The sequence below is a fragment of the Delphinus delphis genome, chromosome X (assembly GCF_949987515.2).
Source record: "Delphinus delphis chromosome X, mDelDel1.2, whole genome shotgun sequence".
Classification (NCBI taxonomy): Eukaryota; Metazoa; Chordata; class Mammalia; order Artiodactyla; family Delphinidae; genus Delphinus; species Delphinus delphis.
Window position 1 is genome coordinate 16,198,175 of NC_082704.1, and position 144,179 is coordinate 16,342,353.

Consider the following 144,179-nt stretch of genomic DNA (forward strand, 5'->3'; position numbering starts at 1 on the left):
TGGGACTTTCTGTGCTTCTTGGTCTTGGACACCTGTTTCCTTTCCAAGTTAGGGAAGTTTTCAGTTAATATTTCTTCAAATATGTTCTCTGCCTCTTTCTCTCTCTCTCTTATCCTTCTGGGATCCCTATAATGCAAATGTTAGTACACTTGATGTTATTCTAGAGGTCTCTTAAACTGTCCTCATTTCTCTTCATTCTTTTTTCTTTTCAGCTTCAGTGACTTCCACTACTCTGTCTTCCAGCTCACTGATCCATTCCTCTGTATCATCTAGTCTACTATTGATTCCTTCCAGTGTATTTTTTCTTTCAGTTATCATATTATTCATCTCTATTTGGTTGTTCTTAACATTTTCTAACTCTTTATTAAAAACTCCTCACTTCTTGATGTTCATCCATTTTTCTCCTGAGTTCTTTGATCATCTTTACAATCATTACCTTGAACTCTTTCTTGGGTAGATTTCCTATCGCCACTTCACTTAGTTCTTCTTCTGGGGTTTTATCTTGTTCCTTCATTTGGGATATGTTCCTCTGTTGCCTCATTTTGCCTAATTTGTTCTTTATTTCTATGTATCTGATAGGTTGGTTATGTTTCCTGATCTTGGAGAAGTGACCTTTTGTAGGAGATGTCCTATGCATCCGAGCAGTGCACTCCCCTCTAGTCACCAGCTATATGCTCTAGGGGTGCCCCCATGTGGCTGCGTGGGTCCTTCTGTTGTAGCAGGTTGACTACAATGTGTGGTTTCGTAGGTGTGGCTGGCCCTAAGTCTGGTTGGTTGCCAGGTTTTGCCTTGTGTAGAGGCTACTGGCTGCTGGTTGGTGGGGATGGGTCACAAGGTGGCTGTCTGTGGAACACCTGGGGCACCAAAGCTAGTGCTGGCTCACTGGAGTCAGGGTCCAGGAGATCCCAGGGCTGGTGCTTGACAACCACAGGGTGAAGCCAAGTCCTGGGGCTAGTGCTGGCCCATTGGTAGGCAGAGCTGAGTCCAGGGGTCTGGCTGCAGGACCCAGGGGTCTCAGAGCTGGTGTTGGCCTGCTGGTAGGTGGGGTCTGGGCTCATCTGGTCCTTGGGCTAGTGCTGGTCTGTTGGTAGGTGGGCTGTGTTGGCAGTCTGTGGTTGTCCTGGGGCTGGAGTCTGCCTGCTGCTGGTGGGTGAGGCTGGTCCCAAGGCTAGAACAGGCTTGCTGTTGGGCAGAGCCAAAGATCCTGGGGCTGGTGCCTGCTCAGTGGTGGGTAGATCTGGGTCCTGGGGTCTCTGGCTGCAGGGCCCAGAGGGTCCCAGGTCTAGTGCCTGTGCAATGGTGTGTGAGGCTGAGTCCTGGGCCCTCTGGTGGATAGGGCCATGTCCAGGGGTGGCTGTGGTCTCAGCTTGCTTGCTGGTAGGTGGAGTTGTGTCTCCCTGCAGTTAGATGTTTGGCCTGAGGCATCCCAGTAGTACTGGCGTTTACAGGTTGGTGGGGGTGGGCAGGGCTGGGTCCTGAGGCTAAGGAGCCAGAGGGAGGATTCCAAAATGGCATTTGCCTGCACCAGTCTCCACGTGGTAGAAGGACCTCCCAGAAATGGGTGCCGCCAGTGTCTATGTCCCCAGGGTGAACTCCAGTTGCCTCCTTCCTCTCTGGGCAGCTCTCCAAGATCAGCAGGTGGGTCTGACCCAGGCTCCTTTCACATTACTGCTTCTGCACTGGGTCCCAGAGCATGTGAGATTTTGTCTGTGCCCTTTAAGAGTGGAGTCGCTATTTCCCACAGCCCCTGGGTCCCCTGAAAGTAAGCCCTGCTGGCCTTCAAAGCCAAATGTTCTGGGGGCTTGTATTCCTGGCACAGGAACCCCAGGCTGGGCAGACCAATGTGGGGCTTAGACCCTTGGATCCTTGGGGAGAACCTCTGCAATTGTAATTATTCTCTTGTTTGTGGGTCACCCACCTAGGGGTATTTGTCTTGACTATGCTGTGACTCCACCCCTCCTACCTGTTTCATCATGGTTCCTTCTTTATATCTTTAGTTATAGAAGATCTTTTCTGGTAGGTTCCAGTCTTTTTCATCGATAGTTAATCTATAAATAGTTGTAATTTTGGTGTGCCCATGAGAGGAGGTGAGATCAGGGTCTTTCTACTCGGCCATCTTGGCCTCTAAGCCAGTGTGTTTAACTACATTTTAAATTACTCTGTGGTAGCTACTCATAGTAACACTAACACAGTTAATAATAATGATAACAACAATACTACTGACTACTAATCATGGATAGTATTTGTCAATAGCCTATGTTCTAGGTGAATTTTGCATGCACTACTTCATGTTATGTTCACACAAATCAAATGAGTGTCCTATCTAGGGTAGTTCCATTACCTGTCTGTGCCTTGGGCTTTCTCATCTATAAGATGGAAATAGTATTAATACCCATTCTATAAGATTGTGACAAAGGTTAAATGAATTAATATATGTAAAACACTTAGAACAGTGCTAGCAAGTGCTATAAAGGTATTTGCTACATTGATGTCTTGTGGAATTTGGCTCCAAATTTAGGTGGTGGATACACATCCTGATACTTATATCCAAGCAGCAATATTCCAAGCTGATGAGGCCTAGAACATTATTTTTATCTTTATTTTACTGGCATGTAAACCAAGGTGCAGAAAGGTTGACTTACCCAAGGTCACATTGCTATTTAAGTTAATGAGTGAGCTGGGGTTCAAGCCCCAGTCTGTCTAGTTTCAAAACCCTGGCTGAACAGAAACAAACTCACAGACATAGAAAACAAACTTATGGTTACCAAAGGAGAAAGGAGGGGGGAGGGATAAATTAGGAGTTTGGGATTAACATATACACACTACTGTATATAAAATAGATAAACAATGAGGACCTACTGTAAAGCACAGGGAACTATATTCAATACCTTGTAATAACCTATAATGGAAAAGAATCTGAAAAAGAATATACATATATAGGTATATGTATAACTGAATCACTTTGCTGTACACCTGAAACTAACACAATATTGTAAATCAACTATACTTCAATTTTTAACAATTTTTTTAAAAAAATTGTTTGAAACTATGCATTTAAAAGCATTATGTTTGTATTGTGAAATATAACTTAAATATAAAGCATACATTTATGGAATAAGTTCACACTTCAGAAAAAAATAAAAAACCCTGGCTGGTCATTGGTTTGGTGGTGGGCTTGTGACTCGAGTGGGATTGCTATAATGTGTTGTAAAGCTTCCTGGTTTTCCAGGACATGATAACGTATCCTCTAGTTCCAAGCAGCCTGCCCCACACTAGTTGCACAATCACTGTTTGATGACAGACTGACCAACAGGCTGACCGTATCAGCTCATCCCCACCCCTCTGCCTGTACAAAGTACAATACTCCAAGCAAAGGAGCTTCTAAACCACATCAGAGAAAATCATCCTGGAGTCATAATGTCCCAGGCTAGCCAATGTTGACCATTTCTTTGCCAGGGATTTATTTTTCATTGCAGGGGGCCCCAGCTGCCTGATGAATGCCTTTGTTTAAACTCCTGAATTTGCTTTGCCCCTCATAGCCTAAGGTTTGTTGATTCAGAGAATAAATTGAACTGAAAAAGAAAGAAAGTGCTTGTGCTTTGTCTGGCCAGGGGCCAGGTGGAACTGTGGGCCAAATGTGGTTTAGGTGCTGCCTGTCATACCCCTCTAGGGCTCCCATATCGTATCTGCGGTCACCTGGCTGTCAGGCTGTTCTCCTGATGCTTGAGCTCAGAGGAGAGGCCTGGACTCAAGCCTTCCCACTCCACCCCTCTCCTGCCCCTTCTCTTCCCAAGCCCACAGCTGACAGGAAGAGGGAGCCTGAAGCCAAGAACATTCGAGGTGCTGGAGGTGGGGATTGGGGAACTCTCTTTGGAGCTGGGTGGGTGGCGGTTGGACGTTTGTTCAAGTCTGCACTCGTGGGAATCTCTGTGAAGGGTTTCAGTTAGTTGGGGCCTTGCCACCCCTTCACCTTTCAGAACAGTGCAGGGCCCCACCTGCTGCCTGGGTGCTGGGGAGGACCAGCTGAGGCTCCCTACCCTGTAGCAAGAGCTCTCTGCAGAACTTCTCTCAGAGTGAAACTTGCTCGAGGGCAAGATTCCTCTGGATTCTACAGGAGTTTCTCTCTTTCTATTAAATGTCATTTACTTTGTGTTTGCATCCTTATTTGACCAGTCACAAATACAAATATATTACACTAATAAGAGCTTAGCCTTAGCTTGTGGTTTAAGACAGTGCAGTTGTCACTTGCAACTTAGCGACAGAAATTCTTCAAACTGGCTGAGCTGAGTCCAATATCTTGGGGTCAAAAGGGCTTGGCTTGAGGGGCAGAACCACCCAGGAGGTGGCAGGACTGACCCAGCAATTTCCTAAAAGGACCTGGAGCATGTTATCCCAGCAGCAGAGAGCGATGCTGGCCTTTGTGATACTGGGTGCCACTAAGCAGTTGTGTGCCAGACTGTCAGAACTGGAAAAACATTTGGTTAGACCAGTTCTACTGCTGAGAGATCCACCCTGAACAGATCATTGACACCACAGGAGGTAGGAAGGAATTGGCCAATGAAATGCCAGGGCAAGGCACCACAGGGAAGATCTGCTGAAGGCCGCAGAGCTCAGGAAGCATGCAAAGTGACAGGCGTTCAGGGGGGCACTTCTCTTCTCTGGGGGCTGAGGAACTCTCTGATGTATAGCTTGCCTGTTCTAAACACAGCTGCTATGCAAAAGTTACAATTATTACCCCCACAGAATCTTACTCCAGCCTCCTTTCCTTTATTCCCTGTCTTTCTCCTTACCCACTTCCTCCTTCTCTTCTGGGTCCAAGGTGTGGAGCTAGGGTGGAAGGGGGGGTCTGTCTGGGCTAGCTGACCCCAGGCCCTGAAAGCACTTAGGCATGGCGCCTCACCACTAATCGCTGGGCTTAGCTGTCTTAAACAAGAGGTCTTTTGTCCTCTGAGATTCCTTCTATGATGACGAAATTCACCTTTCAACAGACTTAAACAAAGACAAAGGTTCTCCAGAATTTCATACTCAGAATATTTCAAATGATTTCACGAGATCTGTCATAAAGTTACTGTCAATTGCCTTCAATGCTATGAGATACAATTTCCTGGCCTATGTTCCAGAAATTTCCACTTACATTATTTCATACAATCATTAGTTAATAAGTGTGTTAAATAGGTATTACTATCCTGCTTCATTCATTCATCACTCACTTAACAACTTCTTATGAGCCCTCATTGCTTCCATACACTGGGTTGGCTAATGAGGATGCAGAGAAAAATAAGAAATAGTACCTGACCTCAAAGACAGCATAGTTTAGTGGAAGAATCAGAATGTAAAAAACCAGGTACGCTACAGTATGATCTATACAAACGCAGTGGCAAAGAGTTTTTTAATGGCACAACAGGAGAGGGGCCCCTAACACAGATTGAAGTGTGTTTGTTGCAGGGATGGTCAGACAGGTTTCCTTGGTGGCACAGTGGTTAAGAACCTGCCTGCCAATGCAGGGGACACATGTTCCAGCCCTGGCCTGGGAAGATCCCACAGGCCGCGGAGCAACTAAGCCCATGCACCGCAACTACTGAGCCTGCACTCTAGAGCCCGTGAGCCACAACTACTGAGTCCACACGCCACAACTACTGAAGCTCATGCTCCTAGAGCCTGTGCTCCTGCATAGAGGGAGAAGATATCTAACCTGAGCCCGAATGACCAGTACTAATTATATAAGCTGAGAAGTGCAGAGAGTCCCATATAGGATAAATCCAAGGAGAAACATACCAAGACACATATTAATCAAACTATCAAAAACTAAACACAAAGAAAAAAAATGCAGCAAGGGAAAAACAACAAATAACATATAAGGGAATCCTCATAAGATTAACAGCAGATGTTTCAGCAGAAACTCTGTGAGCAAGAAGGAAGTGGCAAGACATACTTAAAGTGATGAAAGGGAAAAACCTACAATGAAGATTACTCTACCCAGCAAGGATCTCATTCAGATTCAACAGAGAAATAAAAAGCTTTACAGACAAGCACAGGCTAAGAGAATTCAGCACCACCAAACCAGCTTCACAACAAATGCTAAAGGAACTTCTCTAGGCAGGAAACACAAGAGAAGAAAAAGACCTACAATAACAAACCCAAAACAATTAACAAAATGGTAATAGGAACATACATATTGATAATTACCTTAAACGTAAAGGGATTAAATGCTCCCACCAAAAGACATAGACTGGCTGAATGGATACAAAAACAAGACCCATATATATGCTGTTTACAAGAGACCCACTTCAGACCTAGGGACACATACCCACTGAAACTGAGGGGATGGAAAAAGATATTCCATGCAAATGGAAATCAAAAGAAAGCTGGAGTAGCAATTCTTGTATCAGACAAAATAGACTCTAAAATAAAGACTATTACAAGAGACAAAGAAGGACACTACATAATGATCAAGGGATCAATCCAAGAAGAAGATATAACAATTGTAAATATTTATGCACCCAACATAGGAGCACCTCAATACATAAGGCAAATGCTAACAGCCATAAAAGGGGAAGTCGACAGTAACACACTCATAGTAGGGGACTTTAACACCCTACCTTCACCAATGGACTGATCATACAAAATGAAAATAAATAATGAAAGACAAGCTTTAAATGATACACTAAACAAGATGGACTTAATTGATATTTATAGGACATTCCACCCAAAAACAACAGAATACACTTTCTTCTCAAGTGCTCATGGAACATTCTCCAGGATAGATCATATATTGGGTCACAAATCAAGCCTTGGTAAATTTAAGAAAATTGAAACCATATCAAGTATCTTTTCTGACCACAATGCTATGAGACTAAATATCAATTACAGGAAAAAAATTTGTAAAAAATACAAACGCATAGAGACTAAACAATACACTACTTAATAACCAAGAGATCCATGAAGAAATGAAAGAAGAAATCAAAAACTACCTAGAAACAAATGACAATGAAAATACGATGACCAAAATCCTATGGGATGCAGCAAAAGCAGTTCTAAGAAGGAAGTTTACAGCAATACCATCCTGCCTCAAGAAACAAGAAACATCTCAAATAAACAACTTAACTTTATACCTAACGCAATTAGAGAAAGAAGAAAAAAAACTCTCCAAAGTTAGCAGAAGGAAAGAAATTATAAATATCAGATCAGAAATAGATGAAAAAGAAACGAAGGAAATGATAGCAAAGATCAGTAGAACTAAAAGCTGGTTCTTTGAGAAGATAAACAAAATTGATAAACCACTAGCCAGACTCACCAAAAGAAAAGGGAGAAGACTCAAATCAATAGAATGAGAAATGAAAAAGAAGTAACAACTAACACTGCAGAAATACAAAGGATAATGAGAGATTACAAGTAACTATATGCCAATAAAATGGACAACTTGGAAGAAATGGACAAATTCTTAGAAAGGCACAACCTTCTGAGACTGAACCAGGAAAAATAGAATATATGAACAGACCAATCACAAGCACTGAAATTGAAACTGTGTTTAAAAATCTTCCAACAAACAAAAGCCCAGGATCAGATGGCTTCACAGGCGAATTCTATCAAACATTTAGAGAAGAGCTAACACCTATCCTTCTCAAAACCTTCCAAAATATAGCACAGGGAGGAACACTCCCAAACTCAGTCTATGAGGCCACCATCAACCTGATACCAAAACCAGACAAAGATGTCACAAAGAAAGAAAACTACAGGCCAATATCACTGATGAACATAGATGCAAAACTCCTCAACAAAATACTAGCAAACAGAATCCAACAGCACATTAAAAGGATCATACACCATGATCAATTGAGGCTTATCCCAGGAATGCAAGGGTTCTTCAAAATAAGCAAATCTATCAATGTGATACACCATATTAACAAACGGAAAGATAAAAACCATATGATCATCTCAATAGATGCAGAAAAAGCTTTTGACAAAATTCAACACCCATTTACGGTAAAAACCCTCCAGAAAGTAGGCATACAGGGAACTTACCTAAACATAATAAAGGCCATATATGTCAAACCCACAGCCAACATCATTCTCAATGGTGAAAAATTGAGACCATTTTCACTAAGATCAGGAAGAAGACAAGTCTGTCAACTCTCAGCACTATTATTCAACATAGTTTTGGAACTTTTAGCCACAGCAATCACAGAAGAAAAAGAAATAAAAGGAATACAAATTGGAGAAAAAGAAGTAGAGCTGTCACTGTTTGCAGATGACATGACACTATACATAGAGAATCCTAAAGACTGTACCAGAAAAATACTAGAACTAATCAATGAATTTGGTAAAGTAGCAGGATACAAAATTAATGCACAGAAATCTCTTGCATTCCTATACACTAATGCAGAAAAATCTGAAAGAGAAATTAAGGAAACACTGCCATTTACCATTGCAAAAAAAAGAATAAAATACCTAGGAATAAACCTACCTAAGGAGACGAACAACCTGTATGCAGAAAACTATAAGACACTGATGAAAGAAATTAAAAGTGATACAAACAGACGGAGAGGTATACCATGTACTTGGATTGGAAGAACCAACATTGTGAAGATGACGATACTACCCAAAGCAATCTACAGATTCAATGCAATCCATATCAAACTATCAATGGCATTTTTCACAGAAATAGAACAAAAAAATTCACAATTTGTATGGAAACACAAAAGATCCCAAATAGCAAAGGCAATCTTGAGAAAGAAAAACGGAGCTAGAGCAATCAAGTACCCTGACTTCAGACTATATTACAAAGCTACAGTAATCAAGACAGTATGGTACTGGTACAAAAACAGGCATATAGATCAATGCAGCAGGATAGAAAGCCCAGAGATAAACCCATGCACTTATGGTCACCTTATTTTTGATAAAGGAGGCAAGAATATACAATGGAGAAAAGACAGCCTGTTCAATAAGTGGTGCTGCGAAAACTGGACAGCTACATATAAAAGAATGAATTTAGAACACTCTCTAACATCATATATAAAAATAAACTTGAAATGGATTAAAGACCTAAATGTAAGGCCAGACACTCTAAAACTCTTAGAGGAAAAACTAGGCAGAACACTCTATGACATAAATGACAGCAAGATCCTTTTTGACCCACCTCCTAGAGAACTGGAAATAAGAACAAAAATAAACAAATGTTACCTAATGAAACTTAAAAGCTTTTGCACAGCAATGGAAACCATAAACAAGACTAAAAGACAGCCCTCAGAATGGGAGAAAATATTTGCAAATGAAGGAACTGACAAAGGATTAATCTCCAAAATTTACAAGCCGCTAATGCAGCTCAATACCAAAAAAAACAAACAAACAATCCAATCCAAAACTGGGCAGAAGACCTAAATAGACATTTCTCCAAAGAAGATATACAGATTGCTAACAAACACATGAATGAATGCTCAACATCACTAATCATTAGAGAAATACAAATCAAAAGTACAACGAGGCATCACCTCACACCAGCCAGAATGGCCATAATGAAAAAAATCTACAAACAGTAAATGCTGGAGAAGGTGTGGAGAAAAGGGAGTCCTCTTGCACTGTTGGTGGGAGTGTAAATTGATACAGCCACTATGGAGAACAGTATGGAGGTTCCTTAAAAAGCTACAAATAGAACTACCATATGCCCAGCAATCCCACTACTAGACATATACCCTGAGAAAACCATAATTCAAATAGAGCCATGTACCACATGTTCATTGCAGCACTATTTACAATAGCCAGGACATGGAAGCAACCTAAGTGTCCATCGACAGATGAATGGATAAAGAAGATGTGGCACATACATACAATGGAATATTACTCCGCCATAAAAATAAACAAAATTGAGTTATGTGCAGTGAAGTGGATGGACCTAGCGTCTGTCATACAGATTGAAGTAAGTCAGGAAGAGAAAAACAAATGCTGTATGCTAACACATAGACACGGAATCTAAAAAAAAAAAAAAAAGAGTTCTGAAGAACCTAGGGTCAGAACAGGAATAAAGACGCAGATGTAGAGAATGGACTTGAGGACACGGGGAGGGGGAAGGGTAGGCTGGGACGGAATGAGAGAGTGTCATGGATTTATCTATACTACCATATGTAAAATGGATAGCTAGTGGGAAGCAGCTGCATAGCACAGGGAGATCAGCTCAGTGCTTTGTGACTACCTAGAGGGGTGGGATAGGGAGGGTGGGAGGGAGGGAGACCCAAGAGGGAGGAGATATGGGGATATATGTATATGTAAAGCTGATTCACTTTGTTACAAAGCAGAAACTAACACTCTATTGTAAAGCAATTATACTCCAATAAAGTTGTTAAAAATACAAAAGAAACAAAAAAAATGGCTGCTGCATAAGCAGTCAAAATAGAGGCTCCACTCAAAGTGGCACCTGCCCCGCAAATATCAACCCCATTGCCCACTAGCCCACAATTACTACTCACTTCCTTTCCAGCCTAAATAGTAATGATACTAGCTAATATATATCAAAAGAATGTTTATCATTTACTAGGTACTAATGTAAATTTTACATATATTAACTCACTGAAACCCTCAATGGAGTATCCCTGTTTGACAGATGAGCAAACTGGGCAGAGAGGTGAAGTAGGTTGCCCAAAGTCACGGAGTAGTAAGTGGTAGAAACAGGATTTGAATGGGGCACTCTGGGTTAAGAGCCCATGCACTCGACCACTATAATCTCTTTAATGTTTGTTTTTCAAGAGCCACTGTGTTGGAGTTATCTCGGCATTTCACATCTTAAGCAGTTAGCTCTTGTGTGTGTTGGGAGCGGTGATGCAGACACAACAAGGTTGGCTGTTTCAGGGAAAAACTGACCCGATGTAAGGAGGACCTGCAAGAGCTGTTGGGGAGCTTTCAGGGGACAGCTGAACAATGGAAACGGTTCAGAGACATGGACAGGGTTAGAACGATAAGGTATAGGGCATCTGAGAATTGCATGAAGCCAAAAAAGCTAGGTCCTTCTTTGGGGCTCAACGTGGAGGGGGGTTATGCACCCAAAAGGACACAGTAGGTTCTCTTAATTCAGTGACATCAGTGACAGTCTGTCGTATGGTCTGTAGTATAGTTAACCAGAAACATAGTAGATGCTCAATAACTATCTGCTGAAGGAATGAAAGATTGAATTCTCTCATTTCGATGAAAGAATACCATGCCTTTCTTTCTTGTACATTAGAATTTTAGATGTGCAGTATTTAATAAAATATATGAATTAACATTTTTCTGGGCTTGGTTGTGCTTGTCCCTGAGTACAGCTAGAGAATCCCAGACAACTGTTTTGAGTTACACACCCTAACCATAGATCCACCGTATTGAAGTAGCCTTGTGGAGGGAGGACGGCAGTGTTCTGCAAACCTGGTATCAGCCCAGACTAAGCCAGACTGAGAGGAGTATGCTACTCTTAGGCTTTGGGTTGTAGAGCCTAAGTCGCCCCAAGGCCCACAGGAGGGAGTTAGCACTCAGGACTTCCATGACTGTATGCCAGGGTAGCTGGGAGGAAAGGGATAAAAGGCTGCAAGCAGGCCCAGGAGTTAAGTTATATTGCTAAACCACAATCTTCATGAAATACCTATGGTGTGCACAACAGAGGTGGAGACTACTCAAGGGGAGAGCAGAGCTGAGTGGAGCCTAGCCCATGGGCATTGTAGGTCCAATCCAGAACCAAACAGCAGGAACCCAAGTAAACAGACTAAGTGAACAAGGGTCAAGAACTCAGGCAGATGTCTGCATAGGGAAAGAGGAATGAAATCACAGGTCCTGAGTGACTTCTGCAAGAGTGGAGCTTGGCAAGAAGCCAAGTTGAGACTCAGGCAGGAAGCCCTTATAGGCTTCTTGCTGGGGGGCAGAGCTGGTCCCTTAACCTAGTCCACAGGTGTTGACAAGCATGCACACCTGGCTAACGTAGGGGTGTTGAAAGGGTGGGGGAATGAGACACTTCATGACAGACAGATTAGCCTGAGTGATGGCTCAGATGACCACTCATTTTGCTACTCAGAAGTCCTTTAGAGGTTCATTTATTTTTCAATTTTCTTTTTTTTTCAAAATTTGATGCTAAGATTCTTTTGTTTTAAACTGAAGTGTAGTTGATTTACAATGTTGTGTTAATTACTGCTGTACAGCAAAGTGATTCTGTAATATATTCTTTTCCATTATGGTTTATCATAGGATATTGAATACTTCTCCGTGCTATACAGTAGGACCTTGTTGTTTATCCATTCTATATATAATAGTTTGCGTCTACTAACCCCAAACTCCCACTCCATCCCTCCCCCAACCCCCTCCTCCTTGGCAACCACCATTCTGTTCTCTATGTCCTTGATTCAGTTTCTGTTTCATAGATAGGTTCATTTGTGTCATATTTTAGATTCCACATATAAGTGATATCACATGGTATTTGTCTTTCTCTTTCTGATTTTTTTTTCAACTTTCAAATCCAGTTTCTATATATGACAGAACATAAATTCATTAGAATATTCTGGTAAGCACAAAGAAGAAAATAAAATGCAAGTATAATCCCATCATCCAGAATTTAACATTCTCGTGTATATTTTATACATTGAAATACTACTTTCTTATGGAACCCTAAACTCCACATGTGTCTCTTGATTCCATTTAACTTGGAATAGTTTCTGAAATATTTTTTTAAAAGATTTTCTGTTCAGCCAGCACAGATTCTCCATAGTAACCCTGATACATTGGGTTTCATGGCCTCTTATTAAGTAGACATTTTAAAAGGAATTATTGTTTAATGGCTTCTTTATAGAGTTTCTGTGAAATTCACAACCTGTCAGAACAGAGTGGCCTCCAACCTGCTCACAGCCTTGCTGGGCAACATAGTGAACACTTTATAAACGGAGTAAAACTGATTCTAGAAAGAAGAGTCAGGAATGTAGAACAATCAAGGAAAGGGAGGCTAAAGAAGGAGAAACATTGGAATAATAAGCAGAAGAAGAGAAAGGTGAGTTAACAGTACAGTCGAAAGTTGAGAAAAGATGGTAAAGAAATAAAACAGTGAACATGAAAGGAAAGAGTGAATCAAAGAAACAAGTTTAGGTGTTTGTCTCTTTTTGTTGTCCTTCATACACCTAGATATTAGTTTTCCCTTTATATTTAAGGACAGTCCGGTGTAATAAAATGAGCCCATTACTGGAGGCCAGAAGACCTGGGTTCCAATCCCAGATCTGCTATTAACCTGCTGGAAGATCTTGGGCAAGTCTCTTCCCTTGTCTGGATCTAAATCTCCCCACTTATAAAATGAAGGGCCCGGATTATATGACATTGAATGATCTCTGTTGTGTCCTGAATGTCTCAGATTGATAGATATGCACAGAATGTTTTATCAACCTGAAGTTTAAAAGAAAAGGCCGACTACCATTTGGAAGCTGGTTGTGCATCACACACAGCACGTGGATTTAGTGCTAAAGCATTAAGTGGAAACAAACAATTATAATTGTTTTAATTACCCGAGTAGCTAGTAATTTCGACAGGACTTGGGAGCACTGGCTTGAGAATGCCATTATTACACTGTCACTTTTGAACAGCTTTTCCAATGTAGGCATGGTAATTTCAATGTCCCAGGAGTGGGGGCAAGATTGCTATTAGGGTGGTAATCGTGTTTTGTTCTGTTTTTTTCTTTTTTCTTTCCTTAGTATGAAGAGCAATTCTGAGCAAGGAGAGTCTCTTAGACACATTCCAGCAAAGCGTATGAATCAGATGGAACATGTCCAGATCATTGCCAAACCAACCTAAGGCCTCAGGCAGTAATACATCATTCCCTTAGAGCTTGAAAAGGGTGTCTGCTAGGAAGTATCATCTATCAGGGCCTAGACGAGCTCTCTGACTCCCGAGTTCCCTTCTGAACTTAGTTTAATCAGTATCAACATGGCTGCAGGTAAAGAGGGTGGTATATAGGTATAACTGAATCACTTTGCGGTACAGCAGAAATTAACACAACATTGTAAATCACCTCTACTTCAATAGAAAAAAAAGGGGCGGGTGGTCAGTCAGCTGCTCAGGTTGATCCTTCAGGACTCCCCTAGAACAGCCACGTGGGCCGGAAATCTTTCTGAGCTGTTAATCTTAAGCAACTTTAAGCCTTCCATCAATCACACAGGCAGTACTTTGAACTGCTTTATGTTTTCAGAAATAAAATAAAAACCAGTTGTAATTTGGTGTGAATTTCACACGTGCACAAGCAACTACAAGGCTTGTTCTCTCTGCTTACCACCACCAGGAAGTCTTAAGTACCCATTTAAACTGTTCTTCCCTCCGGGGTTTATTGCTGAGTCCTCTGGGCTCTGGGGAAAGGGCCTCCCTCGACATCCTACTTATTCTTTGTTCTTTGATGTGTCTAACTGCACCTTGCTCTCTACCAGATGCTGAAAGACTAGACTGCCTGCAGAGAGGGCTCCATTTTAGAATGAACTGCAGCTACCTGGTAATTAGCCTCTCACCACTCTCAGCAGTTCTCTTTTTACCAGGAGTTGAACCCCCAGGAGGGTTATAGCTTGGCCAGTAATTTCTTCTGCCCTGCCCCAAAGGAGCTCTGTTTCCTAGTTCCCCGGGTCGTTTACACAGTGTAAATTTTGAAAGTATGTCCAACTTCGTTTTTAGAAAACTGGTTGCATCTGACTATATTGGTAGATGAATAAGATATGTGTCGGATTTTTGCTGTTGTTTGTTGCAACGTCAGGATATTTGCATTAAAATATTTTTTTAATTTATTTATTTTTGGCTGCATTGGGTCTTCGTTGCTGCGTGGGCTTTCTCTAGTTGCAGTGAGCAGGGGCTGCTCTTCGTTGCGGTGCGCGGGCTCTAGGCACACAGGATTCAGCAGTTCTGGCACGCAGGTTCGGTAGTTGTGGCACATGGGCTTAGTTGCTCCACAGCATGTGGGATCTTCCCGGACTAGGGATGGAACCCTTGTCCCCTGCATTGGCAGGCGGAGTCTTAACCACTCTGCTACCAGGGAAGCCCCAGGATATTTGCACTTTTAATGAAAAATGAAACAGCCCTTTAAAAGGAGCAGTCCCAGGGTTTAACACTTAAAGGGTTCTGAGGTTTCTGGATGTAGCCTGCAGACAACAGGAATGGAGGAAGACCTACCTTCCTTCAGAAAGGTCCAAACTCTGTAAATGAAGTGTGTGCCTATTGCTGCTTACAAACAGAGAGCTGGATGGAGGTGAGGGAGTGTAGACCAAGATGCAGAACAAGATTTCTGCATCTTGGTCTACACTTTCTACAAGATTTCTGCCCATCTTGGTGAGGCTCCTGCTCAGTGTCCCTGTATCTCCCTCGATCCTTTAGGAACACCACACTGCTTACAATCGAGTTGTTCACACCCTGTTTTCTAATCTCTGCCTCTGACACCCTTCTCTTTTCCTCCTCTTCACCTGGCTAATTCCAACTCTTGCATCCTATCTTGGATTAGGTGTCCCCACTGTTAAGAATCCATTATGCAGGGACTTCCCTGGTGTTTCAGTGGTTAAGAATTCGCCTACCAATGCAGGAGACACGGGTTCGAGCCCTGGTCCGGGAAGATCCCACATGCCGCGGAGCAACTAATCCCGTGCACCACAACTACTGAGCCTGCGCTCTAGAGCCCGCGAGCCACAAGTACTGAAGCCCACACACCTGGAGCCTGTGCTCTGCAACAAGGGAAACCACAGCAATGAGAAGCCCGTGCACCGCATCAAAGAGTAACCCCTGAGTGGCAATGAAGACCAAATGTAGCCCTCCAAAAAATTATTTAATTAATTAATTTTTAAAAAAAGAATCCATGTACTATACCCTCACCCACATTTCTGGGTTAGGTGCCCTTTGGGTGTGATATCACATTAACCCCTGCATACAAGCTTAAAAGCACACTTAGTCCCAACCACTGCGATCACCTGTTGACGTGCCTGCCTTTCCTGCCAGCCTATGTATTCCTTGGTGGTAATGCCTGGGTCTTGTTCACCTCGGTATCCCTGCAGTTCAGGAAAGAACCTGGCACAGAACAGGCACTCAGTATTGTGTGTTGAATTGAAGGGGTTGTAGAAAGTGTCACAAAAGAGTAAAGGCATATACAGGAGGAAAAGGGCAAACGCATCAAAAGTAAGCCTGGAGTTTGCACAGGGGGAAATTACAACAGGAAAACAAAGAGAACTGAAAAAAGAGAATAAAGAATGGAGAAAAAACATGTTAAAGGAGAGGGATTGACTTTTAAAATGTTTATTAGGGAGAAGGTTAAGACTGGTGAAGCAGTTCTCTGTCCCTGTTTTTTTGTGTGGTTGTTACGGTTGAGCCTGACCTATAAAAATACGGAACCAGGGTTAACATGACTGAAGGGTACCTCATTCACTTGCTACTGGAGGAATGATCATCAGACACCGGTTTCTATGAGGGGAAACTAATAGTCATGTCTCTGATTCTTAATATTCCAGATTTTGAATATTCAAATAAATGCTGCCGTTGTCAAAACAGACCCCCTGGAGTGGTCCAAATACAAATAACTAGGTGACCATACATCAGAGTTTGTCCAGGACAGTCCTGGTTTACACCTATTGTGACAATATAACAATTACTAGTGCCCTGTCAACTCTCAAAACCGTCCCAATTTGGATGATAAATTATATAGTCGCCCTATAAACAGTCAACATTTCTTGAGCTCTTCCTTTGGACCAGATACTGTGTAAAGTACTTGACAAGAATAGTCTCATTAGATGCTCGCTATGACCCTTCTTTAAAATGGAGATGCCATTCACATGCCAGAAGATTCATCCTTTTAAAGTGTACAATTCAGTGGTTTTTAGTATATTCATTGTTGTACAACCATCACAACTATCTAATTCCAGAATATATGCATCCTCCCCAAAAGAAGCCCCATACTAGTTAATAGTCACCCCCTATTCCCCTCTCCCCCCAGTCTCTGACCACCACCAATCTGTTTTCTGTCTCTATAGATTTGCCTGTTCTGGACATTTCATATAAATAGAATCATATAATATGTGACCCTTCTGTGTTTGACAGTCTTATTTTGCAACTGAAGAAGCAAAGGTTCAGAGAGATTAAATAGTCTGCCCAAGATTACCCCTCTAGCAGGTAGACAGGTCAGAACTAGAGCCAGCTGTGTCTGGCTTCAGAGCCCACATTCTTAGCCACCGTGATGTGCTGCCTTCTCCTGTGTATTGCAGGTACTCAGCACATTTTGGAACTCCTTTTTGGCCTTCTGTAACTGGGCACATTGCTTCCAAAATGACTCACAAATCTTCATTATTTGAGAGTGGATTTCGTGTTTGGAAAGAGTCAAAAGTCATAAAGAGCAAGTATGATAACTAAAGTGGGCTATCAAGTTGGATCATTGCTATGGACTGAATTGTATCCCCCCAACCCAGATTCATATGTTGAACCTCTAACCCCACTCCCCATGTGATTAATCTGACTGTATTTGGAGATAGGACTTTTAGGAAGTAATTAAGGTTGAATGAGGTCATAAGGGTGGGGCCCTAACCTGATAGGACAGATGGCTTTATAAAACAGGAAGAGACAGGTCTCTCTCTCTCTCTCTCTCTCTCTCTCTCTCTGCTATTTTGTTGTCGTCACCGGAGTTTATATAGTCATATTTTGGGATTCAAAAATGAGGCATAACCATAAAATCAGAAGAATGGGTGATTATTATCTGTGACTTCAAAAACAGTTTCCTGAGGGGAGCATGAGAAATATTTTGAATGTGGGAATCAGCACTGGAAACAGGAGAAGCATCTATAAGACTCTTTAATTTTCCTTATATTTGTTATATTTTCCAGAGAAACACAATACACATTATAAAATTAAAATGGCCTATCACGCTACTGTTAATAATATGCTGTTGTTCCAGCTTATCCTTTTCTGAAACCTTAATTCTGTAGCCTACATTCTTTTGAAGTACACAGTCATTATGTGGATGCATTAGAATCTCTGTTATCTAATGTGATCAAAGGTGATTGTTGATCAGTTAATTGATAAAATTTGCCAAAGCAGAAAATCATAATAAATACGTACATTTACACACAAACACCTTAAACTTCTTACTTCAACATAAAACGTATACATTTATATTCATATGCCAAGCTTTTGATGCAAGGTCAAGGGCATTTTGAGTAAGGACTTCTGATCGGTGTTTCCATTTTTCTTCTCTGACTTATACGCATAAGGCATCATCTATGATTTCCAGTATTTGTTCATTTAATGTGGAAAAATTTGAGTACAGAATCCTTCCAGATTTTATCCCCCAATATTTTACTGCTGTCCTACTCAAAACTAATTTGACAGCACATTTGGGGGGATTCCCCCCTTATTGATTTTTTTTCAATTTAGTTTTCATAGAAACTACTCTTGCTATCAGTGATCATGATTCTTGTGATATACATACAATATAATTAAATTGTATAATTACAATAATAAGTAGAATTGTCAAAATATGTTCAAGAAAATAATTATTATCAAGCCTGAGACTCAATCGATGGATGTAGAAGTGCAAAGTCATATTAGCTTACTAGCCATGAGCTTTCATCATGACTTAGGCATCTGTCAATGTTTTAAAGGGGGAATGGAAAGCATTCTCTGTGCGTTGTTGAATTAAAGTTTATTAAGAGAGTTTCTACTGTCCCTGTTCATTTAAAAAAAGAATCCAGATATGTACAAACTAAAAAGGTAAGGTTCCCTTTAATCTAAACCCCTCTCCAGGAATAATGTTGTTAACAGGTTGGTATGTATTCTTCCAGACTCTTCTCTCTCTATATCTATAAATATATGTGTGTATTACTTATGTCTTGTGATGTGCCAGGCATAGTACTAAGGCCTTGATGTGAATTATCTTGATTAATCCACACAACGACTCTGTAACATAATACTATTATTATCTCCATTTTACAGATGAGTAAACCAAGGCTCAGAACGGTTCAGTAATTTGCCCTAGGTCACATAGTAACTAATTTGTTCTTCCTCTTGAGAGGACTGTCCTGCTAATGCACATGAATCAAGTTAAATGTTCGGATCCATTCATCTATTTATTCAGTAAACATTTATGTAATGTTCACTCTTTTCCAATCACTGTATATAATGCCAGGTACTCAGACACATGGTTTCTGTCTTCAGGTACCTGGAAAAGGGAGATCAATCTGTGAGCTAAAACATTTGCCCCAATTCATCCAGTTAGTAAGTGGGTAGAGCAGGATTACAATACAGGCTTGTTTTAATAAACTGTTATATGACAGCCCTATGTGCATAGAAGATTTGGTGGGCTGTTTTTTGGAAACGGTCACCTTGAATATTTATTGTTTCCGTGAGAAGATGAGTTTGGAGCCCCAAGAAATCAGTGTCCAATGGTTAAGACCGAGCTTGTAAGCTGAAGATTATAAATACAAGTTCTGAAAAGTTTTAAATTATATGTGTGTGTGTGATTTTTTTAAAGGCAAACACTGCTCTACTGTAATCCAAGGGAGATGAATATAAGACAGGGTTCAGGATTGGAGTTCCAATTCCTTGAGTGGGAGGCCCGGTGATAAATAATTTAGATCCACTAAGGAGCTTGATTAGAATGTTGAAAAGTGTCAGCTTAAACAAGAACAAGCAATGGAAAAGAGAATCAGAAGTCCAGAAAAGAGAAAATAGGAAAGTTGTGTATAGAGATATTATGAGAAAAATAATCATAACATACAAGTTGAAGAATTGGTTGAAAAAAATTAAAGGCTGCATGTTAAGACAGAACCAAGACCTTACCTATTGTGCAATACATTCCACTAGGCTGGCCAATTTCAACGTACACTACGGAGGGTTGAAGGGAAATGCCTCTCCCGGAGATGTGGGTAGAGAGCTTGAGCCACATGAGCTCCTGACCTCCTAATGCACAAATGCCAAAGGCTTTTAGAGCCAGTTGGCAAGATGTACAGGGGTGGACGAATCAGGGGATTATTCTTATAAACATGGTATGGGATCTTACAGAAGGGAGCAAAAAGGCAGCCTGGATTGGAAACCTTACAGGGATGGCTATATATTCTTTGTGACTGCAGAAACATTTAAATATACAAACACATGGAATGTGGCAGCATTGATGGCGATGATTAAGCACCCCAATGGTAAAAAAAAAAAAAAAAAGAAAGAAAAAATGAGGAGGAGAAAGGAAAATCTTGAGTTTCTTAAATTGTTTGCAAAGAAACTGGAGTCTATGACGGAATTTGGTCCTCATGACTGAAACGTTTCTTTGGTGTTGGAAAAAGTATTGCTGTCATCTCTCTCTCTCTTTAGAAAATTTTTTAATTCATAATAAAAATCCCATAACAGCTCCTTGTCTGGAGGACTTTGAAAATAGGAGCGATTTCATCTGTCTGGAATGGTCTGTGTCAGGACTTGCCCTAGGCAAGGTTGCCACATAGGCAGAAGCGCCCCCTCCCTCCTCCCTCCCAGACACCCCCTCCCCCACTGCCCCCTAATGCCCTTCAAGCCCCCGAACCCCACCATGCGCTGACCCCTTTTTCCTGGATCACAGCTCCAATGTGACCTCCCACATAAAATCAAACCCCCTTTCCCTCAGCCCTCTCTCCAGGCGCTAAGGATGCAGTAGCTTTCACCCTCTGCATCCTATTTGCATTTAAAAATAGGACCCTGGTTAACCCTCTTGAATCTCAGTTGGTGGAGCTTTGGACTACGAAACCAAGTGGAGAGAAGTCCAAGGGAGAGGGGAGCATTTGGGGTCGTTGGGGGAAGGGGATGGGGGAGGTCGCCTTCCTGGAAGCTATTAAATACCAGATGTGGGTTCTGTTCCGTGTGGGACTGCCTTGAGGGAGAGGGTGGGGTGTGGGAGGAGGGTGGCTGGACTCTCTGACCTCTCAAGGTTGGCATTAATTCTATGCGTCGGTGATTTCCAACTACATTTCCCTGCACTCAGCTTCCTTTGCAGCACCAGAGGCACCGTGTGACTTGGCTTTAACTAGGGGTTTTCAGCAGCGTGTCTTTGTGCCTATCAGCTAGGGCCCAATTTTCCCATCACCGTCCTCCCTGCAACTGCAACCCTCGGCCTCAGCAATGCTGGCTGAAGATCAGCTCCAGCCCCACTCAGCTCATAGAGATTTTCACAGAGAGCTCTTCACAGCTCCTATTCTCAGAGAAGCCTGAAAAAGGGACTGTTTTGTGCTCCCAGTGTATGCGGGCTTTATGAAGAAAAAAAATATGTGTGGCCTTATGTGAAGGGAGTATGCTAGATGCAGTTATGATGGGAAAAGCTGTAGAATGAAATCTCGTGGAGCTCGGAGGAGGAAGTTGGTCAATTTCATGTTGGATCAACCAACATTCAAGACCCCTAGTATGTGGCAGGCTCTGAGTTAGACCTGGTGAGTAACAAGACAATTAAAGCAAGGCCCCTGCTATGAAGGAATTCAGTCTAACGGGGAACATAGACATCCCGTGTGAGAAGTGCCATGTTTGAGGTAAGCAAGAGTGTTTGGGAGCACGGAGGTTGCCCTTGGCTCCAAAGGTCTCCCGGGGAGTGGCATCTGAGCTGAGTAGGAGGAAGCCAAAGCAAAGAAAGGTGGGAAGGGCGTTCTGTGTAGAAGGAATGACATGAGCAGAGGCATGGAGACATGAATTTACTTGACGTGTGGGGAAACATGAGCAGGCTGCGATTATTAGAAAGGAAGGGGGAAGGGAAAGTGATGAGGCTGGAGGGGCAGGCAGGGCCACATGAGGGAAAGGGCCCAGCCTTCCTGCTAAGGAGTAGAGACTTTATCCTGAAGGGAGCCACTGAAGGATTTTAAGCAGGTCAGATTTGCATCTTGATTAAACTATCTGTCAATTTGGGGGAAATCTTTCAAATTGCCTGTGGGATGAATTGATGAAAGAATTCCACTGAAAGGGTAGATTTGCAGATCTAGCCATACGTAGTTAAGTGCAAGGCTGTCTTTTTCCAAGAGGGTTTGTCATTAATCTGAGGCTTTTTAAGAGGTACCGCTAAAACAATCTACAGATAGATGCATGTATTTGTGTGGAAAACTCAACAACATTTGGGAGGATACAGGGCCTGAAAACAGTGCTTAAAGGAAACTGAAGAGAGTCTAGTTGCTTCTACCCTTTACTCCACACTACAGCAACAATATCAGCTTAGGATCGCAAACTGTGCTATGGTCTCTTTGTTTTGTTTAGCAAAAGTCATCCGGGAAGGCGCTGTTTAACCTGAGTTGCAGCCATCTAAATCTTGCTGAAAAGGAATATTTTGGATTAGAATTCTGTAGCCATTCTGGAAACAATGTAAGTTGGTTTCATTATAGGTTCTTTGTGTCTAGAATTGCTTCTAAATGCAGCTTGCAGCTAGATATGCAGGGCTCAAACCCCCAACTGCAAAAGGAAAAACCATTTAAACCCTTGCAAAATGAGTGGATTTAACAACTATTTCCCCTCCTTGTCTATTAAAAGTCACCTCAGTTTGCCAAGCACAAACTCTTCCACCCTCTGCTCCTCTTTTGCCACTGTGTGAAGAGGTCTCTGTGCTTTATTCTGACTTTCCAGAGGCTGGACCTCAACCTCCAAACTGAAGACTCCTAACCTCACCAGTAGTATTCGGGAATGCTCCTTGCCCCTCTCTCACATCCTGACATTCCCGATGTTCTGCCCGCTGTGTTCTGCCTTGGTGGATCTGTTATCTGGCTCCTTCCCAGAAAGGCTCATTATGACTATTAAGCTGGCATTTGGGGGCTGTAGGATTCAAATGTGGAGCCATGTGCCTTCATTAGTCTTTGTGGCAACTAATGAGCCTTGTATATGACACCTCTGTCATTCTCCTGAGGCAGGGAGCAGTGACTCAAATGTCAACAGCAAGAGTTTATAGATCATCAATGTGCACTGTCATTGGGAAAATAGAAGGGGACAGATTGAGTGTGGTGGAAGCACAGCATTTCTTTGACGTTGCTGTTTCTTACTATCTTTAGAAGTCTAAAGAGTCTTGACATTTGTTTGTTTCATGTTGACTTTAATCTGCTATCAAAAAAAACCCAAAAAACAAAAAGCTATACTCAGTGCCATGTTCTACCAATTCTTTCATTAATGTTATTACAGGTCTGGTTGGAACTTCTGAAGTCCATTACAAAGCAAGTAAAAAGTAAGTATGGAAAATCACTTAAGGAATAGAATTCCCAGTTACAACTTGAAAATATTTCAACAATACCACACTGTTCCTCGCCTTAATATAAGCGGAGAAAAGGGCTTTGATGTATTGTTTTAATCCTTCATCCATCCAGTAAATTTAGCAATTTAAAAAAATCATTTTAACTTTGCCTGAGATGAGGAAAATCAGGCTGCTGGATCTTTGAGTAAATTTCGAGAACCCTGGTAATGACAGCGCTCTGTGGATTGGCTCTAGGAATACATCTCTGAGTCTAGACCTGTAAATCTTCGAGCATCCTTGATGTCAAGCAGCAATGCCATTCACCTTCTTCCAGGAGGTGTTTCAGTTTTATCCCATCACAGACATTGTCCATCCATTTCAGGTCATATTTGAGTGCCTACTATGCATGAAATATTCCCCCGAACCCTATATGTCACAATCTAGTGTGGTGGTTCTTAACTTTCAGTGTGTACTAGGATCACGGGCCGGGAGGAGGGGGCAGTTCTTGTTAAAATGCATATTGCTGGGCCTTATCCCCGAGTTTGGGGCCAGCAACCTGCATTTTTAACAAATTCCATAGCTGCTTCCGCTGCAGGTGGATTTCAGTCCACACTTTGGGAAAGGCTGTTTCGTGTCACTTCCCCCTCCTGCTCTCTACGTGTTGGTGTCTCCCACAGTTCTGTCTTTTCCCACTACGTATTGATAATCTGTCACATCATCCCAACAGCTTCCCAACTGACTCCCCCCAATCCATCATGTACACTACTCCCAAAGGGAACTATTGCAAATACAAACCTGACCACATCAGTCTCCTGCTTAAAAATGCTTCCATGACTCCCTATTGTCCTTAGAATAAAGTCCAAACTCTTTAACATGATCCTCAAAGCACCGGACTCTGCCTGCCTTTTCAGCCTTTACCTCTGCCTCTGACCACTTCACACTCCTACCTCTCCTAATTTGAACAAAACTAACTTCAGGTGTAGGCTTCTCAGATAAAATAGAAGTTGCCCAACTATATTAGAATTTCAGATCAACAAAGACTAATTTCTTTGTATAAGTATGTCCCAAGCAATCATTGTATATCTGAAATTCAAATTTAACTGGGAGTCCTATATTTTTATCTGCTAAATCTGGCAGCCCTACTCAGATGTCAGCTCTTCCAGGAAGCCTTCCTTGACCTCCTCCAAACTCTTTTCTCCCTCTTGTGCTTACCCAGTACTCGGGGCTTATAACACTTTGTGATTCTGTGATTGTCTGTCTAGGTGTCTGCCTCTTCTACCAACCTTTGAGTGCTTAACTGTATTTTTATTTCCAGGAGCCTCTAGTACAATGTTTAGCCTACAATAGGCACTCAACATATATTTACTGAATCAATGGTGTTAGTGCTGCATGTGTGTATTTGCTTTTGATACAGAAAGCTTCTTATTTTCAAATGCAAGTAGGAGTGAAGGCAAGTAGATATGTTTTCTTCATGTAGATTTTAAGATACACAGAGGCCTCAGTCCCTACTACTTCTAGTTCCCTTTATGAATCCTTGAGCCAACTGATATTCACCTGCCTCTATAGCTGGGCCCTTCTCTCATCCAGGAATGCAGAATCCCAAGTAGCAAGTGGTATATTTTTCTAAATGGAACACTTCTTAAGAGAGGCACAGTAGGCCCCAAACGAGGCACATCTTTACAAAAAGAAACTCAAAGAAAGAGAAGGGAGGAAGAGGGGCAGGAGAACTTTCCCAACTGTTATCCACATAGAGGCACAATTCAAAAATAGCAACAGCTCACAAATGTGAAAAATTGAAATTTAAATGAAAAGTCTGTGAGAGGGAGTGCTGGGGAGAGGAGGGAAGAGGAGAGGGGAGTGTGTGTGTGTGTGTGTGTGTGTGTGAGAGAGAGAGAGAGAGAGAGAGAGAGAGAGAGAGAGAGAGAAGCCCTGTAACTGTTGTGATGGACATTTAAATAAAACTTATGGAGATATTGTGTTTTAAGATCCTAAGGAAGTTGTTTTCAAATTTATGGTGAAATTTTTCCCAGTGGACCCTGGACATCTGCGAGAAGAGCTTACAAGGTATAGTACTTGCATGATGTTACTTAATCATTATTCTCCATTTATCAGGGCATGGGCTTCTAGCCTTCTTTGGAAGGCTTGGGTCTCAGTCACTCTGGGAGATCGTAAGAAGATGGTGAGAAGGACGACCTGGCTGGTCCCCAGGGTTAATCTTCCAAAGGATAGGGACTTCAGGGAGAAGGAAGGGTGGTGTTCTTAAAGTGGTAACCAGCCTGGGTGCCCACTTGGGGGTTAAGCCATTAACTACTACAACAGTTAGAGTGTTTGCCTTCATTGCATCTGTGTTCTACTCGGAGGGCAGCTTGACAGCTAAGTTCCCTGCATACTGAAAATGGTTGTGTGCACATGTGTGTGTGCACGTTTGTGTGTGTGTATATCCCATAGGTAGAAAGTGATGATGACATACACTTATAAAACCTTTTTGAAAGTAGAAAAGTAAAAAATAATTTAATAAATTATTTTGCATACATTATTGATATTTTATTATAATTATTAATAATTACAATAATTATTAATAATTTATATAAGTAAAATATTTGTATACTTATAAAAAAGTAAAAAGTATAAAACATTTTAAAGTATTTTTATATTGATAAAAATGCCCTTTAAAATGACCATGTAAACCTACTTCTTCAAAAATACTTTGTCAACATAACACTCCCCAAACCTTACTCTGTTTTCTAGACTTTAGACTCCAGACTTCTACACATAGAAGGGATGTAAGAGATAATCTAGTCCAGACCTTTTGGTTTACAGATGCAGAAACTGGTCCTGGGAACTAGAGTGACTTGATCAAGGTCACAGCGTGTTGGCAATTATTCTACCTGAAATATTCCCCATCATGGTTCATGGCCAATTTTTCTTCACCCTTTTTGTAAAGTGGGGGGGTTCTTTTCTGAGGGGTCTTTGTAGAAGTCACTTTAAAGAAGTCAGTCTCGGGCTTCCCTGGTGGCGCAGTGGTTGAGAGTCCGCCTGCCGATGCAGGGGACGTGGGTTTGTGCCCCGGTCCGGGAAGATCCCACATGCCAGGGAGCGGCTGGGCCCATGAGCCATGGCCGCTGAGCCTGCGCGTCCGGAGCCTGTTCTCCGCAATGGGAGAGGCCACAACAGTGAGAGGCCCACATACCGCAAAAAAAAAAAAAAAAAAAAAAAGTCAGTCTCTCTCTCTCTCCCAATCCTCTCCAAATTTGTGAGTTGTAGGCCCTTTTCCCAGATAACTTGATGTCTTGGTATCTCTATCAGTTTGCCTTTGCTAACTCATTTCAGTCGAGTCTCAAATTGTAACCAATTTTGATGGAGATAAACTTTCTCTGGGAAAAAAAAAAAGAATGAGAAAATCAATGTGATGATAAATGATTCATCAGCTGTTCAGAGGAAGGATTTGGTATTTGCAGCAGGCAGCTGCCTTCTTAACAGCAAGGAATGTGTCAAATGACAAGAAGGTTACTTTCTTTCTTGCTAGGAGTAAAATGAAATTCACGTCCCCTTTAGCAATTGAGGCTGATTATTCCCATTTACATCTATATTTGAAAGCAGGTAATGGCAACGGTTAGACTTCCTTTATTTTTTCCCCATTGGTCCATTTGAGAATACTTAACTGTAGTTGACTTTACAAGGATGCCTTGATTGGGGCCACTACGTGAGTTTCTCAGAGTGGTGTGCAAATATAACTTTTCTAATGAATCATTTCTAATCCATTAAGAGAGATCACAATTTGAAGGATTATAATGAATGGCTTTGTAAATTAAATAATCACCTACTAATTTACCTGTTTTTTCCCAGTCTGCATTTTCATCTATCACGTGCAATTAATTCTGGTTCACCACATTGCTGTCAAGCCTTAATTGGTTTAAAAAAAATCTAGACAGAACTTTATTCAGAAAATTACATCTTATTTAGGGAAATGCCCACAGTAGATAGTAAATGTTTTAATATATAAAATAAAACTTTGGAACCAATTTTGAACCAAGAAGGAACATAGTCGGCAGTAGAATCTTAATTATACACATCTTTTCAAAAGTTGATTGCCTTTGATAAGGGCTTAAAAGTGTGGGACAAATGCCATCTGTTTTGCAAAGTTCTGGATACCAATGTGTACTTTATGGGTCCCTGATTATCGGTAGGAAAAAGGGTAGTCTGGCTTCATTCCATTCAATACACAGTAATCCCATACCTGCTCTGTGCAAAGGGCTAGGCTGGGCTCTGGTGATACGGAGACGGTGGTCCAGGTGAAGGGGCAGAATCACGGCCTCAAGTTCTTGATTTCTGAAATACAGTCTTTTGGATAGGAGGCAGCCTGGAATTGAGAGGCAGACCTGAGGTCTTGCCACAGTTTCACTGTCTTGGGGTGATATGACTCTGCCCAAATCGCCTAACCTCTGTCTTTCCGTAATTGGAACATGTGGTGATGATGCCAGCCTTCTAAGTTGTTACGATAGTGAGTATTTGATAGCATTTTGTAAACAGAGCAGTACTGGCCTCCTGAGTAGGCTTATTCTTGCTGAATCTCCCTTTCTCTCTGGCTGGGTATGTGGCTTTGCTACGTGGCAGAAATCACCAGAGGATTGTTGGCCAACTCCCTCAAGTTGGCGGGAGGATTTGGCCGGGGCAATTCCTAATGGCTGTGAGGCCTGCTGAAATGCTGGATCAGCTGAGTTGTGGTCTAGTGCTGGTTAGGGGCCGAAGCAAAGCCTATGCATTACTCACCACCCCCAAAAGGCATCTCCCTGACTGGGGGCACCGTGTCTTTCTTGAAACATCTTGATCTGGGAGAAGGGAAATGCTTCTTTCTTGTTCCTGTTTCTTCCTCAAGAGATTTCCCCCCACTTCTTTGCAGGTATCTTTTTACTCTTCAAATAAAGAAGGATTTGGCTCTGGGAAGGCTTCCATGCAGTGACAACTGTACAGCGTTGATGATATCTCACATCTTACAATGTAAGTAGCAAATGTCGACTTTGGGGCCTATCAGCCAGCTAGAGAACCAGGCAAAGAGGTTGAGCACCCTCAACATCCCTATCATCATGTTAGCGCTTCTCTGTAGAGGAGAGAAAGCCTGGATGAGATATATAGAAATGGCAGGGTCCAGTAGAAAGAGGCTGGTTACTGTAGTCATTGAGATTTGGATTCAAATCCTGTTTGCACGTTCTAACTGTTGTAGCCTTGGGTGAAGTCCCCTCATCTGTCTTTGCCTGAGTTCCCTAGTCTTTAAAAGAGTGACAAGAATGCCTTCTCACAGAGCAGTTATGTAGATTAAAAGTAAATGCTGATTTTCTTCTATCTCGGTCTAACCTTGGCCTCCCACTGCCCCAGGCTTGCTCTCCAGGAGCTGGTCTGGACTAATCTGGGCATGGACTTTGCTAGGCAGGCCCCCACTCCCTCTGCTTGCCCCAGGATCCATTTCTGGTACGTGCTTTCTGCAGCACATTGTCACGTTTAATGTGATTCCCATGTTGCTCTTTATCACGATTCCAGAGAACAAAGCACAGAGTACAGCAGGTGGAGAGAAACTAAAAGGGAAAAAGGCCCCAGGCGTCTATTAGAGTTCCCCATATCCTAGCAGCCAAGTCCTTGGACTAGGCTGAGTAATGTAGGCAGGGAAAAGAGGCCCGGGGAGCAGTGGGGCCTTTCCTGGGAGGGGGTGAAGCTGGGCACGTCAGGCTGCTCCTGTATCCCCGAGGGCAGGATTAAGGCAGCTGGAAATATTATCTCTTCTTCTAGGGCTGGCTGGACTTTCTCTCTCTTCTAGAGAGGCCGTCCAAGAATAGGCTGTTCCTTACTGTTCCTGAAGGATCATAACTTCATTTTTTTGTTTCAAAAGTTCATTTTTGAACTCTATCCATTGCCTTCCTGACAGTCCAGAAATGGTAGATTTCTGATTTCACTGGGAACTCCAGAATGAAGGGCTTGGATAGAGACAGTATATGAATCAGTGTTTACCAAGTGACTCATAAGCGAGACAGGATGAGAGCCCAGGGTCTCAGGAAGGCAGTGAGACCAGTAGTTATCAGGGAAGGCTTATGGATGAGATGGCTTTTGCGCTGGGCCTTAAAGTGATGCATAGGAATTGGATATGTAATGATAAGCAGAGAAAACAGAAAAGAAAAAAAGGTGATGGTACAAGAAAAAGTATATACAGAGGATGCAGCTCAAGTACAACTCGAGCATAGGGTCTGTTTAGGAGAGGTGGCAAAAAACTAAGCATCATTTTGAAGGGCCTTGAATGCCAAGGACACTAACTATATGTCCAGTATTGTTCTTGGGGTGGGGTCGGGAGATGGGGTAAGGCAGGTGGAGAAAACAATATTGGAAGACTTATCCTTCTCCGTTAGCTGCCTGTTTAAGGCAGCAGTCAGAGGATTGGGGCTCCCCAGACAGCCTCTGATGGGGGAGCCCAATTTCATTCTTAATAGTTCAACAGTATGGATTTGAGCATTCCCTAGTGGCCATTTCAGGCATAGCACAGAACACTTCAGCTTTTCTAGAGGATATTTTGTTTGTCAATAGAAGCTCTTTCCACAGAAAAAAAGCGAAAGTTTCAAGGAGTCAGCTCTTCACAATCCATCCAGGTCAGATTATTTCACTGGTTGCTAAGACAGTGTGCAGAACACAGCCAGGATGCTCATTCGTTTGCTCATTTATTTATTCATCTAATATGTATGTTCTAGGCATTCAAGAACCTCCACATTCTGACCTCATCTGCTTAAATCTCTCTTACACACCCCTCTGGCTCTAGCCAGACTCTTCCTCCCAAATACAGTTTGTACATTCCAAATGAAGCCTCCCTTTTATGAATGCCCTTAGTACAGTAACTCTTCTTTGTCATTCACTCAGCAAATTTTATTAAGTACCTACTACATGCCAGGTACTGGGAACATAGCAGTGAAATAAAAAGATCTTTGCTCTCGTGGAGCTCACATTTTGGCAGTGGAGGACAATCAGACCAAAATAAGGAAATATATAATGTAAGTTTGAAGGTGATAAGTGCACTGGAGAAAATAAAGTATGGAAGGGAGAGAGGGAAATTCGGGGGCTGGGTACTGAATTTTTAAATAAGGTGGTCAGGGTAGGCTTCACTGTGAAGGTGATAGTTAAACAAAACTTGAAGGAGGTAAAAGACCAAGCTATGCAGAAATCTGGTGGAAGGGAGCTCCAGGCAGAGAACATCCAGTGCAAAGGGCCTGAGGTAGGAGCATGCTGGGAGTATTCAAGAAACATTAAGCAGGCTTTGTGGATGGCTGGAACTGAGGGAGAGAGGGAGACAGTAATCATGGAGGGCCTTAAAAGCATATTAAAGACCTAGGACATTACTCTAAATGTGATGGGAAGCCAATGTAGCATTTGAAACAGAGGAGTGAAATGATCTGAACTAGGTTTTAACTACATCATGTTGGCTGCTGTGGTGAAAACAGAAATTTGTAGCGAGTAGTAAATAAGCCATAGTGATCTAATGTACAGTATAATAAATATAGACAATAATATTGTACTATAATTATGTAATGTGATAAATATTGCTACAATGGCAACCATATTGCAATCTATAAATGTATCAAAGTAACATACTGTACACCTTAAATTGCTGCAATGTTATATGTCAAATTTATTCAATTTTTAAAAATGAGAGAAAATAGACTTTATGAGGGATGGTGGAAGTGGGGAGACAAGATAACAGACGACAGCAGGAGAGAGAGAGATGATGGTAATTTGGACCAGCGTGGTAACAGTGAAGGTGCTCACACCACATGCTACCTTCTATCACTAATGATATTTACTCATTTGTATGTCATAGGTCTCTTCCTAGATTGTTATAGTCCTGCATGGAGAGAATGTTCCTATGTTCCTATGTTCCTATGTTTTCCTTAGGGTCAACGTAAGGTCTTGTGCTTAATACTTGTGCTTAATAAAGAGAAAGATTGGGGTGTGTGTGTGTGTGTGTGTGTGTGTGTGTGTGTGTGTGTTTAATTTATTTTTTAAAACAGCTCTATTGTGGTATAATGTGCATACCATAAAATTCACTCATTTTAAGTCTGTAACTCAATGGTTTTTAGTAAATTTACAGAGTTGTGCAACCATTACCACAACCCAGTTTTCAAACATTTCCATCGTGCCAAAAGAGCTCTCTCATGCCCATTGGCAGTCACTCAACCACTAATTTAATTTCTGTTTCTATAGATTTGCCTTTTCTGGACATTTCATGTAATAGGAATGATAAAATATGTGGTCTTTTGTATCTGGCTTTTTTCATTCAACACAATGTTTTTGAAATTCATGCAAGTTGTAACATGAATCACAGCAGTTTGTTCCTTTCTATTGCTGAGTAATATTCCATTTTATGGGTATACCACATTTTATTTATCTATTTACTTGGCCAGGGACATTTGGATTGTTTCCAGTTTAGCTATTATGAATAATGTTATGAATATTCATGTACAAGTCTTTGTGTGGACACATGTTTTCATCGCTCTTTTGTAGATTTCCAGGAATGTAATTGTTTTGTCTTAAGGTAAATTTGTGTTTAACATTTTAAGAAACTGACAAACTGTTCACCAAATTGTTACAATAAAACCAGAAATGTATGAGGTTTCCAATTTCTCCACATCTTCACTAAAATTTGGTATTGTCTATCTTTGTGATTATGGTCATTCTAGTGCAATGAATCTCATTGCAATTATAATTAGCATTTTCCTAATGACTAATGATGTTGAGCACCTTCTCATCTGTTTATTAACCATTCCTATGTTTTCTTTGGTAAAATGCGTATTCAAATTTTTGCCAATTTTAAAATGGGTTGTCTTATCGAATTTTAAGAGAGTTTTATATATTCTTATTAAAAATCCTTTATGAGATCTATAATTTGTGAAATTTTCTTCCAATCTGTGGCTTGACTTTTCATTTTCTTTGTGTGTGTGTGTGTGCTCTTTTTTTAAAATTGAAGTATTGTTGATTTACAATGTTGTGTTAGTTTCAGGTGTACAGCAAGTGATTTATATATATATATATATATATATATATATATATATATATATATATAGACTGACTGACTAGAATCACCAGTAGAATGTTGGATAGAAGTGGCAAGAGCAGACATCCCTGTCTTGTCCCTGGTCTTAGGGGAAAGCACTCAGTTTCTCACCATTTAGTATTATTATGATGTTAGCTGTAGGTTTTCCAACTTTATCAGGTTGAAGAAGTTCCCTTCAATTTTTTTGTTTGTTGAATGTTTTTACCATGAATTGGTGTTGGATTTTGCCCAATGTTTTTTCTGCATCTATTGATATGATAATGTATTTTTTGTCCTTTATTCTATTAACATAGCATATTACATTAATTAACTTTCACGTGTTGAACTGATCTTGCACTCCTGGGATAAATCCCACTTGGTCATGATGTATAATTCTTTTTTATATGTTGCTGGATTCAGTTTACTAGTATTTTGTTGAGGATTTTTGCCTCTGTATTCATGAGAGATATTAATCTGTAGTTTTCTTGTGATGTCTGTGTCTGATTTTGGTATCAGAGTAATACTGGCCTCATGAACGAGTTGGTAAGTGTTCCTTACTCTCTTTTCTGGAAGAGTTTGTGAAAAATTGGTATTTGTATCTTATCTGAATATTTGATAGCATTAACTAGTGAAACCATATGGGTGGGCCTGATTACGTTTTTTTGGTTTTTTTGGTTTTTTTTTTTTTTTTTTTTGCGTTACGCGGGCCTCTCACTGCTGTGGCCTCTCCCGCTGCGGAGCACAGGCTCCGGACGCACAGGCTCAGCGGCCATGGCCCACGGGCCCAGCCGCCCCGCGGCACGTGGGATCTTCCCGGACCGGGGCACGAACCCGCCTCCCCTGCGTCGGCAGGCGGACTCTCAACCACTGCGCCACCAGGGAAGCCACTGATTAAGTTTTAATGAGATTTGTACATTTATCAATTTGGGAAAAAAATAAATAGATAAAAGAGCCATTGATTTGGTCTTTTTAAAAAAGTTTGTTATATAAAGATTTTCATTCTAATGTGGTTTTGAAATATATAAACACACTTCACCTATCTAAAAATGAGCATGCCATCTGTCTAAAACACAATAGAAAACCAAGCCAAAAGAGAAAATAACTTTCTAGTACTCAAAACTGATGCCCCCATGTCCATGAATTTTACTCAATAGGAGAGCACCACATGATTCCATGGAGTCTATTTACTCTTATAATTCATAAAATGCGAACAGGTTTGGATATCTGCATTCCCCTTTTTTCATGTTAAAATGTGAATTTTAATTGTAAAAATTGTTTTGGGTGCCCATTTTATGGTAGATTAGAAGTCACAATTTGGAACCAAGTAGAGACTTCTTCAGGGGAAGTCAATGACCAGGAAGTAATTCCTATTAATCTGACAGAGAGGGAAAAGGCATAATAATGATAAAGCACACACAAGAATTCAAAAATCAAAACAGTTTCAAGCCATTTACTGTAGGGGCAGATAATCCTATATACCTCAATTGCCTTTGTAGGCACAGTGCTATTATAACAATAAATTGGATATATCTAGAATAGATTATGAGCAGGGATAAACTTCCAGTGATTTGGAAAAGTGAGAATAATTTCCAGAATTATTCACCGACTGGGGATTCCATATAGCAGGGTTTTACTAGGTTCCCAATGTACAGAGTGATGAATGGCTGTGACTGGCTTGCATTGGAGTTGGCATTTGTATTCTCCTTTCTTAATAATGCCTGATCAAGGCAGAGGGAGGTTAGGGGGCTGAATTAGTTTGCTAGGGCTACCATAACACAATACAACAGACTAGGTGACTTAAAGGACAGAAATTTATTTTCTCACACTTCTGGAGGCTAGACATCCAAGATTGAAGTGTCAGCAGGTTTGGTTTCTTCTGAGGTCTCTCTCATTGGCTTGCAGATAGCTGCCTTCCTGATGAGTCCTCACCCAGTCTTTCCTCTGTGTACCTGCATTCCTGGTGCCTGGTGTCCAAATTTCCTCTTCTTATAAGGATACCAATCAGATTGGATTAGGGCCCACTCTACTGCCTCATTTTTAAAATAATCACTCCTTTATAGGCCTTGTCTCTAAACACAGTCACATTCTGAGGTACTGAGGGTTAGGACTTCAATATATGAATTTGAGAGGGAGGTCACAGTTCAACTCGTAACAGGGACTGATCAGAAGCAGAAGAGATCATCAACAGAATGTGGGAGAAGAAAATAAGAAAATATTCATCTATGATCCTGGAGCCTTTAAGACCTACACTGTGTCTGTGACTTCATAACAACCCACTGCTTCTTATTTGAAGAAGAACCAGTTAGGTCCTCCCCCACCACCCATATCCTGAAACAAATATACATATATTCAGGAGGTCTAGGGCTGCACTGGCTGCAAAGAAAGGGCTGTTTGGGGGAGGTCAGAGGGTCTGCTGGGTGCTCCACTGCTTAACTCATCAATGGTAATGTAAAAAATGTCACTTTACTGTCATGCAGCAGAACTGGGAGACTTTCATGAAGAAACAGATAGGAAATATTTGGCACAAACCCGGTACTTACCGAACCAAGACGATTTAGAGAGCAAGATCGTGCACTTCCATCAGAAGCACATGTAAGTACTTTCCCTGGCATCTGCTTCCGCCTGTTCTGCTGGCAGGGAAGACTGAAGCTGAGGACAGACTCTTAAAAGCAAGCCTTTAAGTCAGAGAAACTTCAGGCTCAAGAAAACACTGAGTTCCTCTTCGAGCTCTCGGGGTAGAGGTGTCATTCTTTTCTTTTAGGCGTCATTCTTGCTGCATTTATTAGGCTCATAAATTCTTTCCCTTTGCAGTGGCAGGAGCCCAGCTGAAGCTGACATTCTGCTACTGGACATAGCGAGGAAGCTGGATATGTACGGCATCAGGCCGCACCCTGCCAGTGATGGTGAAGGGATGCAGATCCAACTGGCTGTTGCTCACATGGGCGTACTGGTGTTACGGGTAACAGCTCTTTTCCTTTAAAGTCTTCAGTTTTGGGTGTTATCTTGGCTCAAACTTGAATGTCCATTCTCAAGGTGACCCCACCCCTCAGTCTTACCACCAGCAAGGAAAGGAGGCAGTGCTTGGAAGAGTTTAGGGTAAGCCTCCTTCCCTTGATGTCCTTTGCTTCCATTTGCAGTCTGGAGCTGACTGTTTTGATTCTCAGGAGCTCACACATTAGATCAGGCCAGCATGGTGAAGAGATGAAGTCAAGAGGCTCTTTGGAACTTTTAGACCCTAAATAAGAATACAGGTTTTTGGCATCCTAAAAGCTTAGGCTGTGAAATAAAGTGCATTCAGCCTGTCCAAATCCACCAGAAACAACCTGAAGGGTTGTTCTCATTCAGTTAGCAGTTTTGTTGGAGGTGCCCAGTGCCAGCTAGTAGGGAATTAGTGCCCAACCCTGAAAGCAATGGTTGATGTTTACTGACTCATCCTTTTCCCAGGACTCTGTTTTCCAGAGCGGGCTCTCTCCATCACCATTAATCCTCACTCCTTGGAATGTGGCCAGAACATATTTTTCAACAGTTTTTCAGTCTTTTTGGACTTCTTATATCTGTGAGCATTCAATGAATTCAGATCCAAGTTAAGGTTTAAGAAGCTTCAGAATGATAGGCAGATACCTAGACAGGCTTTGGAATGAATCACCTGTGACAAAGAAAGGGGTGGCTTCAGACCCACTGACCCCCAGGACCGAATTAGAGCACTGAGATAAGTCACAAAGCAGATCAGGTACAGACTTGGCAACAAGAATCTTAACCTTCTAATTTATGTGGTTATAAACTTTACAGCATGAGAGCCACACTGATGGACAAAAGACCCAATGGATCACAGGCACACCTGTTCACCCAGGAGGGAATTTTTACCCAGTCCACTCAAACCCTGATTCTTTTTTATTTTTATTTTTTTTTAGATAAGCAACAAAGATATATTATACAGCTCAGGGAAATATATCCATTATCTTGTAATAACTTTTTAAAATTTTATATTGGAGTATAGTTCATCAACAATGTGTTAGTTTCAGGTATACAGCAAAGTGATTCAGTTATACATATACATGTATCTATTCTTTTTTTATTAATCTTTTAAAACATCTTTACTGGAGTATAATTGTTTTATGATGGTGTGTTAGTTTCTGTTTTATAACAAAGTGAATCAGCTTTACATATACATATATCTCCATATCTCCTCCCTCTTGAGTCTCCCTCCCACCCTCCCTATCCCACCCCTCTAGGTGGTCACAAAGCACCGAGGTGATCTCCCTGTGCTATGTGGCTGCTTCCCACCAGTTATCTATTTTACATTTGGTAGTATATATAAGTCCATGTCACTCTCTCACTTCACCCCACCTTCCCCTTCCCCTTCCCCGTGTCCTCAAGTCGATTCTCTATGTCTGCGTCTTTATTCCTGTCCTGCCCCTAGGTTCTTCAGAACATTTTTCTTCTTTTTTTAGATTCCATATATATGTGTTAGCATACAGTATTTGTTTTTCTCTTTCTGACTTACTTCACTCTGTAGGACAGACTCTAGATCCATCCGTTTCACTACAAATAACTCAATTTTGTTTCTTTTAATGGCTGAGTAATATTCCATTGTATATATGTGCCACATGTTCTTTATCCATTCATCTATCGATGGACACTTAGGTTGCTTCCATGTCCTGGCTATTGTAAATAGTGCTGCAATGAACATTTTGGTATATGGTTCTATTTGAATTATGGTTTTCTCAGGGTATATGCCCAGGAGTGGGATTGCTGGGTCATATGGTAGTTCTATTTTTAGTTTTTTAAGGAATTTCCATACTGTTCTCCATAGTGGCTGTATCAGTTTACACTCCCACCAACAGTGTAAGAGGGTTCCCTTTTCTCCACACCCTCTCCAGCATTTATTGTTTGTAGATGTTTTGATGATGGCCATTCTGACTGGTGTGAGATGATATCTCATTGTAGTTTTGATTTGCATTTCTCTAATGATTAGTGATATTGATCATCCTTTCATGTGTTTGTTGGCACTCTGTATATCTTCTTTGGAGAAATGTCTATTTATGTCTTCTGCCCATTTTTGGATTGGGTTGTTTGTTCTCTTGATATTGAGCTGCATGAGCTGCTTGTAAATTTTGGAGATTAATCCTTTGTCAGTTGCTTCGTTTGCAAATATTTTCTCCCATTCTGAGGGTTGTCTTTTCATCTTGTTTATGTTTCCCTTTGCTGTGCAAAAGCTTTGAAGTTTTATTAGGTCCCGTTTGTTTGTTTTTATTTCCATTTCTCTAGGAGGTGGGTCAAAAAGGATCTTGCTGTGATTTATGTCATAGAGTGTTCTGCCTATGTTTTCCTCTAAGAGTTTGATAGTGTCTGGCCTTACATTTAGGTCTTTAATCCATTTTGAGTTTATTTTTGTGTATGGTGTTAGAGAGTGTTCTAATTTCATTCTTTTACATGTAGCTGTCCAGTTTTCTGAGCACCACTTATTGAAGAGGCTGTCTTTTCTCCATTGTATATTCTTGCCTCCTTTATCAAAAATAAGGTGACCATAAGTGTGTGGGTTTATCTCTAGGCTTTCTATCCTGTTCCATTGATCTATATTTCTGTTTTTGTGCCAGTACCATACTGTCTTGATTACTGTACCTTTGTAGTATAGTCTGAAGTCCAGGAGCCTGCTTCCTCCAGCTCCATTTTTCTTTCTCAAGATTGCTTTCATGTATCTATTCTTGCTAACCCTGATTCTTGCTATTTCCTATTGCATGAGAGAAAATGGGAAGGGTATGAGAGCAAGACTGTCATGTTAGTTGTGATCTCTTTCATTGTGAATACTTCTGTGGACAGTTGGGAACAATATATATGGTCTATTTTGTCCTACCTGAAATCCAGTCAAAGAGTATTTATGTATTGAGTACCCTCTATCTGTTCTTCATTGTACTATTCTTTCTTTAACAAAAAACAGCTTTATTGAGCTATAATTTGCATAACATAAAAGTCATCTGTTTTAATGGTACAATTCAATGAGTTTGAGTATATTTATAGTTGGGCAGCAATCCATTCATCCTTCTATCAGTATACTTATTGTACATCCACTCTGTGCCAGGTACTAGAGCTGCAGAGGTAAACAGGCATGACCCTGACTTAAATTCTAATAGGAACTTAAATTCCAGTAGGAGGAAGACAGACAATTAAACAAGTAATTATAAACAAATGTGATGTGCTTTGTGCTAGAGGAAGCACAGGATGCTAAGGTAACACATGTGAAAGGGACTTAACATTTAAGTAAGACCTGAGGAAATTAACCAGACCAATGGGATATGATTGCCTGATGAAGGAGGGTGTTCCAGGGAAAGGGCACACAGGCAAAGGCCCTGAGAAGGATAAAGGATGACATAATCAAGAAACTAACATTAAGCATGACATATGGCTCCTGTCATTACGATAGTCACAATTTATTTTGAAAGACCAGAGAAATAACGATCAATATCAGACAATGAGTAATCAAAAGCTAATCTATCACATTTACTTTAGTTGCAGAAGTAGTATACCCAACAAAATAATGTGGTTACCTGTAGACAGTGGTTAGATGGGGACAGAGGTAGAAGTGACAGTGGTGGGCGTGAGACTTCTCAATATATTTATTTTTGTGCCCCCTTTGATTTTTGGACTATGTGAGCAAACAAACAAACAAGAGAGTTAAACTGTTTGAATAGTCCAGGAGAGCTAAAGGAGTTCAGAGGAGTTAGAAATGGGTGTAGGCTATGGCAATGATATGGAATATCCTAGAGGAGGTGCTAGTCATTCTGGGTAAGGAGAATGAGGAGACCTATGGGAGGGAAGGTACAGAGTAGGATGGAAAGGTGTTTTCTGGGAGCAGTGAGATCAAAGTTATAGTCAATATAGTTGGGGCAAAAAAATCAAGCCAAAAGAGTTTAGAGTTGATGTAGGTGGTGCAGAGCTATTGAAGGGGTTTGAGTAAATGAGTGGCAGAATAAATGGGATTTTTTTTAAAAGCAGTTGAATTTGGAAACATGGGAAGGGGGTGAGATTAGAGGAGCTATTGCAGTTCAGGTTTCCCCTGCTATTTGAAAGTAGAGCAGTCCTATGAAACCTTTCCTAGCTGAAAGAGTGTAAAGTGAAGAAGCATTACCTGAGGACACATTTTGCTAATGGGTGCACAAAATAAATCGAGATAAAGTACCGATGTACAGTTCAAAGCTATGGTGGCTTGATGCTGAGCTGCCGAGCAGAGTGTAGTTCCTGGGGAAGGAGCTTAAGAGGTGCTGCTCTCACTGCTCAGGGTGTGTGCTGGCTCTATAACAGCTCACTGCAAAACAAATGCTGATTTTTATTTTCTCCTTTTTTGGAGTAAAATCAAAAATCCTCTTTGGATTTCTTTCAGTTAGCAAAAACTTGTAATAATGTGGGTCTTTCGTCAAAGCGAAGTAAAAGCGAAGTGGCATAAAGTGAACTTTCAAAAAGTGGGGTATACCCGGATACCTGCAATCTTTTTCTACTGTGATCCCCTATCCTGGTTAGAAACTTTTCCCAGGCATGCCCCTTCTTACTTGCATTTCAGAGCAGGCTTGTGTCCCACCTGGAATGCCTTCTTTGGCCATAGCTTCTATCTAGTACAACTGGATCAGTCTGTGCAAGAGATAGATCAAGGATAGTCCTGTTCATGAAGTGCATTTTCCAACAGGTTTGCATTGTCTTACAAACCAGCTTGTGCTGAAATTCATCCTGAAATTTGCATGTGTTTCATCATAGGGAAATACAAAGATAAATACTTTCAACTGGGCTAAAATCCGCAAGTTGAGTTTTAAGAGAAAACATTTTCTCATCAAACTTCATGCCAACATCTTGGTAAGTAGCTTTTGAATAACTTCTTTTACTTTCTACTCACTTGAGATTTCTTGGTTGTTTCTGCAAATGGTTTGATTGTGAGTGATGAAATCTGCCTGGCCCTGACCAATAATATTCTCTCTCTTTTGCCTCTACATAAATAAACCAGAGCTTTAGTCATATTTTTACTAAAGGCAAAACACTAAGAAATCCTATTGGCAGTTCAAAATGAATAAAGTAATAGGAAAATGGGGTGGCTGGGATGAAAGACAAGTCTCCTTAGAAACCATTTTTCAGGGATTTGGTAAGTCAAATGAAAGAGCCCAGATCTAAGACTGTGGACATATTAATTCAACGTTATTTGCTTCCTTTTATAAAGCATTTTCATCTTCTTTCCTTAAGCAAAAATAATTGAACACCTACTACATGCCAAATAATTGAATACCTACTCTTTCCCAAAGCAGGATGTGGGGAGTGGGTATATATTAAGCAAAAGAAGCAACTATTGGGCAAGGCTGCATTGTACAGGGTGGGACAAAGGGGCTAGAAAGAATTTTTTATGACTATAAAGGAAATTAAAAATATGTATCAACTACATTTTTGACCTACAGATAATTCAGTAGTTTGGGCTTCATTCTCTGAACCTTAGCCTTAGATAAAAGTGTTCATTTGAGCAGTTCAGAAGATTGAATCCAGTGCGAAGCTTGTGACGAATCCCAGGGCTGCATACAGGGACCTGGAGAGGAATGAGAGAAGGGGAGCAGCAAAGTGGACTGCACACGTGCATGGGCAAATGGGGGTATATAGTGAGTCAGGAGATGGGGCAACCTTGCACTTTAGGTCTGGAAGACTAAGCTCCCCTACAGCCGATTAGAATACGCTAAATGAGCAACACAGAGCATCATAGAACAAGGCAGCATAAAGAGGGAGAATGTTTCTAGCTGGTGTGTTAAAAAGACTCATGTATATACAATCATCCTATAAAGCCTACCATTTGTAGGAAAGATCTCCTCCTCCCTCCCCTTTTCCTGTTGGTCATTTATAACTTCTTGCCACTTTGAAAGGATGTCCTTTGATGTTCATTTTAACCTAATTTACAACTTCATAAATATGTTCCTGGCAGAGAAGAGGGGGTAAAAAAGCGTGTGAGGTGAGGAGGGTGTGCAGAGCAAGATTTGCTTCTTAGAGAAGGTTCTGTTTTTGAGCAGTGGCCCTGTCTGTTCCTTGGAAGTTTGCCAATCATTTGGTTTCAGTAGGTGTGAAGCCAAAGGGAGCCAAGTGGAAAATCAGAAGCTGGATGGGCCCCTGGACCAATAGTTTAGAAGGCGTTGGGATTTGAAGGTCTTTGATATTCTTGAAGGATGTTTTGCTTGATGGAAATTGGTTTATACAGGTGTTGTGCAAGGATACCTTGGAGTTCACCATGGCCAGCCGAGATGCCTGCAAGGCTTTCTGGAAGACTTGTGTGGAGTACCATGCTTTCTTCAGACTTTCTGAAGAGCCCAAATCAAAGCCTAAAACGCTACTCTGCAGCAAGGGTTCCAGTTTCCGCTACAGGTAATTAAATATTGCACACAGGCAAACTAAACACACAACTTCTTTTCAATAGCATGGAAGGCAGTAGGAGGAGCTTGAATTCTAGAAGCAATAAAGAATCCATTTCAATCACATAAAGGATGATACCCTTTACTGCTCATTCTCTGTGTGACTCATTAAGTCAATATTTCCTAACAGGGAGGTAGGGGCAGGTGTACACCCCACTTAAGAGGTTAGATCAGAATTTCTGCAAGGATAAGGGGGCATATGCCGTTTGAGAAAACGTAGTCAATGAACCTACTGTTTTCCTCACGTGCAACTTACATGCTAGCCATAGGAAGGACAGCTCAACAACATCCTTTTGGTGGTGGTTAGGGAAAAGATAGGGTGAGAAAGCACTGCAGGGGCTAAGGGATTTGAGAGGTTGAACAATATTGTAGTGGAGGCTCCTTACTACACGTTAACACCTTGGAGGAAAGGAAGCGAGGTCAAAATAAGAACTTGTTTTTACTTGATCCCACCAGCCTAGGAGTTCTTTGGAAGATGCTTTCAAACTCTTAGCTAAGATAAAAAATTCGAATCCAGTGCTTCCTGTGAAGGATTTTTTCAAGTAGTAGAAGCCTGCCCCAGTAAAAAGTGAGATTTTTACAACGTACATATTTTTATGGACTCTTTCCAAAATGTATTCTACAAATCCCTGCCTTTTTAAACAGATGATACTGAGGATATTTGTCCCTTTTCTTAATGACCTATTATAAACATCACTTATTTATCCTCTGCTGGCAGCTGTAGTGCAGTGGCAGCCTCAGGGCGGGGGAGGCATGTCAGACCCTGCACCACAGTGATAAATGGCCCAGACTTTTTGGATTTTATTATGTTAGTGATTTCTTTTTTGGCTCTTGTGTTTCTCCCAGCAATCAGCTGGCTTTCTTTGCTAGTGTATGTCTGACTGGAGCAACCTTCTTCTACTGTTTAGTTAGCTGTTTTTCTCCTGTCATGGATTGCGAGACCAGACAAATAGCCTCATTAGAAACCCTGTGTAAATTTGGAGGAAGGGGAAAGGCCTTTAAAGGAAAGTATATTAGTTTTCAAGGCCAGAATTTGTAACTGCTATATAGCGCTGTTCAGAAGCATTTAAAACTTTCTGGGTTCTGAATAGTTGAGGTTGCTCTGCCAGATCCTCGGGTAAATGGGTGTATTATTAATGGGATGGTCAGAGATTCACGACATATGTCATTCATCCAGAATCTTTCGATTTCAACAATAAATGACACTTTTGAGTTTTAGTTAGCCTACTGGGTTACAAAGAGCATTCATAAAATTGTTTATCTTGATTTTATAATAGCGGAAGAACCCAAAGGCAACTTTTGGAATATGGGAAAAAGGGGAGGTTGAAGAGCTTGCCATTTGAAAGGTACATGGTTTTGTTTCTCTTTGTCACGTTGATTTTTTCTTTTTTAACATCTTTATTGGAGTATAATTGCTTTACAATGGTGTGTTAGTTTCTGCTTAATAACAAAGTGAATCAGTTATACATATACATATGTTCCCATATCACTTCCCTCCTTCGTCTCCCTCCCTCTCACCCTCCCTATCCCACCCCTCTAGGTGGTCACAAAGCACCGAGCTGCTCTCCCTGTGTTATGTGGCTGCTTCCCACTTGTCACATTGATTTTTAAGTTGAATTTAGAGATTTATAGGGATCCTGTACTCACATGAAGACTATTTCAATTCCTTCTCTGTTTGGGGATTTCAGGAAACATTACCCATCTCAGTACCATGAACGACAGTGCAGGTCCTCACCAGACCTCCTCTATGATGTGTCAAAACAAGTAAGGTTTTTGAAAATTCCTTCTTCTTTATATAAATGTAATACATGCACATTTCAAATGCTTCCAGGAATTAATTCTGCCAGAATCTCCCAGTATGTAAAAAGGTCACTCTGGTCAAGTTGCATTAGCCTCCTGGGGAGGTCTGTCAACTCAGTCTCCAGCCAATAGAAGAACATTGGGTAAACTGGTGTGTGTGCCTTATAGACTGGAAAGATCTGGCACGTCTTTAAATTGCAACCTGTATTTCTAACATCTTGCAAAATGCAGATCCAAACGAATTTCTATGGCTTTGTATTTTTAAAACTAAAAGCTACTTTTTTACCTATGAAAATCTTAAGGCTTAGAAGAAGCTATAAGGTCTTGGGTTAAGTTTTTTTTTTAAGTTTTTTTTTTTAAATAAATAAATTTAGGGCTTCCCTGGTAGCGCAGTAGTTGAGAGTCCGCCTGCCGATGCAGGGGACATGGGTTCATGCCCCGGGCCGGGAAGATCCCACATGCCGCAGAGCAGCTGGGCCCGTGAGCCATGGCCGCTGAGCCTGCGCGTCCGGAGCCTATGCTCCGCAACGGGAGAGGCCACAACAGTGAGAGGCCCGTGTACCACAAAAATAAAATTTAAAAAAGTAACTGTAAAAATAAATCAATAAATTTATTTATGGCTGCGTTGGGTCTTCGTTGCTGCACGTGGGCTTTCTCTAGTTGTGGCGAGCGGGGGCTACTCTTCGTTGTGGTGCGTGGGCTTCTCATTGCGGTGGCTCCTCTTGTTGCAGAGCACAGGCTCTAGGAGTGCAGGCTTCAGTAGTTGTGTCACGCAGGCTCAGTAGTTGTGGCACACCGGCTTAGCTGCTCCGCAGCATGTGGGATCTCCCCGGACCAGGGCTTGAACCCGTGTCTCCTGCATTGGCAGGAGGATTTTTAACCCCTGCACCACCAGGGAAGTCCCTTGGGTCAAGGTTTTAAAGTACTTTTGCTATGTAATTTTGTTAAGAACAAAGTACTATTCTCCTGGAACTGTGAGATGATGGCTTCATTTGAGTTTTATAGTATGAACCATTGCTCTCTCTTGAAAAAAATTAATCAGAGGTCTCATAAACTCTGTCTTCATTCAAGTCAGAGGCAATTTTTATCTGAAAGGCATCACAGAGGTATAATGCTGGAAGGTACCATCTATTGATTGACCATCTCATGCCATTTACAGCCCTCCTCCCCACCATTTTACAGAAAATAGGGAGGAGGCTGGAACAGGGAGGTTAGGAGACTTGCCTAAGGTCACACAGCAAATAAAGGCAGAGCCAGGACCAAAAGGCAGAACTCCTAGCTCATGAATACAGCTACTTAACCATACTGCTTGAAGTACGATGCTGGCTCAAGTAGATAGAGAATGCGGAGGCTGGGAGTGTGATGGTGTTGAGAAAGGAAAGTGTCGTGTATTTTTCAGCACATAAATTGGGATGTGGTACAAGTTATTACCTTTTATGTATCTATTTATCAACCCTGGCATAGAACATGGGTTGAAAGGCCTTTGTGAAAAACTACCTTTGAAAATTCAAGGCTGATTTAGATCCCTGCCCCCACCCCAACCAAATGGTTTTTTCCTTCTTTCACCAACATGTTCTTTCTCTCAAGGTGGAAGATTTGAGACTAGCCTATGGCAGTGGGTACTACCGAAATGTGAATGGAGTGCACGCCTCTGAGCCTGTGCTGGACAGCAGGAGGAGAAACTCTGCAGTGGAGGTGACCTTTGCAGCCGAGCTGGAGCATTCCAAACCAGAGGCAGAGCCCACATCATTACATCAGTCCCAGAGCAGTTCCTCGTTCCCTTTTATTTATACAGACCCTGTCTTTACCACCGACCCCGATCCTGACTACTTTGAGGAAAGGAGTCCTCTAAGCTCCTTCCAAACAAGCTGTAAGTTTGCTGACAATCACACGAGCACATCTTCTGCCCTTATAAGCAAAGTGAGTCCAGCAAGGCAGCTAACTTACACAGATGTGCCCTATATTCCTTGTACTGGTCAGCAGGTTATTATGCTTCCCCAAGTCTTCTTTTATGTGGACAGACCACCCCAGGTGCCCAGACAGTCTCCAATCATGGCAGAGGAAAGGGAAAGGCCAGACAGCTGTCTACAGCCTACCGCAATGAAGCCAGCCAAAAGAAGCCCAAGGAACCTCAGAATGAAGAGCTTTCAGCAAGACTTTCAAGAACTCCATGAAGCTATGGCCCAAACTACTGGCAGGGGCAACCTCAATGTAGATCTAGAAGAGGAAGATCCAAATTTAGAAGATGCATTTGCATATAACATTCAAGAGCCAACCCCTAAACGGTCCCAGAGCCAATCAGACATGAAAACTATCCGTTTTCCTTTTGGATCAGAATTTAGACCTTTAGGGCCTTGTCCTGCTCTGAGTCGTAAAGCTGACCTGTTTACATATGTGTTTGCAGAGCAGGAGTTTCCAACAGTTTTAGTGGATCAGGGAGCAACAGAAGGGTATGTAGCTAGTGAATCCAGTGATTCTGAATCAGAGATTCTTAAACCAGACTACTACTCTTTGTATGACAAAGGAATAAGTTCACCCACGGCCAGAATCCGCTTGTCTTCTGGTAGCCTACAGCTAGATGAAGAAGATGAAGATGTCTCTTTCAATACATCAAGTGCTGAAGATACGACTTTGTGAAAACCACGTAATTACTTTTTAGCTTAAAACGTGAACCCTATGAACATTTCCAGGCCAATTCCATGTTACTAACTTAGGTGAAACATAAGGAACCTTCTGCAAAAACCACTTTCTTTGTTACTATGCATTGGTATTAAGGGACTCTTCTAAGATTAGGCACTTAGCTTATGAAAGATCCAGCTCTGCCCCATTCCTCAAGCCTCACTCTTCTATTCCCTCTGAATCATTCTGGAACATGCCCTTTCCTCACCAGCCCCATAGCAGAGTGAGGTGGGTATTTGTCATCTCCATTATACATTTCCCCAAAGAGACATTATAAACGAAGGTCAGGCTCTTCAACACTGAAGAACAGTGACAGTATGGATTGACCTATAGAATTGGGTTCTGATATCATTTAGCGGTTTAGTAGACTGTGAGTGTGTTGGTCATGTTGTTCTTAAACAATACTACAACTAAAGGTTTCAGTCCTCATTATTCATGTGGGACCCAGTAAAAATGGCCCTGTTTTATGTTAAAGACTTCAATTTTTTTTTTTTTTTTTTTTTTTTTGCGGTACGTGGGCCTCTCACTATTGTGGCCTCTCCCATTGCAGAGCACAGGCTCAGCGGCCACGGCTCACGGGCCCAGCTGCTCCACGGCATATGGGATCTTCCCGGACCGGGGCACGAACCCGCATCCCCTGCAATGGCAGGCGGACTCTCAACCATTGCACCACCAGGGAAGCCCCAAAGACTTCAATTTTTATAACATATGTTAGGGGGAGCATGGCTCTCCTATATTTCAGGAACAAGAAGGAACATAGATCCTCTCAACAGAACACAAGTTTATAATTAATCTAGGACTTGGCAGAATTCTAAACCTCAGGAATTCAGGAGTTGATCAATTTCTAAAGCCAGACATCTGCCTGATGGGGATAATATGATGTTTGACTTACTCTCTATTCTTAACTAGCTATAATATGTAGTGAAAGATAAAAGTTAACATGTTGGTCTGTTTATGTAATCTCTCCTGTAAGCATTTTTTTTGCCATATCTTGTTGTGTGCATGTAGGCAAGGAAATGAGATGAATAGCATTTTAATAAAGAGTGATGGAAACCCATTTATTTGAAAATTAAGTTGTAAGTATGAACTTCATTTTGTTTCAGTCAGTTTCAGAAGTAATTGGCTCTAGCCTATAATTAAGGGAAGGGACATTTAGAGAACAAGGAAAAGGAGGGAAGCAGGTAAAAATGTATAGTCAGGGATGGAGAAGTGGTAGAATTGGGGTAGCTGAAAAAAAAAGGATAGTACTCCAGGCTGAGTTAATGAACTAAAATTCTATTTTTTTTTTTTCCAAAATTCTACTCTTGGCTGATTCAAAATTTTTCTATTATTTCCCTTGGAAGGTATAGCATTCTATTTGAGAACTTTATTTTCTTTATTGATTTTAATGGTAAGTAAAACATATTTACAAGATAATGTTAGGTAGTGACTTCAAAGAAATGATGCAATTATGTAAGCAAGCTATTTTTATATATGACTGAATGGAGAAAAGATGGATGGAATAGTTTTCTTACTCTCCTAGTCCTTACACCACAAAAATCCCTTTGAATATACCTCACTCTACCTCTTTCCAACATGCTAGCACTTTCCTTCCTGCTCCTGGAATCGAATCCGGTAACTCACAAGTCTAGAATAGCTATTTAATAATAAGAATATATTGAAACCCAATCACCTATATATTAATCCTATAGATACTCAAAGCTATATTAAGTTCATCTTTGACCTTTTCCCTAGGAAAAACTCAAATTCTTTTAGGATTATATGCTATTTCTCATCTCAGTTTCTAGAAATCTTTGTGAAATTTGTTTCCCCCAGAGAAATACAGCGTTCAAATCTGTATAAAATTTCCTAATAAAACTATAACTAGGGTGACCATAAAGTTTATTGTGTAACCTAGGAAGGACATTTTTGAGTGAAAGAGGACTCTATTAATAATTTTGTCAGGACAGGAGGCAGAAATCAGGACATATTCACTGGAGCTATAATCAATGTTTAATAATATGTGAAGAATACCTTCTAGTTTCCAATGGAAACACTGGTGTAAAAGTTCCAACAATAAATGAAAGGGGACAGGAGAAATGATTTGAAACAATTAAAATACCACACCATACCCCCACCTCAAGAAAACTAACACTGGGGACCAGGAAATTTAAATATTTATTTTTAACCCCCCCGCAAAACACTGAAGTTTGCTTACCCAGAAACAGTTTACAGGACTAATAACTATAATGAATAAGCAATACAATTTTCTATCTATGGTGCAGCTGTGCTGTACAGTTTCAAATAATCAATTTAAAAATTTGTTGCTTTTATTTTTACAAAAATATTCATTTGATACACGATATGAGCTGCAAAATTACCACCAGACCTCTACAAATTATAAACTGTAATTGAGTTTCAGTTACATAGCAGGTGAAAAATTTAACTGAACTATTACTTCAAAATACAATGTGTTAAAAGTAATTATTACAGTATAGGCACCAATGAAAAAATTTTCTTGGCATGTGACATAAAAACAACTTATTCAAGTGTCTGTATTATTACAAAAAAGGAAGAGGTAATGGCCACTTTGACTAAAAACTGTATTCTTCACTTGAAGAAAATCTTTCTTCTAATATTTGGCAATTATTCAGGTTTATTAAAATGACTTTTGTGCAAAAACCAAACTGTTCAGACCCAAACAATAAAACATTAACTATCAAAACTAATTAATATCAATGATTCTACAACTACTGAAATATAGCCCCACTTCAGAACTTAGGCAGGCATAATATATATACTGGGCTTAAAAGAAAAAGGTATTACCCATGTAACAGTACCATAAATATAACTGAAAATTAACTGTACAGTCTAACTTACCTTTGTACAGACAGAAATCATCCTGTACTATGGTTATTTTCATATGAACTAGAAAATGCTTATTTAAATACCCTTTCAAAAATGAACAAATGATGTTTATGTATTGGATAGTTATGAGGAAAAAAATGTATAAATAGTTTATAGGACATTTTATGACCATGACAAAAATATGCTGGTGTAAATTATATTCATACCTGTTGATCAGGTATTTATAATCACATGATAATCAGCTTCTTTTAAGCTCCCCAAATCCAAGCATATAATATGCGATTTGAGTTGATTTTAAAAATGAATTAAAAACTAATTCTTCCGGTATTACCAAAAATCCATCCTTGGCTAATTAGTACTGCTTTAACTTTCCAACCATGTTAAATAAGGGTCAATTGTGTCTTCTATAAGAGAAAGTAAATACTGCACACCAAGAGGTACTCTGTTGCTACATGTTGCCTCTAAATGTTTCAAACGCAGGGCTCTCAGATGTAATCATCATTGAGCTGCCTGGAATATCATACCCACTTGGGAGAAGAGTCAATAGTTTTCCAGGTTTCATTTCTAAGAGCTTATTAAAAACTTCTGCTTTGGGCTTCCCTGGTGGCGCAGTGGTTGAGAATCTGCCTGCTAATGCAGGGGGCACGGGTTCGAGCCCTGGTCTGGGAAGATCCCACATGCCTTGGAGCAACTAGGCCTGTGAGCCACAACTACTGAGCCTGCGCGTCTGGAGCCTGTGCTCCGCAACAAGAGAGGCCGCGATGGTGAGAGGCCCGCGCACTGCGATGAAGAGTGCCCCCGCTTGCCACAACTAGAGAAAGCCCTCACACAGAAACGAAGATCCGACACAGCCAAAAATAAATTTAAAAAAAACCTTCTGCTTTAAGAACGTGTGACTTGTTTCCGCCTCCCCACCAGTAGTCATTTTTAGAATATGCTTGTGTTTAAAAAAAAAGCTTTTTGAGGCTTGATGATTACAAAAGTTGAATATTTAGGATGACTTTGAAAGACCTGTATGTTTCATAACTGTACAGTTAACTAAAGATCAAAACATGAAAGGTATTCATCCTAGTAACTTAAGTAATAATGATACCTAAAAGCAAAACTGCATCTCAACATTTACTAGAATACAGGTGAAACTATAGTATTAAAAGTTATTCCTTACAAAATAATCTCTTTAAAATATAAAATGATAAACACCATCACAAAATAGTTGAATAGCTTCTTCCAAATCTTCAATGTCGCAAAGATCCAAAAGGCACGTGGAGCTCATGAGTTAAGCACTGTTAAGCTTGAAGTAGCTTTGGTGGGTTTCTCTGGGTCCATATGAAATAGAAGCCACTAACAAGGAGTTTCTTAGGGGGATTCATCTGCTGAACACCTATAAAATTAAGAAAAACTTAAATTGATATATAACTATGCATGTGTCTATTTTACATCTGTATGAACTCTGCAATGAAAGAATTGATTCAGCAAACAAAAATTGTATTGCGTCTCATCATGTAAACGTTAAAATGTAAAGCAGTTCAAAAATCCCTTCTGGGTCTGATTTTACAACTTCCAATGATTTGTTTGCAAATTGGAAAAGAGGGGAGGTTTCCACTAAAAACTAAGGGATTTTAAGAGGGGCTTTAGCTGATGAGTATAAATAGGCTTTATCAGCCAGAAAGATCTAGGAGATTATGTGTTTTACAGGCTGTATGGTTTGTTCCAACTTGATCCCAGCGGCATCACAAATACAAAGGAATATAAAGATGCACTGAGAAGCAATATAATGGGATTAAGGCTAAGATTAGTAGTGCTTTTTATAACTTGCTTGAGCTAAGGAGTTGTGTTTGTATATGCATACAAAAGTCTTGTTTTTAAAGGGAATTTAAAAATTAAATGTAAGAACTTTATTGAATGTGAACAAAGTTAAAGCAACAGTTCAAGAGGCAGTATAGAAACTGAAATCAAACATAAGAACATTTTAGAGTCTTCATTTGAGTTTCTCTACCTAAAATCCTTAACTTTTCTTATGGGGGTTAAACTTAATGAACTTTAGCACTGAAACAATGTGAACAGCAGTGTAATAAGAGTAGTGGCAAGAATGAAAGCATTCCTCAGTGGTATTTACAAGGGTCCAAATAAGAATATGTCCCCTGACCTTTTGTCTGTACTCCTACTAACAGGGAGAGGAAAAAAAAAAAAAAAAGCCAGGCCATTTCGTTCAGTGGAAAACTACCTTGTAATGCCCGAAGATAATAATTCCAAAAGCTAATGTTTAAGATGGGCAACAAACAAACAGTTTTCAAGCATATGACTATTAAGAATTGACTTTGTTAGGAATAAACAGAATGACTCAATCAAGTAGGTAATTATATTACTGCATCATAAATGAACATGCAACAGAAAATGTCAAAATAGTTTTTTTAAAATGACATTTCAAGCTTACTTTTGAAATTTTTCAATTAATTTCTTCACCATTTTGTCTGTGATGCCAGGGCAGGCAGCTTCAGCCACAGCAATACTTTTCTCCAGTTCTTCGATTGCCTGATTCCTGCTAGCATTATTCTCATCCTGCTGTTTAAGCTGAGAAAGATCAATAGCTATAACATTTAAAATTATTATACTTCTTAAAATAGATATCCAAAGCTAATGAATCTGTACTTACTTCAGCAAATGCAGGTGTGATTATCATAGACAAACAGCTCAGGGTTTGTACAAGATCTTGCTCCTTTGAACAAATATTATAGATTATACACATGACATTAAAATAATCATTCATGTGCATTCATTGGAATCCTCCTCCCAAAAGACCCAATACAGGGCAAGTTTCCATGCTTTCTTCCCATCACTAATTCCCATCCGTCATCCAGAAGTTCTCTAACTTAGAGGATTACAACTGATATACATGATTCCACTGGGTTTAGATATCTCTAGGTAAAATGCATTTTAAAACATACCAATGGCCACTTAAATGACTTCTATGACCTTTTCTTAATTAGCTCAAAACGAATGGCAAATGAAACCTACTATGGACACAGTGAGGTAGATGAGCGTTTAGGGGTATTAAATTCTAACAATCTTTGGCCATCATACTCTCACTATATAGTTCGAAAAAGTCTACCAAGAGGAAGTGATCATCTCCATATACATACTGCCCCATTCTGTAGTTTCTTTGGATCAGGCTTCTTTCGCACGGTGGTAAAGCTCCATTCAGGATGAGTATTATCTTCCCTGCTGGTGGATTCCCTAAAGAGATTGCCAAAGATACTTCTATAAGCTCCTAAATGCTACAGCTTGGTGAAAATACCTAATCAATGCAGCCAGACTCCGAACGGAGAATTGTCCCGATGTATAAAAAATCATTTGATCTCAGTTTCAAATCGACGCTGCTTTTTTTTTGTTGTTGTTGTACGCGGGCCTCTCACTGCTGTGGCCTCTCCCATTGTGGAGCACAGGCTCGGGACGCGCAGGCTCAGAGGCCATGGCCCACGGGCCCAGTCGCTCCGCGGCATGCGGGATCCTCCCAGACCGGGGCACGAACCCGTGTCCCCTGCATCGGCAGGCGGACTCTCAACCACTGCGCCACCAGGGAAGCCCTCGACGCTGCTTTTTACTGAAGAGTAGCAATGGTTCTCAACTCTAAGTGTGTACCAGCATCACACGTGAAGGTCTCTTACTATATATAAAGCCCTGCCCCAACCCCTTCCCACTGACTAGATCAGGATCTCCTGTAGTGTGGCTTGTGATCTTTTTTTAATTTTTATTTTATATTGGAGTATAGTCGATTTACATTTTTGAAAGGCTCCATGGGTGACTCTCATTGGGCAGCTAAGGCCAACAACCATTAGAACAGAGTAAAAACAACTATCCTGGTATTTTTCAGACCTTTTAAAAGTTGGGCAATTTCTCATAAATGCAAGTAGTATATCTAAAGAAATTTGGTGTTGCCTTTGTGTCAATTCAGCTAGCGAAGGAGTAAATTAAATTACGGACTTAGAGGTTAAAATGTTAGTATAAATGCTGCAGTTAAAAAACAATGCAACTTTTTAGGGTGTACAAATGAGATATAAATGAATATTTCAATGTCCCGGTCTGATCACGGTTTGGTACATGGCCAAGAGCTGGGAAACGTTAGTTCTCCAGAGGGATTTTGCAGGTTGCCATCAAAGTAAGAGAAGACATTGCTCCTCATCACTTTGGGCAAACTAGTAAAACACCTTAAATCGAATTTTGTTCCAAAATTTTGTAATATACTCAAGTATCCACTAGGGGTTAGACCGAGACCATTTAAAACTAAAGCAATTCACTTCTAAGAAAAAAAACGTGTTTCCAAATTCATTGTACTTCACAGACGGTGATTTTAAAAGATTTTCACAGTTTCTAAAGTCAGACTTTAGAATAAGGTTTATATTTTATGCTAGAGAAAGCATATTGGATCACCGTTAAAATATATGCAATATTAAAATGGGCTATCTACATAAAAATTAAATTGGTACATACGAATCAGAGCCCTCAGAATCAGATTCGTCATCACTGTGTCCTTCCGCCTTCCATCTCTTAAATCGATCTATCAGTTCAGTCAGATAAGAAGTCTTCTTTGAATTTTTTACAATGAATTTATGTTTCAGAAGTTCTTTAGCTGTAGGACGCTAAGGAACAAAAAAGAAAGGATGCATGAATATTTCTAGGCTCTTTTGATTGCAAGGAGTGATAAGAAATCACTTCAGCTATTAAGCGGAAAGGTGTAAAAGTATGTCTGCAGATATGAGGATAACTAAAATGCCACAGGACAATAGCTAATTCTACTTTTGAAGTGGCTCAAGGCAACCAAATTAAATTCACTACTTTGGTACCAATTTGCTAAAGCCCAATGGGCAAAAAGTGGCCTACCTACTAGCAACAGGCAGCAGGGCTTTCTTAAAAGCAGAGAAACACATGGCAGGACTTTGATAATTAAGTAAAAATTTTAAAATGTTTCAAAATAGTGCTTTAAAATACTTTTATTATATTTACTGTAAATTGGAAAAAAGAGTGAAAACTAGCAAGGCTGTAACTTTAATTATCTGCACATATCATATGACCCCCTTCTTCATCACACATTAATTCATATCGCATCTAAATACAAACACCAGGTGCTGTGGGGGATACTTTTCCCCCTAGTATTTTATTACTATGAGAATAGCCATTAGCAACTTAAAAATCGTCACATCAAATTCAGTTCTTGTATATTTCTAGTTTCTCGAAGTCATCGGGCAGCTTTATTTTAAAAACAGTAGAACAACTGTAATCAACTTTGCCAAGTAAATGAATGGAGCTCATTAGACTTCAGGAAACGTATACAACTTCATGTTGGAATTTCTGAACATTTAAATTAAAAATAGTGAAACGCAAACAACTTTTCATGAAAAATGAAAACACAGTTGAATAAAAATCATTGTGAATAGTTATACATATACTTTCATAATGACACCCTAGAAAATGAACTTTATTTCCCACTGAAATAGGAAATGATCAACAGAATAAAGAAGAAGCTAGGGACCATAGAAAAAAGAGAAAAAGATGCAGGGGAAGGAGAGAAGGAACTGCGGATCTTGTCAACAACTAAACAAAATTAGCAACATAGAGGGAACATAGAGGGAAGAATCTTAGACAGTTTTCACAGGCACTGTATTCCTCACTGTTGAACAAACCACACTGGCTCTATGTAGATCTGATCATAGAAAATAGTAGTCATAGCATATATACTCACAAATGATGGATCTTTGTTCAGGCAAGCATCAATAAACTCCTTAAAGGATTTAGTAAAGTCTCCGACAAGAGTTGGAGGATTGTTTTTTGGAATAAGAAACAGAACTCTCATAGGATGCATATCGGAGTTAGGTGGCTCTCCCTTGGCTAGTTCAATAGCAGTAATTCCCAGTGACCAAATGTCAGCCTAAGGTAAGGAGGAAAGAACAATTACCTTGAAATTCCATTCCAACATAATGCCACAAAATAACCTGTGGAGTCTAACGGTCATACAATATGAAAGTGTCTCAAGAAATGTGATGTTAATAAATTTTTATTAATATAATTCATTTATTTAAAAAAATGATCGAATATTCTACTTTGTGCCAGGTACTGTATTCTAGGCACTGAGGACTCAGGTGGTGACCAAACCAGACAAAATCCCTGCTCTCAAGGGGCTTATGTTCTAGTAGAAGAGACAGATAAATAAATAAATAATAGGATGTCAGATGGTGCTAAGTTCTGTGAAGAAAATAGTAAATCAGGATAAGGGAATAATGAATAAGGTAAAAGGGCTGCAAATTTACACAGGATGGCCAGGGAAGACCATTCTGTGTAGGTAATGTTTAAGCAGAAACCTAATTGGGAGAAAGGCTATTCCAGATAGAGGGAGAGGCAAGTGCAAAGGTCCTGAGGCTAGAGGGGACTTGCTGTGTTTATGGACCAGCAATGAGGCCACTGTGGCTGAAGCAGATAGAAAATAGAGGGCCAATACAAATTAATTTAAAAAAAAGTGGAAGTGAAGAGAGATCAAAAAAAAAAAGAAAATAGAGGAGAGTGATAAGAGATGAGCCAGAGGTAGACAAGGGCCAGACTGTAGAGAGACACATATGTGATAGTAAGAACTTTGGATTGTATTCCAAGTAGGATGAAAGGCCACTGAAGGGAAGAAGGTCCAAATATTACCAGCAACAAGGGAACGTATGATTTACCAGCAACAACTGACGTGACTCTAGCTTTAGGAATACTTTAAAAGGAAGGCGTATTAAGGCAGTTTATTAAATAGGATAGTACGCTATATAAAACTTAATATTAAAAACAAAATAGTTTGTACAGGTAACACTTTACTTTTGAGTCATAAGCTGACTGCTGGATAACTTCAGGAGCCATCCAAAATGGTGTTCCCACAAAGGTATTTCTTTTAATTTGTGTATCTGTCAGTTGGCCAGCAACTCCAAAGTCAGCAAGTTTCACATCTCCTTGTTCTGAGAGCAAGACATTGGCAGCTAGGAGGGAAAAAGAGATGAAAAAACCCTCAGCTTCCTCAGAATGCATCTGTTTTTCTCAGGTTCACATTAGACTTCTGTATACCTTTTATGTCTCGGTGAATTTTCTTTTCTGAATGCAGGTAGTCCAGACCTTTCAAAATTTCCTTTAGCATGGTAGCGATCTGGAACTCATCAAATGGACCAGCTCTCAGCTTAGGGGGAAAAACACATACATACATATACATGTAAAAGTTTGGAACAATGAAGTTCGAACTTGACATTCTCTTTGAAATAAGAGAATCGCTTAGATATATGAAGCAGTTCTGTTTATTAAACCAATATTTAAACAAATGAGAAAATTTTAAAAGGTGAGGAAAGTTAAGTCAAAGGGCAGAAAGGGTTTTTTAATGATTAAGTTTAATCTTGAAAGATAGTACAACCTATATACTAGCTCCAAATCCTAAGGTTCTTAAATATTTACATCAAAGATCTAAGAAACACGCTTAAATAATGACAGAACTAGTTTTCTTTTTCTCAGATAGGAAAAAAGAAATCAGCTACTTAAATTTTGGCATTTGCTGTTTAAAACTTATTAAATATTTACACCGAACTGATTTTTAGATCAGACGGTCCATAAGATTTTTGCAGCAACCAAATTTGATCATATAGGTCAGCTGTAGCACAGTTCTTAGCATTTGTGTATTTCAAAAACATTGTAAAGCATAGAGCCTTTTTTGAGACTCAGATTTAAATTTTAGCTAGGAATATAATAATTAAACTATTCAGACTTTCATTGTAAAAAAATATCAAATCATGGAGGGATACGTTTTTTCAAATAAATGTAACACATTTCCCTGTACTAAAGCCAGTAGTTTTAACTGCAATACAAGGAAAGCAATGATTAGGTTTCAGGAGAATTTGTAATGGAATATCTGAAAATCTCTCCTTAAAATAAATGGTTATTTTAAAATTCTGGTACCTCATAAAGCACAAACAGTGGACTGTACAATATTATTACAGGAAAGGGTGGGAATCTAGAGTCAGAGCTGAGGTAGAGTTCTGTTTGCTGGAAGGAGGGAAGAGGTGGTGAAAATCAAATATTGCCCACTATGCCTCACACTGGGAGGGATTCACAGCTCTTTGGCACCTTCTGTATTTCATCTTTCATGAATGCCATATTTATTCTGAATAAAGGGCACTTTCATGTTGAAATTTAACAGCTTAAAATAGAAACCACACTTCAGTCTCACCATTTAATATTAACTATGCTCTGGATATATAGTATACTCCAGGGATGTTCATAGTTCAATAGGTGCCTTTCCTAGGTAACATTATCTGTTTACTTTCAAATATATCAACTTCCACCCCAAAAGTTTCTTTTTAAACAGCAGTGATTAAAGTCATCTAAAAGGTGAAAATGGCATATTATTTTATTGATTGCTGGCAATGAAATTCTGAGGTACTACCAAATAAGTTAAAGATAAATGTCATACTACTTAAGATTAGTACTTAGTATCACTGATTATAAAATGTTGACAGGGCCAGAGGAGGTATACCCTCAGTCACTTAGGAAATTGGGCAAGGTCCATATAAAAGATACTAGCTATCATTCTGAAGGATTTCTAAAAGTGCCCTGGATAATACAGAATTTTAAAAATATATTTAAGTAAAAACAAACAGAAAAGTGGTCCGTCGCTTATCTGGTATACTTAGGTCCAGTTTAAAATTCAGTAAAAGTAAAATCTCACTTAACTGGGTACCGGAGGGGGATGGTAGGGGCGCCTGGGTGGCAGGGAAATGGGAATGGGGTGGTGGTCGAGCTGCGTTTTTCTTGTTCACTATCAGACAGAAAACTGTCCCAAACCTTGTGGTTAAAATGTTTCCTTAGCCATGATGATAATGATCAGAAAAGGAGAAATAAGGGAGTTGGAAAGAGAAGGAAGGTAAAGTAGATGGAACACAGATTGCTTTTTTAAAAATTTCCAATGCAACCTTGGGAGAGATGACGCAAGATCTTGGTCGACTGTCCCTGGAGCGCACAACTGAGCTTCTCTCCAAAGACTGAAGACCATATCACGTCTCTAATAGCTAACACTTCTGCCCCCAGGGCAGTGTACTGGCCTTGTGTGATTTGCCTCTGTTGTCAACTGAGGATATTCAAGAGAGGGACATTTTCCCTTTCAGAGACTATCTACTTGTGGGCTTGGGGGTGTTCCCCATACTCTTTTGACTTCCAGCCAGTCCCTAATGCACCATGTTTTGTTATGCTTTCTCTTACAGTTAGCATATTGTTTCCAACTTTTTCCCTTGGTGCTCATGTTTTATTCTCTTAACCTTATTATATGTGTTTTTGTTGTAAGTCACTGCAATTCTATTTGGAAAGAAGTAAGGTATAATCAATTCAATAAAATAATGTACAGTATGCTCAAAGTCTGTTCACATACAACTAATTATTTTTGTTAGAATGGGAGGGAATCTTGAGGTATACACTATATAATGTTGACATCAATACTGGTCATAATCATGTTCCATTAGTCAGGCACCAGTTTAAGGGATGAACACTCTACCCAGCAACCCTCCTGATTTCTCTTGTCCCCGGTAGCAGTGCCCTCCTCTAAGCCTGATCCTTTCTTAGATTCCCCCAAATGATAGCATTCATTCGTACAGGACTATATATGAAGAAGAAGTAGCACATTTTCTCATCACTTGCTCTGCCTACAAAGTCCAGTCAAATGAGGTTTATAATTAAATCACAATATCATTAAGCGTTAGGGCTAGAAAAACAGAGTTAGAGAGATTACTCATCTAATTTCTTCATTGAACATTTGAGGCACAGGTTAAATGGCTTGCCCAGTATTAGCCAGCTAGTCAGTTGGCAGAACCAGGACTAGGATCTAGGTCTCTTGATTTTAAGAACATTTTAAGTTCATTGAATTTATGCTAATAGGTATTTGTTGTATTTAGGTGGAGATCAGAATGGCAGAATGAGATTATGATCTCACAATCATTTCATTCAGAGATTTCATAAAACTGACCAAACTACTACTGGGGATACAGATTGTATTAGTTAGGGCTGGGCCAGTGTCCAGTGCTTCACATTGCTATCAGAAATCCGATGAAAGCAGTGCACTAGCTTTGCCAATGCCTACAAAACAGGGAAGTGACATGGTAAGCACTTTTGGGGGCAGTTAACTGTGATAAATTTGGAAAGGGTTCTTAATATTTAAGAAGTGGAAGGAGGCTCGTGGAGCAATTGTGAGGCTTCTTGTGGAGCTAATGAAAAAATTATTGTGTAATCAAACCACGTGACAAGAGAAATAGAGCTGAGATCATTTAACGGCAAGAGGAGAATGAGACCTGACTCCATAGGCATGAAGGATTATTATCCAAAGAAACACCAGTTATGTTCTCTCACTAGAGAGGAGAGAGAAAGAAAAAAATGAACTCTAGCTTTAGGATATAAGAATTACATTAGACACAAGGAAGGATGACCTAACTCAGCAACTGATTAAACTGCGATGAATTCCTAGAAGATGAGGCTCTCCATCAAGTTTAATTACCATTTCTTTAGAATGGTTTAAGTATGGTTCTGTTTAAAGGGAAGAAAATCGCTTATGGTCATTTCTGTTCACAGGATTATCTGAAACTTTGGAGTCATTGGCAGTCAGGATGAAAGCCTTTAAAAAATATTTGATTACTTTCAGTCAGAAAAACTCATCTCCACTTTAAAATATAAGAATTAAAATTACTTTTAGAAACAGCAGACTCTATAATTTCAAAGGCAGAAGCATATTATATAAAAGTCATATTATATTAAACATGGAAGAGGAGCTTAGTGCAAATTCTTTGTTTTATAGGACATCCAAGTCCAAGGAATTTATGTGTCTGGTTCACAGTCACAGATTTAGTTATAAATAGAGCCAGCGCTAGAACCTCAAACTCCCACAGGCCAGCCCAGTGGTTATTCCACTACACAAACTTGTCTCTAGTCATTCATATTGCATTTTAAATACAATGTCACATTAATAAAGATTTAAAAGGCGGGGAACAACACTGACAGAATCACACCACTTGGGGAAAACAACCAGTGTTTCTCAAAAACATTTCATGCACGAACATATCTTCATTGGTTAGAACTTCTCCCACATACTGCAGGATTGTAGCAGCCTGGTCCCTGCCCACTAAAATGGCTGTGGCACTTCCGAGTCATTGTGACAAAGATGCCATCACATTTCCAAATGACCTATAGAGGGGCAGAGACAACTCTGCAGAGAGCTGGGTCTGTAGGCCTTCTTGGTCAAAACCCAAGAGCCAATTTTAGAGACAGTTATCTGAATGATATCTTTTTTAAAAATCTAAGAACACTGAGTCTTCTCGGGGATAAGCACGTAAAGTAAAACTCTAAACTGACGGCAACCGTCACACGCTCATTCCTAATTTGGGGGGAATTTTATTTTATTAAGCTGTTTGCATTTCTTATATACTTTAAGAATGCCAGCAACGTGCAGAAGCCTGCAATATAGCTGAATCTATATAAGAGTAGTAGTCCTGAAGACAGAGTGAACGTATTAACTAAACAACTGCTTAGCTTGTCCAAAAACCATTGCTTACTCCAATTAAAAGAAAAAAGTACAAGTACGGATATATGTGTGTAATTATTTAAAAATACTTACAAGATCCAGTGCTGAACCGCCACCCAGGTATTCCATTATTATCCATAATTTTGAACCCTGTAAAAGCCATGAAATAGTTTAATAATTATAAACCTGAGCCAAGTAACATACTAGCATAAATGTTAAATCTGACATACTAATGTACTGGTTCTAAAATACAGGTTTAAAATTAGTTGTTTGGAACTCAGAATATATTTTTCCATAGACTATTACAAATGAAAGTCAAGTTCTGAGTCTTGGCCCTCCCTGAAACCGATTTACCATATGATATAGCTAAATAAATAACACATTATTGTTCCTTATTGTTTAACTGTTAGCAACTTTTATAAAACCCAGAAAAAACCATCGCTTTAAATTATTTTGAATAATGATACTGAAAGGAAAAGATAGTTACACTAAAGAATGAGGAGAAAAAAAAAAGAATGAGGAGGTAAATAGAGACTTGTAGAAATTTTGAATGGGGCTTCTGGGTACTTCCCATGTGATTTTAGAGTTTGAGGACACTGGGTATTGTGCCTTATTTTAGTTTTTGGCTTTTGTTTTAATGTACTTTACAACTTTTACCAACCAGGACTAACGGGGATTTTTCGTACACATATGGAACCTAGAAAGAACATTGACCCCCCTCTCCCCAGAGGTAAAAGGATAAGAGAAAGGGAGTGTGTAGCTTAAAAAGCATTATGATTAATTCATGTAGAATTAACTTCACTGTAAGTTGTACAAGAGGAAATGGAGCTCATAGGGGTAACATGTGTGTTTGAATTACAAAACAGGTGTACACACACACACACACACACACACACACACACACCATTCAGCTACATCAGATAAAATTTGGAATAAATCATTAAATCATTTTTCTTTCAGCTATACTTTGAAATACGGAAGACATCTCTCTCTCCATACCATTTCATGAGTGGTATTCTCTGAATTACTGTAGGACCACAGAATTGACTGAAAGCGGAATGGTTGGTTTTGCTAAACTGGCCAATAGCCAAGTTGTGAATGGATTGTGTTCCAAAAGTCCATTTTTAAGTAAGATGTTTGGAATTTGGAAAGCAAGCATTTTCCCATAAAAATAATGCCTAGGTTCCTGGAGCAGTGTCCTCCAAAAAGACAATTTAACACAAAGGTATCCATAGTATAGCAGAAAGGATACCAGAGACACTACCATTTATACCATAACAATGTTTCTAGGGGAAAATATATTCAGTGTCGTGCTTCGATTTGGGATGCCAGGAACACATCTCTCACCTTTACAGTCCCAGCTGTGGAATGAAGATTCTCAAGCTGTTGCCAGTAGTCCTCAAACTCCAAAATCCCTGGGAAGTACTCAGGAGTTCCATTCAAAATTTCCAAGTGTCTCCATGAGACTGGGGCTTTATTATGGCAGAGAATGGACTCCAATAACATGATGATGAGTGTTTAGGGGACACTGTAGTGGGGGGGAATGGGTTGTGGTGTAGGGTAAGGGTCCGGGGAGGGAAGGCTCAGTTAAATTAAGATGCCGACATTATGTAGAATGTATAAAAGAAAGGAACAATGTCCCCCGCCCATCTTGACATCAACTCTCTCCTGTCACAGCAGGCCAGCTTGAACTGAGAAGAGAGAGTGGTGTATACAGTAGGCAGGAGAGGAAATAAATCCCCATAACAGTGGGAGAGGAGAAGAGTTCCAGGAGTGGTTCATGTAACTTGTTTCCATGTATAGAAATTAGGACTCAGAACATGAGAACTGTGAACCTGATGAGTCTTCCTATTTTTTTCTACAGAAGAAAAAAGTGTTTCTCACAATGCCGTACAGCCTGAGAAGTTTATCTTTTGCCACGTTTTTTTTTCCTAAGTACTACATTCTACCTCATGAATTCAGAATGCTTCCCATTCACCTGACATTCAAAGAAAAATAAAAAGATCTTATAAAACATGTTTATCTGTTTTGCAGTTCTGCATGAATGAAAGCGCCTGTTTTCCAAGTTAAAAACATGTGTGTCTTTTTTTTGGTACCGATTCAAAACAGAAACCTACCAAAATGTATTCATAGAAAGCTTAAAAAGTCAGTAAACTTATGACTAAGCAAATTCCCGATCTGAAAAGAAGGCTTCCTCTTTGCAAGCAAGCTATTCAGTGGAACTAGGACTCTTCTGAAACAGGCAGGGAACCAGAGCTGCCTCATAGCTTTTCTGGCTGTTTCCTTCTGATTGTCACTTCTGCAGACAAACCTCGCTGGAGGATGGTCAGAGGTCCAAACATTCAGAAGACTGTGAGGCAGGCAGGGGAATTGAAGCGAGGCCCGAGTGGGCACAGGCAGGAATGGCGAGCCAGTGGGGCTCCTCCCTACTCAAGGAAGCTTAACCCACACAGGCTCTTACTTGTTCCTTGTCCACAGCAGGTCTTAATGAAAACACCAATCACAAACCAAACCCAACCAAAAAACCTAGACCCTGTGTTTGTATTCTTTTGGGGGACTATAATTTCTATCTTTGATTTCTGGTAAAAGATGTCTGTGTTGGAGAATGCAAATATGTATGTTTGGTTTGTTCTTAAATAATTTAAAAGACTAAGTTGATATCTACATACTGGTTTACAAATCCAAAAGAGCCAAATGACTCTAAACCTCTAAACCATAACCATATATCTGGCACATTTCTCCAATTATAAAATGATCCAAATGTTTTAACAATGGGTTGGAGGAGTTAAGTTTAAAGTTTAAAGTCCTGCAGCAGGGACTTCCCTGGTGGTGCAGGGGTTAATAATCCGCCTGCCAATGCAGGGGACACGGGTTTGAGCCCTGGTCTGGGAAGATCCCACATGCCTAAGGGCAACTAAGCCCACGCGCCACAACTACTGAAGCCTATGCGCCTAGAGCCCGTGCTCCGTAACAAGAGAAGCCACCACAATGAGAAGCCCACGCACCGCAACGAAGAGTAGCCCCCGCTCGCCGCAACTAGAGAAAGCCCACACGCAGTAACAAAGACCCAACACAGCCAAAAATAAATAAATAAATAAAATAAAGCCCTGCATCAACATGGGTGGGCAGTAAGGGGTTAAGAAATGGCTCTCTGTTCCAAAATTCAGAACGCCTAAAGAGTAAGTACTTCAAGAAATAGTTACAGATGTAGAAAACAAAGTTATGGTTACCAGGGGGTAAGGGGGGAGGAGGGATAAACTGGGAGATTGGGATTGACACACACACACTACTATATATAAAATAGATTACTAATAAGGACCTACTGTATAGCACAGGGAACTCTACTCAATACTCTGTAATGGCCTATATGGGAAAAGAATCTTAAGAAGAGTGGATATATGTATATGTATAACTGATTCATTTTGCTGTACACCTGAAACTAACATAACATTATAAATCAACTATACTCCAATAAAAATTTTAAAAAAGAGTTAAGTACTTCAGAGTTATACTGTTTACTGGGGAGAAGTTGGAGCCTAGTTTTAACAAATCACTGGTGTCTGGAGTATCAACTCCATCACCCCATGGGGCCTTTGAATTTGCCACTAAAGCAGACACTTGGTTATAGGGGGGAGAAATGCTACTGTGGAACTTGGAATTCATTTTCTCATAGAAAAAACGTTTAAAAAAACATTTAAAATACCCATTATATATATTTATGAGATAATTATTGAACATAGATCAAGTACATGTTGAATTAAGTAGGTTGGTCTATGAAGCAGATAGCCAATCATAACACTGACCACATAAACCAGCATGTGTAAGTAAAATAAGCCAGTCACCAAAGGGCAAATGTTGTATGATTCCACTTATATGAAGAGTCTACGGTAGGGAAACTCATAGAGACAGAAAGTAGAATGGTGGTTACCAAGGACTACGGTGAGGAGAGAATGGGGAGTTATATAGTTTAACGGGTACAGGGTTTCAGTTGAGGAAGATGAAAAAGTTCTGGAGATGAATGCTAGTGATGGTTGCAAAATCACATGAGTGCATGAAATGCCACAGAACTGTACATTTAAAATGGTTAAAATGGTAACTTTCGTGATATATATTATACCACGATAAGAAAAGAAACAGAATGTGAAATCTTATATAACTGCAAGGAATAGTAGAGATCATCTTGCCAGATACTTTACCACCTTGGAATCGTTTTCTTCCAGTCTAGAATGCCTTGTCTATACCCCACCCTCACATCCCAAACCCTATCAAAATCATACTCAAGACCCACTTTAAATGCTATTCCCCACGTTTTGGGTTATTGCACTTGAGGTACCTACCCACAGATAAGTGGGAGATATGAGACAAGTTAGATATACCTATCTGGGGCTAAGGAGAGAGGCTGAAACCAGAGACATGAATTTAGAAATTGTCAGAATAAAGTAGATGAGACCGACCGGGCAAATATGCAGAATGAGAGGAGTGCACAGAGTAGGTGACGGAAAAATAAATATCTGCTGAATTGAATCTAATATGGGGCTTCTTAGAGGTGTATTATAGGAAGTTTAAAGCTGTTCTTATTTTGAGAGAAAAAAACTCTGTACAAGGAGGAAATACTTCCCTCTCCAATTTCCTTCAAGTTTTATAAGAAAACTATGATTTTTAAAAATTAAAGAATATTCCAGAAATATTCCAGAAACATTCGCCATACTTCGGAAATAAGCACACACAAAAGTCTCAGGAAAAATAATGAGAAGGAAACAAAACTGTACAGACTCTATTCTGGAATATTTTACTTCAATCATTCAATTCTTTTTTTAAAATAAATATCAGTCGTTGTGGTATGTGGAGGGGGGCATATTTCCTTAACATAAACAGAAATCTAAAAGCAATTTTCAGCAGCAAATAAAGGCATGATTCAAGTTCTATTCAATGCCTGAGTGAGCTTCATTTTAAGATTTACATCGAACTAGAAAAATATTTAAAGATTATAAAAGATTCTTCCAATGTTATGAGATCAGAAGGGAAGGGTTTGCTTATTTTAGCACTCGTCATAAAGACTAACTTTGTCTGTCGAGAAAATCTGCAGTGAAGTAAAATTAAAGGAAAATATTGTGGTCATACTGATGTGTCTGTCTGGTTTTTACTCTTGTTTTTAAAAACGAAGTTATACAGTGAGCTCAGTCAAAATGAATACCTAGTACATTTCTGCATGTCTCAAGGAAAGTGCTACAACTACATACAGTTGCAGAGAGCATATAATTTTCTCTCAAGTGCAATAAATTTTCCTCCAGCTAACAGTGAGGGTCTTGGTTATTATGTCCTGTGTTAGGACAACCTGAGAAGAACCTGTATCCTACTTTACTCAATTAACTTGACTCACAAAATCTCCATGTCATCTGAAACGGAAGGATGGGCCACAACAAGAACATAAGTCGATTGATGATGCAGTTCTCCGATGGTACTTAGAGGATGTAGCCTTGATTTCACTGACTGAACTAAACAGAACCCTGTTATATTTGATGTGACTTTAGTTTAAAAAAATTTAAGCCTGTGAAGTCACACTATGGTTTAATATAAATGGAAAATAAACAAGTGGTCAATTTAAGAAAGTAATTTAAATAAATGGTATTAAAGAGTTATAAAATCATATAATACAAATGTAATCAACAGCAGCCATCTGTGAATTTCTACAATTTTATCATGAAGTAACATGTTCTTCAAGGTAGGCTTTCTCATCATGTATTTTAATTAATGACGGGTAAACGAGATAAAAATAATGCAGTTTAATTCTGTAAGAAGACATCTTGGATAACAGTTTTGTATCACTAACTGGCCTGAGAACATTCAACAATCAAGATTTGGAGAAAACAAACTATCAGTTGGATTTATTAAAAGATTAAGTATTTTTTGGGTGACCAGTACATGTACACTATGAGGAAAATTTTTTTAAATGTGAAATCTTAGGAATAAATAATAAAAACAGAGTTATAATTCATTTTCCATGTGAGTACTGAATATGAATAAAGAAAGATTGTAAGCAAACAATAAAACTCAATACCATGTCAGTACCCATTTTCAATATAATATACAATAGCGCATTTTAAATAGGGCTTCTTTAATATAAGTCAGTCACCAAAACTAGCTTATCTGATACAGGTGCCTAAAAATAGCAAGTGTTCAGATTTGCTCTAGAGTGGGTCTGGAATTACAAGGATTCAATCCAGAAAGAGTAAACCAGAATAAGCAAAACACACACACACATTACCACCAACAACAGCAAATTCCCTGGGCTGCCTACAACCCCGCCTGCTATGGAAATTAGAAGGGAGACTTAAAACCACTGAGATTGAATGACCACCCCCATAGGATTCCTAAAAAGGAATCTGACCCACTAAATAAGCTTTTTAGGAAAGAATATAAAAGCAAAGTGAACCACAAAGAATCAAGTAATTAGGTATACAGTAAAATAGAGTAATGGCTAACACTTAAAAGTATATTGTATAGGAGCTACCAGCAGTATCACCTCCTCTTGGAAGCCTTTCCTTCATACCATCATGGAAAAAAAGGGTAGAGGTGACCATTTTCTTATTTATGCCTCATCTGTACCTTGTACACATTCAATCACAAAATCTACACTATTTTAGTGCAATATGAGACTGTGAGCTCTTTAATGGCAGGAGTTGTTCACTTTTACATCTCCATAACCTAGTACAGTGTGTGACACATAGTGACTGTTTGGCTATTTAATGATTCATTCTACTATGCATTAATGCCACAGTCACCTAATTCACGTACTATTAGAATAAACTAGGCTCTGTGGGGAACTCCCTGGCAGTTCAGTGGTTAGGACTCTGCGCTTCTCCTGCAGGAGGCCTGGGTTCAATCCCGCAAGTCGTGCAGCGCAGCCAAAAAAAAAAAAAAAAGGTTAGGCTCTGTAAAAAGCCAGGGAAATCGATGAATTTCTATATCAGTATTAACTAATATAGATAGTTTATCCTAGGGTATATTTGATCAGCAGAACATAAAAAGACAGCATCAATTTTTGTGCAGGCCAACAGCCTGATGGGTTATAAACACACCCTTTTGGCCTAGAGATAGATGGACAAACAAACAAACAAACAAACAAAACCTTCCCCCTTGTAAGCTCTGAAAATCAAAGATCTAACTAATACTGCCCTCCTTTAAAAAATATCAGTATGGGGATACATTTTTTAAATTTTAAGATAATTTAAACTCTAAGCTAGATTTTTCTAATTATGTATTGTTTTATATTTCAATAGACACAAATCCTGACTATAAATATGGAACCCAAGAACTCGGGTTTTAGTCACCAAAGAGTTTTCTGTGATGCAGTAATAACTCCATCTGCTGGAACTTCAGGTGTCTGCTAATTCCATAATCCTAGAAACTAAAAATCCAACTTTTTTTTTGGTGGGGGGGAACAGATATTAATCTATTTAATTCCATTTCAACAAATATTTATCATGTACTTAAGATGTGCCATGCTCTGTGCTAAGGGATGTGAAAACCAAGACGGGCTGAACTAAACTCCCTGCTGTCAAGAAGCTTACAACCTAGAGGGAGAGAGAGATGTGTAAATAACCACCATAACTCAATGGAATAGTGACATGCTTACATATGCCATCCATTCTGAGGTTGAGACAGACTGGACCATTGAGAATAATGTGTTAAAAGCCCAGGGAGAAAGCTCTTTCCAGGCAAAGGATACGTCTCAAGGCTCAGCTGCCTTTCTGTTCCTCTATCAACCCAAAAGTTCAGGTGTGGAAAAATGTTGCAGCTGAGTACTGGGATGCATTCAGGATACAGCTGCTAAATCTAGAACCAGCCTATTTTGGCACTACAAATGGAGCTGAGTTCTGTCTGGAGGCCAAAGGCTGTCAAATCCTAATTTAAGACATTGCCTTTCGAAAAACAGAGTTAAAAAAAAAGAAATACTTATAATGAAAATACCTTATGACTTAAATAATCCAGCGTACACATTACCTTTAAATATGATCCATAGTATTTTGTTACATAGGAGCTGTCACACTGACTCAAAACAGTTATTTCTTGCTGAATGTCTTCAATTTCATCTTCGGCTTCCTCAAGGTCTATGATTTTAATAGCAACCACTTGCTGGGTACGGTTATCAATACCTTTGAACACTTCTCCAAAGGAGCCTTTTCCAATGCGTTCTAATTTTGTGAACAGTTCTTCTGGATCGGCTATATTATTCTAAGGGGGGGCGGGGAGAGAAAGAAAGGAAAGAGCACAAACATTTTGCATCAAGTTTTTAAATGAAGGAAAATAAATCACACAAGACAATACCACATTAAAAAAAAAAAAAAGCATACAAACTCCCTTGACTCTCCGCACGTGCTTTGTTAGAACAACTGTATCCCAAATGGCCAACTAGTCCATATTCTATTGGATCACCCACACTAAGTGGGCTTAGCTGATCCTGCTAAGGATCACAGTCTCCTATAGCAAATGTCTCTGGTGCACACCAAAGGGCCAGACTCTTTTTAGAATAAAGCAGCTGAATATACACAATTTGCACATTAATGCAATGGTAGTGATAATGAGAGAATACCTAATCTAAGCTCTAGGTAGGTGAGTTGTTAAAATTCTTACATTCCACCAGCAAAATGTTACCTTTTAAATCTCTCTCTCCAACTTGGACATCCTAATCACTGCACCTATACTTCTAAACCACCATATAAACAACACAGAGCACAAAAGAAGCAAGAATCTACGAGTCCTTTTTTTCTTCTTTACTTGGGATCCTATCTGTATGTAATGGTCTCATCAATGGCTGAAATAAGATTCTATGCTTTTATCATGATTGCAAGTACTCATAAGGAAATGGTAATATGTTGAACTTTCACAACACATCTCACAGTAGGAATCCAGAATACATCAATATTTTGCTACAACAAAATCTGAATCAAGCATAAGGTTTTAGGTTAACAGATGTATAGGCATGACTTAGATTTATAAATTCACTGCCCTTTCCTGATTCAGAAATATCCTTTATCTAACAGTGTACAATTCTGAATTCAAATTTTACTCCCACAAGATAACCTTTGACCTTACTTAAACTCATATTGCTGAATATATACTACTGATCAACTAGAAAAAAAGATTTCCAAACCTCACAGAAATGGCAAGTTATTAATTTACTATTTTTTATTTATTTTTTCATGGGAAGGTGTTTTATTTTAAATATAGCAGTGTATACATGTCAATCTAACTTATACTTAAGTGCTATATTAGTCCAGAGCTAAAACCTTACTTTGAGTTCCTTCAAAATATAGAAGGATGCTATATAGTTCTGATGAACTGTCTATATTTAATTTGTTAATTGGACCTAGATTATCTGTTCATTTATTACAGTTGAACCTGGTCATCAATTTCAGGGGACAAATTATTGAGATAGCATGTTCCCTTATATCTTCTTTTATTAGACAAATAGATCATTAAAGTTTATTATTTTTCTGTCAAGTTTGTTGCACCATCATCACCAAATAGACCCAGTAAACTGCCTGCTTTTGAGTAACTTAAAAACTTATGACTGATTTTAAAGAATTTCGCCAATTTTTCTTTTTTCAACCAACCTAAATGACAGTTCGCACATGACCTGCTAAATGTATAAGCTTCCCCATTCTCCTTGATTGGATTTTTTCCTATTTCTAAAAGACACCTTCCATGTATGCCATAGTCTCTTTGATATGGCAAGCTACTTGTTTTATCCCCACCCACCTCTAGTATTCACATGGGACAAATACATCTTCAGCTGCCCATATGAGCTTTTAAAAATAGTTTAGGCTTCGTAGGTTGCAAATGTTTCTTTAATGCTAACATTTTGTTATAATACCTTCTCCAAAACTTGCGTACCATCGTTATTGATTTACTTGGTGCTTAATTTCTTACCAAGACATTGTATAATAGCTAACCCACAAGTTACCTCTTCCTACTTTTGGTGATGGTTCTTGTCTTTCTAGTACCTTGCGGCAAAAATACTCACCAAATAGCTCAGTGATAGGTTCACCACCCTGTAACTTCCTAAATTCAATGAATTTGGAAAAATAAAAAGAGCAAATCTTTCAGTTTTTCTGACGTAACTACAAAATAATCTAAAAGTTATAAATATACCATTGATTAAAAAGTAGACAGTACTGAATATGTACTTTCCGATAACACATTCTGGACTAGGAGGTATATTAACTCTATGATGAGATTTTTTGTTGTTGTTGGAAGAAACAAAGATTAAATCCTAATCTTCTTAATTCGCGTTTTAAAAGGATTTGACTGAAACAATCAACCTTAGGGAGAACACAGCTGTTCTTGATTTCTATAATAAATGGGTTCCTGAAAGTATGTAAATCAAAGATTTAAAAATCAAGTCACATTTTGAATTTTAAACATGCTCTGAAGTGAATCCTAACTCATCAATAAATATAATTTAAGATTTTCAATCAAGGAATACCAAGTTGGAAAAAGAGAAAGATCTCTCATTTACACAACATTTGCACTTCCCAATCTTTTATTTTGGGACTAAAACTTCTCATGCAAAACCCCAATTTTCAGAGTGGAGGGAACCTTGAAAACAAGTTTTCATTCGTATAACCTCATCTCCCTGACTTCCTGAATCTGGGGTAGATAATACCTAAGTTCTAACTCCCCATTCACCACGTCGCCAGCTTCTTAAACCAAAGTAAGACATATTTCCTTTTGGTTTTTCACGCAAGGGCAAAAGTCAAGTAAATAAATGGTAAACACTCCAAGCAATGCAATTTAAAAATCACCTTTATAAAGATGCTGGCTTGCCCAATCATTCATATTCACTCTTCTTTAGAGCCTCTAAGAAAATCAAGTCAGCTCCCTCTCAACACAAATCAAATAGTCTCTTAAGAATATTAAAATTTCTAAATCTTTCTATCTCTATTGCAAAATTAGTTTACTTCTATATCTGTGTTTGCATTGCCTTCTTAAAGCCATAGCCCAGGAAGGAGCTCTAAGTTCTGCAGCAGCAAAAAGGATGAATGGCTAAATTAATGTCACATTGATTTACAACTAATGGTAGATGACTTATACATGTTGCACAAAAATGCATCTGTGAAAATGAAAACCTCAGAGATCCATCTCAGGACATTCTCATTACTCCTTGACCTTCATCACCTGTCCTTCCTTAGCTTGGATTTGGACTCTTCAGCTATAGGTAGATTGTTACAAATTTAAGTCTTAGACAGTACCATCGCCACTAAAACAGCAAAGATAACAACAACATTTTAGTATGGAAATACTCTGAGGAAGTCCAAAGGGGAAAAATGTAGGATGATCATCTTACTTGTCTCCTGTGGAAAGTCAGGGGCAGATGGGAGGGAGATCAAGATGGCAGAGTAGGAGGATGCTGAGCTCACCTCCTTCCACAAACACATCAAAATATATCTTACATATGAAGCAACTCCTGCTGAAAACAACCTGGAGCCTGACATAAAGGCTCTTCTACAACCAAGGCTATAAAGAAAGAGTTGCACAGAGTTGGGCAGGAAGGGAGGAAAAGCGATCTGGTTGGGACAAGTGCCCAAGGAGGGGACACACAAGAGGCAGGGGATATCACAGCCTCAAGGATCCTCTGTGGGTAGTGATGGGTTCAAGCCACATGTTGGGCCTGACTCTGGGAAGACGAGTCCCCTTAGCTGGTTTGAAAACCAGTGGGACTTACCAGAGGGCTGTAAGAAACTGACACTCCACTCATGAAGAGCATGCACACACTTGCTTACTCCCAGGGAACAAGGCGGAGGAAACAGACTGAAAACTACCTGGAGCTCTGGCTGGTTTCCCGCAACTGCTACAGCCTGCTCCCCAGCCTGCACCGGGTGCCCACTACAGCCTCTCTTGCTCTGGTGCAGCTCTCCACTGCCACAAAGGCTGCTGCTGCCAAGGAGAGTGTTCACACTTAGAGAGAACGGAGCTGCCTCGGACCCAACCCTGCCTCTGAACAAGGGGAAGGCAGCCATTACCAGCATGCACACGAGGAAGCAGCAGATTGAAAATTGCCTGGGGCTCGGACTAACTTGCTGGGACTGTCCCAGCACTTACCCTGGCCTGTCCCACAGGCCCCCTCTAGTACCTGTTGCTCCAGTGCTGCTCTCCACTGTGGCAGAGGTGCCATTGCCAGGGGGGTGGTGCACACACTTAGAGGGAAAGGAACCAGCTCGGACCTGACCTTCAGGGCTTCTGCTCCAGTACCTTGGGCACCAACTCTGCCCCCAGTGAGGCAGTGATGGCCGCTGAGCATAGAAGAAGCCCTGGCTCTGGCTCTAGCCCTTCCATCTCCAGCACCACCTTCTACCAAGCTGATAGCTGCCAGCACACCCTGGGGGAAGATGTGACTCTTGCTCACGTCAGATCTGGCTCTCCTACCATAGCCACTGGGCACATGTAGACTGTATAGGGATGCTCCCACAGAAGCATCAGATAGGTAACTCTATCACCTAACTTCATAGAGACAGAGAAAGTTAAACAAAATGAGAAGACAGAAGAATATGTTTCAAATGAAAGAACAAGAAAAAAAAACCTGAAAAAAATCCTAATGAAAGAGAGATAACTAATTTACCAGATAAAGAGTTCAAAGCTTTAGTAATAAGAATACTAGCTGAACTTGGGGAAAGAATAGATGAGCACAGTGAGAATTTTAGCAAGTAACTAGAAAGTATAAAAACAAACCAGTCAGAACTGAAGAATACAATAACTGAAATGAAAAATACACTAGAGGGAAGTAATAGAAGATTAGGTGATACAGAAGAATGCCTAAGTGATCTGGAAGATAAAAGAATGTAAATCATGCAATCAGAAGAGCAAAAATAAAAATGCATTTTTGAAAATGAGGATAGTTTAAGGGGCTTATGAGACAACATCAAACATACTAACATTTGCACTGTAGGGGTCCCAGAAGGAGAAGAGAGAGAGAGAAAGGGGTAGAAATGTACTTGATGAAATTATGGATGAAAAATTCCCGAAGCTGAAGAAGGAAATAGATTTCCAGGTACAGGAAACACAGAGAGTCCTAAACAAGATGAACCCCAGGAGAACCAGACCAAGAAATATCAGACTTAAAATGGTTAAAGTTAAAGATAAAGAGAGAATTCTAAAGTCAGCAAGAGAAAAATAAAGAGTCACATACAACGGAACCCCCAAAAGGCTATCAGCTGATTTTTCTGCAGAAATTTTGCAGGCCATAAGGGAGTAGCATGATATATTTAAAGTGCTGAAAGGGAAAAACCTACAACCTAGGATACACTACCAAGCAAGGCTATCATTCAGAATTGAAGGAGAGATAAAGAACTACTCAGACAACCAAAAACTAAAAGAGTTCATCAATAGTAAACTGACCTTAGATGAAGTGTTAAAGGGTTTTCTTTAAATGGAAAAGAAAAGGCTACAAGAAGTAAGAGTTTATAGGAAAGGAAAAATCCCACTAGTAAAGGAAAACATATAGTAAAGGATGTAGACCAATCACTTAAGTAAACTAGTATGGTTTGTGAACACCTAGAGGGGTGGGATGGGGAGGGTGGGAGGGAGGGAGATGCAAGAGGGAAGAGATATGGGAACATATGTATATGTATAACTGATTCACTTTGTTATAAAGCAGAAACTAACAACAACAAAAAAGAAATGAACTATCCTGTCATGAAAAGACATAGAGGAACCTTAAATGCACATTACTAAGTGAAAGAAGCCAATCTGAAAAAGCTACATACTATATAATTCCAACTATATGACATTCTGCAAAAAGACAAGCTGTGAAGACAGAAACATGATCAGTGTTTGCCAGAAGTTAGGTGGGAGGGAGGGATGAATAGCTGGAGCACAGAGGACTTTTAGGGCAGCTGAACTATTCCACATGATACTACAATGGTAGATACAAGTCATACATTTGTCAAAACCCACAGAATGTACAATACCAAAGGTGAACCCTGATGGAAACTGTGGACTTTAGGTACTAATGATATATCACTGTAGATTCATCAATTAACAAATGTACCCCTTTGGGGCAGGATGTTGATAACGGGGGGAGATACTGTGCACATGTGGGCATGGGGGTATAGAAGAACGCTCTGTACTTTCTGTTCAATTTTGCTGTGAACCTACAATTGCTCTAAAAAGAAGTTTATTAATTTAAAAAAAAGACAAAAATTGTAAAATCAAGTACAATGATACAAAGGTAAGAGACAAACACAAAGATGTAACATATGTCATCAAAAACACACAATGTGGGGGAGAGGAGTAAAAATGTAGATCTTTAAAATGTGGTTGAACTTAAATGACTACCAGTTTATAACAAGTAGATATAGTTATAGGCCAACATATAGGAAACTGATGGTAAGCACAAATCAAAAGCCAACCATAGATTTAAAAAAAACAAAAAAGAAAGGAACACACACATACCTGTTGTAGATTTAAGAAAAACTACAAACCACAAGGGAAGAAAGGAACACACACAAGGGAAGAAAGGGAAGGAAGGAACACACACATACCTGTTGTAGATTTAAGAAAATCTACAAACCACAAGGGAAGAAAAAGAAGAAGAAATGAACAAAGAAGTACAAAAACAACCAGAAAACAAGTAATAAAATGGCAATAAATAGATACCTATCAATACTTACCTTAAATGTCAATGGACTAAATGCTCCAATCAAGAGACATAGGGTACCTACTGTATAGCACAGGGAACTCTTCTCAATACTCTCTAAAGACCTATATGGGGAAAGAATCTAAAAAAGAGTGGATCTATGTTTATGTATAACTGATCCACTTTGCTGTACAGCAGAAACTAACACAACACTGTAAATCAACTATACTCCAATAAAAGTAAAACAAAACAAAACAAAAGACATAGGGTGGTTGATTGGATAAAATAACAAGACCCATATATATGCTGTACAAGACACTCACTTCAGAGCTAAAGACACATAGACTGAAAGTGAGAGGATAGACAAAGATATTTCATCCAAATGGAAATGACAAGAAAGTAGGGGTAGCAATACTCATATCAGACAAAAAGACTTTAAAACAAAGGCTACAACAAAAGACACAAAAAGGCATTATATAATGATAAATGGATCAATACAAGAGGAGGATATTAAATTCATTAACATGTATGTACCCAATACAGGAGAACGTAAATATGTAAGGCAAATATTAACAGACTTAAAGGGAGAAATTGACAATAATACAATGATAGTAGGGAACTTTTAATACCCATCTTACATCAATGGACAGACAACCAAGACAAAAAATCAACAAGGTAACAATGGTCTTAAATGACACAATAGACAAGTTGGACTTAATAGATATCGACTTACATGACATTCCATCCCAAAAGAGCAAAATACACATCCTTTTCAAGTGCACATGAAACGTTCTCCAGGATAGATCGCATGCTAGGCCACAAAACAAGTTTCTCAACAAATTTAAGAGACTAGAAATTAGATTAAGCATTTTTTCCAACCACAATGGTATGAAACTAGGAATCAATTACAAAAGAAAAATGGGGAAAACACAAACAAGTGGAGACTAAACAATATGCTACTAAAAGACCAATGGGTCAAAGAAGAAATCAAAGTGGAAATCATAAAATACCTCAAGACAAATGAAAGTGGAAACACAACTTTCAAAAATCTATGGGAAGCAGGGGAGACATTCAAGATGGCAGAAGAGTAAGACGTGGAGATCACTTTCCTCCCCACAAATACAACAGAAATACAACTAGGTGTGGAACAACTCCTACAAAACACCTACTGAACGCTGGCAGAAGACCTCAGACTTCCCAAAAGGCAAGAAACTCCCCACGTACCTGGGTAGGGCAAAAGAAAAAAGAAAAAACAGAGACAAAAGAATAGAGACAGGACCTGCACCTCTGGGAGGCAGCTGTGAAGGAGGAAAAGTTTCCACACACCAGGAAGCCCCTTACTGGCGGAGATGGGGGGTGGTGGGGTGGAAGTCTCAAAGACAAGGAGGAGAATGCAGGACAGGGGTGCAAAGGGCAAAGTGGAGAGATTCCTGCACAGAGTATCAGTGCCAACCAGCACTCACCAGCCTGAGAGGCTTGTCTGCTCAACCACCAAGATGGGTGGGGGTTGGGACCTGAGGCTCCAGCTTCTTCAGAGGTCAGATCCCAGGGAGAGGACTGGGGTTGGCTGCATGAACACAGCCTGAAGGGGGCCAGTGCACCACATCTAGCTGGGAGGGAGCTGGGGAAAAAGTCTGGACCTGCCTAAGAGGCAACAACCATTGTTTTGGGGTGTGTGAGGAGAGGGGATTGAGAGCACCGTCTCAACAGGCTCCAGAGAGGGGCACAAGCTGCAGTTATCAGCGCAGACCCCAGAGATGGGCATGAAATGCTAAGGCTGCTGCTGCAGCCACCAAAAAGCCTGTGTGCAAGCATAGGTCACTATCCACTCCTCCCCTCCTGGGAGCCTGTGCAGCCTGCCACTGTCAGGGTCCTGTGATCCAGGGACAACTTCCCCGGGGAATACACAGCACGCCTCAGGTTGTTGCAACATCATGCTGGCCTCTACCGCTGCAGGCTCGCCCCACATTCCGTACCCCATCTTCCCCCCAGGCTGAGTGAGCCAGAGCGCCCTAATCAACTGCTACTTTAACCCCATTCTGTCTGGGCAGGGAACAGACGCCCTCAGGCGACCTACATGCAGAGGCGGGGCCAATCCAAAGCGGAACCCCAGGAGCTGTGCGAACAAAGAAGAGAAAGGGAAATCTCTCCCAGCAGCCTCAGGAGCAGCAGATTAAATCTACACATTCAACTTGATGTACCCTCCATCTGTGGAATACCTGAATAGACAACGAATCAACCCAAATTTGAGGCAGTGGACGTTGGGAGCAATGATATATACATACGTTTTTTCCTTTTTCTCTTTCTGTGACTATGAGTATGTTTCCTTGTGTGATTTTCTCTGTATAGCTTTGCTTTTACCATTTGTTCTAGGGTTATGTCTGTCTGTTTTTTTATGTTTGTTTGGTTGTTTTTTTCTTTTTCTAATTACTTTTTACTATTTTTTATTTTTAAAAATTATATTTTTTAAGAAACTTTATTTTGTTTTTCTTTTTCTCTTTCTTTTTTTCTCCCTTTTCTTCTGAGCCGTGTGGCTGACAGGGTCTTGGTGCTCTGGCTGGGTGTCAGGCCTGTCCCTCTGAGGTGGGAGAGCCAACTTCAGGACATTGGACCACCAGAGACGTCACAGCTCCACGTAATATCAAACGGTGAAAGTTCTCCCAGAGATCTCCATCTCAATGCTAAGACCCAGCTCCACTCAACAACCAGCAAGGTACAGTACTGGACACCCTAGGCAAAACAACTAGCAAGACAGGAACACAACCCCACCCATTAGAAGAGAGGCTGCCTAAGATAATAATAAGGTCACAGACACCCCAAAACATACCACTGGACGCTGTCCGGCCCACCAGAAAGACAAGATCCAACCTCATCCACCAGAACACAGGCACTAGTCCCCTCCACCACAAAGCCTACACAAGCCACTGAACCAACCTTAGACACTGGGGTCAGACACCAAAAAGAATGGAAAGTACGAACCTGCAGCCTGCAGAAAGGAGACCCCAAACACAATAAGTTAAGCAAAATGAGAAGACAGAGAAACACACAACAGATGAAGGAGCAAGGTAAAAACCCACCAGACCAAACAAATGAAGAGGAAATAGGCAGCCTACCTGAAAAAGAATTCAGAGTGATGATACTAAAAACGATACAAAAGCTTGGAAATAGAATGGAAAAAATAAAAGAAACGTTTAACAAGGACCTGGAAGAACGAAAGAGCAAACAAACAATGATGAACAACACAATAGATGAAATTAAAAATTCTCTAGAAGGAATCAACAGCAGAATAACTGAGGGAGAAGAACGGCTAAGTGACCTGGAAGATAAAATAGTGGAAATAACTACTGCAGAGCAGAATAAAGAAAAACGAATGAAAAGAATTGAGGACAGTCTCAGAGACCTCTGGGACAACATTAAACATACCAACATGCGAATTATAGGGGTCCCAGAAGAAAAAGAGAAAAAGAAAGGGACTGAGAAAATATTTGAAGAGATTAGAGTTGAAAACTTCCCTAATATGGGAAAGGAAATACTTAATCAAGTCCAGGAAGTGCAGAGAGTCCCATACAGGAAAAATCCAAGGAGAAACACACCAAGACACATATTAATCAAACTATCAAAAATTAAATACAAAGAAAAAATATTGACAGCAGCAAGGGAAAAACAATGAATAACATACAAGGGAATATCCAAAAGCTTAACAGCTGATCTTTCAGCAGAAACTCTGCAAGCCAGAAGGTACTGGTAGGACATATATAAAGTGATAAAAGGGAAAAACCTACAACCAAGATTACTCTAACTAGCAAGGATCTCATTCAGATTCGACAGAGAAATTTAAAGCTTTACAGACAGGCAAACGCTAAGAGAATTCAGCACCACCAAACCAGCTGTACAACAAATACTAAAGGACTTTCTCTAGGTAAGAAACACAAGAGAAGGAAAAGATCTACAATAAGAAACCCAAAACAATTAAGAAAATGGTAATAAGAACATACACATCAATAATTACCTGAAATGTAAATGGATTAAATGCTCCAACCAAAAGACATAGACTGGCTGAATGGATACAAAAACAAGACCCATATATATGCTGTCTACAAGAGACCCACTTCAGACCTAGGGACACATACAGACTGAAAGTGAGGGGATGGAAAAAGATATTCCATGCAAGTGGAAATCAAAAGAAAGCTGGAGTAGCAATTCTCATATCAGACAAAATAGACTTTAAAATAAAGACTACTACAAGAGACAAAGAAGGACACTACATAATGATCAAGGGATCAATCCAAGAAGAAGATTTAACAATTGTAAATATTTATGCACCCAACACAGGAGCACCTCAATACATAAGGCAAATGCTAACAGCCATAAAAGGGGAAGTCGACAGTAACACACTCATAGTAGGGGACTTTTAACACCTCACTTTCACCAATGGACAGATCATCCGAAATGAAAATAAATAAGGAAACACAAGCTTTAAATGATACACTAAACAACATGGACTTAATTGATATTTATAGGAATTCTATCCAAAAGCAACAGAATACACTTTCTTCTCAAGTGCTCATGGAACATTCTCCAGGATAGATCATATCTTGGGTCACAAATCAAGCCTTGGTAATTTGAGGAAAATTGAAATCGTATCAAGTATCTTTTCTGACCACAATGCTATGGTCAATCAAAGGAAAAATTCTGGAAAAATACACACACAAGGAGAAAAAATAATAAACTACCAAGTAAACAAGATATCACTGAAGAAATCAGAGGAAATCAAAAAATACGTAGAAACAAATGACCATGGAAACACGATGACCCAAAACCTATGGGATGCAGCAAAAGCAGTTCTAAGAGAGAAGTTTATAGCAATACAATCCTACCTCAAGAAGCAAGAAACATCTCAAATAAACAACCTAACCTTACCTAAAGGAATTAGGAAAAGGAGAACCAAAAAAACCCAAAGGTAGCAGAAGGAAACAAATCATAAAGAGCAGATCAGAAAGAAATGAAGGAAATGATAGCAAAGATCAATAAAACTAAAAGCTGGTTCTTTGAGAAGATGAACAAAATTGATAAACCATTAGCCAGACTCATCAAGGAAAAAAGGGAGAAGACTCCAAACAACAGAATTAGAAATGAAAACGGAGAAGTAACAACTAACACTGCAGAAATACAAAGGATCATGAGAGATTACTACAAGCTACTATATGCCTATAAATTGGACAACCTGGAAGAAATGGACAAATTCTTAGAAAATCACAACCTTCTGAGACTGAACGAGGAAGAAAGAGAAAATATAAACAGACCAGTCACAAGCACTGAAATTGAGACTGTGATTAAAAATTTTCCAACAAACAGAAGCCCAGGGCCAGATGGCTTGACAGACGAATTCTATCAAACATTTAGAGAAGAGCTAACACCCATCCTTCTCAAACTCTTCCACAATATAGCAGAGGGAGGAACATTCCCAAACTCATTCAACGAGGCCACCATCACCGTGATACCAAACCAGACAAATATGTCACAAAGAAAGAAAACTATAGGCCAATATCACTGATGAACATAGATACAAACATCCTCAACAAAATACTAGCAAGCAGAATCCAACAGCACATTAAAAGGATCATACACTATGATCAAGTGGGTTTATCCCAGGAATGCAAGGATTCTTCAATATACGCAAATCAATCGACGTGATGCACCATATTAACAACTTGAAGGAGAAAAACAATATGATCATCTCAATTTTGACAAAATTCAACACCCATTTATGATAAAAAAAAAAAACCCTCCAGAAAGTAGGCATAGAGGAAACTTTCTTCAACATAATAAAGGCCATACATGACAAACCCACAGCAAACATCATCCTCAATGGTGAAAAGCTGAAACCATTTCCACTAAGATCAGGAATAAGACAAGGTTGCCCATTCTCACCACTTTTATTCAACATAGTTTTCGAAGATTTTGCCACAGCAATCAGAGAAGGAAAAGAAATAAAAGGAACCCAAATCGGAAAAGAAGAAGTAAAGCTGTCACTGTTTGCAGATGACATGATACTATACATAGAGAATCCTAAACATGCTACAAGAAAACTACTAGAGCTAGTCAATGAATTTGGTTAAGTAGCAGGATACAAAATTAATGCACAGAAATCTCTTGCATTCCTATACACTAATGATGAAAAATCTGAAAGAGAAATTAAGGAAACACTCCCATATATCATGACAACAAAAAGAATAAAATACCTAGGAATAAACCTACCTATGGAGACAAAGGACCTGTATGCAGAAAACTATAAGACACTGATGAAAGAAATTAAAGATGATACAAACAGACGGAGAGGTATACCATGTACTTGGATTGGAAGAATCAACATTGTGAAAATGAGTCTACTACCCAAAGCAATCTACAGATTCAATGCAATCTCTATCAAACTACCACTGGCATTTTTCACAGAACTAGAACAAAAAATTTCACAATTTGTATGGAAACACAAAAGACCCTGAATAGCCAAAGCAATCTTGAGAAAGAAAAACGGAACTGGAGGAATCAGGTTCCCTGACTTCAGACTATACTACAAAGCTACAGTAATCAAGACAGTATGGTACTGCCACAAAAACAGAATTATAGATCAATGGAACAGGATAGAAAGCCCAGAGATAAACCCACACACATATGGTCACCTTATCTTTGATAAAGGAGGCAAGAATATACAATGGAGAAAAGACAGCTTCTTCAATAAGTGGTGCTCGGAGAACTGGACAGCTACATGTAAACGAATGAAATTAGAACACTTCCTAACACGATACACAAAAATAAACTAAAGACCTAAATGTAAGGCCCGACATCATCAAACTCTTAGAGGAAAACATAGGCAGAACACTCGATGACATAAATCACAGCAAGATCTTTTTTACTCACCTCCTAGAGAAATGAAAATAAAAAGAAAAATAAACAAGTGGGACCTAATGAAACTTCAAAGCTTTTGCACAGCAAAGGAAACCACAAACAAGACGAAAAGACAAACTTCAGAATGGGAGAAAATATTTGCAAAGAAGCAACTGACAAAGGATTAATCTCCAAAACATACAAGCAACTCATGCAGCTCAATATCAAAAAAACAAACAACCCAATCCAAAAATGGGCAGAAGACCTAAATAGACATTTCTCCAAAGAATACATACAGATTGCCAACAAACACATGAAAGAATGCTCAACATCATTAATCATTAGAGAAATGCAAATCAAAACTACAATGAGATATCATCTCACACAGGTCAGAATGGCCATCATCCAAAAATCTACAAATAATAAATGCTGGAGAGGGTGTGGAGAAAAGGGAGTCCTCTTGCACTTTTGGTGGGAGTGTAAATTGATACAGCCACTAAGGAGAACAGTATGGAGGTTCCTTCAAGAACTACAAATAGAACTACCATACGCCCAGCAATCCCACTACTAGACATACACCCTGAGAAAACCATAATTCAAAAAGAGTCATGTACCAAAATGTTCATTGCAGCTCTATTTACAATAACCAGGTCATGGAAGCAACCTAAGTGTCCACTGACAGATGAATGGATAAAGAAAATGTGGCACATATATACAATGGATTATTACTCAGACATAAAAAGAAATGAAATTTAGTTATTTGTAGTGAGGTGGATGGACCTAGAGTGTGTCGTACAGAGTGAAGTAGCTGAGAAAGAGAAAAACAAATTCTGTATGCTAACACATATATATGGAATCTAAAAAAAAAAAAAAAAGGTTCTGAAGATCCTAGGGGCAGGACAGGAATAAAGACGCAGACCTAGAGAATGGACTTGAGGACACGGGGAGGGGGAAGGGTAAGCTGGGACAAAGTGAGAGAGTGGCATGGACATATATACACTACCAAATGTAAAATAGACAGATAGTGGCAAGCAGCCACATAGCACAGGGAGGTCAGCTCTGCTTTGTGACCACCTAGAGGGGTGGGATAGGGAGGGTGGGAGGGAGATGCAAGAGGGAGGAGAATGGGGATATATGTATATGTATAGCTAATTCACTTTGTTATAAAGCAGAAACTAACACACCATTGTAAAGCAATTATACTCCAATAAAGATGTTTAAAAAAAATCTATTGGAAGCAGCAAATGCAGTTCTAAGAGGCAAGTTTATAGTGACAAAAGCCTTCCTCAAGAAAAAAAAAATCTCCTACAGCCTAACCTACAATCTAAAGGAATAGAAATAGAACAAAGCTGAACGTCAGCAGAAAAAAAGGAAATAATAAAGATCATAGAAAAAATAAATAAAATAGAGCCTAAGTAACAATAGAAAAAAATAAATGAAACTAAGACTTGCTGTTTTGACAAGATAAACGAAAGTGATAAACCTCTACTAAGAGGAAAAGAGGACCGCAATAAAACAAAATACAAAATGAAAGAGAAGAAATTACAAGTGATACCACAGAGGTACAACAAATCATAAGAGAGTATTACCAACAGTTATATGCCGATAAATTGGATATCTAGAAGAAATGTACAAATTTCTAGAAACATGCAACCTGCAAAGGCTGAATTAAGAAGAAACAGAGAATTTACAGACTGATGACTACTAGTGCAACTGAATTTGTAATAAGAAAAACTCCCAGCAAACAAAAATTCAGGATTGGATGCCTTCACAGGGTAATTCTACTAAACATATAAGGAAGAGCTAATACCTATCCTTCTTAAACTATTCCAAAAAACTGAAGAGGATGGAACACTCCCAAATTCATTCTGCAAGGTCTCCACTACTGTGATACCAAAACCATACAAAAACACTATAAGAAAAGTTTAGGACAATATCGTTGATGAATACAGATTCAAAAATCCTCAACAAAATATTAGCAAACCAAATACAACACTTAAAATGATAATACACCATGATCAAGCGGGATTTATTCCAGGGATGCAAGATTGGTTCAATATTTGCAAATCAATCACTGTAATATATCACACTAACAATAGTAAGGATAAAGATCAAATGATCATCTCAATAGATGCAGAAAAAGCTTTTGACAAAGTTCAACATCCATTCATGATAAATACTCTCATCAAAGTTGGTACAGAGGGAACACACATCAACATAATAAAGGTAATTTATGACATACCCACAGGTAAAATCATACTCAATGGTAAAAATCTGAACATCTTTCCTCCAAAATCAGGAACAAGACTAGGATGCCCACTCTCACCACTTATTTTTTTAACGTCACATGGCCATATGTTTTTTTAAAAACATTTATTTTATTCACTTCTTTTTTTTTTTTTTTTTTTTTTGGCTGTGTGGGGTCTTCGTTGTAGCACGCAGGCTTCTCTCCAGTTGTGGCATGCAGGTTTTCTCTCTCTATTTGTGGTGTGTGGGCTCTGTAATTGTGGTGTGTAGGCTCCAGAGCGCATGGACTCTGTAGTGTGCAGGCACACGGGCTCTCTCATTGAGGTGCACCAGCTCAGAAGTTGTGGCACACAGGCTTAATTGCCCCGTGGCATTTGGGATCTTAGTTCCCCAGCCAGGGATTGAACCCACATCCCCTGCATTGGAAGGCAGATTCTTTACCACTGGACCACCAGGGAAGTCCCTCTCACCACTTCTAACATAGTATTGGAAGTCCTAGCCACAGCAATCAGATAAGAAAAAGAAATAAAAGGCATCTAAATTGGAAGGAAAGAAGTAAAAACTGTTACTACAATATTTGCAGATGACATGAGACTTTATGTAGAAAACCCTAAAGTCTCCACCAAAAAAATAAATAAATAACATAGTTAAGTTACAGGATACAAAATTATATACAGAAATCTGTTGCTTTCTATATACTACTAATGAACTATCAAAAAAAGAAATTAAAGAAGCGATACCACTTAAAACTGTATCAAAAAGAATAAAACACCTAGTAATAAATTTAACCTAGGAGGTGAAACTCCTATACTCTGAAAACTATAAAACATTGATAAAGGAAACTGAAGATGATACAAAGAAATGGAAAGATATCCTGTGTCATGCACTGGAAGAATTGCTATTGTTAAAATGTCTATATTACCCAAAGCAATCTATAGATTTAATGTAGTCCCTATCAAAATATCCATGACTTTTTTTTTATAGAACTAGAACAAATCCTAAAATTTATATGGAACCACAAAAGACCCTGAGTAGCCAAAACAATCTTGATAAAAAAGAACAAAGGTGGGCTTCCCTGGTGGCGCAGTGGTTGAGAGTCCGCCTGCCAATGCAGGGGACATGGGTTCGTGCCCCAGCCCGGGAGGATCCCACATGCCGCGGAGTGGTTGGGCCCGTGAGCCATGGCCACTGAGCCTGTGTGTCCGGAGTCTGTACTCCGCAATGGGAGAGGCCACAACAGTGAGAGGCCCACGTACCGCAAAAAAAAAAAAAAAAAAAAAAAAAAAAAGAGCAAAGGTGGAGTATCATGCTCCCTGACTTCAGACTGTACTACAAGTCTACAGTAATCAAAACAGTATGGTACTGGAATGAAAACAGACACACAAGTCAATGGAACAGAATAGAGGGCCCAGAAATAAACCCACACATTTATGGTCAATTTGACAAAGGAGACAAAAATATACAATGAGGAAAAGATAGTCTCTTCAATAAGTGGTGCTGGAAAATTGGACAGCTACATGTAAAAGAATGAAATTAGAAAATTTTTCTCACAGCACATACAAAAATAAACTCGAAAGGGATTAAATACTTAAATGTAAGACTGGAAACTATAAAACTCCCAGAAGAAAACAAACATAGCAGATCACTCTTTGACATAAGTCATAGTATTTTTTTAGATCTGTCTCATCAGGCAAAGGCAATAAAAGCAAAAATAAACAAATGGGACGTAATTAAATTTAAAAGCTTTAGCACAGCAAAGGAAACCACTGATAAAAAGAACAGGCAATCTACTGAGTGGGAGAAAATATTTGTAAATGATATAACTGATAAGGGGTTAATATCCAAAATATATAAATAGCTCGTCGACTCAATATCAAAAAACAAACAACCTGATTTAAAAATGGGGAAAGGACCTGAATATACATTTTTCCAAAGAAGACATACAGATGGCCAACAGGCATATGAAAAGATGCTCAACACCACTAATCATCTGGGAAATGCGAATCAAAGCCACAATGAGATATTACCTCACACCTGTCAATATGGCTATCATCAAAAAGACCACAAATAACAAATGTTGGTGAGGATGTTAAGAAAATGGAACCCTTGTACACTGTTGGTGGGAATGTAAATTGGTGCAACCACTATGGCAAACAGTTTGGAGGTTCTTCAAAAAACTAAAAATAGAACTACCATATGATCCAGCAATCCCACTCCTGGGTATATATCTGAAGATAACAAAAACATTAATTGAAAAAGATATATGTACCCCAACGTTCAGAGAAGCATTCTTTAAAATAGCCAAAATATGGAAACAACCCAAGTGTCCATCAATAGATGAATGGATAAAGAAGATGTGGTATATGTATCCAATGGAATATTACTCGGCCATCAAAAAGAATGAAGTTTTGCCATTTGCAACAACATGGATAGACCTGGAAATGGATGGACTTAGTGAAATAAGTCAGAGAAAGATGAACAGCGTATGTTATCACTTATATGTGAAATCTAAAATATAAAACAAATAAATATATATAACAAAACAGAAATAGACTCACAGATATAGAGAATAAACTAGTGGTTACCAGTGGTGAGAGGGGCTAGGGAGGGGCAAGATAAGGGTAGGGGATTAAGTGGTACAAACTACTATGTATAAGCAACAAGGATATATTGTATAGTTCAGGGAATTATAGCCATTATTTTGTAATAACTTTAAATGAAGTATAGTCTATAAAAATATTGAATCACTATGTTGTACACCTGAAACTATTATAATATTATAAATCAACTATAATTTTAAAAAAGGAAAAGAAAAGGAAAGTCAGGGGCAGATGGAAGAAGGCTTCTTGTATACTTAAATCACAGAATTAGAGGGCTGGAAGAACTCTCTTAAAGGCTTTCTAAGTACTCTCCAGTCCTGGCTACACATTAGAATCACCAGTACATCTTTTAAAATGCAGATACATAGGCCTCATTCCAAAACTACTGATTCAGAATCTCTGAGACTAGGGCCCATGAATCAGTATTTGTTTAAAAAAGTACTCCAAACTATTTTTTATCTAGTCATTTTGGCACCAGTCTTAAAATCAGCATTTAGGAACCACTGAGCAGATAGATCTGAAATTTGAATCCTTCATTATAGTGAACTCATTATCCCTATTTTTCCCAGGCAAGCATGTGGCTCTCTTCTAACTCTGCACACTAAAAGTGGACATCTTGGAGATTAAAATAAAACCAAGAGGACTTTGGTATTTACATATACATACCTATATTTTAAAAATTAAGTCCTGCTATACTCGTTCTAAGGACACCTCGAATAAGACTGTAAATGTAACATTTACCCAAACTCATGCAACATATCCCATACTCCTTATGTATATATTCTTGAATAATTTTTACCCAATACAGTCTATGTAATAATAGGGTATATAATAAGTTATGATGTATTTGATGGCCATTTTGAGTTAACAGTCAATATTGACAAAGAGTAAAAGTTTAGGTCTAGTTAGCTTCTAGAAAATGGGTACAAACTGTGGAGGGGGGTGTAGGGGCAAAAAAATTTTTCCTCAGCCCTCTTAGGGTCTCTGCCTAGGTTTGAAACTTAAACTAAGACAGATGAACAGAAGAAAAGAATATAATTTAATAAAAGTTTTACATGACACTGGAACCTCCATATGGAAATGAAGACTGAAAGAAACGGTTAAACCTGTGTGTTTTTATGCTAAGTTTGATGAAGAGTGGAACGTCGCGGAAAGAGTGATTGGGCAAAGGGTATGAGCTAAATACAGCAAACTGTGGGAAACTTAGCAACGCCTGTTTGTTCCGATTCTTTTTGGCGCCACCTTGTCTTTGGAGATAAGGATGCTCCTTTCCTCTGGGCATAGGGAGAGCACCTCTCAAATGAGAGTTTTCTGACCTGCTTCAAGGCAGCAGTGTGGGGGAGGTCTTTCTCAAACTCCTTCAACTTAAAATATTCAACATGCCAAAGTGCGTATTTTGGGGTTAGTGTGTCCTGAACCCCATCAGGGGACATTAAGAATAGGTGATTAGAAGAAACAAGAAAACTGTAGGCCAAATTAGAATTAGTCTTGGGGTTCTAGCAGTATGAAGACCTGGAAAGCCAAAGGTAGGAAAGAACCAAAGATAAAGAATCTAGTTTCTTTGAATCTGAGGTAGCTATGTAAGCCCTCTAGTCTGGAACTGAAAGTGAAAACATAATAGATTCAGGAAAAAGAAGATAGATTTCTCAGAGGTTTTTACCAAGAAGGGTTGAGTTCAGGTGAAAGAACCTTCAGAAACCGAGAACCAAAGTCAGCAAGGCTGACCTCAAACTAGGTTTTGCACTTGCCTCCCAACCTTAGTAAAATCCATACTATGAGTGCTCTTGACTACAAAATACATTTTGCACTTTACAAAGAATCATCTGTGTATTGGCCTATCAGTGACTCACTAATGAGGAGGGGCACACAGGAAATTATGAGCAAAGAATGTGCTAATGCTATCAAGGCTTAGAAAGGAATATCTCTTACTCATTCCAGCCTCTCAAGTGGTAACAACCAGAAGGGATCTGCAACGAACTCAGGATGCCCTGACAATCACAGAGAGTAACTAAAAACATTAGCTTAACAATGTACTAAAAACTAGAGATACACCCAGTTAGCTATCTCTTTAAGTTGCTCAGATTAGTTCTCCTAAGTTAAAGAGGAAATATTTTTCTAGATTACTTCCACGTCTGTACTATTACATGTCATTTAACAATATGGAATGCATAGAAATGTAAGTCTTTCTCTAGTGGTTCCATAAGCCTCAAATTCAATTCGTTTTATTATGGTATGTTAAGATTTTTCAATTGCCCTATGAACACTGCCTCAAAAGTCTGTTGCGTGCTTCCTAATCAAGATATTGCCAGAAGAAAAAAGGGAAAGATTAAAAATCAACAGCCATCTACCCCTTAGCACTACTTGCGTTCAATACCACAGGACACTATCTGTCTTTTTAAAGTGCTATATATGATCTAAGCACAATTGACTTCTCTCTGGATAGAACCATAACAGTCATAGGCGTTTAGAGCTGGAAGGAAATTGTCATTTAATGCAACTCCTTATCACCACCGTCAGCAACAAGCATTTATTGTTTGCCTGCTGTGTCCTACGTTAATACCACCAAACAGAAGCTGCGAAATTTAAGGCCATTTATGTCAAAATGATGGTAGATGTAGGGAGAGATTAAAAATGGAAACAGAAATCCTGGAATTAAAATAATTATAGAATCTCTGAGATGAACAGGAATTTAGCAAGGAATGAATTTAGCAGGATAAAAGGAATTTAGATTGATCCAAAATGTATTTTTACAGGGAGAAAAACTGTAGTCTAGAGAGGTTACAAATTGTTCAGTGATATAAGGCAATTAACTAGTGGCAAAGCTCAAACTTGAGCCCGTCTCCTGACTCTTAAGTCTAAGTTTCTTTCACTACAGCTTGTAACCTAAACTATACCCTTTTGCTATAAAACCAAAATTATTTTCCATCATGAACAGATCACACAACTATCCAATGTCTACATACTAATATCCCTACATTTAAAGAAATTGAAAAAAAAAGAATTTGAAAAAAATTTAAACTTAGAAGAATTTGAAAAAAATTAAACTAGGACTTTCCTATTCTTTGAATACGATTTCTTACAATTTTTGAACGACTATGCAATTGACTGATCCCTGTATATATGCACAATTACCAAACAGTTCATATTAGAGCCGTACAGTATGTAATCTTGACTTTCTGACAAGGTTACTATACTTGGACCATTTTTCCATGTCAATAACTAGACTGGATTGGGGTAGCCTCTAAAGTGTGGGAGGCAAGGTAGCAACGGTATTCTATACCACGATTCCCATAGGACCCAATGTCCGGAAGCCAACAGCTCCAATTCCAGCTTTATCAGTGATTTATTGTAGACTTCAATAACCATTAACACTAAGGTTTTCAGTTCTGTTCAGAAAAAAGACCCTCAAACTGATGAAATTATCCAAGAATAAAGACAATACTTTTGTGCTAGGTTTTATATAGGCATAGAATTGTTCAAATGACCATGTGAATACTCAGATTACTTTAATAATGAGAAGGATAAAGCAAACTCCTCATAAATTTTTCTAAATTTTTGAAGAATGTGATGTTAGCAGAGTATTTCTCTACCTTACCTCAGGTTCATATTACAAGTATCTGATGAAATTTTATGGAAATCTTAAGAGACCTCTGTGATTTATATTTATGAAGTAAAATATTTAGCTTCACTACATTTTGCATATAACAGAATAAGAACTAAGATCAAAATTAATTATGTCTGTATGTGTTTCAAATTAAACAGAAGAACTGAGCTTAAAGTCAAATCTCTTGAGGTGGTCAGTCGTTTGAGTTTGTATTTCCATGTCTGTGAGAGCTCAAAATACTTGTATAAAGAAAATGTTCCTAGTTAACCTATTCTTATTGAATACCCACATCTCTCAAAGGTAATTATAACTTGCTTTTGCAACATAAAGTAGAAGTCAAATTATTTGATTTTATGTACATAATGACATAAATGAAATGTAGCCAGAGATATAGTTAAAACAGCCCTGGGCTTCCTTGTGGTCTTCAGACAGCATTTTCTAAACTCACAGTTGAGTCCTTGTCTTTACTCACCCACTTAAAAGGCAGTTTAAAGATGGATGAGGCAGCAACAAGGCAGCCCTGGTCGTAATAGCAAAGCATAAAGTCAACAATTTAAACTTTCAGCAATACTGTGCACAGCAACAAGAAAAATGTGCTCATACGGCAAAAATAAAATTAAATTTATAAGTACTTTTTCATCTTCCCTTTATTATTCCTGTTTTTTGGGGGGTTTTAATTTATTTATTTTTGCCTGTGTTGGGTCTTCGTTGCTGTGCGCAGCCTTTCTCTCTAGTTGAGGCGAGGGGGGCTACTCTTTGTTGTGGTGCGTGGGCTTCTCATTGCAGTGGCTTCTCTGGTTGCGGAGCATGGGCTCTAGGCATGCGGGCTTCAGTCATTGTGGCTCACGGGCTCCAGAGCACAGGCTCAGTAGTTGTGGCGCACGGGCTTAGTTGCTCCGCAGCATGTGGGATCTTCCCAGACCGGGGCTCAAACCCATGTTCCCTGCATTGGCAGGCTGATTCTTAACCACTGCGCCACCAGGGAAGCCCTATTATTCCTGTTTGTAAATGCACCTCATTAGCAAAATACTTAGAATGCAAATATTTTAGTAAAGGATAACTCTGTTGAAATTATTACAAAAGATTTTGACATAGCTGTTTGAAGAGTTTCACCTGATTAATAATTCTGAGTCTACTTCATCTTTAAGAACAAAAGAAAAATTGATAATATTCCTTCATCTTAATTCCTCCTACTCAAGAGAGGATAAGAGAAGAGCTTCCTCTGCCCCCTAAGTTGCATTCTTCTTTTTACCCAACCTCAGATCAGAGGAAAAGAACAATGAAGTAAGCAGGACACATTCTGGGATGTGAAGAATGCAATTCTTTACGTAAGTTTGCAGGACAGTCCAATGTACAATCCGGTAAAGAAGAATGAAACATTTCTTTGATTCTATTGTCACTTTACCACATGCCACATTTTTCTCAACAAAGCTGAACTACAGAAAGACTGAGAAGAAATTTAATTATAGCTTCCTCCATCTTAGAAATCCTCAAGCAAGAAACAAAGTCATAACAGGCAGCACTTTTATTAGCTCCATTTCCCAGATCTTTAAATTCCTATTATTTTAATTGAGAGTAGAAATGTCAGATTATTTTGTTCAGCCAGGTAAATCACCTTTGGATCTAAGACCTCTTAAATTAAAGGAAATAACTAATTTTGTCTTTTTGACTAACTCTCTGGGAGCTGAAGTTCCCTTAAACCTTTAATTATATCCATAGGTAAAGGGAAGGAAACATCCTGCAAACAATCACATTCTTCTTTCAATAACCAAAAGTCAAGGCTATCATCAAAATAAATGCTGGACGCAGATTCCATTGCATCATTTAGCTCATTTCTCTCTGACCTCACAGCCATTCCAAAGGAAAAAAGGAGATCTGGTTTCTTATAAGTATTACAGAGGTAAACAGCAGAAAGGTCAGGCAAAATTGGCATAATTTTGCTTATCCCAGAAATTACACGAAATCAGCGATTAAATGTCGGCTTCACCATCTGTATAATGAGGGAGAGAGGTGGGCTCAGGGAACTGTTAAGTCCCTTACTGTTCTGACACTGTGAATTAGTGAAGCATTAGAAGCCAAATCCCTTTGTTCCCCTCCTTCTATCACTAGCAGTTGCCAACTCTAGTTTTGAAGCAATCATTAAGGTAAGGGATGAACTGGCATTGGCCACATGGCCAACTCTACAGTGGTATACAATGGCTCAAATGAAAAGTATATACTATCCCATTGTTCCAGTAAGAAATTCAGAATTAGAGTAGGCTGCATTCAAGTTCCAACTCTCTGATACTATAATGAAGCAGGCTCAGAAGCCAAGGATGGATGGATAAAGAGTAGCAGAGTGAACTACAATCCAGACTGACCTCTGGCCCCTCACACTGGCCATGGCCCATTATACATGAGCGACTGCTCCAAGGAAGACAAGGGGAGCCAGGAGTTCAGCTCATACAGGACCTAAGGTTATATTCGTCTTCCTCTTCTTTTAATTGTAAATTCATTCAGAAAGTAAAGTGGCATGCAGAAACGAATGCAGTTATATTTGCCCATATACAGAACTAGAACATCCAACAAAACTAAAGGACCAAAGGGAAAATTTCAGGGATATCTTACCATATCTCAAACCCAATGTTTCAGTAAGTAGTAGCTTAGACGTACAAACAAATGCAATGTTCCACTGGGGCACAATTCTACTTTCTTATGTTTGAGCCTTTAGGCCATGCCATTTTCGCAGTCAACAACACCCTACATCTCCTCTGGAAATCCACATCTCTAATTAAAACAAACAAACAAAAAACCACCTTCCGAACTCCCCAGGGGAACCTGATCACCCAAACAAATTCAATTGTTTCACCCTCTGCCCTCCCACAGCCCTTTGCTAGAGCCTCCATTACAGCACGCATTTCATTATTTTTGCATTCTCTTTCATTGCCATGACTTTTCTATTGCTATTTTCTAATGAGTAAGCTCATTGAGGTTGGGGCTCTATCTCACTAAGCACCAGGTACCCTCACAGCACCCAGTACAGTCCTTCGTATACTGTGGCTCTTGAATGTTTTTAGGGTGCTTACCTGGGGGCCCTCCTAAGATGAAATCTTTGGCATGAGGTTATCCTTCCATTTGCAATTTGAATTGACTTTCAGTACAAGGAAGATTACATTCAATAAACTGAAGGATGTTAAAATAGATATGAGATTCTAAGTCAATCCCTACTCTCACATGTGATTGACATAATAAAAACTTTCCAAAGTGACAACTTTGAGTTTTTTCCTTTCTACTGGGGAGCTCTTTGGGTTGCAAAACAGCAATTCTTTTTTTTTTTTTTACATCTTTATTGGAGTATAATTGCTTTACAATGGGGTGTTAGTTTCTGCTTTATAACAAAGTGAATCAGTTATACACATACATATGTTCCCACATCTCCTCCCTCTTGCATCTCCCTCCCTCCCACCCTCCCTATCCCACCCATCCAGGTGGTCACAAAGCACCGAGCTGATCTCCCTGTGCTATGCGGCTGCTTCCCACTAGCTACCTATTTTATGCAAAACAGCAATTCTTGAAATAATATGGAGCTATACTCTAAGGAGAGTTGGTAGGAACCATACACACAAGGATGCACCTCAGTGGCATATGGAAATCTGATTCTGGAAGCACATCTGTAATCACTATTAAACAGAGCCACATGACTACTGTATGTCCTAGAGAGTCTCGCATGATGTCATACATTAATGCAAAGATTAGAGGCCTCAAAGAGCTACAGTCTATGTATCACTCTGCCGAACATTTCTTTTAATTTAGTTGGGCTGAACACATATAGAAATGCACAATTCGATCAAGGATCGGGTTTAACCATAAACATTAAGGTTAAAGTTAAAGGGATTATTACTGACTAGACAGGATACTGTATAAATATGGCTTGGGATTGATAACAAGCTCTAACTATAAAATACTCATTTGGAAAGGAAGACAAGGCTATACAATGAGAGGAAGACAAAGATTCTGCTAATATATAAATGATAAAACGGGCCATTATTTAATCAAACCCACACAGGGCACTTTAACATGATGGACACTGAGAGCCTCATTTTATGCTATCCATACTAGAGGCAAAATTAAAGGATGTCATTCTAGCACTTTCAGAAATAAACACCTTTGGATAGAATCTAAGGCAGAGGCCCCTTATAGCAAATATCAAACTATCACGGATAATGTTATAATGAATCTTCAACACACTTATTAAAATGCATTGAATTAAAACAAAATTGATTTGGTCACTGTCTATCTTCCTTCTCGATGTGGAACTCCAATTAAAATCAATAGGTTTGAAACTTGTAAGCACAGCACTAAATTATTAACACCATGAGTTCTTTTAGAAAATTAACACTGAAAAAGTGGAATTTTACATAGACTTACCTTTTCATTCTTCATGAGAAAGTGGTTGCAGTATAATTTCCTTCCAACATTTCCCTCTTTAATCAAATCTATACTTTGAATGAATTTAATCAAATAGTATTTGCAAGGAGTTACCCAATGGAATCTTAGGACTAAGGAAATTTATCTCTTGGGTCCTGCTGGCTTTAACATTCTTTGATCCCAAGAAAATGATACCGATGGCATGATGTGTCAATAGCAAAAATTTTAATCTTGGCCAGCCCTAAGAATGGAGCAGAGAGGAGATTATAGAATGCTCTGAAAGAATGTTCCCTAATTTCTCAACAATCCATTTCCCACTTTTCATTTCCCCAAAGTGAAAAATATCATCACAATGTGTGTTTATGTGTGTGTATGGGTGCATGGCTAAAAGAATAATGTTTATTATTTTTTACGACCTATCTACTTCTTTAAAAGAATTGGAGCAGTGCATTAATAAATAGGAATGCACTCAGAAACGAAGTAAAGTGGGATGTGTATGTGTAACTGTTGTACCTGAAAACCTAAGCTAAGAAGAACTACTACAAGGGAGCATAAAGTAGTTCTGTGCCCCGCACCATGATACACTCAACATATATGAGAAATCAGCTCACATCAACAAATTTGTTACATTAACAAAACAGGGTCTGGATTTCAACATCCTCACTGATACGGATTTTATCATCAGTATTCCCTTTCCTTTGCACAGGGGGTACCAGTTCATTTGAAAAAAAGAAGTCCTAAATATTGCCATATTTCCAGTTTCCCATAGAATTTCAGCTTAGAGAACTCTTCTTCTTTTTATTATAAATTAATCTCTGCCTAGAGTTCATCAGCTTTTCCTGAACTAAAGTTTCTCAAACCCATCTCCATCCTACCCTACACCCCACCGTCAATAACATTTGTGAATGTTCTAATCCCTATCCCTAAAGGTACAGATTCATCAGTTTTTAATCCCCATTGATCTGTGCTGACATTGCTGAAATCTATTCATGTCACCAAAGCACAATATTAGAAAAATAAATTTTCAAATAAAGGGGAAAATGCTACTGAAATTATGAGATACCTACTAATATGAGTTGAATTTTTAATTTTTAAGAAATACCATTATAAACATAAGGCTGCTTACATATTCTCCATAAAACCATGGCTAAGGTAATATATTTTAGTAGTTGGAATAGATGGTCCTGTTCACTTTGCAATCAACTTAACGAAACTGTAATTCTCCAATAAGGATAATCAACATCCAGTACCAAATTTGAATACATGTACAAAATCTGATTTTGTCCTCCAAAAAATATGCTATACAATCTGTTTAGAAACTTTAAAGGACCATAGGATTTTAGAACTGGAAGTGATCTTTATAAAATACTTGGCGGTTTTGATTTTATAATGAGTGATTTCTAGCTGGGGATGGGGTGGGGGGGGGGCAATGACAAACAAGTAACCTCAGGATGCAGACAAATGGCAAAGTTCCTTAATTAGTTTTCGAACTGCCATAGCGAAAATAATCTTGATGAGCAATTCAAAGTAATTAGAATGCTTTGAACAGTATGCTACCCAAAAAGATCTGTGATCTACAACTTGAGCTGACTGGTACCCTATCATTTTACAGCCCTAACCAGAGATAAAGTACCATTCACCAAACAAATCTTTATGGCCCTCCCCAAAAGGACCCACAGAAGATTTTGAAAAACACAACCTTAGAAGTCCATTTGTCTTTTCTTGTCTTGCCTAATTTCATTCCCTTCCTTTCTTTCCCTTCTTCCCACCCAGTCTTAAAGCCAGCTCAGCCATCCAGTGATGCCTTTCCTGACCATCTCAGAAGCCTCACTTGACTCATCCATCCTAGGAATTTCTGACAGGTTAGTAGGGAGCCACTGAAAGCTTTTAGCAGATGAGTGAAAAAATAAAGTCTGTGTTTCAGGTAGTTTCATTATTTCTGCACATTGCCTTGGAAAGTTGTCAGCACAGCTTTCCAAGTGTATTTAGTGACAGAGGCTAGAATGGCATGATAAAAGAAGGGATGATGTCTGACATTTCCCAAGAAAAAAACACTGCTAGAACTTCATGATTAACTGAATATGGAGATAAAGGAAATCAGCAGCAAATTACAGATAATGCCTGCTGGTCTTTTTCTCCCTTGATAATTTTGTGATTGACCAATATATGTTTTATGGCTGATGGCACCGCTCCCACTAAATCAAGTAGTTAAGTGGCATTTGGTAGAGCCTAATTACTTCATATGCTATGATCTAATCATTTTAATGCAGTTTTGATTAAGTACTATTCTCCTTACTGCTGACAAGGTACCTGAGATGCTAATTGTAGGGTGAAGACACTTATTCAGTACAAGGAGGAAACAAATGTGATTATATCTGATGCCTAATTCTCTCTATTCACTTTCCTTCTCTAATAGATATAGCTCCTTAATTTAAAATAGTGATAAAAGCAATCAATGCCCTCCCTCATAGTCCTACAAAATTCAGTCACTTTTATTTTTTTGCTATAGAAACTAAGAAAAATATTAAAATATATTTGTATATACATACACATAATTTATCGTTCATTTTCTGTTACCAACAGAACTTTCTATATCACTCAACCGTTAAAATTTTTGTCTAGAAAACAAATAAAAATGTATTTCCCTATTAACTATGATCTGGAGTCTTTCCTTGAATTAAGCATTACAATAATGGGACCAATATACAAGTCAGTTACCTCAAAAAGAGAAACTTTCCTATTATCTTACTGTATCCCTAATCCCAGAGAAAATACTATATAATGCTTCCTTTTTTTAGATCAGCAATTCTCAATGAGGTTCCATGCCCTAAGACAGGGCTTGGCAAACTTTTTCTGTAAAGGGCCACGCAGTCAATGTCTTAAAGGCTTTGTGGGCCAGGTACAGTCTCTGGTCTCTGTCATATATTCTTTTTTAACAACTCTTTAAAATGTAAAAAAAAAATTTCTTTTTAGCTTTCAGGTTACACACAGACTGCAGGCAGGATTTGGCCCTTGGCTATAGTTTGCCAACTGCTGCTCTAAGGAATCTACTGTGTGTAATAAATAAACCCCTCTCTAGTGCATCTAGAATGGTTTTAGTTGTGTCCTTCTTGGGAGAATTGAGAAAACATTAACTCATACCATTGTCTCTGTTTTGTGGTGCAGAATGACAATTGCAATTGAGAAAGGCTGCATTAGATTAACAAAGCTCCAAAAACACTACTGGAAGAAGGTGCTCATTATTATTTTTAAAAAATACAGGCATTCAAAAATATTTACAAGGGAGAGGGGAAAATGCAAAATTTCAAGGAAACTTCCTTTTGTACAAAACATAAGCCAAACATTACAGCCTTACTACCTCTTAGTAGAAAATTAATTACACATAGTAGAAAAGTAATTACACATTAATTGCCTCAGGAGAAAATTAATTACATCCAATTCAAAATTTGCTTGGAATGAATACATGATCTCTTATCTTTTATAAATAATAGCCTAGGTCCAGACTCCTGAGCAGAATCCCCTAAGCTCACAGTTTTACATTTGAGGAGATGTGTGCAGGCATTATTTCACAGTATAAAGGAAGAGAATACACTACATTCTTCATTCTAGTAATTAGGAGAAGACAATTTAGTGTCCTACTAGGAAAAAAGAATTAAATTCTCAAACTTTGGAATCACTCGGCCATATTAAATAAGAATATTCTTTTACAATATATGGATCATCTTTTGAGTTAAAAGGGTTTTTAAAAAATCATCTAAAACCGTGCTTTATCTTTCAATCAGGATCATACTTACACTATGACTGCACGACACACTGCCATTAAAGAATAACACACAAGAGTAATCAAATTAAATTGCTTTGGGTTATACAGATTGACTCTCCCCAAAAACCCAGGCACGTGGATGGACAATGGGAGAAAGCTGTCTCTATCCTGGAAAGTGGGGAGGGGGCTGCAATCCCTGGGCAAAATACAATGTTGTTGTTGTTTTTTTCCAAGTATGAAGACATTTATACCTTTTAAACTATTGGAAAGTTAAAAGCCAACAATAGAATAATATAGTATTTGGTATCCATAAGTCTTCTTAGAAAAAAGTAATTGGACTACAAACTTCTCTAGAATTCTTCTCCCAGCCAAGACATAAATCAAGTGGTGCTAAAAAGTGATTAAGCAAACTTATTTAAAAGTAAATCTGAGATGCTACACAGCCTTGAAATGCTCCAAAAAACTGTTTTAATCATTCCCTGAGGGAGAATTTTAAGGCCAGAACCTACTGGAAAAGTAACAATCATATTAATTCCAGTCATTTGGAAGAAAGATTTCTTCTCTTTAGCCTCCCCTTCCCCATCCCCAAACAACAGTCCAAATTAGTCAGATATAATCCAGTGATAATCTGGCACTCTTCCTTGTTAATGAAAAGTATTCATTTTGCCTACAGAGGGAAAAAAAGGCCACCCAAAATGACTCCAAGTGTCTAGAAACAATTTATTGGTGCAGTACACACGCCACCAAAATTGCACATCATAAACAGAAAAGCAGCTGAAATCACCATCCCTATGATGTCAGCTCTTCCCCCTGATCTTTCACAAGCTTTCTCCCAACCACAAAAGACTCTTTACATTTTCTTGCCATAACAAGTCGATTACGTAAATGTAACTTTTATCACAGAAGTCATAAGCAACAAGAAAGAAATGAATTACTATTACCTCCCCAATTTCCTTTTCTGTTAGCTTTTTCTCCTCTCTGCAGAAAGTAGAGAAATTTCCCATTCTAAAAAATATAGAGAGAATTCTCAATCTTTAAAGCAAAAGACTACTTTTTCCCTTCCTAGGAAATACTGTCTTTCTCTTCTTCCAGTGTCCAACACCTTTTCCCTCACCTACATTTTCTGTCTGCTCATGAGCAGCAGAAATCCTCTGGTATTATGAAATTCTACCTTCCCAAAGCACGGTTTACACTGCAGCCTCCAAAACGATGCCTGAACCTCAGCACATAGAAGAGCCATAGCAACAGCGGTGATAGTTTTTTTTCACTTGCTATTACCAGAAATCACAGTCCGAAAAGATGACGATGGAGGTGTCACCTATGCTAAAACCTGATTCACTATTTAACTAGTTAAATCCCACGTTTTCATTTTATGTACCCTTTGGGAAGCCTGTGACAGAGTAAAAAAAAGATCTTTCAGTGACAGTCACCATTTTTCATGAAGAGATAAATAGTTAAAAAAAAAAAGCAGCTCTCCTGTATGAGATTTTGTTTGCCACTAAAACAGAATCCAATGCCCTAACCCCCTCCATTCCCTATCACCTTAGAATCTAGTGTAAAGTACCTATAACAATTTTAGCTTCAAAATAAGAGCTTAGACAATGATCACAAGTTTCTGTTAACCAGAAGTCATTTGTATACTACTCACATGCCTCTGATTTTACTAATAGGTAAACAGATTTATATCTATCAAAAGCAGTTCCTTTGATGCAATGATTCTCTGTAAGACTATTCTACGGGAGAAATTAAGCAGAGAATTGAGAATCTTGATAAATATAATCCTACGTAATGTTCAATCCAATTCTAATTCACTAAAACAGCTTAACACTGGTACTGAATTTCATTAAAAGTTGTTTTCCATGACCTGTTTCCTGTATGGAATAGACTGCTGTGAGTCCAATTTCTTTAAGGATAGTAATAGTTTAAATATTAAAGACAGAAAAAGGAACTAGTGATGATAAAACTGCAACGTGTAAAATCCTCATAACACTGTTATGTATTTAGTCATAGGTACATATATGCATATGTATTTACCTTTTATAAATACATATTTAAAGATTTTTATAAATCTTTCTAAAGGTGGTAAAGAACTCTATATAATAAAAATATTTAGCAAATCCATGGATACCATAATTTTTACTGAGTACATAATTTTTACATCAATTTTACTGAATTCCTTTTATATGCAGACCTTCTTTTTTTTTTTAACATCTTTATTGGGGTCAGACCTTCTTAAATGACATTACCAAATCATCATTTTCTGCTTCTTGAACTTAGTGACCATCCTATCTTTTACCCATTTTTATTTTGACAATGCACTTTTCTACTTTTTAAAATAGTTATGTCTAAATTTGGTACAGCTGACTAAAAACTCTACTGGCCAATGTTGAGCCTCATTTTCTTGAATAGATCAAAAGTGTTTTCAAACACAAAATATACTTCATGTACAATATACATTTCATGTGCATATACACACAGCCCCCATCAATTTTCCCCAATGAAAACTTAATTTACCGTCCAAAATAATGAAAAATGGGTCACGAAAGTAACTAAGTATCCTGGAAAAGAGATAGCTACCCCAAAAGAGGTGAGAGGTATAAGGTAAACATATCAGAATTTTACACCCAAACAAGTTGTATTGCCTAAAGGGGGAGAAAGTCCCCTAGGTACTCAAGGAACTTATTTTAATGGTAATTAAACATCACCTAAAATGTGTTTAGAGGTACATTTCTACACATGTTTTTGAACATCCTCACTGGTGGCACATCTTCGATTCTGAAGGATAATTTCGGTTTTGTTAGCTGTGTGTTCATTTTAGAAATTGAAAAGTGACTTAGGTCCAAGACTGGTGAATGAAGTGGGGAATCAAGTTTGCTCACATTGTTTGGTGTTGGCAAACTCATTAAGTAGGCCCATTTGCTTCTCTTATTTTCAGTTCTAATCCTTTGTTTAAACTGAGCTCTGAGCTTTCCTACATGGCACCTGTTGGCAAATGGCAATACATTAATCTGACAGGTATAGAGAATATTTTAGAGAGCAGAAGCTGGAGTCAGAAAGGCCATTTAGGAAGTGGTTTGATATTTCCTTAATGATTCAGAAGTAACTTCCTCTCCCCTCCAAGAATTTCCATATGTAAACACAAGGTGGCTTTGGAATATGATAACTTTGAATGGGTATTTTTGACATAATAGTAGCTCAGAGTTATTACATCCGGGTTTTGTTGGGGGGGGAATACAGAGTGAGGGAAAGGGATTCTGTACAACAGAATTGATGAGATGTATCAAAATTGGAAAAAGTCTTTAAAATGTCTATCTTTGGGGTAAATGGTGCCACTTACTGGCATTTAGGAAATTGGCATTTTATTTCACTTTAGCCAAACTGCATTTTCACAAGTATAAGCATAAATAGATTTCATGTTCTTAATAAAAGTGTTTGCATTTGAAGAGCATTTACTGAGCTGTCAAACGTACCTGGATCAAGGAGCACAGAAGTGGGTGACGGCGAGATTTTGGAAGCTACAAAACTTAATACAAAATTGAGTTCAGCTTCTTGGAAGGACGATTGAAAATCATGTTATTTTGATTTCTCACAATTTCATCTACTATGTCTCTCCATGTAGGACCTCCCATCTCCATCTTCACTGCTGAACAAACCTGTTACTAATTGCTTCTGCTTGGTTGTGTGGCCAGTGCTTCAAATTCAAGTTTTAAAAATAACCCATTTTCTCCCAAACTCGACAATATCTTTGAGTCTTTACTCTCCCATCATGTTTTTGCCCTTCCCATATCCAATTAGTCACCAAGGTCTGTCAAGTCTTCCTTACATGGTGCTCAGAGTGGTCCCCAGACCAACGGAGCAGCTGGGAACTCATTAGAAAGGCAAATTCACGGACACTGCAGACCTACTTGAATCAGAAACTCTGGAGGCAACCTAAATGTCCATCGACAGATGAATGGATAAAGAAGATGTGGCACATATATACAATGGAATATTACTCAGCCATAAAAAGAAACAAAACTGAGTTATTTGTAGTAAGATGGATGGACCTAGAGTCTGTCATACAGAGTGAAGTAAGTCAGAAAGAGAAAAACAAATACCCTACGCTAACACATATACATGAAATCTAAAAGAAAAAAAAGGTTCTGATGAACCTAGAGGCAGGACAGGAATAAAGATGCAGACGTAGAGAATGGACTTGAGGACATGGGGAGGGGGAAGGGTTAGATGGGACGAAGTGAGAGAGTGGCATGGACATATATACACTACCAAATGTAGAATAGACAGTTAGTGGGAAGCAGCTGCACAGCACAGGGAGATCTGCTCGGTGCTTTGTGACCAACTAGGGGGGTGGGATAGGGAGGGTGGGAGGGAGACGCAAGAGGGAGGAGATATGGGGATATATGTATACATATAGCTGATTCACTTTGTTATACAGCAGAAACTGACACAACATTGTGAAGCAATTATACTACAATAAAGATGTTTAAAAAAAAAGGAAAAGAAAACAAGAAACTCTGGAGGTGAGGCCTGGCAATCTGTGTTTTAACAAACCCTCCAGGTGGTTCTGATACATGCTCAAGCTTGACCATCACTGCCCTAGATCACACCCTTAACAGCTAAAGCCTGGGCTATTACAACATCCACTTATTATATCTAGCCTTTCCCTCTCCAACCCAGCCTTTTAGGTTGGAAGCCTAATGTAATCTTCCAAAAACAGACAACGAGCCATTGCTTTCATCAGTTCACTTTCTTGATTAAAAAACAACAACAAAAACAACAACAACAACTTGCTGTAGACTGAGTTAAAAATAACTGTCTCAGTCTGGCATTCAAGGCCTTTCATAATTTGGTCCTAACGTAGTTCATGGCAACAAGCACCTACCTCACACCTCTGTTATGGAAGGAACCTTGTGTGTGTCCCTTTATGCCTTTTCTCCTGCCTGTCTCCCACTCTCCTTTAAGGGTCTGTTCAGGGATGTCCTGCCTAGAAGCAAGGTAGTGCAGTGACAAAAGCACAAGTGCCTAGCATAAAGGCATTCTATAAATGATAATTCCCTTCCTTAGTCTGATGTTCCTTGGAATGCTGCTATGTCAGTTTCTATCACATTTGGGATTCATTACTATTGCTCTGCATTGTTAGATGCCTAAATGTGTAGATGTCTAATCTCTTCAGTTTCAGTATAAACTTCTTGAGGTCAGGGACTCCTTTGTGCTTTTTGTATCTCAAAGACAGGTATCAAGCACTATGTCCTACACAATGTGGGTCTTCCAAACTTTGCTGCTAATAATTTTCTAGCTTAAATCACACCTAGCTGTTTCATGAAGACTAAGCGTGTAAAGACATTAAACCTGGATCACCAGCGTCCAACTTGGGAAAGTCTAATATATTACCATTAACTGACAGGCACATAGGAAGGCTCAGAGCAAAGTTCAAACAAAGGATTTGAAATAAAACTAGAGAAGCAAACAGGACCCTAATTAATGAGCTTGCTAACTGTTCTTCCCATGGGGTTGGTAGCACTTAAAAAGCATACATTTGAAATATGCTTCTTTCCCTGAGGCTGCTAGACACACTGACTGTAGTCTCCTTAACCACAAGAGGTCAAAGTTCTATTTTCTATCCCTATACTTAGTAGCATGTGTGCATGCTTTGCTGATTGGTTTCTTTTATGCTTCTACTTAAAGTTAAGGCAGGCAGCAGGAAATTGAGACCAGGGAGGCCAGAAACTTTCCCAGCTCTAGGGGGCAACAATAATGATGAACCTAGCTCTGGGAAGAAATTATGACTTTATGGTTTCTACTGGCTCAGCTGCCCCAAATTTTCTTGCATTAATAACAACTTATGCCCCACTTGATTATCTATGTTGCCCATCCCTTCCCCATCACCCACTGCTACATTATTTATACTATACTGCAGCAAGCAGTTAAATCCTAGCTTAATATAACATACTGTAAAGTGATATGTCCCAAAGCCAATGGCTTAATGGAAAGCCGGGGGAGGGGGATGAAAAGGCACTAACAGAGCAACTCAAAAATGCATTTTCAAAGAAAAATCTGGATGCGTCTAAATGTCCTTGAAGTCTTTACTCCACCTGCCAAAAATTCACTCCTAGGATTGTGTTACTAGGCACTATTGAAATCTGGTAGAGTAATTCACTAGTGTGCTTAGAAATTCCCTAACATATCTAGTATGGTATGGATTTCAAATCCAGTAAAAACTTCATTAAGTTGATACTGGGAAGCTATTTCTATAATCCAAAGCAACTGTTATTCTTCAGCTAGACACTCTATTGTTCTGTAATAAACAAATTGAAAAATTCAATGATAGTTGATTTGAACCCTACTTTTTTCAGTCCTTTACATTTTAAATTGATAGGGTTTTACAGATTTCTTTTCCTCACGAAGAGGGGAAAAAATACCACTACGAACACACGATCTCTGTTACAAGGATCTTAAAGAAAGGTTGAGAAGTTTTTATCTGTAAACATTTTTCACGAGAAAAAGATAAAAACACAATGCCTTGGATTTCCTCAGCAGCACATTCTTGAAGGTACTTGATCAAAAAGGAGGAGAGTGGACATTTTTAAAAAGATAATTAGAATATTTTTAACTCTTACACCTAAGCTGTCTATAGTTTTGTTTACTCTAGTCCCCAGGAAGTATGAACCACAATTTTGTTCATATTTTGCTAGAATATCCAAAGCTGTCATACCAACGGCTAATCCAATATTTTAGGACACGAATCATTCTAATCCATGATCGTATGATAAACGAAGGAAAAGAAAGGCCAGCGGGCTGCGGTCAGAAGTATGCTGGAACAAGTCCAGAAAAGGCTGAGGGAGAGTATAGCTCTAACCCCAGCAAGGTAAATGCTGGTGAGAGGTAATGGGGAGAGACAAGCAGGAATAGAGGAGAAGGATGGGATCTGCTCTGCACTAGGTTTCCTGGTTTCTTTGAATGTGCATTTCAGAAGATCTGCTTGAAATATATGGGATTTGGGGGAGGGACAACAAAGAGGATGATGGGTAGAGTTGGCCAGCAATATGCTCTTCTGTTTTTAAATATAAATTTGAAGTCATTTTCCTATTGGAGAACTCTTCCTATTTCATAGGATTGTTGAGAGGAATTAGTTAATATCTTATTTAAATGTTTGCTTTCTGTGGTCCCTACCATATAACACCTTGGTCTAAAGTGGCAGATGACCAAATGAGAAAGGTACATAAGATGGAATGAAAATTTTAGCTGTGCATATTTTATTGATTTTTGTTCTTTTAAAAATGAGTTACCTCATGGCATTCCTCCAGAGACATTGTTTTATATGTACCTGTGGTAGAAATTCTTTGGGTCTTAACTGCAAGAAATGAAAAGGAGTTTGTTGCATCACACCTAATAATAGTGTTAGTTTTTGTTCTCCTAACTCTGCTTTCTAGCAACAAATGAGTAAAACCACGACTCTTTCAAAAGATACAATTCATTCAAAAATTATCACCAAGCAGTTTGAAATTCTACTATTATATTTCTTTTTAAAAAGCATTACTTCCTGTAACATGTGAACATCCATGGGAGAGGTCACATAGTGAGCCATTAATCAAAAACACCTTAATATCAGTGAAATGTATCAGATTCTTTCTAATGTGACGGCTGGGACAGAGAAGTAAAGAAGTTTCTTTTATTTATTTGTTTGTATATTTGGGGGACGGGGGAACAAAGGGAAGGAACAAGAGGTTATTTCTCCCAAAGCCATAAATTTGTCTGAAATCAGCCCTAGTTACTAGGAAAGCAATGAGGGCTCCTTTTTCTCTCAAAGGTCTTGCAAGATGAGAATGAGAGCTTCAGTGTGTGGACAGCTGATTAGTTACAAGTATATTTTGTTAGACCTATTACATGTAATATATTAAAATCATTTTACTAAGTATAAAATGTCTACATTGTACACACATAAATTAGCCTTCATGAGCTAGAAGAATTCAAGCATTACACAATATATTTACAGAAACAGAATGGAAAAAAGTCAGAAAAGTCTAGTCTATATGTACTGCACTCACTAGCCTACACTTTTACGTATAATTCATACCTAACGGTATAAATAAAAGTAAGATACATGGTCCCTGCTTTCAAGAAATTTACAACCTAGTTTGGGAGACAAGTATAACATATATAATTAGGGAAAATCTAAGGCAGTATATAAATCAAGGACTGGACTGTCTGCTACTGACAAGGGATATAACAGGTGCTTGGAAATGGGAGTGATTTCTGTAGCCTGGAACATTCAGAGAAAGTTCATGGGGAAAGCAAGATGGAGACCTTGAAAATCAGGTAGCATTTGGCCAGTCAGTGATTGCTGAATTGCAACTGGCATGGTAGAACAAAAGGGATTTCTTGTTGGGGAGTAGAAATAACTAAGTACAGATCTGTAGAGAGGAGCCAGATAACAGAAAGTCTGGAAAGCTGAGCAGGAGACTTTGGGTCTGGTGGTGGTGGTATGTGTGTGGGTGTTTTGGCGGGGTGGGGAGACTGGATTTCAATAGAAAAACATGGGTTGTCAAGCAGGAGTGAGAGGGGATAATGACAGTGTTTTCATGTGATTAGCCTAGCATTGTTCTGTAGGATGAACTGCCCACATACATCATAACACCTTTGATGAAGGAGTTCAAAATATACTCCACAGATGATAGCTAATTCATCCTAATAGCACTCACTGAGGCAAAGGAAATGCAGCTTTTATTATTCCCCATTTTGTAGATGATTTGCTCAAGGTCACTGAATAAATGAAAGGCAGAATAAAAAAACACAGTATCACAATGTTCAATGGTTCCTAGGTACCAGCTAAATTATATTCTCTCATTTTCTATAACTCAAGCAAGGGAGGTACATGATGGACATTTGTCCTCATGTGCCATTTTTAGACCCTCATGAGTGTTCAAGGCACATGTCCTACCATGCCCAATTCCTGTTTACTCTCCGTTCAGCCCCCAGCCTGCTTACCCCATACCCTGCAACTACCTCCAACTCTCCCAGCTCACAGTTGTCTTTGATTATTCTGTCTCAGCTGCTCTTCTGCCACTATCATTAGCATATTCAACATCTCTGAATATGCTTCCCACCAACGAGGACAATGGTTTGGCTTTATCTATGAGTGCAAGCATTGCTCTCTACCTCTTTCCACCTCAAATTGCAAAGGTGATCAGTCCTTTCAGAAGGTGGAAGGAAGGTAAGAAGCCTACATACTAGATTCTGACACCAAACTGAATTCTTTCTCCAATTTAGGTTTCATGATGAGAGTTAAATTAAGAAGTCCTCCCACCCCAGTTAACTCCTTCCCGATCCTGACACATTTTCTCATCCCTCCATGCTTTTTTTTTTTTTTTTTTTTTTTGCGGTACGCGGGCATCTCACTGTTGTGGCCTCTCCCGTTGCTCTGGATGCGCAGGCTCAGCGGCCATGGCTCACGGGCCCAGCCGCTCCGCGGCATGTGGGATCTTCCCGGACCGGGGCATGAACCCATGTCCCCTGCATCGGCAGGCGGGCTCTCAACCACTGCGCCACCAGGGAAGCCCCCCACCATGCATCTTAAGTCACCCTTCCTTTTCTTACAAGCCAACCCTCCACCTATGCTTCCTGCCTCACAAGGGCCCTCACTTCCACATGCTCTCTGGCATTATGACCTTTCCCTCCTTGGTGGCTCCCACCCTTCAGTTTCAAGTAAAGAAACTGGCATATAGTAAATGCTCAGTAAATGTCTGATGAATGACCAGAGCTCCAGATCTATATCTTCAAGTATTCGCTGGACATTTTTAAAAACAGCTTTCCTGAGGCATGTTGAGATACAAAAAAAATTGTACATATTTAATGTATACGATTTGATGGGTTTGGACATATGTATACACCTTTGAAACCATCACCACAATCAAGATAACAGACATACAGCTCTACATTTTTATTTTGTCATCCCACTGTTACCTCGAACTTCACAAGCCTAGAACAGAAATCATTAATGTTCTACTGGATCTGGCTCTTCTCCCTGACTTTCCGATTTCTTTTGGATGTACCATAATTGTCCCGGTTGCCCATATTCAACATCACAAAGGCTTCGATTCTTCCTCCTGTAACTAGCTAATTACAAGTCTGGTAATTATATTTTCTACCTCATAGTACTAAGCATAGGGAAGGCAATCAGTCAATGCAAGGTCCATTACATCTGTACAGATATGAATACCTTGTTGAAATAGTCTCAGTAGATCAAACTGCCTCAAGTCTCTCAATCCTCCAGCTCATCCATTCAACCAATCTTAAGATTTCTCTTCCTATATACAACTTTGTTTGTTGAGCCTCCCTTACTTAGAAATGTTTAGTGGCTAGTCTGAAGGCCAAAACCCTTCCCTAGCATTCAAGAACCACCATAATCTGGACGCAGTCAAGTTTTCCAATCTTACCCCCTATTATTTCTCTAGTGTAATTCTTCATCATAGGTCAAGTGATTTTATCCGACGCTCAAAGATCGTGTGCGTGCACACACTTGCTCAGGGTATTTCCCTGCTTGGAAATGCCCTCCCCAATATGGATCCTAAAAATCCTTTGGGGGCAAGCCTTCAACTCTTCCAGTCAGCAACTTCTATTATAGAGTAAGTATCACAGATTTTGCATTATTTGATATTTCATGTGCTAGATTTATCTCCCCAACAACATTTTAAGATCTTTAAGGGCAGACATCATGTAGTATACTTCTGTATCCTTCCCAGAACCCAGTAACTAGGTTCACCAATGCAAGGCAATGTTTTCCAACTCTTAGATAAAAGTCTCCAATAAAGTGTTCATTAATCCTTAAACTTCATTTCCATATCACATCTCAAATAACAACCATTTACAAACTGTACCACCCTGATCATATTTAAAGATACATGAAGACTAATGTTTAAATTCTTTAGCAGGAAGTTTAAAAAATTCTTTCACAAAAGGCATAACACAAAGCATAACATAATAATACTTAGTACTCTAATTCAACATTTAACCTTATTCTCCCACCCACATTTTATGAAAGATTTAACACCCAATTTAGAACACTTGTCTTCATAAATACTAATGCAGGTTCTAAGGGGAAATATCTTAAACTTAAGTATGATTTACAACTGAGAACTTCAAAGAAAAAACATGTTTTAAATCATTAAAGAGTAAATATTTGAGTGGAAAGAAACAGGTTTATTGGCTTATTTTTTTAAGTTGTGCTTTAAATATTTTTCAAGAGTTTAGCTCCTGGTATGGAAAATTAGTTATATACTAGAGAAGTAAGCACAAATTAAGTACCCAAAAAATTCATACCCTCCACATTTGGTGTAATATGGCAAAAAGTTCATTACCACAATATTAAGAAATATTAACAATATGAGTCTGAATAACTAATTCACAAGGAAGGGTTTGAACTGGACCAAATCCTGGGTTTTCTTTCGTCACTCCAAGTTTCTTTTCTATTTTAAACTAGTGGCAACAGAAATTTCTTTGTTTGAAAGTCAGGAATGCTGGAAGTCTTAAGTGATAGAACAGGTAGCTCGACTTCACGTCTCTCCTCAGGGGGGAGAAAAACACTGTGGATAAAGTAAATTTGTTTTTATTTCTGGAAAAATCATTTTTTCCATCAATCTTCATAATTCCCTAAAATAAACTGTTAAAAAGTTATAGGCCGGTCGACCACTTCACCCAGATTTGTGGAAATACTATACATGAATTTCAAGAACACATGGCTAACTCACGTTTTCTTACTACTCTATAGGTCTAAAAGTTGCCCCTCTTTCACAAAACTCGAGGAGAATTCTACAAGCTCGTGATATATTTCTGCATCTCATCTGCAATATTTTTAAACAAAAGAATAGTCAAAGTAGTCTAGGCTCAAGAGTCGCACTGCATGCCATCAAATTTATTTTTAGGATACTCCACAATTTTAAAAGTGGAAAACTTTTGTGTTGCACCAAATGCATAAGAACCACATATACAAAGAAAATGGAAATAAGAAGTTAAGAATTTACCATTTCATTCAGACAGAGAAAATGACAAATAAATATTCCTCTCCTCTTTTCTAATATTGAGATGATTGCCCTCCCCAAATCAGGGTAGACAAAGTAATCACAACTTTGGGCAGACATAAAGTGAAAAGCAGAATTTATCTTTCAAAATATGTGATTCACATTCTAAACCACCTTAATTAAGATTTTAAAATTCAAGAGATAGGGAACTCAGATAATGAAACAAAGCAGGGAGCCATAATAAATACTGAACAGCAAGCAGTTCCTACACCATATAAATCAAATAAAGACAAATCAAATAAGGACCAGAAACCATATAAATCAAATAAAGTCAAGACAAATGAAATAAAGACCAGAAACCATTTTCTCCTCAGCACACAGAGTTCCCCAGAATCACAAACTTGATGAACGGGAGGCACTCAATCTGCTGACGCACGCACGCAGGCAGCGCGTGCACACAATGGAGAGAGAAGTACCGAGACCCTCAGAGACAAACTACACATCCGTAACGTTCTACTCTTCACAGAATGGAAAGGAGAGCACGGTGGGAAAAATTTCGCACTTTCTTCCACATCAGACAGAGCAAAACTGTAGTTAGTAATGCAAATTACTAATTCTCTTGATATAATCAAAGGCAGAACTGAATGAATGGGGTGAGGGGCAGTGGCTGGGGGAAAGAGGGAGGGAAGGAGGGGGGTGGCGTGAGAAGAAGGAAGTTTGAGGCATTTTGTAAAGCTTGAATGGATCAACCTATAAAAAGGCCCTAATATTTCTCATTTCCCTTTTTCTTCCTTTCTTTTTTATTAACTACACAGCGACTTCCTGGGACTCAACCCAGACTTGCCCTATATTTAGCTAAAAGGCCTGGTGCTTAGGAGACACAGGCGTCCTAGGTCAGATATATGTCCGACACAAACGGTCCTTTTGGGGGAAAGTATTTTAAAAGTCCCCTTTTTTGTGTGACCATGCATCAAATGTAACCAACTGCTTTTTTAAAAAAATGAATTCCATTAATTAATTAGTAAACTGAGGCCCCAATCCATAGCACTTTGATTTCTACTAGAAACATAAGCTGTTTACTACTCTAAACATTTTTTCTGAACGTAGAAAAAGTTTGCTTTCACATTTTTAGAAGGTAATGAGGCTTAAGTGTTTCTAGTCTCTGACCTATTCATAAATAGGTTGTTTAGGCTGTCTAGCAAAGGAAAAAAAATAAAATGTGAACGCTTAAAAGTCAGTAAACTTGGATAACATTTAGTAGATAGCTTGAAATGCACCGATTTAAAAACATAACAGCATAAAAAGTGTGTGGCCATAGCTTATTTCTTCTTCAATAAAATGAAAATATAATGGGAGAGAGCTGGGAAGATGTCGAGTAAAAAGTTGGGTCCCAGGCAAGTAGTCCCTTGTTCAGGACAAAAAGCTTCCTTTAACCGCATTGCAACAGACCTCCTGTGGGAAAGGCAGGGGGCGGGGCGGGGGAGTCATCACCTCCGCTACTCTAACTTAGGACCCTGCATTTCTCACGCCACCCTATGGGCTGGACCAGGTTGGGGGAGCGAGATACAACTTAGCCCTGAAGCAGCAGCACCAAAAGGGGAAAAGAAGTCACCTCGCTCTTTGCTCTACGCATACAGGAAGAGCCCAATTCAAAGCCGCCACCACCGACACCCCGTTGCCTTGCTCCGCCCCAACTTGTGTCGTGTGTGTGTGTGTGTGTGTGTGTGTGTGTGTGTGTGTGTGTGTGTGTGTGTGTGTGTGTGTGTGAGAGGGGGGAGCACCACTTGCGTTTTACCCCACGATTTCCGAGACACCTCCATCTCTCCCAAGTTAAGTGCTCCCACCTCCAACCCCCAACCGCACCACGCTCAGCCGGCGCAGGTGTCTCGCTCCGGGCTATTTTGTGCACCCCCCCCCTCGCCCCCCAGCATCCCCACCTCGCCGCGCCCCCAGTCCCTCCGCGCCCGGCCGGCGCAGTGCACCACCTAGCTTACACGCCGGGAAACACTGAGAACGCTCTTCCCGGGTCACCTGGCCGGAGCGCCCGGCCCGGCTTCGGGGAAGCCCTGGGCCGCCTCTCGTCGCCCGTGCCCAGCGCGGAGCGCGCCCCCGGCTCCCGGGCAGTCACGTGGACGGCGGGGGAGGCCCGGGCGTCCTCACCTGCATCCCGGGCACTTGGACCGCCACCGGTGAGTGGGCCATGAAGGCGAAAGCAGCTCCGCGCGGCTTCGGCGGCGGTGGCGCCTTGGGCTCCGACTGGCTCCTCCTCCGGGGGTAGGTCGGCGGCCCTCCCAGGCTTTTCGACCGGGGCCTGGAAGGACACATACGAGTGGGGTTACGGGGCGGGTGGCGCGCGCGGCCCGGGGACGGGAGGTGGGCGGTCCGCGGCGCTGCTCCCCGAGACTCAGTCTACCTTTCTGGCGCCGGCCCGCCGCTGTGGCAGCCGCCTCAGCCGCTGCTCCCCCTACTGAACGCTGGGCACCGTGTGTGGCGGTGGCCGGGACCTGGGCTCGAGTGATGCCGCTCGTCTGCTCCTCGCCGCTTTAGGAAGAGGAGGTGGAGGCGCCCCAGCCACCCGCCTGCTCGCCGGGCCGGGGAGGCGGTTGGGGGCGGTTCCGCCGCTGGCCCTGCCTCCGCCCTGCAGCCGGGCGGTGTCAGGAGAGCTAAGGCTCCGCGCAGGGAAGGGGCTCGGCTGGGGTGGTTGGAGCCCGAGAGGAGGGAGGCTTTCCCGGCCCACGGAGAGGAGAACCCGCGGCCAGGGGGGCCTGGAACACGGCTCGGCCTGGAGAGAGAAGGGAAGAGTTCGGGTGACCCTCGGGGTCCGAGGGCGTCCCGGACGCGGCCACGTTGCAGGCAGGCGTGCAAGGGCTCGGGCACACGCGGCCTCGCAGAAGTCTTGAGTTGAAACTTGGCGGGTGTTGGAAGTCCTTCTTGACTCCCCGATCTGGTCGAGGGCGGGGACGCAGAGAGCCGCCGAGTCGGTGGACCCCTGCTCTTTCCCCAGCTTCGGGCCGGGCCACTGGGCGGGTCCGTGACCACTCTCCTCTTTCCGGATTCCCCGCCCCCAGACAGGCTTCAGGTGACTTAGAACTGAGGCTACCCCTACCTATCTCTTGGGCTGTCAGTTGGGGGGTTTGGTGAGGGCGACCAGACTGGGGCTTCTCTTCATCACAAGTTCTGCACATGTAAGAGAGAGGGAAGTTGGAAAACAGATGGTACATCGGCAGAAAAATTAATGAGGAAATAGAGGCATGGGAAATGAGATTGGGTCATTAGATGGGCGTATTATTGAACTCAGCATACACAGCAGTGGTTTTAGCAACTCTCTGCCTCCACCCCATTTGAAGTTTCACTCCAGCAGGGAGACAGGCTCTTTTAAGAATAACCTAACAATAACAACCGCTATAATAATAATAGCAATTATGGTCATCTCATTATGAAGGAACCTTTGAGAACCCACAAGGGGTTGTAATATGTAATACAAGTGCCAGTTTAAAATGAGGATGGAGTTCCCTAACTTGCAGGTTGTTGTAGGTCTGTACCCAACACAGTGTTGGGACTCCGGCAGACAATAAATGTTTCTCTTGTTCCTTTAGAATCTGTCTCCAAAGATAGCAAATTATTGTTATCACTATAGTTATTGTTAATGGGTGCCATTTTCTTTGTGCCAGGGACCACTAAGTGCTATGTATATGTTACCTTATTAAATCTTTACAAGGGTCCCCTGAGGTCACATTGCTTTTCTTCCATTTTGCAGAAATGCAGAAAAAGGCTCAGTGAGGTTAAATAATTTGAGCCAAATATCACATAATTAAGAAGTGGTAGGGCTGGGAATTCAAACCCAGGTCCTTCTAACTTTTAAGATCTGTTGTCTTAGCAACTGTCAAGTAGTATACAAAATAGTATTGTTAACTATAAGTCACCATGCCATACATTACATCCCCAGAGCTTAGTAATCTTCTAACTGGAAGTTTGAACCCTTTGACCACCTTCACCTACTTCCCCCATCACCCTCCCCTGGCAACCACCAATCTACTCTCTGTTTCTATAAGTTTGGTATTTATTTAGATTCCTCATATAAGTGAGATCATACAGTATTTGTCTTTCTCTGTCCGCCTTATTTCACTTAGCATAATGCCCTCAAGGTCCAACCATGTTGTCACAAATGGTAGGATTTCCTTTTTTATTGCCAAATAACATTCCATTTCATGTATATACACCACATTTTCTTTATCCATTCAGATGGCAAAGGATATCATCCTCAAGTCCAGGCCCTCACCACTTCTAAACTGATGATAGGCCACAATCCAGTCTCTATTTCCCACCAGCCCAGTTCACACTTAATGCCAGCTTGACCAGAAACCTGCAGTGCCATCTAAACTTTAATGTCCATAGAAATTCCCTGGGATATTTTTAAACTGCAGATTTTGACTTAGCAAGTTTGGAGTGGCCCAAGATTCTGCATTGCTCTCAATTTCCCAGGTGGTGCATATAGTGCTGATTCTTAGACCACACTTTGAGTAGCAAGGGTCTGAATCAAGCTCCATCATTTAAGGCTCATCTCAAGTCCCACCCCCACTGACTCTTCCTCATTGATCGAAGCCCTCCTTCAAGCTCCTCCTATTGCATGTTGGTGGAAGCAGCACTCACATTGTAGTTCTTTCTTTTTTTTTTTTTTTTTTTTTTTTTTTTGCGGTATGTGGGCCTCTCACTGTTGTGGCCTCTCCCGTTGCGGAGCACAGGCTCCGGATGCACAGGCTCAGCGGCCATGGCTCACGGGCCTAGCCGCTCCGCGGCATGTGGGATCTTCCCGGATCGGGGCATGAACCCGTGTCCCCCGCATTGGCAGGCGGACTCTCAACCACTGCGCCACCAGGGAAGCCCAGTTCTTTCTTCTTATTTCATGCATTTCATTTGCTTCTCTTACGTAAGAATTATTCAGATAGAATGTCAGCTTTCTGAGGGCAAGATTTTTGTCGGTTTTGTTCATTGCTGTATCCTCAGAGCCTAGAACAGTGTATGGCACATAGGAAGCCCTCAATAGATATTTGTTGAATGAATGGATGGATGGATTTCCTTTGAACTCTTCACTGAGGTTGGCATAGTGCTAGTTGGTATAGTGTTTTATTGATGGCCTGGTTTAACTCCTAGGCACTGCTCTTGCTGAATCTTTAAATTGTTCACTTTACTATATGTTACATCTTTCTTTTTTTTGTCTCCTAAATTATTTTCCATTACTTTAATTTCACAACTACCTAAGAGCAAGTTGTGTAATTTTAATAAATAAGGTAAGCATATCTAAGAAGTGACTTTTCTTGACATGATTCTGGGCCAGAGTTATGTAAGCCTGTGGAAGACTGAATGGTAAATTTTGAGACCTGAACTATTGAGAAATTTCCTTAAAAACACTGCTTTTGAGATCTTAGTGAACTTTCTGATCTTTCTTTAGGTTTCCTGCTATTAAATAAACTGTTGTTGTTATTATTGATAGAGATCACTTGAGCTTTTATATGGAGTTCCTTGTAGTTTGCTTATGCTTTTTCACGTGTCTGTTTCTTAATTTAAACAAAATGACAAGAAATTCAAATATGCTTTTGTTATTCCCCCCCAAAACGGCACTTGAATATTTTTACTCCAAAATGTCAGCCTAGAATCTAATAACATATTACAATGTGTTCCCACAGCTTGAGGGGAGACACCACATCTTATGTTCTGAGTAGCCGCATAGAGTGTGACATAGTGTATCAGATCGGATTTGGTACCTGCTTGATTGATATGACCTGAGTGGGTATGAATACTTAATAACCACATAAATAAAGCAAAATTATATGCAGATTAAGCAAAGTCAGTGAATTCCAAGTTAGACTGTACCCTTGAACCCAATAAGAGTTACTCATTTAAATTTACAATCTGTGGCTTCGGTTTCCTGACATTTGTCATACCCTCAATATTAAATATTTAACTTTTCCCACATTTATAAATATTTACTGAATGGACTGGGTTCATAGCTAAAGTGTAGGTAGACGGAAATGGCCAAACTTTAATTTAGGCAATAGTGAGGTAATGCATTAGGGCCATGGTTCTCAAACAGGAGCAAATTTGCTTCCTGGAGACGTTGTTGGTTGTCATGAATTGGGGGGAAGGGTGCTAGTGGTAGTGGGTAGGGGCCAGAGATGCTGCTAACCATACTCCAATGCACAGGGCTGCCCTCACAACAAAGGATTAGCCTGCCCAAAATGTCCATGGTGCCAAGGTTTGAAACACCATGCTCTATACTCTGCATTAGGGTTTACTAACCAAGTGACAGACTTTTTTTTTTTTAAGTTTTTTTTGATGTGGACCATTTTTTTTAAACGTCTTTATTGGAGTATAATTGCTTTACAGTGGTGTGTTAGTTTCTGCTTTATAACAAAGTGAATCAGCTATACATATACATATATCCCCTCCCTCTTGCATCTCCCTCCCACCCTCCCTATCCCACCCCTCTAGGTGGACACAAAGCACCAAGCTGATCTCCCACATATCTCGCGGCCAAAAAACCAAAACATAAAACAGAACCAATGGATGTGGACCATTTTTAAAGTCTTTACTGAATTTGTTACAATATTGCTTCTGTTTTATGTTTTGGTTTTTTGGCCGCGAGGCATGTGGGATCTTAGCTCCCCAACCAGGGATCGAACCTGCACCCCCTTCATTGGAAGGCGAAGTCTTAACCACTGGACCGCCAGGGAAGTCCCATAACAAGGTAACAGACTTAAGAATCCTTGTTCCCTGAAGATTTTAGTTCAATGTGGTGGCTGGGGCTAAAACAAAGAAACAAACAATCCCACAAGATATTGGGCCACATCAAGGGGGTACCGGAAACAAAGCAGTATTTTTATGCCACCTTTGTGTAGACCATAGATTATCTTCCCCCAAAGAGTGAATACTGCTTAATGAAAAATACTATTGAACAGAAAATAACCTTAAGCAAAATTTAATGATTTGTGTTAAAAAATGTAATCATGGAGCATGTTCTAATGTACCGGGCATTACCTAGGAGCCTTCAAATGTGTTACCTCATCGAGATAAATTTGACCTCTTACTCCACTTTATAAAATTTAAAGGTAGGGTTTCACATTTTAGACTGTCACATTTTGAGACTCATCACTACATTAAAATGTATAAAGTGCATATATGTCTGAAGTGTAAGAGAAGTTGATATAATTATCTGAATTTCTTTCAATTATCTGAATATTTGAAACTAAAGGAAATTATCTGGGTAATTCTAGAACCTCACCATCCAGTGATAGGAATATTTTGATTTAAGCTACTAGACTCTATTGATATTTGGAAATATAACATTCAAAGGTTCTTTTCTTTTCTTTTTCTTTTTTTTACAAAAGCATACGTGATACCGTAACTCTCCTCTTTACTTTACTCTCTGTGGGTATCAAATTGGAAAGCACGAAATAATAGTTCTTGCAGATGTTGTAACCTCACTGTTGTTCCAGCAAAGCATCCCAAAGAAAAACATATTGAATCAATTCTTGGTCAAGGAGCATTAAACCTGTGTAATTGCTTAATTCTGCTAAATAACCTTGCACCTTTGGGGGCTCGCACAGTACTCTGCCATAGTATTATTTATAACAAAAAACCTAGCATTTAAGACTCAGCACAGCTGAATTTTCTTGCTAGCTTTACTTCCTGACACTACTGAGGGGAGTAGAGCAACGGAGGAGGTGGGTGGAAGCAGATGCTGCTTAAGCGGTTTCCTGCTTAGAACATTTCTTTACATGTACGCTTACTCACTTTGCAATATTTGCATTTAAGTATGAAAAGAATTGAGCTCATTACTTCTTGCCTTCACCAATTGGTTACAGTACTGAGAGGCAGATGTGGCCCGAACAATTTCATTCACATGAAGAGGTAGGAGTCGAAAGATAGCACGATAAGAAATAACTTCCTGGTTCTAGTTTTGCTGCCTGCCTTAACTCTCACACAATTGCACTGTTGATCTTTAGATGGCTTAGACCCAAGGTGAAGGCCCTCAGAAGCCTGCCGGCACTCACTCACAGTCTCCTCAATGATGACAGACCACTGCTTGCTGTACCATTCGTCCTGTAATTGAGGTTTGTGTTGCCATAGGGGTACATGAGGAGACTGGGGAGTTTCTTAGGAGAGATTCTTTGGGAGACTAGGCTCCTTGTAATGAAGTCAGGTAACTTCTTTGTATTCTCCAGAGTGCAGTTTTTAGTCACAGGAGAACCATTCATGTGTTACCATGAAATGATGCTAGACAACCAATTTGGGTGATACTTTTCCCCTCAGAATTAACTTTTTTACATGTATTGAATTGACCACTTGTTCTTTCATTTGTACGTTTCTCAAGAAACAGTTCTAGTCTAAGGTGGCAGTTAAAAACAGGAAAAACAAACTGGCAGTTGAGACCGAATAGGAAGTGACTATGCCATCAGCTCACACTGAGGAAAAGGAAGTTGTTGCCAGGACCTCTAAGAAAGGCAGTTGTGTAAAATTACCCTTCAACTTGCTTGCTGAGGTTCTGTCACCCTGTGGTAAAAGCTCCCATAGTTTTGTTACATCTGTACTCAAGAGAACATGAACAGAACTGGAGAATAGCAGGCAGCCCTTGCAGGACTGTTATCAGGGACTACCAGAAGTTTCTGGGGCAGAAACTCAACATTGTAGACAAGCAGAGCTCCCTCTCTACTCATTTTTTTTTCTGTGCCAAATAGATATTTTAAGATTAGTTAAAATTCAGTATGTTCCACCGTGAGGCCCACTAGAAGGGTCCAACTATAGACTGCAACAGGGGATTTTTGCTGAGAAATCGAAGGCAGAACGTTTTCTTATACTTTTACTTGGGCCCCAGAGCCAGGCTAGGCCACACCACCTTTCCCTTTTTCCTTTAGTTTCTCTTCCCTTCTTTGCTTTCTCACATATTTCTCGAGCACAGTACCAGGAACTGTGCTTAAGTGCTGGGAATACAAAGAAATGCAAGGAGTTTGCTTTCTTGCAAAAAATACAATACAAAAACAAGAATCATTCAGTAACCTTTAAAAATTGTATAAAATTTAAAAAAATAAATAAAAAACAAGGAGCACTCAAAGTGATGTATAATGATAGTAGCAATACAATTTTTAAAACTGTTACAGCAACTGGCACCAGAGAGCAGTTCATTTTACCTGCGTAGATCCTGGAAGGCTTCACAAAGAAGGTGATATTTGAGCTACGCCTTGAAAAATGGGTAGAGAATCGGGAAAAGGGAGTGGAGAAGAAAGGGGATTCCACATAGAAGGAACAGCATGAGCAAATGCCTAAGCGAGGCATGTGTATTCCCATCACCTAATGACCTGGTTAAAATACAGATCCTGTGCTCCATTTGGACAGATTCTGATTTTGAAGGTTTCAGATGAAGAAAGGGCATTTGTATTTTATTTTAAAAAAAAAAAACACTCCCCAGGTGATTATGATGCGTCCTCTTGGTTATGAACCACTAACTTAGAGGAATGACAAGCTTTCTTTGAGGACGAGCTGGTAGTTTGGTCTAACAGGCAGAGGCCTGTTACATGAGGCATTCCCAGCAATGAAGTTGGAAGGAGGAATGGGGGACAGACTGTGAGGCTTGTCTGCCATGCTAAAGACTTTGGACTTGATCCCATAGGCTCCCAGGAGTACTGAGTGGTTTTAAGGAAGAGAGGAATTTGCTCCAGATTTGTATTTTTTTTAAAAACTCTCTATTTAGTACATAAAAGACAGATTGGATATGGGAGAGACTGGAAGCAGAGGGACCTATTAAGATGCTATTAGGAGGCCATTGTAAAAGTACAAGAGAAGAATTGAACTAAATTAACGGCTGTAGAATAAAATACCTAGGAATAAACCTACCTAAGGAGACAAAAGACCTGTATGGAGAAAACTATAAGACACTGAAAGAAATTAAAGATGATACAAACAGATGGAGAGATATACCATGTTCTTGGATTGGAAGAATCAACATTGTGAAAATGACTATACTACCCAAAGCAATCTACAGATTCAATGCAATCCCAGTCAAATTACAAATGACATTTTTCACAGAACTAGAACAAAAAATTTCACAATTTGTATGGAAACACAAAAGACCACGAATAGCCAAAGCAAACTTGAGAAAGAAAAACGGAGCTGGAGGAATCAGGCTCCCAGACTTCAGACTATACTACAAAGCTACAGTAATCAAGACAGTGTGGTACTGGCACAAAAACAGAAAGATAGATCAATGGAACAGGATAGAAAGGCCAGAGATAAACCCATGCACTTATGGTCAACTAATCTATGACAAAGGAGGCAAGGGTATACAATGGAGAAAAGACAGCCTCTTCAATAAGTGGTGCTGGGAAAACTGGACAGCTACATGTAAAAGAATGAAATTGGAACACTTCCTAACACCATACACAAAAATACACTCAAAATGGATTAAAGACCTAAATGTAAGGCCAGACACTATCAAAGTCTTAGAGGAAAACATAGGCAGAACACTCTATGACATAAATCACAGAAAAATCCTTTTTGACCCACCTCCTAGAGAAATGGAAATAAAAATAAAAATAAGCAAATGGGACCTAATGAAACTTAAAAGCTTTTGCACAGCAAAGGAAACCATAAACAAGATCAAAAGACAATCCTCAGAATGGGAGAAAATAGTTGCAAACGAAGCAACTGACAAAGGATTAATCTCCAAAATATACAAGCAGCTCTTAAAGCTCAATATCAAAGAAACAAACAACCCAATCCAAACATGGGCAGAAGATCTAAATAGACATTTCTCCAAAGAAGATATACAGATTGCCAACAAACACGTGAAAGGATGCTCACCATCACTAATCATTAGAGAAATTCAAATCAAAACTACAATTAGGTATCACCTCACACCAGTCAGAATGGCCATCATCAAAAAATCTACAAACAGTAAATGCTGGAGCGGGTGTGGAGAAAAGGGAATCCTCTTGCACTGTTGGTGGGAGTGTAAATTGATACAGCCACTATGGAGAAAAGTATGCAGGTTCCTTAAAAAACTAAAAATAGAACTATCATATGACCCAGCAATCCCACTACTGGGCATATACCCTGAGAAAACCATAATTCAAAAAGAGCCATGGGGCTTCCCTGGTGGCGCGGTGGTTGGGAGTCCGCCTGCCGATGCAGGGGACACGGATTCGTGCCCTGGTCCGGGAGGATCCCAGATGCCGCGGAGCGGCTGGGCCCGTGAGCCATGGCTGCTGAGCCTGCGCGTCTGGAGCCTGTGCTCCGCAACGGGAGAGGCCACAACAGTGAGAGGCCCGCGTACCGCAAAAAAAAAAAAAAAAAAAAAAAAGCCATGTACCAGAATGTTCATTGCAGCACAATTTACAATAGCCAGGACATGGAAGCAGCCTAAGTGTCCATCAACAGATGAATGGATAAAGAAGATGTGGCACATATATACAATGGAATATTACTCAGCCATAAAAAGAAACGAAATTGAGTTACTTGTAGTGAAGTGGATGGACCTAGAGTCTGTCACGCAGAGTGAAGTAAGTCAGAAAGAGAAAAACAAATACCATATGTTGACACATGTATATGGAGTCTGAAAACAAACAAAAAAAGGTTCTGATGAGCCTGGGGCAGGACAGGAATAAACATGCATACGTAGCAAATGGACTTGAGGACACGGGGAGGGGGATGGGTAAGCTGGGACGAAGTGAGAGAGTAGCATGGACATATATACACTACCAAACGTAAAATAGATAGCTAGTGGGAAGCAGCTGCATAGCACAGGGAGATCAGCTCGGTGCTTTGTGTCCACCTAGAGGGGTGGGATAGGGAGTGTGGGTGGGAGGGAGACGCAAGAGGGAGGGGATATGGGGATATATGTGTACGTATAGCTGATTCACTTTGTTATACAGCAGAAACTAACACACCATCGTAAAGCAATTATACTCCAATAAAGATGTTAAAAAAATTGTATGAAAGGAATTCTGGCTAAGGACAAAGTTGTTAATAAAAGAGTCATCTTTTGTAATTTAAACAACTCTGAAATTCAAAAATAAAAATAAGAATTATGGGGAGAAAAAGAGAAGCACATGTGATCAACAACAGTTTTATCATATTCTGTATTATATTATTATGATGTACAAATCAATAACTTAATTAAACATTGATACAATTAAATTTTTAAAATTAATTAATTAATTAATGGCTGTGAGAATGAAGAGGAAGGGATAGATTCCAGAAATAATTTGGAGGTGAAATAAACAGCATTCAGTTGATTGGATATGGACAGGACCAGAGGGAGAGGTTTAAAATGCCAGAGACATCTAGCTTAGAGAACTGGGTAAGCGTTTATGCCTGGAACTGAGCCAGGGCATACAGAAGGAGGACCAGGTTTGGGGGAAAGATAAGGAGTTTAGTTTGGATACACTGAGTTTGAGGTGCCTGTATGACATTTAAGTGGAGATGTCTAGAAGGCAGTTGAAAGTAACAAGAGGTCAGATTGCAAATACACATCTGAGAATTGCAAAGAGAAATGCTTTGTAACCTCATGGCGAGGTGTCAATAGAGGGCATAAAAAATAGAAATCAAGTTGGACCCATTCACCTCCTATTTAGAAAATCACTTCTTGAATAATTTTTCTATGTTCTGGTCTGGTTAAATGCTGCCTGTGCCTACTGACATTATATCTATCTCAAAAAGTATACTATTTTCTTCAGAGTAATGATTGTTAATCTCATGTCTATAAGATGGTATTACTAAATATTTCTGCTGTGTCCCTGCATGCGTAGATTGCCTTTTGAATGCATGATAATGACAGTAAAGAAAGGAATGGAGCAAAGGACAGAAATGATGTGAAGAGATCTGAATGCTATGTTGCCAGGTTTTCTGGGATGGTTTTCTTGCATGCAACTGTAAAATAGATTATTGTGCGCCAGAACGGTTTGTATTATATTTCCCCTCCTACACTCAAAAGAAAATGAGGTGGGAGATGACATGCATGCCTGGTTTCATGAGGCCAAGTCAGTGTCTTCTACAATAGAAAGAAAAACAGGAACAATTTATTGCAATCTAAAGCACAGATTACTGGCAAAGTCATGATGTTTGCCTGCTGTGAAAGTGCACAGCAACCTTAGTTAATACTGCTTCAATTTTTCAGAATCATTCATGCCATTCTGGTTCTTCCATTCTTTCTGTGCTATTGACCTTTTATGAAACTTCACACATCCCTATAGTTTACCATATGTGAAGGTAGGCATTCAAGTGGCTAAATGCCAACTTGAAATTCACATAGATAAATCATGCTTTTCATATAAATTGTGAAAACAGTGGTAGACATTTACAATCTGAGATCATGAAAGCAGATACAAACAGAGTATATTTTAAATGTTTTGTACAATGCATTTTATTATGTGTTTGGGTTTTTCTCAGGTGTTACAAGAAACTGAAATATACCAGCTCTTAAATTTTAAAGTAACTTTTGCATCTGACAATATACAGATTCCTGCTATGCAAATATAGAGAAATGAGTGCTTACTATGTTGTGAAGGATGGATTTAGTTCATGAAACATATACTATAAAGAGATTATTTTCTTCTTTTTTTGCCAGACTCTCAAAGCATAAAAAGGTTATTGCTGTATGGAAAGATCACTTGTATGAACAATGACAAAAGAAACTGTGTCCGGGTTGTAAAATGCTGGGTTGTTGAATATGTTTCCTACTAGAAAAAAAAAAAAAAAGTAGGGTAATCAATGTGAGAATGCATAACAATACACTTCAATATCACTCTTCTACTTTGGCTCTGCACATAGTAAATTAGGTATAAAGTAGTTCTTTCATTGTCCTTTTTAAAGCAAGAAGCTCAAGCCAAAGTCATATTAATGTAAATTGAGGAATTAAAGCTATTATTTATATAGTGCTTACTATTATTTATATAGTGTCAGGCATGGTTGCAAATTATATATACACCCACGTAATCCTCAGCATGACTCCATGAGCTAGGTGCTACTATCATAATGTCGTTCCCATTTTACAGTTGATGAAACTGAGGCACAGAGAGATTAAGTAACTCATCCAAGGTAGGGCTGGCAGATAAAGTACAGGATGCCCAGTTAAATTTTAATTTTAATAAGCGACGAATAATTCTACATGAGACATGTACTTAAAAAGTATTATTTTCTGAAATTCGAATTCAGCTGGCTGTCCTGCTTTTTTATTTGCTAAATTTGACAACCCTACCAGCCAAGGTCATATAGTTACTAAGGAGTGGAGCCAGAATTTGAACCCAGGGAGTGTGACATCAGAATTCATGCTCTTAACCACTATGCTTTTACTGGTTATAAGGAATGCAGGGTAGAGTGCTTTATTATCTATATGAGGAATATTGAAAAATATCATGACTCATGAATACCTCACGGGCAGGATCATAGATTTATAAGTTTGAATTTATTTCAATTTACTCTAATTGTTACTATTATTTGGGCACAGTATTTATAGTGAGACTTTTTGTTCTAAAACTAATAAGACCTATAACATTTTTGAACTAATTTTTTCTTCAGTGCTCTCCAAGGAGAGAGACTAAAGAAAAAGTGTGATTCAGTGTGATGTGTGGAATTAACTGATCAGTACTGTTATTCCAAACACCTTACTCTTCCTTCAGAAAGCAGCTTCGTGTTGTTTATAAAGAGTAAGAGCTTTTTAAAAGAAAAATATGTGATATATTTACTCACACCATTTTCTTCTCTCTTCTTTTGATATTTTTACTCTAGAATAGATAAAGGGGCATCAACTTTTTGCAGGGTAATGCAATTTAATGGAAAAAACCTGGGCTTTGGAGCCAGACAGACCTTATTGGCTGTGCAAACTTGATGTCTGAGCCTCATTTTCCTCATCTAGGAAACAGGGATTATTAATGCCTCTTTCAAGTGGTGATGATGAGGCTTAAATGAGATAATGAACATACACCGCTCTAATGTGGTATCTGATGCAGAATTGACACTTTACAAATAGTGGTAGTTCCTTTCCCCTGTACCTCTGCCTCTTCCCCTGAGCCTCCACTACTGTCAGCAACCCTCATGAATCTTTGAAAATCTTCTGCTTATTTATGAAAGCATTTTGACTTGCCCAGAGGTTACATAGCAATCAGGGGTAGAGTCAGGTGGAATCCAGAGTGCGTAAAATGTTTTTCTTCTTTTTGTGATTTGTTTGAATCCCTAAAATGTTTAGTTTAGAACAGAAGACTGCAGTGTGATTTCTGCTCTTAGAAATCCATTGTGAGGATTTTGGAGGTGCTCTTTTTCCCCCCTACATTGAGAATGTTCTTAGAGTTTCAGAGTGGGGTTTATATACTTCAGTTTCATGGGGAAAGTCACCATGGACATCTCTGAGGGACACAGAGAGGCACAAAAAGAAATGGCAAGAGCAGGGAAATGATGTCATTAAAGCATTTTCCTGTGTATACATGTGTACACGCATGTGTGTTGAAGCACGAGGTGGTGATGTGTGATGAGGGAAAATACAAAAGTTACTATAATAAAATCAGATGCAGTTATGGTCAAATACAAAGTCATTATAATATTGAAAAAAAATCAATTCGGGAAGGTGCTATACAGTGTACTAAGTAAGAACATGGACTGTGGAGCCAGACTACTGAGGTTCAAATCCCAGTCTTGTTTACGTACTAGCTCTGTGATCTTCAGCAAGGTGTTTAGTTTTCTGTACCTCAGTCTCCTCATCTGTCAAATGTGGGTAATAAAAATACCTATCTAATCGAGTTTACTTAAGACCTTAAATATGTGCTATTTTTCCTTTAAACATTTATTGAAGTATGCCATACATACAGAAAGTTGCACAGATCATGTGCTGAACAGCTCAATGAAATTCCACAAAATTAACACACTCATGTATCTGTCACCCAGATCAAGAAACAGAACGCTACCCACACCCCAGAAGTCTTCTTGATGCCCTCATCCAGTCAATACCTCCTCCAGCCCCAATGTGTCCATCTCCGTGTCTTCAAACCTTGTGGATTCATATTTTCTACCTTTGAACTTTAAATGAGGATCTATGTGATGTGCTTAGAACAGTGCCTGGCACATAGTAAACACAATATAAGCTTTCCAAGGTGATTTTAACCATAACAAGAAAGAAGGTATGTTTTGGGGGTAGAATTCTTAATAGGAATAAGGAAATCAAAAGCAAACTTGTGAGCTAAAGGAAATGACAAAGTTAAATATAACAAGCTTCTTTAAAAAATATTAGAGTTCTGGAAAACATTTTGTTTCTATAAATTATATCTATTGTGTATTCCATGGTAAGAAAAATACATTCCATTTGAGACATCAGAGAGAACATATGCCCAAACATTTTAACACAATCCAGAATAAGATTTTTATTCAAATTGTTAAAAGATTAATAAATGAAAAACGAGTTTGGCAGAAGCCTTTTCGGGCCTCAGTGTCCTCATTGTAAAATGAAGACAATTGGTCCATCTCTAAGGTTCTTTCCAGCACTGACATTTAATGATTATATTTAAAAAATTTCTTAAAAAGCACAATCTGGAAATCTCCAAGCCACTGTTTTATAGACAAATAATAAATCTAGAGTCACAGTTAAACATCACCTTTCAGAAGAAAGGCAGCAGGGTTTCTATGAGAGAAAATCATGTCTGATTAATCTATTAGCACTCAAGAGAGTAAATAACGTTATGGACAAGGAGAAACCAGGGGATAGGATCTACACAGACTTTTTAAAAATCTTTTGACAGGCTTCCATACTGTTGACATTTTTGTTGCTGTTAAATGAGTCCCTATGGGACTTGGGGAAACATTTTGCCATGGAAGGTGAGCTAACTTACAGAATGAAATGGAGAATAGGAAAAAGTGGGTGCTTCTCTGGATGGAGAAGCGTCAGCATTAAGATTCCCATGGTCCCAGGCTTATTTAAATGTTATAAGTCGTGTAAAATAAGGTGTACACAGTGGTATTTCTGTGTTTGTAGCTGGCGCTAAGCTCTTCTCAGTAGTGAAGTGGTAAGCCAACATAGGATAAATTGCAGGAAGATGTCTCAAAATTGGGGGAGTAAGAAAAAGAAACAATAGATTACTTCAGCAAGGTAAAGCATTTACAGAAAAAAATTCCTAACTATACAATACGAATAATAAGATCTGTTGTTACTTGTGGCTCTGGAAAGAGACCCAGGAGTTGTAGATATTTCTAGAACAATTTCAGCTGACTGTGCCATTTTGGCTGGAAAGGTCAACAAAATGCTGTGCGTCAATAGAAAACAGACTAGAAACAGAATAACACATTATCCTATTTTTGAAAAAAAAAGTTAAACCTTCTACAGCCACATCTGGAGCAGAATATTTAATTCTGGGGGTTTTAATTTAAGAAAGGCAAAATGTACCTCAAGGTGGTATAGAGATGGGCAGCAAGAATGAAGGAGTGAGAAGGAGCTGTACTGAGACAGACTCAGTGTTAGGATTCTTTAACCCAAAAGGATGAAGATAGAGGCAACGGCCAAAGTTCACTAACAGTGCTTATTTAGTACTCACTATGTGCCTGGCACAGGTCTTAGCACTTGACGTTTACTGAATCATTCAATACCTATTAACCCTATAACATAGGTCCCACTATTATCCTCATTATAAAAGCATCATGAAGGATATGTACAGAGTAAATAGTGATCAAAGCTATTCACTGGCTAGAGCTCAGCACAGACCTTAAACCTCAAAAGAGTCAAATCCAAGACAAGCAAAAGGAAGTGAGACTTTACACAGTGGGCAGTAAAACCTAGGGAACTCACCACCTAAAGCAACAGTACAAGTTGAGCTGAAAAGAGATTCCAAGAAGGATTTAGACTATATTTATAGAAGATAAAACCAAAATAGCTTATGAAGAGAATCTTGTGAAATGTCCTTAACCTTTGAGGTTGTCATAAATGAGGACAGCCACCCCCTCTCTCCTACTGCCAACGTGTGTCTGAATCCCCCTGTACAAATTCTGGGCTGGATGGGCCAGAAATTTGGCCAAGTGTGGCTTTTCCTTTTAATTATGATGTAAGTAGGGGAATGGTACATGAATTCCCTGTGGGTATTTCAAGATGATTGTAATTTATACTATACTTGAATGTTTTCATTGATAACTTAAACTACACATAATCCTATTTTAAGCAAAGCTTTGCCCTGTAGAAATGGATCTTTTTCAAAAAATTACGTGCAGAAGAATGAATTGCCACACAGGAGCAGGTAGAGGGTTTTTGCTTTAATATCCACCCTCTAGTCAGTGTTTATTTTGGGTTATTTCATGCCCATATGTCTTAAAGATATTACATTTCAGAGAAAATACATTGCATGCAAGGAAAAACAAAAAAAAATAGCTGAAAAGAATATCCCTCTGTAAAAACCCTCCCATGAAAACTTACATAGTACCTTCTCTGTCACATCAGTCCTCATGAAACTCAAGCACAGACCCATCCAGTGTTGCTGAGGGCTTCTTCGGTCTTGTTGGTATAACACTGCTAGACTCCACAGAATACACCAACGTTCTCCCTTGGCTTGGTGACCTCTACCTTTTTGAAACACTGTGTGTGTGCCGGGCATACCATGAAAAAGAAACAGAGAAGAAAGTCTAGGAGTGAATGTGTAGTTCACAGAGAACTAACCTTATCTGTGGGAAGGAAGTATGAAAAGAAAAATGAAAAAATATTGGAAAGCTGAGAAACAGAGGAAGGTGAAAGGGACAAATGAAAAGATAGCATTGTTCTGAAGTATATTATACAATTAAAAATTGTTTGGGGAGTTCCCTGGTTGCCTAATGGTTAGGATTCCAGGCTTTCACTGTTGTCGCCCAGGTTCAACCCCTGGTTGGGAAACTGAGATCCTGCAAGCCACACAGTGCGGCCAACAACAAAAATAATAAAAATTAAAAATTTCTTTAAAAAATTGTTTAAAAGAGAGATAGGACTAAATGTGGATCTAAATGGTAACATGGATAATTGGGCCATAAGCAAAATGGCGAAGCTGACCAACCCCTTGAGCTATTCTACTTCTCATAGCAGAGGCTCTGTGCTCTCCTCACTCCCCTCACCCTGACCCTGTGTGCTCTGGCTGCCCAAAGCTCATTTCGACAGCTAGCGGCTAAGCCAGTACTTCCCCAGGCAGTGCCCCGGTGCTAGGCCACTCTCACCTCTCTTGGTCAAAATGAATCTGTGTTCTGCCCATCTTGTTACCCTAGCTTGAGAACATTTTCAGCTTCATAGAGAATACTTATTAAATGCAGCTCTCTCTTTACTTCTAGTGGCAAGCAGAGATATTTTGGGAGCAGAGGCCTCCTGACACCCTCAAATATCTGGTGGAAAGCCAACAGTTTTTGTCTAAATCAGGTAACCACAGTGACCTTACGTTTCCTCATCTGTAGAATGGAGCTAATAATACCCTTCCTTTCTATTACAATTGACAACACTCTGACACACATTGACCTGTTTGGTCCTCAAAGCCACCCTGTGAGGTAAGGATTATTTCTCCATCTTACAGACAAGGGAACTGAAGCTCAGTGAGGTTAGGTAACCTGTCCTGGGATAATATGCGAAAGGGCTAGTGCGGGAGGAGAGAAGTCAGCTAGCCAAGACAGTGAGTTGATACGCGATGATAAAGCTGGTGATGGAGCCACGTAGCTGTGCGGAGGCAGTATGGAATCAAGGGTGTATGTATGGACTTTGGAGTCACAGACACCTAGGTATGAATCCTGGCCCTGCCTCATTTTACCTGGCATCCCTTGGGCAGGTCACCTTCTCTGAGTCTACATTTCCTCATTTGGAAGATGCAGATAATAATGCTTCCCTTATGGACCTGTTGTGAGGATAAGGTGAAACGCTGAGTGTAATGTACTTAGTACAGTGCAAGGCACATGAGGAACATGCAAAACATCTGGAAGCTTCTGGAATCATTAGTGGTAGTAATACTTGGTGAGTGTGCTAGCCCAGAACGTGAAGTCCACTGGCCCAAAGGTAGAGTTAGCCACTAGTAAGCAGGCCGTCAGCAAACAGAACCAAACATGGTTGGCGCAAGGAAAGAAAAAGGAGACTGGTCAAGGCTACCTAGGACTAGGTTGCAGTTTCCTTAGAACAGTGGTTCCCAAACTTGAACCTGTACTAGAATTACAGGGCTCATTAAATGACAGATGGCTGGGCCTTACTGCCAGAGTGTCTGATTCAGAAGTTGAGGATGGGGCCTGAGAATCTGCATTTATAATGAGTTCCCTGATCTTGGGAGCCCACTTTGAGAATCATTGTCACAGAATAAAGAATCCTGTCCAGTTCTAGGCATCAGAGTCTCCTTGCTTTTGTCTCCTCTTTCTATCTTAATAAAAATTCACCTGAAAAATGCCAACTTGGTTCTGGTAGAACAAAGGAAATTGCCCATAACTGGTCCAGGGGAGCTTAGGCAATTAGAGGACTGCTGGAAACCAGGAATGGTAGTGGCAATGACTGCCCCAGTTAGAGGATGGGGAGAAGTCTTACAGCAGAATAAAGGTCAAAACTCAGATGAGAAAGAATCAGAGACAGCTGTGATGACTGAGCCCTTCCCAGCTTGGATTTCCTTCACAGGCTTTTTCTTGCCTAAGCTTTTTATCCCTTTTGTAACTACAACTGTATTGGGGGTAATGGGAGAAAGATTCACTGTATTTTCTTTATGCACTTTTCCTACTCCCTTGTTTTATTCTTTGTCAACCACAAGGCTAATGTGAACTTGGAGAGCCTAGAGCAGCACGCACAGATTATGGCAGCCAGAGCAAAAAGTTTAACAAAATTAGACATGTCTCTTGAAGTAAAGTACGTGCTATGTGCTCTGTATCATGTTACGGCAAATTTGAAAACCAAAGGCTGTGTTCCAAGTCACCACCTGGCAGCTGTCAGTAACAAAGCCTCTGCTACCTGTTAAAGACAGTTAATGAAGCAGTCTGTATTTATAAATTAGAGGATTTGTCTTTGAAAATAGTAACCTAATAGAATGAGAAAGATAGATAGCCTTGGATTTAGACTTCTGAATTAGAAATGTGTCCCATGTATTTCCAGAAGGTGAAAGAACTTGTGCTCTTACATATTGAGAATATATATATTTCTACTGCAAATCTTAGGAAAATGAAACACGAATAGGAACCTCTGCTATAATTCTAAGAATGTAAGTTTCTTCAGCTCTTGACACAGAGATACTTTGGACTAGGGATTCCATATACGGTGTCTGGGCCTGTTCAGTGCCTTCAGCTATCAGGTATTTGCCTGTACCAACCTACCCATATTACATGAAAACAGGCCTTGCTCATTCTTTCAGAATTCATGGCTTCTGTCCTGAGCCATTCACCCCAGCTTATCTCACACTCATTCCTACCTCTTCCTCAGTCTGCTCTAATGTCTGATCTCGTGACTCATTTTTCCTCTTACCGCCTTACCTCACCCTAGGACCTGGCACTTGGTGTACTTCTCCAACTTGAACCTTTTTGCAGTCCTCTTTGGCCAGTAATCAGATTCCCCACTCGACTAGACTTCTGTTGGCATCGATGTATGAGTGCCGCATGGGGACCAACCCATTCCCTGGGACTTTTATCCAGGTCCCCATGAGAGGTACCCCTGCCCCATACACCACATCCTGGGAACAGAACTCAGATTTGAGAGATTTGTGACGCCTTGATACTGCTCTCAGAAGGAACAGAAAACAAATGGAAAGAATTTGATTGCCCAATCACTAGGTACAGAAGAGTTAACTGAGTTTCTCTATTATGTACATAAGGAAGAAAAATGATGGTTTATAGTATGTACTGTTTAGTAGTTCTGAATTCTTAGTTGTGAAGAATTACTATTTTTTCCCTTTCTTCATACTCACCTCCCCCCAACAGCCCACCCATTGATTGATCGCCAAAACTTTTCTTTTTTCTTTGTACCGCTGTTGAAAATCATTTAACCATATATGCAAGGGTTTGTTTCTAGACTCTGTATTCTGTCCCATTGGTCTGTATGTCTGTCCTTATGCCAATATCACATTGTTTTGATTACTGTAGCTTTGTAGTAAGTTTTGAAATCAGGAAGAATGAGTCCTCCAACTTAGTTCTCTTTCAAGATTGTTTTTGCTGTTTGGGATTCCTTGAGATTCCATATGAATTTGAGGATAGATTTTTCTGTTTGTGCAAAGAACACCATTGAGATTTTGATAGGGATTGCACTGAATCTGTAGATCATTTTGGGTAGTATTGGCATCCTAACAATATTAAGTCTCCCAATTCATGAGCATGGGATGTCTTTTTTTTTTAACATCTTTATTGGAGTATAATTGCTTTACAGTGGTGTGTTAGTTTCTGCTTTACAACAAAATGAATCAGTTATATATATACATACGTTCCCATATCTCTTCCCTCTTGCGTCTCCCTCCCTCCCACCCTCCCTATCCCACCCCTCCAGGCGGTCACAAAGCACCGAGCTGATCTCCCTGTGCTATGCGGCTACTTCCCACTAGCTATCTACCTTACGTTTGTTAGTGTATATATGTCCATGCCTCTCTCTCGCTTTGTCACAGCTTACCCTTCCCCCTCCCCATACCCTCAAGTCCATTCTCTAGTAGGTCTGTGTCTTTATTCCTGTTTTACCCCTAGGTTCTTCATGACATTTTTTTTCTTAAATTCCGTATATATGTGTTAGCATACGGTATTTGTCTCTCTCTTTCTGACTTACTTCACTCTGTATGACAGACTCTAGGTCCATCCACCTCATTACAAATAGCTCAATTTCGTTTCTTTTTATGGCTGAGTAATATTCCATTGTATATATGTGCCACATCTTCTCTATCCATTGCATTACGCGGGCCTCTTACTGTTGCGGCCTCTCCGGTTGCGGAGCACAGGCTCCGGACGCGCAGGCTCAGTGGCCATGGCTCACGGGCCCAGCTGCTCCACGGCATGTGGGATCCTCCCGGACTGGGGCACGAACCTGCCCCCTGCATCGGCAGGCAGACTCTCAACCACTGCGCCACCAGGGAAGCCTGCCAAAACTTATTAATTCTACTCTCCATAATGTCTCTTGAATCCATCATCTCCTGCCTGAGCTATTTGCGATAGTATCCTAATAACTGGTCTCCCTGTGGCCAGTGTCTCTTTCTCCCCTGGTCCTACTCTCCCATGCCCCTCATCCCCTGCCAATCCATTCTCCACACTTCCGCGAAAGTAATCTTTCTAAAACATAGGTCTGATCCTGTTACTCCTCTTCTTAACATTTTCATTCCCATATGTGTATCTGATTGTTATTATATACATATGATTCTGGGTTTCTAGAAGATAGACTCTTCCAATTAGGACAATAATATTGATCTACCATGTATTGTGCTTTAGAGTGTTTTCACAACTACTACATAATTTTTGAAAATTAATCCTATGACTTTAGTATTGTTTTATCTCTATATTTTAGGAGAGAGTATAACTTTTATATTTAGTGAATGGTCCACAGTATGCAGTGGATATATTAAAAATTAAATATGTACTGGATCTATTTGGCTAAGTGAGTAGATTAGGTACTCTTAAAGAAAAGTCAAAGTTTCAGTTCCAGAGAATGAATTTGTTAAATCTTATTCGGATGCTGGCAAATCTCAGTTGTTTAGAGCATGCAGTTACTGAGGTCAAAGTTGGTGGTTCAATTCCCATTTGTTTAAGTTAGTCTCATTCAGTTTCATGGACATAGTCTGTAACCCTAACCTCAGCCAGCTATTTCACAATTGCAGGTCCCAATGGAACATGGGTAACAGAATATGGATAACTCTACAGCATGACTCCATCCCTGTTACTTGAAAACTCAAATATAATGGTAACTCCTCAGGGTTATATAGATTTTTGTATATGCAGTTATACAAAGAAATTTTAGTAATAACCATCTAGACGAAGAGACAGTATGATTTTCCCAAATAGTACTTTGAGGACCCTTAAAGAATGCTCCATAAATATCTCATTCCAACAGTAGTTTCCTAATTATACACTTCCTGTCTAAATGCTAGTTTCATCTCTACTGATGACTCAGGTAACAATTATTAATGTAGCTTCACATAAATCCTGTAACAATTCCACTTATTAATTTCTGCATTCTCGCTTAAATGAATACCAAAATACTGTACATATCATATTAGCTTCCTCATTCACAGAGGTGTGAAGCTGGGATGAGCATCAGACTCAACCTATGTACCCATGACATACAAACTACCTATATGGTAGCACTGAGAAGACCCTGACCTGAAATTTTCAGGTTTCCTCTTATTTACTCTGGGTTAAGGTAAGAATCCATTGTTAACATGCAAATATCTCTGAGAGAAGTGATAAATTGTTCTCAGTCATTAGCACCCAGGTATGAATTAATTTATCAGATCCCTTCCACTAACACTTAATTAAAAGAGGCGTCTTAAGGAAGACACCTGACTGGTATATTTTGATGGGAAGATAGTAGAGGCAAAGGTTCATATTCCCAAAGGACAGATTTAGATCACGAGGACACTATAAAGGCACAGGATGGGACACATAGGGGTGAAGTAGGAATGGTCCTAGAAGAGAGAAGTGGAACAGTGCTGTAAGACAAGCTTCTCTTACATCCCCATTTGGCTTTAGGCCAGCAGTAATAAGAATACATGAAATAGTATTATATTAACAGCATCCAATAATGGTTAAGAAACCAAGTTCTGGTATCAGACAGACTTGGGTTCAAATTATAGTTCTGCCACTTTCTAGAACTATAGAAAGTTCTAGAACTATAGTTGTGGTCTTAGGCAAGTTTCCTAATCATTCTGAGCCTCGATTTGCTGATCTTTGAAGGTAATAATAGTACCTACCATACAGGGTTGTCTTGAGAATTAAATGGGATAGTTCGTGCAAAGCACTTAGTGGAATTTCTGAGACATACTAAGTGATCAAGAAATGTAAGCTATTACTATATAAATAAAAATTTAAGGTTGCTTATTCCCAGTATATATAATATATTCTCAGTTGGAAGGCTACTTTTAGTGGAGATGGATTTATGCCACCTCAAAATAAAAACTCTAGAAAATGTCTTTGATGCTAGAAAGAAATAAACCTGATTAAAATAACATAAGGCATAAGCCCAAGAAATACATGAAGACAGAAGGGTCCCTATGTTCCAACAGAGACCTGAAAGCTATACTTTAAAAAGATGAGGTCTAATCAAATGTGTAGAGTTGACAACTGAATTAGTACCATGAGAACTCAGAACAGTGTAGAAGGTCAGCAGATGTAACAAAGTTGGAAGCAGAAGCCAACGTTACTTATTCACCGAGAAACTGTGTAAGATGTCTGGTCAACCTGTAAAAACAAGATGTAGTTTCCCTCACAAACACAATTTAGAGGAAGAGAATGAAGGTGCAGCTCCTTTCCAAGATAGGAGTTTGAGGGCAAGACATCACTGATGACCAACTGAAAGGTCATGTTTATTATTATTTATGTAGACTGTTAATTGACAGTTCAGAGAAAATAACATTTGTGTTTGTGTCCTCCTTGGGCCTGAGGACATTTTTCTTGTTCCAAATCCGCTGATTAGCTGGCATAAACAAATCTCAAATCACCAAGTTACAACTGTTGCTTTTTTAGGAAATAAACAAAGAGTCCTTACCTATGTGACTAAAAGCAGACCAAAGCACTAGGTTTGATGGAATGTTAAAAGTATGGCTGTTAACTGTCACCTGCATAATAACCCCTGACAGCCATTTCCTGCTTGGCAGCATAAGGAAGCGGGGGGGTGCTGGAGAGTGTGGGTGATTGACTTGTCATTATGACTTGAATAATCCCTTCTGCCTACCTGTCCTGAACAAGCAACACTTTCTTTCATTATGAGAGACACAGTGTCAGTAACTGGTTCTAAGGGAAAAGGTCATGATTTAGTTTTGTTGGATTCAAGAAATGTGAGTGTTCAAGTCAACGGAAGAACAATTAACATTTGTATATGGTACCTTCCAGCGTATAAAGCATATTTTCAAACATGACTTTAATTAACTCCTACAATAGATATGTGAGGTAAGTCATAGCTATTTTTGCTTCTACTGTGAGTACACTGAGTTTCCAGGGTGAAAAGCCTTGTCCCAAACCTCACAGCTGTTAAGTGATGAACATTCCAGCACTGACTCCAAATTCTAGGCTCTTGACATCCCACCTAATCTTGATTAACATTATCTCCATCTACCAGGGTTCCTGGTCTATAATCCTTGTGTCTGCCTTCTCCTTCAAACCCTTTCTTCTACTAGTCATGAGCTGCTATTCATTTCACCTCCATAGTGCTTCTCAAATCTATCCACTATTGAAACTCCTCTCCCCATTTCCATGGCCCTAGCCCAAGCCACCATTGTTTTTAATCTGGATTATTGCAGTAGTCTCCTAACTGGTCTGCTTGTGATCTTCTGCTCTGTCTGTTTACAGCCACATGTATGTTGCTGCTAAAGTGGGCTATTTAAAAGTGTAAATCTGAACATGACACTCACTTGCTTAAAACCCATCAATGGCTCCTCAACACCTTCAGAATGAAATCCTAATTCCTTAGCCTGGCCCTGCCTCATCCCTTTCTTCCTCTTCTTTTCATACACTCTATGCTCTGGCTAGACCTAGCTCTCTTCTCCTCCTTGAACCTCTCATGACCTTTCTCTTTTCTGTGTTTTTCATTCTATTGGAAAAATCTCTTCCTCCTGTTGTCTACCTTATTACGTGGGAGCAGCCCATAACAAATGTCTCCAGGACCAAGCCCTGACGTAGTCCTTCTATTCAACTTCATATAAACTCCTGTTATGGCATTTAACAACTTTAGTTGTAACTATTGATTTACATGTTCATCCGATGCACTAGACTCTGAGACAAGGGCCAAAGACTTGTCCTGTGAAACATATACCCAGCCTTTTTGCCTTCCACAGTGTTTGGAACATAGTACAGAGTAAAAAAAAATATTTTTTACATGAAACTCATAAGCAATGATTAATTATCTACCATATGCCCAACTCTGTGATACGTGGGAAGGTCCTAGGTCCAAGCCTTACTGAAAAGAGTAGAATTACTCAGTTCATTTTGCCGAGGAGCAACATAAGGCGTTTTATAATTGAGATATTGTGTGGCACTGACTAAAAGTCCACAGCAGTTTAGAAGAAGATTTGAAACTAGGGAGGCACCTCTTTCCTTTAGAAATGATGATTACTTATGAAGGGCCAACAGCAATTGAATATTTGCCATCTGGCAACTGTCACAGTACTCATTGTAAGTCAGATTTAATAAACCCAAGTCCTTTTAAAGGTGAAGGTGTTTTGTGTTATTTAAGGAGAAATACCATCCCCCAGGAGACTGACTCAAGGAAAGTACTCAGAAACTGAAACTAAATTCCTCCAAGTGTTAGGAGGCAGAATTCTACCTGTCTGGGATGTGACACAGTTGGAATACTTTCTTTAAGGCAGTTCAGATCCATTATTTTCATTGAGGAGAAAGCACACTTGCTTTTCATTTAATCAAAGTTTGAATAAATCAGGGTGGACATTTGGTGCTACCCATTGGGCGCCCTTTCCTAGGTTAGCACTGCTGAGTCTCCACTTACTCTCAAACAGAATGTGATGCCAGTGGTTGTGGCTTGCACCCTCTGTAATACTGTGACACAACCTGTAGAATATTTCCCTCCACTATCAGTTAAGTTAGCTAACTGGGAAGCTACATGCCTTCCCTCAAAAGTGATTTTGAACAGCCCTCAACCTCCACTACATAGAGTTGAAAATAGTTGTTTTCATTGAAAAGTGTGGGGCCTTAAGTGTTTTCCCAGTAAAGCTGAAGTAAATCAGAATTTTCTTTAAAACATGTGTGCATTGTGGAGCTCTAAATGCGAGATGTTATTCAAGAAAACCAAATCAACAAACCTTTACTGAGTATTTGCTATGTGTAAAGCCCTGTGCTTATTGCTGTGTGGGACATGTGGAAGCATAAATCAGGGTCCTTGCCCTTAAGCTGTTTAGTTAGGTGGTAGAGGAATCCCTTAGCTAGATCACGGATGGGAGGAAGAGGTGAAGTTGACCCTTAGTTGGTATGTTATGAACTTAGTAATTGAGGCATTTAAAGAAAACAGAGCAGACAAGCTATGATAGGAGAATGTAGGTCGGGGGACAGAGATTGGCTGAAGAATTAAGAAAGGAAAAAGGAAGATTCAGAGCAGAGGATCCTAGATGCCTGGTGGTGGGTAATGCCAGGCAGAGACTCCTAAGGCAGAAAAACACATAGGAAGGTTCATGGAGAGAGCAAGACCTGTGTCGTGGGCTGGAGTAGGAGGTAAAAAGAAGCAAAATTCGTAGAGCAGAGTAGTCAGAATGTGCCAGTTGTGTTGGTGATGAAGGTATAGACTGCATACATAGAATTGGGTTCTACCAAAAGCAAATAGGTTCCATAAAGGGTTCAAACAAAACAGAACGTTAGGCCTCCAGAAACCAGAATGAGAACCAAAGATAATAGCTCCATGCTGGACTGGTGGGTGGACTTAAAGTGAACCAACCTGAATCCCATCACTCTAAGGAAAGGCCTATGGATTAGAAAGGAATGCCAGGAGATGGATCCTGAATTAGAATCCACGCATGGCTTATATCTGTGCAAAGTGAGCCACGTGAACTGTACCTGGGAGAAACTTTACTGGTACATAGTATAGAGCTTGGAATGTCTTTATATTGGAGCGAGGCTGAGTTATAAATTACTTGTGCTGGTCCTCAGTGGACAAGGTGGGGAGACGAATGCTACTGGAAAACCTGGACAGTCTGGTGAAAATGGGGAACTTATAACTCCAAGTAAAGAAATCTCCAGCCCCATTACACATGGCATCTTAAGAGCCTGAGATATGTCAAAGTGGGGGAAGCATGCCTGAGGGTCTGAAATCCCCACGATTTGATTCTATCTTCCATGGCCTTGAGGAGACAGATCTTTTAATTGAACTAAAACATTACTACCTTGGAGGGTAACGCTCTATCTGATTCATTAGTTTTGTCTCCAAAACTTCTTTCAACAAACGTTGAGGGCCTGATACAATGCTAGGGGTACACATGTGTATAAAACCTAATCATCCCTTTCAAGAAGCTCACAGTTTAGCTGCGCTTACGGCCTTATGTGAGGATGGTACAGGAAAATTCGTCTTCGGAGGAGGTTAGGTGGGATGAGGTTACATGGAGGAGAGGGAGGAGGATAGGAAGGGGGGAGGGGAGGGGAAGAGGGAGAGAGAGAATGTGCAGACAACTAGGAAAAGTTCAGGGCTTGGAGCTCTGTGAAGGCTGAAAACCTAAGCATCTGGCGACAAAGGAAGAGGATCATAGCAAAAGATAGGCTGGGATGGGAGGATGGTAAATTCTGGGGATTGGAAGACAGATAACAAAGCCTATAAGGAAGAGAGAGGACCAAGCCAAAACTGGAACTAGAAGAAACTAAGTTTTCTGAGTCTAAGTTTCTGATGGATAGAATGTCTGTTGTTTCAATATAATGCCTCTAGTGTGTGTGTGTGTGTGTGTGTGTGTGTGTGTGTGTGTGTGTGTGTGTGTGTAAGAGAGAGAGAGACAGAGACAGAGATAAAGAGAGAGACAGACAGAGAGAGAACTTGAGATTCTGTCAAACTTTTTAACCATTGGTACAGGGTGGAGATTGTAACCACTAAAACAACTAGAGCAACTAGACCAGTGAGCCTAAATTGAACTTTAAAAAAGAGGAAGTGAGGAAAGTTTGTTTGTGAGCTTTGTGGCAGGAAATCCTGTGACTAACCTTATTTCACACATCTCACATTATTCAAAGGGATCTGAACTTTCTTAACACCATTACTTAAAATGGAAGGGGCTGTCTCAGAGGTACTGATGTCTGAGAAGAGCTGACCCCCTTGCTAAATAACCTAATCCAATATAGGTTGCCCTTTACTTGTGAAGAGATGCTTCAGGGAACATGCCCCCCCGCTAGTATTTCCAATCAATAGAGTAATGCAGCATTAACAAATGGAATTCAACTCTATTGGGGAAAAATGCCAATATATTGGAAACAAAACCAACAGGTTATCCTTCTTTACCTGTAGAAATATTTTTATAGGGCTAGTATCAACCACTGTGTATGTGCTATAGTAATATTCAATAGCACTGGTGGAAGTATGGACTATGATGAGGACTGCAGGGGGCTGAAGAGTCGGTGAGGAAGGGAGAGGGTGATGGTCAGGGTAAGACAATTACAAAACAACAAGCACCCAGGCAAGTGATGACATGTTCTTCTGCAAGGGCACACTAATAGGAAGGAGCCCCTATGCTGGGCCGGGCTGGCCTATTAGCAGGGAGAGTTAGGATTCCAACCACCTGGAGCTTTCATTTCCAGCTGAAGGTGCAAGTGTAGCAAGAAGGGGGGGTCTCAGACTTATCTTTTTTTTTTTTTTCTTGCGGTACGCAGGCCTCTCCCTGTTGTGGCCTCTCCCATTGCGGAGCACAGGCTCCGGACACGCAGGCTTAGCGGCCATGGCTCTCTGGCCTAGCCGCTCCGCGGCATGTGGGATCTTCCCGGACCGGGGCACGAACCTGTATCCCCTGCATCGGCAGGCAGACTCTCAACCACTGCACCACCAGGGAAGCCCTCAGACTTATCTTTTATCAACCATGAGTGAAAATGTACTTCAGGCAACACTGAAGCCCTTGGCATTTTTTTAAATTAATTAATTAATTTTTGGCTGTGTCGGGTCTTCGTTGCTGCACACGGGCAAGTGGGGCTACTCTTCGTTGTGGTGCGTGGGCTTCTCATTGCAGTGGCTTCTCTTGTTGTGGAGTACGGGCTCGAGGCGCACGGGCTTCAGTAGTTGTGGCACGTGGGCTCAGTAGTTGTGGCTCGCGGGCTCTAGCGCACAAGCTCAGTAGCTGTGGCGCACGGGCTTAGTTGTTCCGCGGCATGTGGGATCTTCTGAGACCAGGGCTCAAACCCGTGTCCCCTGCACTGGCAGGCAGATTCTTAACCACTGCACCACCAGGGAAGTCCCGCCCTTGGCTTTTTCATATTTCAGAAGTGTATATAAAGCACGCTCAGTTTTCTGAAGACAATACAAAAAGAAAGTGTGCAAATTGTTGACAATATATGCTGAGGGCTGCCGCACTTCAGGCCAAGTGACTGCATTTTCTAAACAGCCAGTGGGACCCTTGTTACAGTACATCATATCACTGCTCTGCTTGATGGAGTCCACAGGACTCTCACCAAGAGTCTAGTCTCCCTTTCAAATAGAATTATATATCTAGAGGTGCAAAAACCATGTCAATACTCATCTTCCCACCTCCTGTCCGGGCCCTGTATCTCTGTGGGGGATATGCTGCACAGCTGCATGTCTCTACAGGCAGCTGAGCCTTAGAAAAGGTCAGAATCCTATTTACAGGCCTGACTTGCCATTTCACTCGTGGACTGATGAGGGCAGGGTTCTTTCTGTACTGTCTGAAATGGTTTGGGGAAACCTGCTGTGTTCAAAGAACTCAAACAAAAGGCAGGATGAGTAAATAAGTTAGATATTTGCAGGCACATGCTGGAAACCAGGCCTCCAGCGGAAACAGACATACTGGTGGCAACCTCTCAGGGTACTGTGCCTCCTTATTAGGTTCACACTGGCCAGCACCAGATCTGAGGGGCCAGGTCAAGGTTGGAGACCCCAGTAAGCTGAAGTAAGTACTCCCAGCTGGTCTGGAGAGCAGGGACTGGAGGCTGGGGCTGGAATTACATCTGCACCTGGTTCAGGCAAGGTTCGTGAAGCTGAGACAAGAGCCAGGCAGAAGCCAAGAAATGGGGGAGGGGGATATTCCAGACCAAGGGAATACTGTGAACAAAGAGGCAGGAAGGCACGGAGCACTTCTGAGTAATAGTTAGGATCTTTTGTCAGCGCCCAGGAACATCGGAACCTGAGGATCTAGAAATCAAGCTTTAGGACCCAGGAGAACACCTGGAAAATTGTCCAGGGCTGGGAAGGTGGGGGGGGGAGGTCAAAGAAGAAGCTTCTCATCACTGACTTCAGAGGAGAGAAAACGATGGCCTGAAATCCTGGTGATTGGGTTGATTATAGTTTCAAACTTAGGCAAGGGCCTTGGGCCTCTCAAAAATGACAGTTTTTACTTTTGCTGTTGATTTTGTCATTCATTTATTGTTGAAGCTGTTAGCATATTGTTCCATTTATACTTTCTTTTTAAATGTATTCAGCTTGTTTCAGAAATATTTATCCTTAATATTTTCAAACAAATCTTGGCAAGCATTTCTGTATTCCCTTGGATTATTCAGAGAAAGTTCATGTTTTTTAGTGATCAAGAGCGGCTTTTTCTCATCCCCTTATTTTGCCAATTTGTGAAAATGGCCCTTGATCCCAACATTCCTACTTCATAGTAAAATGATGATTTTCCACATCTCTTAGATTTAGAAGATTGATATTCTCAAGAGGAAATTATGTAAGTACATTATACTATATCAGATCTATAGTTACTTTCTCTATATCCCATTTGGCTGATAAGTACTCATTAGGGTGTGACTTAAGATCCAAAGGTTCATTACAGAGATTATTGTAAGACAAAATAGCAAAAACACTTTGGGAAAGATTCTGCTTCATTCATGGTTCTTTATCAACTGACTCAAGGGTAATCATGGAATCTTAGCTTAGGTTCTCTAGGAATCAGACCCTGAGACAGGGATTTGAATGAAAATGGTTTGTTCGGGAATTGCAGGTAACACCTGTAAGGGAATGGGTTAGCTGTAAAGAAAATAAAGGCAGTCAGTAAAGAGTATGCTATTGATTTACAATGTTGTGTTAGTTTCAGGTATACAGCAAAATGAATCAGTTATACATATACATATATCCATTTTTTTTCTTTTTTTCTAAACATCTTTATTGGGGTATAATTGCTTTACAATGGTGTGTTAGTTTCTGCTTTATAACAAAGTGAATCAGTTATACATATACATATGTTCCCATATCTCTTCCCTCTTGCATCCCCCTCCCTCCCACCCTCCCTATCCCACCCCTCCAGGCGGTCACAAAGCACCGAGCTAATATCCCTGTGCTATGCGGCTGCTTCCCACTAGCTATCTACCTTACGTTTGTTAGTGTATATATGTCCATGCCTCTCTCTCGCTTTGTCACAGCTCACCCTTCCCCCTCCCCATATCCTCAAGTCCATTCTCTAGCAGGTCTGTGTCTTTATTCCTGTCTTACCCCTAGGCACTTCATAACATTTTTCCCCTTAAATTCCATATATATGTGTTAGCATACAGTATTTGTCTTTCTCTTTCTGACTTACTGCACTCTGTATGACAGACTCTAGGTCCATCCACCTCATTACAAATAGCTCAATTTCGTTTCTTTTTATGGCTGAGTAATATTCCATTGTATATATATGTGCCACATCTTCTTTATCCATTCATCCAATGATGAGCACTTAGGTTGTTCCCATCTCCGGACTATTGTAAATAGAGCTGCAATG

At 39.7% G+C, this 144,179-nt stretch overlaps 2 protein-coding genes across 2 annotated transcripts; one reads left to right on the plus strand and one right to left on the minus strand.

Annotated features, from left to right (window-relative positions):
* The first annotated feature begins 4,384 nt into the window (after nt 1-4,384).
* On the plus strand, nt 4,385-46,096 carry FRMD7 (FERM domain containing 7). Its single transcript, XM_060002753.1, is given in 13 exon segments — nt 4,385-4,480; nt 12,797-12,991; nt 22,189-22,293; nt 23,098-23,140; nt 25,177-25,210; nt 28,047-28,144; nt 34,685-34,799; nt 35,019-35,166; nt 39,954-40,049; nt 41,422-41,585; nt 42,910-42,978; nt 43,321-43,396; nt 45,020-46,096. Coding segments are annotated over 13 exon segments (2,316 nt in total).
* A 2,001-nt stretch (nt 46,097-48,097) lies between these two features.
* On the minus strand, nt 48,098-113,244 carry STK26 (serine/threonine kinase 26). Its single transcript, XM_060003144.1, has 12 exons — nt 113,093-113,244; nt 112,840-112,990; nt 68,526-68,756; nt 60,615-60,671; nt 56,045-56,153; nt 55,802-55,959; nt 54,696-54,881; nt 53,447-53,595; nt 52,099-52,192; nt 51,612-51,674; nt 51,393-51,529; nt 48,098-50,339 (listed from the first exon to the last, which is right to left on the minus strand). Exons 2-12 carry the CDS (start codon nt 112,879-112,881, stop codon nt 50,315-50,317), a joined length of 1,251 nt encoding a protein of 416 aa, XP_059859127.1. The 5' UTR covers nt 112,882-112,990; nt 113,093-113,244; the 3' UTR covers nt 48,098-50,314.
* Between the last annotated feature and the right edge of the window lie 30,935 nt (nt 113,245-144,179).

Coding starts and splice junctions, on each gene's coding strand:
- STK26 (XM_060003144.1), bottom strand. CDS start 112,881: ATGGCCCACTCACCGGTGGCGGTCCAAGTGCCCGGGATGCAG. Junction 54,882..55,801: donor AGTCAGCTTATGACTCAAAA/GTAAAGTGTTAC, acceptor TCCTTACCTTAG/GCTGACATTTGGTCACTGGG. Junction 51,530..51,611: donor TCACACCTGCATTTGCTGAA/GTAAGTACAGAT, acceptor GATCTTTCTCAG/CTTAAACAGCAGGATGAGAA.